The sequence below is a fragment of the Neltuma alba genome, unplaced genomic scaffold (assembly GCF_004799145.2).
Source record: "Neltuma alba isolate B1F8T4 unplaced genomic scaffold, ASM479914v2 tig00004856_pilon, whole genome shotgun sequence".
Taxonomy (NCBI): Eukaryota; Viridiplantae; Streptophyta; class Magnoliopsida; order Fabales; family Fabaceae; genus Neltuma; species Neltuma alba.
The window spans coordinates 2,182-131,852 of NW_021633882.1; the positions used below are offsets into that span (position 1 = coordinate 2,182).

Consider the following 129,671-nt stretch of genomic DNA (forward strand, 5'->3'; position numbering starts at 1 on the left):
GGCTTTCTTGTCTCCAAAACAATATCACCAAATATATCCCCTGCCTCTAGAACCACATTTCGTTTCATAAAAAAATCAGACTACTATGAAACCAAAGCAAGCAATAATATCTCATTCCTTCGATCAACATGCCGGTCAGTTTTCCAAAAAACTGATTGAACAAATTCAAAAACGAAAGTGGGAGGAAGTTTGCAAAACAAATCAGATCCACAACCAAGAAACCGAGCTACAATTCGAAGAGCATAGTAGAACACTACAGCCAAATCATTCCAAAATCTTTCGATTTACCACAGGTAAAATACTGAAGCCAAAATAAAATTTTAATGTCACCGGAGAGAGCTTACTTGAGTCGAAAATTTGACCAACCAAGCTCTACACGGCGACCTGATTGGGCGAACTGAACAACCTCAAATTGGAAACCGAGGATTAAGAGATTGGACAACCCAACGCGACAAATTCAAAGCCGAGTACGATCTCACCGGTGTACAAATTCAGAGCAGCGACGGCGAAAGAAGGGGGAAGAGGTGAGCTGATGAAGCTAAGAGACGAGCTGAGTGAAGATCGACGGCAAAATGCAGAGTAGCGACGGCGAAGTCAAGAGCGAAGAGGCGAGTAGAACTAAGAGGCGAGCTGGGTGAAAAGAGGTGAGTAGCAACGGCGAAGTGAAGAGCGACGGCGAAATTTAGAGCAGCTACATGAGAAGAGCGAAGCGGCGAGCAGAGAAAGAGGCGAGCTTCCTCTATGTGAAGGCGTGAGCAGAGCGAAGAGAGAACCCCAGTCCAAAGTGTCACCAGCGCTACAGAGGGTATTTTTGGGTCAATGCCGTTGCCTTCAATTATTACAGCCAGAAGCGACAAATTCTTGCTTCTGATGAAATCATGGTTTCACCGGTGGAAACCATGGTTTCAACCTGGACCACGATTTCACCAAAATGCCTGCCTGTTTGGATGATTTTATGTGCAAACCATGGTTTAAGCTTCCAAACCATAGTTTGCTTTGTCATCCAATCCAAACAGGGCCTTATTTAAAAATCTGTTCGAAACGGGGTTACAAACAAGCCCAATATTGTATGGGCACGAGTAGTTTTGTCAGATTTTTAAGAGGGACACGTATGAATATCTCAATCATTGAGACCTGATGACACAACTTTCATTGTTATGCACTAAAAGTTCAAGTCGAAGTATTTTGATCTCTCAAGCGCTTTCTTTCCTACTCTTCAATCTCTAAGCTTGCATTGAGCTGCAGCAGCTTCAGCAATATTTGCCCAAGACTTTATATGAAGAAGCGATCGGCAAGATTCTTTTTGGCGGTCAGAATTCAGAAGTTTTTATGGGACTATGGAGAGCTGTGGCTGTTGCGGCGAATTTCCTTCCCACGTATGGTCATTCCTTCCCTTCCTTTTCTCTTCTTTGCAATGAACATTTCTTTAGTTTGGCTCTTTTCGCCTCTGGGCATTCATAATCCTGCTTGCCTATGCTGCTTTGGATGGGGCGAAAATGGCTTTGAGATTGTTAGGAACGAAGCTGTTTAAAAATGTGATGTAATGATATCATTAGTAAGAATAGAGTTGCGCGCATGACGGCATCATTTTTTCATTTGCTTGTTGAGTAGTGTAGACTGCAGAACCGAAGAAGAACACTTTAAGAGAATACTCTTAAAAAACCACAAATAGCTATCTGACTTTCTATATTCTGATTATGGGTTAAAAGAACCCTAAGCGAAAAATGCTAAGCAATTTCTAAGCTCAAAAGCCCATTCAAACTCTAAAATTGGAACCTGACGAAATAAAAACAACTTAGTAACGAAATCAAATTGACGACTTATTTAAGAGACATTCGCATCAAAGATGGAGTTAGACTATTGGTTATAACGGCATGGGGTTTGTGAACTGAAAATTGGCCTGTGCTTTTCACTCAACTATCATTCTTTGGGATCAAATAATGGTTCCTAATAGTGTCATGTTGCATGAAGAAAAACGTTTCCTTTTTGCCCTTTGTAAGTTGTTTGTTTATACTTGGAATTCATATCCATGATGTTATTAGAAGCAAAGTAGTATCTTTTTATTTATATTTGGAATCCTTTATCTGCCTCCTATTACCTATTGCTTTGTATATCTTAGCTGATGGAAGGCTTTATGTATCGTGTGTAAAAGTGTATCAAAATAGACTGATCTGACGCATACATTTACTGATAGATGCAAATTGTATGTCCATAGTCAAAATTTATTTATTTATTTATCTAATTAACCATCATTATCATCATCATCTTTTACTAGAAGAATCTGCATGCAATGTTGGTTCTGCTTTAGGGGTTCTATTCAAACCCATATCATGAAACCATACTTATTCTTCTTGCTTTCATATTTACTTATATTTAATCAGATAATTACCAGTTATGTTCTACACAGCTTTCTGGCTAGTACCTTAAATAATGTGTTCTTCATTGCAAAAGCTTTTATAGTCTGGAGTAATCTATGTTACCCCTTAATTTGCATATGCCGCTAATAAGCTTAATCTTTCAGTGAATGATATCAGCCAACTGACCAATAATATTTACTGAAGAGAAATTTGGCGAGGTCATTCCACGGCTTTGTTGACTTCTAGAATTATCAAAACCCAGTAGAAAGGTTTACTTTTAAAGTTTAAGGGTTCAAGGTTGAATGCTACTCTAATGTAACAAGTCAAAGTCAATTTTAGTAGGTAACTATTGCACCACTCCAGTAATTTGCTCTCCACTCTAGTTCAAAGTGTATTTGTCAGTATAGGGATAACGGAACATACAGTCTCGAATGCATCAACAACATATAGGTTCTGGAAAATTCATGCTTTGTTCAGATAATTTCTTGAAACTGGTAGCACTGCAATACAGCACACTTGACAAGCTTACAACTTAAAACCTCAGTTCTGTGCGAATATGATTGGAATTTGTTAGCAGGATTAACATATAGTCTATTTTGTCATAAAATAATAATAAATAATTTTTAATTGTTAGAAAATATAATAATACTATTCATGGGGTTTCACTTAAAATTTTAAGCTTAGTTGAATGATCCTTAACATAGTATAGTATCAAAATTCATATGAACTTGTGATTATGGGTCTAATTCCTGCCACCCTCCATTCTTTTAGATCTAAGTAAGTTTTTGTACAAGGTATAGTGGGTCTGTGCTTTGTCCACACTTTAAGCAAAAATCGCTTTTGTATGAACGGCATGTGTTTTATATAATCATGATACAATTTTTTATGAGCCTTAACTTTAAAAAAATTTACGCTTTTGAGTTGATGTGATCCTTGACAGTGATAATAACATGCATAACTATTGCATGTGGTAAGCACAAATTATAAGATCAGTTCCTGGTAAAGAATCATAAACTAAATTTTATAAGATCTTAATAGTCAATCATTTGCTGTTGAAGACCTTTAACACCAACCGGCTTGTGCAATATATGGGTGCTATTTCTTTAAGATTGTTGTTATCACTCTCCTCTTGTTTCTCTACCATCTTGGGCTGCTTAAAGCATATTTGACTTTGCCTAACCCCAGCAGATTTTTATGTTATTGTCTTAATGATATGCAAATAAATATTTCAGTTGCTTATACAATGGTATTTGCTTGTGTGTCTCATTGCACTTGCTGGATAATCTTGTGCCAACACGTAACTTGCAAAACCTCATCAAGCCTTTGCATATCTTTAAAATATATAGAATTTCAGTCACTATTTGAGAAGATTCTTCGTTGACAGTTAATTGTTAGTAAAAAATTGTCTGAGCCTCAATGCATTATCAAAAAATTGTAAGTCAATCGCAACAGTTGTTTTTTGTAGACTTTTTCTGCACTTCAATTATTGTTGTCTATGATATTACCTGGCATAAGTCATCTATAAATAGTATCAATTTGAAATGATACAATAGTGATCATTAACCTCTCATGAGATGTTCCCCCCCCCCCCCCAAAAAAAAAAAGTGGAATAGTTCTTGAATGTTTCTTGGGGACGTAGATGGTTCTTTGAATCTGGTCATTGTTTTTGTTTTATGCTGCCATTAGTGTCTCTGCTTTCCAAAAAATTTATAAGATTGTTTTTTCCCTTTTTTTTTTTGGGTACTTTGTGTTGAAAGTTGAGGGTGAGCTATTGTTTCTTTTCATCCCTTTGAGCGTTATTATTATTATTTTTATGGCATAAAATTTCACCATGCTACTCACTGCACACTTTGTTAACATCTGAACAATGATATTCCTATCTATGCATCACGGGAATCTACATACAACGGAACTCTTTTTAGGGCTTCATTGTGGTAATCTTTGCTCTTTGACCATCAGAATATAGAGTGCTTTTGTGCGTTAGATTCTAGTTGTGAATAATTCATCAATGTTGTCCTAGTCAATCTGGCGCTCATTTGTATTTGATTTTAGTTGCCTTGGACAGGAGATGGGCCCCGGTGGTTCTATGTCCTGATCCTCCAGTAGCTGTTGGTAATGCCATCAGCAAAGAAACGCAATAATTAGCAATATCATGATGCAAGAAACCATTTGCTATATTATGTAAATTTATCTTCTTGCATTTTTTTTTTCTTTAAAAGAAGCTACAAATTTAGTATTCTTGTAGATGAGATAATGCCACTCAACGGATAAAAACCACTTGTGTTTTCATATAACTTCATTGGAGTAGACAAGTGAGAGATGATAGAACTTCATAACTTCCATAAATTATATGTGTTTTATTTAATTTCAACATAATCTACTTGCATATCTTATCTATCGTAGTCCCCTTTTTAGTATGACAGCCACCTATCTGTAATGTTTGTCGAGTGATTTCAAATCAGAAGGAATCATCTGAAGGGATGCATTCTGGTCTCACCCCATGTGAAAGTTGGTGCTGTACTTTACTATGTGCTTGTTGAGAGGTATTTTGAGCAGAATCTGGAAGCGAGTCTTCAGAATCAAAGTGTGATAGAGTAGCAAATGTGGTCATGTGTGTGTTGCCATATTCATTAAGTGATATGTATGGCACTGATTGATGGAAATGGTCTAGAAGCTACTGTAACACCTTCTCCCCCTCTATTTCTATTGCAAAAGCTGGAATCTCTTGGACAGTAGCATATTGCTGCTCTTTCAGTTTCCTTTGGGTGTTGATGTTTTTTGTGTGAATGGTGATACTGTCCAAATATAAAGTAATAACAAAAGAAGGATAAGATATACCCCACTGAAAGTAAAATATTTCCCTGGACTTCTACGGCATGAACGTGAACAGCTTGATAGTTAACCTAAAATTGAGAAAGTAAATGAGCTATTGGCAGTTGAAACTTTTGCCCCTTTATTTTACTTGAAAAACCATATACAATTTTCCACGTCTTCCAATGTATCTTTGTTAATATGACTTTGGAAACTTTCTCTCAAGTCTTCTCTTCTCACCATGAAAATCAGAAAGTCAGATTATAGCTAGTCAATGTGTTTGTATTTTTTTACTTTCTAAAATTATTATAAATATAAAGCATAAACATAAATTTCCCAATAACAACAGCAGTAGCAACAAGATTTATCCCACCTACTGGAGTGGCTATATGGATCACATTATTCTATCAAATAAACATGCATATCCAAACTTAGAAGTTTTTATAACTGCTCTAAACCATTCTTACCTTTTACAAAGTTATATCTATGAACTTAGTAACATAAAGATGTTGCATAAAAAGATAAAAAGTATGTGAGAAGATTAGCGAAACTAAAATTGAAAAAAGACTTGCAGTTGCTGAGCTGTGTGCAGCGTGAAAAATTTGTCTTCAATGTTCTTGTTCTGGAAAAAAATATATTATGGATATAATAAAGGTAGAAAACAAGAAAGATTTGTTACTATTATCCCATTTTATTTGGTTACTTTCTGTTGGAAAGTAAATTATGGTTCTATTATTTCATCCGTGCTACAGTTGTCAAAGTTCCCCAATTTCTTTTTTTGAATTTTCTGCAACTTTTGTGTAAGCCACTTTTGCCACATTTGTCCCAGTGATAAGTTGACAGGTATTATTGTTATATTGTTCTAATGCATTGTCACTATAAGGCGGTTATGAATTGCAGTAGGTAAATAGACTGATATCATTTCACCATTTTAATGGAGAGTTGTATAATTTTATAGTACGTTAATTATCTCTGTTATCTGCTGACGTGTTATAAGATAGATTTTTTTTACCTGATTGATGTAGATATTCCCATATACATATTGGGTTCTGTTTCTTGCTCTTAACTTACTCCATTGAATAATATACAAGGGCAGATATGTATACAAACTTAATATTTACATTCAGTCTAGTGATGATAATGTCTATGGATGCTTTGGCAATCTAATAATTCATGTCTGAAATATTTGATCCCTTCTGTTGACCAAATATTGACCAGACCTTTAACTCTTAGCTAATGACATATTTCGAATATGGTATAAGGGCCTCTTCTTTATCATATTTAATAAAATGTGGCTGTCGTCATGAGAATGCTGTTGCTTTCTGAAATATTCGCTGGCCAGGAGCAAGTATTGCCAATGGGTCAAAAACAGATTTTCTCTTCAGAAAAAGCTCCCACTTGGGACCAAAGTGGTCCCTCCATTCTTCTTGTGTAGTGTAGTGGGGAAGATATTGTTTTACCCCAGTGAGGGTTTTTTCACAGTATTCTAAAATTCTTTTATTCTGATTTAAAACGTGTTCTAGGCCGTCAGTTCCACTGGAAGAGGGGACTGCAGAGGTGAGAAAAGCTACCAGGTAGAAAATATCTTCCTCTGGAATGACGACGGAAGTTCTATTGTCCCACCTGTAAGCAACGTCAAATGTTAATACCATGTTAAAGCTAAAAGATGGGCATAGATAACCTGTATTATGAAACATTTACTTTGATGTATTTACTGGGTAGATGAGGACCGGGCCATTGCTTGTTTCTGTCAGAATATTTCCAAAGACAACTTCTGCAAAGTTGTGTATTTGGCTTCTGGGTATAAAAAGATTGAGCCATGGGTGTGGAACATCCCACAAGCCTTTTGACCGCAATTTGACCTCAGAGACGTGAACTCTGTCTAAGAAATCTACATATGTGACTTCTGTTAGAAAAAGTGTTGATGGGATATAGTTCAAGTGGAACAAATGCTTCTCGACGTCCTGCACAAAAAAGATAAAACAATGAGATAAATAGTAAGGGACAGTGTATCTAGATTTGTTTTTCCAACAAGAAGAAATATTCAATAACTATGCTTGTTCATATATGTTTTATGCAAGGTGGACTATTGCTTGCCTTACCTGATTTGCCTCATCATTGTCGTCTGGGTCGAAGTATTTGGCTAATTCTAGGCAGAAGAGAGTTCTTCCATCTGATTTGAACTTACTGGCTTGAACTGGGTCGTGTGGGTTGAAGGATGATCTCCAGTTGTTTAGCAGACCAGTTCTATTAATTATGACAAATCCTTCAATGTAATCAAATGCGTCTTCTGCAGATATTAATAGCTCTTGGTCTTTCGCAAACGCCTTGAAATCTGCATATAGAACTCTGATCCATTTAACCTGTTCAAAATAGTACTTTCCTGTGATGATTAGTGATACTTTCAAAATTTTAAATTAACACATGAATTTGTTTTTCGTAGTCACTGATGCATTACCATGGTGGGCGCTGGTTCCAATGAAATTCTTGCCCGTGTTATTATGCCGAACTGACCAAGGCCTCCAAGTACACTGTGGAAGAGTTCGCCATTCTGCTCCGTAGAACAGTTTAACACCTCTCCTTTTCCTGCAACCATTCACTCACCTCTTATAATCATCTAAGAGGAAATGTTTCTTTTTTCTTAAAAATAAAATTATTTCCAGTTTATTATTTAAGACTCTCTTATGTCAACGAGATCATGTTATCGAATGTGTAACGAGGAATCTTGTGATTCTATTACTTCAGTTTCAAGTGAATTATTAGTCAGAAGGGACAAAACAGAAACTGCGATACTTCTTTTGGCCCCTCCATTCCTTGGCCCTGATTTTATTTTTAGTTTTAGTACCAAGTTACGAACCTGTTACAATCTCCAGCTGCTGAACATTACTTATCTGGGGACCATGACGAAATGCCTGCCCACTGATTCCAGCGTTGGACAGAGTGCCTCCAACGGTCAGGTGCAGGTAGTCTGTCCATGACTTTGGTGCTAGCCCATATCTTAGGCTTTCATGCAGGATGTTTACCCACAGCTCGCCTCCGGAGACGTCCACATACGGATGATTTCCAGTATATACCTGCATTTCAGGGGTCTTGATAGATTCCATGTTGATCACAACTCCCCCGTGAGCTTGTGCCTGGCCCTGGAGGGAGTGACCATGGCCTCTAGCTGCAATCGTTAGATGTGATCGGGGACCCATCTGCCAGATATGCTTGATAGTGGCTGCAATATCAGAAACTGATTTTGGGTGCAGCACTGCCATCGGATGATGTTCATACCTGTTGCCAAAGTCTCGGGCTGCATGGCTGACATCATCAAAATTTAGATGTCCTTCAAGGGGAAGTGTTCTTAAGGAAGAAGGGATGATGCTGGAAATGCAGAAGTTAAGCCTAATGGCTATACAACTAAGGAACAAGATCATGAAGCCTCTGATGAATAAATTGTTGTGTTCTCTGAAAGAGACGAGTTTTGGGAAACTCATTTTAGAGTTGAAAGTGGAAGGCAGAACAAACAGAAAGAGAAGAGGTGATGGAGAGTGAAGAGTTCAAAGGGTTGGGCCAGAATTTAAAGAAGTTGTGTGGGTGGCTGAGTCCGAGTCAAACCATCTTCAGTTATGGGAATCCGTATGAAGACTGCCTACTAGGTAGAAAGTTTTTATAAGATTTTCTTTTGGCTCGCCTTTTTGGGTTCGTTTGTTTTAAAGGAGACGGCGAGGCTATTTTATACAGGAGCCAAGTTAAAGAAGGAAAGTGACAACAAAGAAAGATTTCACAAATCTTTCTTACTTTACCAAACAGTTGCAACCACAACACCATCTTTCCATCAAGGACAGACGTGTCTCTAACATATGCTCAGTAACCAATTTTAACGATGCCTTTTCCCAATTTAGAAAGAAGTCCATGCTTTCCCCCACAGTGCAGTATTCCTCCTCAGCCTCTAACGACAGGTACGCCATACTTCTCCTCCTATCTACCTGACACACACACACACACACGTATATGTTGTTGCTGTTGAAATCCATGGTTGTCAGAATGTAAACATCGCGAATCCCGCCATTAGATCGGATGAGAAGGACTCTGAGGGTTGGACTCGATTCATTCTTGAGGTGAGGAAGAAATGGAGCTGGTGGGGTCTGTGTTGGACCATAAGGCACGTGAAGTCTTCATTCATGTATGCTTGATTAGGACTCTGGCCCATGATTGAACCCCATGTAGGGACCTTTTGCTTGGGCCATTCATGTAGGGTAAGATAGAAGAGGAAGAAGAAACAATGAGAAAGAATGGAACTGTGAGTGGCAGCTTCAAGGAAAACATGGAAGGACTGATGCTTACATATCTGCTGTGCTGCTGCACTACCACCACTGCACTGCCACTGTTGTTTCAACTCAAAATCCCTACTGTTGGACAACTTTTGAGTGATTCTCTTGTCCTTTCCCTTCTTATTTTATTGGGTTGTCAATTAATTACTTTGGTACTACCATTGACCCTTTTGGAAAATGACAAAACTTAGGTGCTTTTACGGGATTGTTATCTGATTTTTTTTTAATAATTTTATAATAGTCAACAAACTTTTTTTTAACGAAGGAAATCATTTTGTACCATATTGTAACATTCACCCATGTGTCATGGGACTATTTGAGAACTTCTAAAGAAGACTTGGTATTTTAATGAGAAGATGGATAAGATTTATCTCTGCATATATATGTATGTATGTATTTATAGTAAGCCGTATCATTTATAAGATATGAGTGGTAATCTCCCTAGCTCACCTATATTAGGAACGGCTTATATACAAGAGCAGAAAGAGTATAACTTATTATTATTTTCGAATTAAAAAGGCAGGCACTAACGGTCTGAGGACTGAGATCGAACTCTCACTTATAAGAAGAACTTACCTGTCACTAAATTATAAGATCATTAGTAATATAATTTATTTTTGGCACTTAATGTGATACACAAAGGCCCACATGTTTGATTTGCAATGAGGTGTTTAATTTTAACACGTTGACATGTCATTGGAAATCTTTCTAATCTGTTTCCTTTTTTAATGCAAGCTGCATGCAGTAGCCAATAAGAAATCACCCAATTAATATATACTAATATCCATTAGGGGAAAAAAATTCATAAGCTGAATTGATCTACAAAACGACAAGTAAATTTTGGTCACAGACAAATAATTATTTCCATGTCAAGCTTAACAAGAAAAATCCCATTCTGCAGCTTCTTTTAAGGCAGGTATGTCCTTTTCCTCATTCAATGAGAAAAATCAATTTGACGAAAATAATTAATAATATCAATAAATAAAAAAGAGAAAGAACTTTCATTATCACGTGTTAATGAAGTATTGGGTGTCATAGAATAGTTGCAATCTCATGTGGTCCTGAAAAACCTGCCCTGCTCTGTGCAGTAAACACACATCAATGGGCAAATGGCTTGTAGGTTGAAAGGTCTGCCTCATTGGCTTCATATTCACATTAAAACTTGATCACAATAATTGATGGATTGTGCAGATCCCTCCTCCCCCCCTTCTTTTTAATTAAAGCAAGTTGGATTACCAACGGAATTAGGTCTAACAGAAGGAGTTAGTCCTTCACAATATGATGAACTAAGGTTTGCATCCCTATTGGGAGAAGTGCCTACATTTAATACCTGACAGTTCTTTGAATAGAATTGTCTCTAATAAGAAGATACTTATGTTTTAGTAAAAAAAAAAGTTGGATTATTTACACTTTATATATCCCATTCAATTAAACTGAACCGTCAGTGTAGGATATTCTATCCATGCCCAACTTCTGGATTCCATAGTCCATTGTCCATACCAATAATAAAATGATTTTTTTTCCAACTGGACTTAATATAAGACATCCCTATCAGATTGGTTAGACATGATTTGAAGATTTTATTATTTTACTTCAAAAAAAAAATATGATGCAAAATACATGAAGTTTTCCATTAATGTTTTTTAGAAGCTAGCCCAAGAAGTTGATTTTTTAGATAATAATTTAGATTTTTAAAAAGTTAAAAATGATAATAGAATACAAATTGTGCACTTCTAATCCAAAATGAGGTGTTGTAGCTTGTTCAAATCTTTTGATTGAATTGATAGAGAAACTGTTAAAGGCAGACGAAAAAAAAGAGAGAATAATTTCTCATTCAAATTTTGTTGATGAGCAAGTATTATCAAAAGGTTCAAGCTATTTATATTTTTAACAGTCTTGTTATATGTTAAATGAATAATGAGTACTAATTTTTTAGTGTTGATCCAATCCCATTAATAAAAGATTGTATAATATTTTAACAAGTTAACACACACACACACACACACACAATATTCATGAAATTTTTTTCCTTCAAAATCAGTAGCAAGAGCAATTATTATCATAATTTTTTCCCCCTCATCCTGCTCAAGAACACACGGATGTGATTTATGTCTTCAATTTAAGAGACCACTCAATTACACCTGCAACTTCAAATCTTGTGTGTGATAAAGAGGACAATCAAATTTACAGTCTTTTAATCAAGACAAACACAAATGGGGTCCCTCACAAAATGGCTCAAATACATGCATCCTCTCTTCTGTCCCTTATACACCCAAACCATTATATTCTTCTCAGAATTAATCATTCAAATTAACATTCTTAAACTCATCCACTCTCTCATCTTTTTCTTTTTGTTAATTAACCTTTCTTTTTTAAAGCACTTATTAAACAATTTTATGTAAATAAAGTTAGTTAAAATTAATTTTTCTTGTAAAATCTTGAGATTATTCACAATAAAAGTCTTACTTTATTTTAAGTGTATAATGTGAGAGAAACATCAACATGTGTTGATTTATTTGAAGTTAGAGCTTTTTTTTTAAAAAAATTTATGTCCTTTTAAATAAGGTTTGAGTTCATGTGGAAAAAAAATTATTACTCCCTCCTGTACATGTTACTTCCTTCAGTTTTATTTACAAGATCTCAAAATTTGTATTGCTTTGATCCTTTTTTAATAAGATCCTATTAAAAGTTGTTTGAACTTAAAATGTGTTTGTGTCAATTTTACCCTCATTAATTTTCTATTGTCTTTCCTCATATTGTATTCTCTTTCACTACTTATTTCATTACTAGTATTTCTTTCTCCTAGTTGCTCCCTTGTTAAATAAGAGCATACTTTAAAAAAAATTTAAGTTTTACATATTTATTATTTTTAACTTATTTTAACTACTTTTTTAAATCACGTAATCTTATTAAAAAGATCTTATAAAAAAGATAAGAGGGAAATACTCTACAAGTCACCTCTAGCTATCTCATCAAAATCAAGGAGAAATAGTTGACTCGTGAATTAATTTTGTCCAAAAATAAAACATTTTTTCAACTTTACTTACGTATAATATAAGAGCATAAAGAAACACCACATAAATTTGGATTAGTGGTTAAATATATAGAAAGTCAAATAGTTTGTCATAATAGTAATAAATGAAAAGTACAAAGAGGGGAAAACATCAGTGCTTTAGGAAGTAATTATGAATGAATATTAATATTATGTGTGAAAGCTCCTTAACTCTCATAATAATTATGGATTATGGGACCACTTATGTTCACATTATGGACAGCAAAATCGCCTTTTAAGCACTCACTCAATTCTATTATCTCATTTACCCTTCAAGGGGCGGCGTGACGACGAGAGTCCTGTTACGTCATTTTATTTATAAAATAATTATAATAAAATAATACCACATCAATCTCTCCTTTATTTATACATTAAAAATATTCTAGAAATTAGTAAGAAAAATCAAAGCAATCATCAGTAAACGTATAATTGAACATATTGATATAAAAATTATACGTAATTCTTTGTATTCTTTTTATCAGATTTTGTTTTTAAAAAAATTTAATTGGTCATGATTGTTAAAGATTTTTATATAATAAGACAGAATCAAAATGCCACGTATGCCAACAGATTGGGGAGCACAGAATGCCACGTAAGGGGAATCCTCAGCATTGACCATCATGACTATGCTGACTAAAGAACCATACACAGACAAGGGTCGGTACGTAGGACACAAAAATTAATTTTAATTGATTCCTAAAGCAAAAAAAAATAATTAATTAATGATCTGATTAGGCCTTTAATTTAATTATCCCACTCTTTTCTTAAAGATAGGGCGTAACACATGTTAGAATTTTAGTGTGTACTATCAACTATCAAACAAAGTCGCATATTGTTCAAGTTAAAAGAACCCAAAAAAAAAAAAATCTTAGTGCATATATGCTAAGATATGAATTTGAAGTAGTCAAAAAAAAAGTCAAGACAGAGGAATGGGTGCTCACAACAATAGTCAATAACCCCAACAATTTTGCAAATCAAACTTAGAATTTTTATAGGAAAAATACCTATATTTAATACTTAATAGTATCTCAATGCAGAAGAAATTTGTCAATTTCCCCCTCCATTCAAGTTAAAGGGTCAACGGAAAAAAATGAGTTACTAAGGGTCTGTTTGGTATGAGACAAATGGAGGGAAGGGGAAGGGAGGAAAAATTTTAATGAGCTTGTTTTAAATAATTGAAGAAGTGGGGTTAAAATTTTTTGATTAATTTTAATTACTCTTTTATCTTATATTTTCTTTTTATCAAAATTTTACAACCCCACTTTTTAAATTTTTTAAAATGAACTCATTAAAATTTTTCCTCTCCTCCCCTTCCCTCTATTTTCCTCATACTAAACAGACCCTAATAGAGCATCGGTTCTATTAGAACTGTAGAAGGGGTTCAGGCTCCTTAGGTAGAGTTGAGAAAAGGAATGGGCCACCAACAAGTGTTGGTTCCATTAGAAGAGGAGTTCAGATCTGTGTGAGTTATCTTTAAGTAGACTCAACAATACTTAAATTTGTTTTAATTAGATAACCATCCACAAAGAAAAAAAAGGCTGGGTTCATTACCACAACAATGTACCTAAAATTTACATAAAAAAATTAATGGGTAAAATCAACCAATTAACTGAGTATAACAATTATATATAAGAATTTCAGTTTCATGTAAAAAAATTTGGAAGAATTACAATAGGGTCTAAAAAAAATTACAAAATAAACTCTAAAAATTGTTATTTTCTACTTTAAAACTTATTATTATAAACTACTTAGATGATTATTGATACTTTTTATTAATTATTTTCTTTATTTGGGATCTTATTGTAATTTTCTCAAGAAATTATTTATAAGTTGAGTATACCCTTTCTTTTTTAAGTATTATATTATGGATGCCATCATCCTTAATTAAGAGAGAATTACAGCAAGGTTCTAAGGAAGAAAAATAATTGCAAAAAAAAAATCAAAAGTTGTTATTTTTTTACTCTAAAACTTGTCATTACAAGTTACTTAAATTGTTATTGAGACTTTTTAGTAATTATTTTTTTGTTTAAGACCTTATTGTAATTCTTTTTATAATTAATATGTAAGATATAAAGTATTTTTGCCCTTAAAAGAAATAGATATTACATTCAAAATTTTTCCAAGCCTCCTGCCTTCAATTAAAGTAAAAATGCATTCATTTGATCCCTAAATTAATTTTCATAGCCATACTGATTAATTTCAATTCATCATCTCCGCTATTTTGTGCCAATTTAAAATCAGTAAATCAACATATTGTCAACATGCGTTTTTATGTTGTCACAAAAAAATATGTTTTTGTAACTACAAAAAGTAGTAGTATATGTATGGTTTGTTACAGGGTTATTTCAATTATGCCACTCTTTTGATTCTCAATGTATTTGCTTTAATTGATGTGTCTCCTTATCTCTATTTTACTTGTCCTCACTATGCTTCTTATCATTCACAACATTTTAGACCTCATCTGTCTTTCATAGTCCATTCCTCCATTAATTTATATATATATATATATATATATATATATATATATCAAAATTACCCACTTCATCCTGCTCCCACCACATTACAATATTCACACAACAAATTCCCAATATTAGTGATCACATGATTTGATTCAAATTCCTGTTTGTCTTCAATAAATTCTCAATTGACTCAAATAGTGCACTTCTAATGAAATTAATCAAAATATGCCTCATGACTAAAAAAAGTATTTATAAAAATACCTATACATTATCAATAAATGAAGTTATTATTATATTATACTCCATTCAATTCTAAATATATGACTCGAATTTAGAGATATAGTTAAAAATAGTTAGTAGCCTTAATCTTTTTTCCAAATCTACCCTTTTTTAAGGAAAAAGTGAGATTACTTTTTCAAGGAGTATTTAACAATATTTCTTTTAATAAAATATATTTGACTAAAGTGATAGAATATTCTCGTTTTCTTTTATAAAATGAAATCGTGAGAGAATGTTCTCTAAATCATATGAAATAAATGCTTTAAATCTCTTTAACTTTATCTAAAACTATGAAAATCATACTCTTGTATCATTGTTACAGATCTGCTGGATAAGAAAAATACCCAAGTTTTCTTTTTCAAATTAAAGAATATTTTAAGAATAAAATTTTTATGGAATATATTGGACAATGTGACAGAATATTATGATATCTCTTTTTTATTTAAGGTAGAATCCTAAAAAAATACTTTTAAATTTTAAAATTCTAAATCAATCTTGTTTATTACACTTTAATAATAATTGATAATATTTAAAAAGCATATGATAATAAATTTTATAATCATTTCTGATTTGGGATTTTGAAATGTTAGAGGTATTTTTTTTAAAATTTTTTTTATTTAATTTGACATCACAAGACAATTTTCTCTTAAAGCTATTTAAGCTTGATTTGGTTGGCAATGATTTGACTTATATATGACAAGAATATGAATTCAAATTTTGTTTCCGAACTTTATCAGTAAATAATTTATAAATATATTTGTAACAGTTGTTTACGTTTGAGCTTGAAGCCTGTTCTAACTTGTGCGTTTTAGTAACATCCAACCCAAAGAAATTTGTATTATTAAGTGTAAATATTCTTTTGAAATTTTATGACCAAAATCTTAATAAGCTTGAATCGTAATACTAAAAAAGTAAATCAAAATACTTGCCTGTCCCTGAATAGCTTCATAATTAATGTTTGGATCAATGTTATTTAGGTCAAATTCAATGAATGAAACTAGCACACAAAATTTTTTTTTTAAAAAAAGTTGATAATAATTATGATTTTTTCCTTTGTCTGAGACAATTGTGGATTGCATGACGATGCTTTAATTGTTAAAACTTTTAACATTGACCCACACACCTTTTATTATTAAAGTTTTTGAAGATGGCCATCCTTCCTAATAACAAGATTCTTCCCTAGCCAAACATGTTTGTCTCACAAAAGCACAAGAATTTTTATATGATCAACCTTTTGAAAATAATGCAAATATTTTCTTGCATATTCTTTTAAAAGAAGAAAATAAAGCTTGCATTAGCAACCGTTAATTCAAGTGATTCATTGTTTATTTCCCTTAAACAAGATTGCAATTTGTGTGTAAATAAAATTGTCATTGTCATATCAACAAGTATTGATTTTAATGACGTGTTTGAGAAAGATACCATCAAATTAGAGGTGGGAATCAGGACTGGCTTTTCAGGGCTGGCGGGTTTAAAAGGGTCAGCCCTTCAGGGCTGAAATTTCAAAAATACCCCAATTTGCTAGGCCCGGTCGTTAAACTAACAGGGTCAGGGTTGGCCTGCGGGCTTTTGGCTTGCTTAACAAAAAATGTTATTTTTTATATTTCTCATATTTTTTATCAAAAAAATAAAAATAAACCAATGAAATTGTTAATAAAAGACATAAATATGAATAAATTAAGTCACAAATAGAAAATATCGTCATATATAAATATCCATCAATATCCAAGAATGTCTAAAACATTTGTTAACAAGATAACAACATCCAAAAGTTTTATTTATAGTGTAATTGTGTAATAAATAAACACTATCATTAATATTTTGAAACTTCATCATCACTATAATCAATTACTCTTTTTTATAAGTATGCTTTTCTTTCATAACAAAAATATCAAGTTTTTCTTCTTTATAGGAATTTTACTTTTAAATTTTGCAATCTAGCTATTATTTTACTTTAATGTGAGAAACATTGTTGTTAAAACTTATTAATTTCTAATTCAAATTATAGAATCACAAGTTATATAAGTATAGAAATACTCTATTATCAAATATATATAGTTTAAAAATATCAACATACATAATATAAATCAAATCATTATTAAAGTCCAAATTAACCCATTTTTTAAAAATTTAATTGGATAAATTATTGTCTAAAACTAAATAAATCAAATCATTCTATAAAATTTAATTTTAAAATGATAATAATAACTAAATATTTGAAATATTATTAACAATATAAAAAATTAATAATAGTAGAATCACATAAAAAAATTTAAAAAACAAAAAAAATTATAAAATGGCCTAAACGGGCCAGCCCTTTTAAGCCATTGGCCCTCCATGGCTTATTTCCCATTTGAAAGGAAAAATTTTAAACTCGGCTCTCATAATTTCAAGGCCTAAACGGGCTTGATCCGTTTTCCCGGCTCTACATCAAATAGACCCGACAATGCTCTTGAATCTAACACAAGTTAGCCATATAAAAAAAAATTTCATAAGATTTTAGTCTCAGTTTAACGAATAATCCGAGTGTCAATTTTGGTTTATATAGTTAAATTCAGACCAAATTCTTATGAAATTACATGGACCAAAACTGATAATTTGAAGCTACAGGGAAACTTAAACCAAAATTCAGTCATAAGCTATAAGCACCGACAATGATACTACCTCCGGTTCTTAATTTAGGATCTCATTTGATTTTTATTTTGATCCTAAATATAAAAATCCTATTTATTTTGTTTATAATATTTATGTATTTTTTTTCAAGATAGTCCTTCTAACAATAGTAGTTCTAACCAATACACTTGATTAGTAATGATATTTTAAAAAAGACAAGACCTATTTATGACAAATAACTAACTTAACTTTTTTCCTTAATCTTTTCAAATTAGTCAATTAGCCATTATAATTAGGATCGGAGGTAGTATTAATCTTTGTTTTCAAAGATGGGCAAGTCCAAACAAATATATATATATATATATATATATATATATCGTATAGAACAAATTTAAAGATGAGCAGACACATCATGCGTGAAAGAAAAAAGTGGAAATTGTATGAGGACAAAACAAACCTTAGCAAAATATGAGTCAGACACACGACACGCATTCAAAGGATAAAATTGGAGGACAAAGATTTGATTCTGATGAAGCAAACCTTAGATGGCCCAAATGATCAATAGTACATACATATATGCCACACACACCATATTATTATTTTTTTGTTTTGATCGAAGTCTCTCCTAATAACAACAAATTTCAAATAAATCTGATGTCCAACATGAATGAATATAATGTTGCTTTTTATCTCATCCATCTTTATCGCTATCCCAAATGAATCGTATCACCCTCATTTTTCTTGAAAAGTGTTTCCAAATCTGTTCTCTCTTGTCTTGTGAATTTGATCTTTATTTAGAGTTCTCCGCACCACCGTTGAATGTCGTCACGAGAGATATTCAAAGATCTCTCTCTATATATATACTCTGGTCCTTAATATAAGACTCATTTAACTAATTTGATTAGATTAAGAAAATTAGGTAAGTTAGTTAATTATAAGAAATGTGACACGTTTTTACTAAAACACTATAATTATCTTTCTTAATACATTATCTCCCTTTTCTACTTGATTATGGTTGAGGGAATATTCATAAGGGTAATTTAGAGAAAATTGATAAATATGAGAAATTGGTCATATAATTAGGATCAAAACCAGCTCAATAATTAGGTCTTATTTTAAGAACCGGAGGAGTACTTATCTGATCCCTAATACATGACTTAATTGTTAAATTAATTTTGGTCTTAAACATAAGACCTATTTTTTTGTATTTATCAATTTTTTTCTAAATTACTCCTATTGATACTCCCTCAATCATAACCAAGTAAGTGGGGGAGGAAGGATATTAAGAAAGATGATTATGATGTTTTAAGAAAAACATGTCATATTTTTTTATAATTAACTAATTTACCTAACTTTCTTAATCTAATCAAATTAGTTAAATAAGTCTTATATTAAGGACTGGAAGAGTATATATTATTCTCTTATCACATGCAACATAGAATTTCAATTTTCTCATGGTTGCAAATTATACTGTCTTGTCTTGTTCAAATTTATTTTGGTTTGCTGGCTTGATTCAATAATGACAGACAAAAGGATTTGATTCCATATTATCATTATTTTTATTCATTTTTCAATATGTTTATCTTATATTCGATACCATCATCGGGTTATATTCAACATTGTTAGGCATAATTGAAAATAACTCTACCAACGTGTTTTTCTTTCTCATTCTCAAAATTGGAATCTTTAACTTTGTAATTAGTTTATTGATGATTTTAATCTCTTTGTTATTGTTAGCAACAGAGTTAACACATTAATTAAGTGAGCGATTGGAATAAAAAATATTTTTAATTTCTTTTTAACTTTTATACAACCAAAGTGTGTTAACTTTTTTTCCTTTAAAATCATTGAAAAAAACACTAATTTACATGTAAAAACATAACTTTCTAAGACTTTTTAACAAATAACACTAATACTCATCAAAATATTAAAAATCTAAGTTAGGTTTCCTCTCACACCTCTTCAACTTGATCATTTTGTCATGTAGTTTACAATATTCCCACAAAGTAATCTTTCTATTAGTTTATTATCATTAAACAAAGTGATTCAACAAAAATTCTCACGCAACAATACAATATCCATTCTACGCATATTTTTATTATTATTAAATTATCATTAGTTAAGTTTCCTCATCCATGTTTTGTTGTAGCCCTTTAAGTAATTGATTCACGTAATTCGACATTTATTCTCTTCAAACAATATATCTTTCAAGTTCAAATCTTGTGTATGAAACAAATGGTTTTTAAATGAACTTTCACACCTCTATAGTCCAATTTTGCTTTATGTAAATTAATGGAGACATGATGTTGCTTTCGAAAATTGATGGGTGTAACCCATTAAAAAGTCCATATACCTCTTTATAAATATACATTACCTCCGGTCTTTAATATAAAACCTAGATAACTAATTTGTGAATATTAAAAAAAATTAGTTAAGTTAGTTATTCGTGTTGTCTTTCTTAAAATATCCTTATTAATCATGTGCATGAAAATGAAATTTCTTTAATATGTACAACTACTATGAGAACTTCTTTAGGAAAAGATGAAAAAATATGGGAAACAAAATGAATTCAGACTTTATATTTAAAACCAAATTGAATCTTTAACCAGTTTTTATGTTTAGGACTGAAAGTAGTAGTTCAGGGTTTTTTTTTTTAATTTTATTTTGGTTTCTTATGAGAAAATGGACGTGGAAGCTATATATTAAGTAAAACTATAGGCATCTAGTTAGGTCTAGGTCCATCTACGACCAAAACAATGTTGAATTTTAACAAGTGCATGAAGCTTTCACGTATCAATCATATAAGTGCAATCGTGCAAATTTAGAACAGGTATCTATCTGAGTATTTATATTTATATTGTATACAATGAGTCAATTATATTATTAATTATTATTTTCAACCATGTATTTACGGCTAAATTATTAAATTATCACGTGGTCAAAAACGCAAGAAACTTTCAAAAAAGATGGTCAAACAAAATTTGTTTTTTTTCAGGTTTCTAATCATTAACTTTTGTAGTGGGATATAAATTTAGCAGAATTTAATTTGCCAAAACTAAGGATCGTTTTCATGTTTTCTTGTACACCTTACCAATGATAAGTATGTTTCGTGTTCTAACAAGATTCTTTATTTTATTTTTATTTTGAATAATCATCATGTTGACTTGATTGTGTAGACATTAATAAGTTTCCTCAATTTTTAAGAGTTGTTCGGTCGATTCTTTTTGTGTTTTTTAAGAAAACATTTATTAGTAAAGAACTTTTCAACTTTTAGTACATTTTTTGTTAACAAATCACGTTAAATAACTTCCCAATCCAATTCAGAATCAATTGTGTTTGGTTGGAGGAGGAAAAATTATAATGAGTCTGATTTCCAAGAAAAATTGAAAAAATGAGATTAAATGTTTTCAATTATTTTTTCACTTGTTAATCTCACAACATCACCTTATCATAATCTTATAAAACCACTTATATAATTTTTTCAAATCCAACTTTTTAAAATATTTTCTCTTTCTATTTCCCTCCAACCAAACACGAGGTTATTGTATCAGCCATTAATTTTTTTTTGGGGTTACTATGAGCCATTAATATTACTCATCCAGTTCTAAATATAAGACCCTTATACTAGTACTAGTATAAGGGTCTTATATTTAGGACCGGAGGGATATGTTCTTAATTTGTGGTTGGCCCCAAAAAGGGAAGAAAAACTCGTGGGCAAACTTTGAAGATTAATTTTGGAAGAAACATAGTGGAGCACCCAACGATCATAAATGGTCGCCATACATTTTCAAGCCCACACTGTAGAGCCCACGATATCGATGTGTGTTCCTTGAATTTTTCTGGGATAAAAGGTCTTTCAAAGTTTCAGTACATGTCCTTCAAATCTTGAATGAAATGTCAAAATCACATCATCCATCCATAACCAATCACAATCTCAAATCAATTGTGTAATGTAAATCACAATTTCATAATATATCAATTTTTCATTAATTAAATTTCAGATTAACAAATGCAAGTTCAGGTAAGATAAATAGAATGTCCAGCAAACATTCTGCACCACCAAACCTCAAAAAGAGCATGGAAAAAAGGAACATAGTAAATGGACAGATTGATATAGGCCAGTGAAATTATTAAATTTACACATCAAGGATAAATCACATGCCTTCAATTTGTTGGTATATTTCTGATATGAAGAGAACCTTTAATTATGATAACCACATAATAACTTCCTGGATATGATTCACATGGTGATTCAGAATATAACTAGGGGAATAAATACAATGAAAAACCTGCAGCTATATTGCATTGCTTGCAAAACTACTTCGTCAAAAGAATCTAGATGAACAGTTCCACGCAGGGATATTCATAAGGATCAGCAAATACAACGATCTCATGCCCATGACCAAAAAAACAAGGCACGGCATTGTCTAATGGCTATTCACAAGCAAAGCTGACCCTCTTCTTTGAGTCTTCCCTCCTCCAGTGATGATCTGTTTGACGACTATCCCTTTGAAATCGAGATCCTATGGGGGATTGATGATAACTTTCCCTTTTCTGGAAACTCTGATTCCTGGCAGTCCAATCTCCATAATTTCTTCTGAATTGTAAATTGTCCGAAACATTATTGGCATTTCTCTGATGCTTCCATCCAGGGCCATTCTCTTCACAGTTTCTCCACCCTCTGCCCGCTGAAGCCCTATTATGCAGATTAGTTTTGCATTCCCAAGGCCTTTCGATGTTCAAGGAATTATTTGATTTCTTTCGGTTCCAAGTGTTATCCCAAGCTTTGCCCCATCCTTTATTATCATCCCATGTTTTACCCCATCCTTTAGTATCATTCTGCCAAGGATTATATCCACAGCTCCAGTCCCTAAGGTCATCACTATGGCCACTCGCTTTGTTCCGACCCCAAGCCTTAGCACCACCGCCTTCCCACACATTGTCAGGTAATTTCCGATTTTCACGAGTTACTCTGTACTCCCAAGGGTTATTGGCATTCTTTTCTGAATTGCTAGGACTATTTTTGTGTTTATCGGATTCACATTGATTCCACCCATCTTTATTTTCCAATGCTTTGTCAAGCTCTGTATCGCCAAATTCCAGAGAATTTTCAACATCTGCTGAAATTTTTGTTCTCTTGTAACTTACGGCATTCCTTTCTTCCTCATCAGGGGGAGGACAGTACACACGATCCAAATCCTCTATCAGTTCAGGATCAATATAGGGGTTCCAATCTATTTGATCAATATAAGTGTCAGAATCAGGAAGAGAAATATCACAAGGGAGGCTGTTGATCTCTGCCCAATATTGTTTTTTGGCATTTTGAAATGCTTCTTCAGCAGCTGAATCATTCCAATTAAGCACATTGCTGTGGCAGCTCACAAAATTCTTGGTGTCAACAACTTTCTGCCATGGCACCAATCCAACCAACGTGCAAAATTTCTTCTCCCATAAGGGTATACCATCCTGCTGAAAATCTGTTTAGATTGGAAAGGGAGCAACAAATTCAGTAAAGCACAATGAGAGATGAAAATTATATTAATAGGAACGCAAAAAATTAAATAACACGATTATCATTGTGATTACAATCACTTTATCCGTACAATGCAAGCTTATCAAGCGTAAAGTAACGCAGATCAAGAAACTGCTGACTGTTTTGGGTTCTCATATCATATGTTCCAAAAACCACACAAGATATATGAAGTGATTACATAACAACATTGGAAAATGGTATTGAAAGGTCTCAAAAAATTGCTCACAAACATCAAGAAACTGAACAGAATTGAAGACAAAAGGTAATAACAGAAGGACATCTGAAAAAATAAAATAAAATAAAATAATCATATCAAAAGTTTTTTGATTTATTTGCAACAGCCAAAGTGGCACATCTAAGCATGAAAACAAGGCTAGATTGTAGAAATCTTGTCACAACATATTAATCAAATTCCAAATTTTAAAGTTGAACAGAGAAGCACATGCCATTATAATAGTGAAAGATCATAAGAAGATTGAAACTTTCAAACCATATTCATCATGACAAAGAAAGCAAGAGTGAAAAACAAATAGATAAATTAGAACAAACAACCCAAATAAGAGTGGTAAGTGCTAAACCAAAAAATATGAACTCGAATGTTCAAAGAAAAGTTAGAAATAACATCAAAATGTTAGACATGATGGCCTTATCCACCCATGATTGTCATTTCTAAATCCAAAGCAAATTTCATAGCTGCAAAAAGTAATCTTGCAGAATATAGTCAGTCATGTCATAACAAAGTCAAAATACACAACCCATGGCGCACTGGTCTTAACAACTAAAACAATTAAACTTTTGACAATCTCCTCTTTAACACCATGATAGATATAGATATTACTTCAATTAAGCAAGAAGAAGCTTCAAAGGGTTACAGTACTACTGCCTATGACAATTAACGCCTAAACTATCCAGCCAAAAATGTTAGACACGCCCCTTCAGCTCAGTTAATAACTGTAATCCCTTCAAGAAAAACCCCGACGCATTCCCTCTTTGGAGGGGCCATCAATACAAATTGATAATTTATAAAGCCTACCATTAATCAAAGCACACGCCAGTTCTCTTCTCATTTAACCAAACAATTTTTCTGGTTTTCTACATTTTTCTCGCAATCACATCTCAATAACTACATACTATTTTTGCCAATCAAACTCAAGTGCCCACCTCTAAATGAAAAACGCGAAATTTGTCTTCGGCAATTCCAAATAGAAGTTTGAAGAAGATATGGAATCTGGGAGTGTAGTTGCCACCACAACAGTCCGAGATTGAAAGGTTTCGAAGATTAATCACGTTTTAATGATTTAAAAAAAAACAAAACAAAAAGGAAAGATAAAAAATTACCAGGGAGAGGAGCTTGAAGGTCATAGAACACAGAAGGCGGCCTGGGAGATCTTCGTTGACGAAAGATTCTACGGTTCCTCCACTTACCCATAAAAAACCACAAATCTGAAATATTTGTCGATTGTAATAGAACAAACTTAGACGCAAAAATGGGCAAAGAAAAAAGAAACAAAGAAATTTAAGTATGGAATCTGGGAGTGTACTTGCCACCACAACAGTTCGAAATTGAAAGGTTTCGAAGATTTGGTGTCTTGAAAGGAGAAAAACCAAAAGTGGCCGAACGATAAAAATTGAGGAGGCGAAAGAAAAGCATTACTTTTTCTATTTTTTCTTGTTCGTACATTTACTTTCTTGGGCCCATCAGTACATTGAAGATTAAAAACAAAAAAGCCTTGTCACCAAACAAACATAAAGGCCCATTAACTTGAATATGGGCTTTTTTCTAAAAAAAACTTGAAAATGGGCTGCCTGGGAAAAAAACTCATATTTTCTAATTTCAAAAAAAAGAAGGTGTTCAATTTATCCCACTTCTATTGCGATTGACAAGAAGCCACAAGAGACCAATCCAACAAGCGAGAATTCGAATTAATTGAACCAACAAACTAATGAATGATCCTAGCAATGAGATTAAACCTGATAGAAAGATCATACTGAACTAAAATTTAAGTATTTTGAAAATAATAAATCATGAAAATATTACATAAAGACTATGGCCCTTGTCTTGTGGAAAAAATAATGCGGTGGACTAAAATATTCTTGCTCAATTGAGAACATAGTGACGGTCAAAAATTGAAAGCTCAGTTACAAGTGTTAATAGTTTAATTGTAAATAAAAGAAAACCACATTTTTGTATTTCTCTGTTATTTGAGTTTTAAAATCTGATATTTGAGTTGAAAATCATAAATAATGTGATATACTACCTTCCGTCCTTTATATAATACTTTGTTTGACTTTTATTTTGATCTTAATTATAAAACTCCAATCCACTTTGTCTCTCATATTTATTTATTTTTTTTCCAAGGTAGTCCCTATAATAATTGTAGTTTTAGCCAATAAATTTGATTAGTAAGGATGTTTTAAGAAAGACAACATTTATTTTATTACAAATAACTAACTTAATTTATTTCTTTAATCTCTTCAAATTAGTCAACTAACTCTTATAATTAGAATCGGAGATAGGTAATATCATGAAATTTTAATTATTTACAATTTAACTTCTATTTAAAATTGAGTTTGGAATTTTGCAACTAAACTTGTTATTTTTGCAGAATTGTGCTGGCTCTGATACCACTCGGGGTGTTAGCTCAAACAGACCAAACTAACATAGTCTGATATCATCAAGTCCTCTACAGACTCCAGAATCATGCTCTTGATCTTCATTTCCCAAATTCCACCAAAGATGACTATTCTTTTTTTATTCAAACAACGACCTTGGTGGTCCAAGTTTTTTTCCCTTTATTTTGAAATTAAAAATTAACGCCCTTAAATGTTAATAAAATCCATAGGGGAGTGTCATCTTCCTAACAAATTTTGTCTCTTTTACAGTGCTGGGCAGTACAAATACAATTAATGCAATTTCAGATTAGGTCTCCTTGCCAAGACTCAAGAAAGATGCCTCCAACCGGTTGGCCCCAAAATGTAGCAACTAGCAAGTACTAGGAGCGCAGCTTCTCATCACAAAATCTTATCACATTGTTCTTTTCCTTGGCAAACAAACGCTCTTGAGAATATTGTACTTGAATGATTAATTTTGAATTTTAAATACAAAAATAAGTCTTATATTTGATTAACTTCATACAATGTTTCATTTTATTTTCTTAATTTTATAAAGCGTTTTTTGATTATTCTATTATAATATCGTTACTGTAAAAAATGTCTATGTTAAAATTTTAAATGTTCACAAACATCATCAAATTTTTTCATTATGAGCACGGGTTTTTAAGTTGACCTTTTTAAAATAACAACGATCGCCTCAAACAAAAATCATCATTTAATATTGACGGGTGTCAGCATTAGAAAACTAAAAAAAAATACCTCATAAAATCAAGGGATTAAGTTGAAACCTTATATAAAGTTAGGAAAAAAAAAAGTAATTTTTGCCAATTTTAGAAGATTTTTCAAGAGTAAAAGATCTTGAATGAAAAACATTAACTGAATAATTGATACAACAACAACAAGTTTTATTTTATCAGGTAAGGTCAGTTATATGGATCGCACAATGTTATTGTACTCTATTAATAACTAAGTTTTAGATATGTTATTGACTAAAAGTTCTCGTTCAATGATCTCATTGAACGTTCTCCTTGGTCTTCCTTTGCTCTTTTTTATAAGACTCCAACGTATGTGATTTACCATTTTCACTAGTGTCTCCAATGATCTTTTTTTCACATGCCCAAACCACCTCAAATGATGTTCAACCAATTTCTTTTAATTAGGCGTTACATTTGTTTTTGTTCTAATATTTTCATTTCGAATATTATTTTTTTTTATATGACTTCACATCCATCTTAATATCTTTATTTCTACTAACCCAATTTTAAGCTTTTGTTTTTCTTTTAAAGCCCAATCTTCACTGTCATATAATACAATTGGTCTTATATCAGAATAATTGATAAATTTAGAAAATAAAAGGTCAAGTTCAATAAGCATGAGGGTAAATGACAAGATCAAAGCATAGGAAGAAGACTTCCACAATCCAATCCATATAACTCTTGAAAGAACAAGAAATGATTTTGAAGAACAATTGCATCAATCACATCAGGTAGTTACCAGTTATCACCTAAACTTACAAATGAATTTTTAGAATTCTGGTTACTTCCTTTTTTCAATGAAAGATTCTGAGTACTCTTTTAGCTGTCATATTATGTTGCTTTTGAGATCTGATGCGAACATAATGTAGATATTTATCATGTATTTAACAGAGTAATATATATAACTGTAAGTATAAATATACTAGATTAAAATATAAAGTTGTCCTAAAAATTTTCATTCTCAGAGATGTTTTTGAGTTCAAAGTTACCTGGAAGGTGCAAAAAATAGCGGGATAAAGTGTGAATAGATTTGCGTTCCATTTTCTTTTATCCTGGGGTCCAAATTAATCCTTATCCTAATAAAAAGCAAAAGCAGAATCTAGTGCGACAGACTCTGTTTTTTTTTTTTTTTTTTTTGGTGGTTTCACTGCTCATTGCTTTAAAAAGACAAGAATGTATTATGGCAATTCCCTCTGTTTAGGGGATAGATAACACACAGCTGTCTTCACTTCATTTCACTTCTCAGAATTCAGAAATCCAAGTCTTGGTTCAATTCTTTCTTACATCCTTACCCCACATTATCTGGCCCTATCTCAGTTCATGTCCCTTCTTCTCAATTATACACTTTCCTGATCCAACCTTGCCCACCTCCTGTTTGTAAAAATTTCTCAACAGTAACAATCTTCTTTCCATTGCCTTCCACAGAGAACAGAAACTTCTCTTTGTGTGGCCATTCTCACTTGTTATCCAGAGCACGCCCAATGACATGCCATACTCTGAGCCTCTCTCTCTCACACACAGACATATCTAAACATATCTAAACATATCTAAGGGAATATTTTATGTAGTTGAACACACCATATTATTCTCATGTCATGTTATTTGGGCAGGAAAGAGATTTATTATGTCTGGTCATAAGCATGCATGTTCTAATACACGGAAATAGATCAAGATGGGGGAGAGTAACAATTAAGTACTGTGTAAAAGGATTAATATACAGTGATAAATATAGAATTTTGAGCTGTATGCATGTCCCCAACATAGTATTAATTCCTTTGCCGGGTTTTGTAATTGGCATTTTTCCTTAATATATTCATCATTGATTTATTGGAGATAACGGACTCTGGAGCTGAGAGAACGCAATCAAAGTTTCTCTTAAGGTTGAGGAAGTGGAAAATTAATCTCCCAACTTCTTCACTTTTGTATCCATGGAAGGTAATGCTAAGCCAAAACTTTTGGACTCTGCAGATCTACATGTTATGTTTTTATTACTGTTAAAGAACCTAGTCGGAAATGATTAAGAAGTTTACCTAAATATTGTCCCAGGTATATCCTGAGCCTCATTCCACATATGAGTCGGCAATAAGGACTACTAATTATGTTGTATTTTTACCTGGTCTGCTATTTCCTGGTTGCGGGATGGATTTATAATTTTAAACCAAATATACACATGAAAATGCATTTTCCAGTTAGGAAAATGAGATAAAGATAAAAATATAAAGAGAGGGCCCATCAAGATGAGAGACGCTGTCTTTGATGAACTTGAAAGCCATAGATAGTGGCCTCTGCTTTTTATATTCTGTGCAGTGCTTTCTGCTGAAGGCCCACATTTTGAACAGAAGCATCTCATCGTGAGGAAGATCAGGATTATCACTAGCATTGCACCCACAGAAAAAATCATCATATTCATACAATTATAACCACTTCACAGAAATTATTTTAATAGAATTTCATCTTTTGGAATATGGGAAAAAGGAAAAAATATCTTGATATCAGTGCATGATATCATATCAGTCATATGAATGATGAAGCTGTATCAGATCTACCTTCCAAGTAGCATTCTTTCCATATAAAAGAAATACTACTTGAATATCTTTCTTTTTTTCATGAAAAAAATATTTCACCACATGTAAAGTAGATATCATATGTGATGAGATGAGAACCCTTGATTCACTCTAATAATTTTCTATTAATTTTGTATATAGCTGTATGCTAGTCTAGTTCCTATATATTTCTCTTCTTGTGTGGCTAATTTTCAGCGTGCGTTTGCTGAAGAGATTATAAAAAGTTCCACGTTCTTGGGTATCTGATATTATAAAGAATGTTTGCTGACTCCGATGCTATTCCCTTCTGAACTTAATGAAAGCATTTCTTCTTCACTTGTTCCAAAGCACCGATCACGCTCTCTGAAACGGTGATGCTTGTCCTTTTTAGTAACGAATTTACAGATTTCCAGGCAAATGGGTAAGACTTACAAGCTTGGATCTCTCATTTTCCTTCAACTATCTTGCCTAGTAAGCTTCAATGGGTAATTTTACTCTGAGATCAAAGTCATGGTCAATGTAACATGGCTCTGCAAATTGTTCCTTCTTTTATGGACAAGTCTGACGATATATGAGGAGGGTCTGTACAGCTTCTTCTTTACTCATATAATGCCCTACTATTTACCAACCAATTGTACGTTTCACCTCCTACCTACTCATTTAAAACTGAACTGAGATTTTTATATATAACCATTTTCAGATCCCAGAAATTGCCATTGCACTAGACGGTAGTTTGTTTCTTGTGATGTTGTTAGAATGGGTAAGAAGAGCTGGTTTTGTCTGATAAAGAGGCTTTTTAGATGGGACACAGAATCTGAGCATGGCAAGGTAAAATCTTCTCTGCTTCTTTGGGAAAAACTTTTAGATTTGGATTCTGATAGTTGTGTACTTGTGGATATGTTCTGGTTTTTGACCAGAAGGAGAAGAGAAGGGAATGGGTATATGGTAGGATGAAGACTAAGAGATTAACTCCAATTGCTGTTCCATCAAAAGAAACCACAATGCTAGGTGGCGAAGAAGACGAAGAACAGAGGAAGAATGCTTTATCAGTGAAAGAAAATTCTGCAGCCATCAGAATCCAAGCTGCATTTAGGGGTTACCTCGTGAGTTTGTCCCAGTTGTTAATCTTTTTCCATCATGTTTCTTGCTTTCTTATTAACTACTACATAATCAGATTAGTTGAAACTGGAAGTTAAATTAAGCATAAAGAAACTGAAGGCCAAAGTTTTTAATATAAAATGAATAATATAATTTTTAGTTCCTAAATGTTCTTTCAATTATTAATTTAGTTCATGAACTTTTTTGACTCTATATAAATCAGTCCTTATAATATAAGGAATCATAGGATTGAGTTGTACTAAATAAACTAAATTAAGTTATTTGGAGTCAAAATTCTGATAACAAAAGCTATATGTTCTATTAAAAAAAAAAAAATCACACAATATTACCTTCACCGGTTATGTTTTTTGCAAGGATGAATAAGGTTGTGCAAGAAACAAAATTAAAGCTTTCCAAACAGCTACACCCTCCAATTCAAACCCTTAAAGGAAATGTTAGGGGGGGGGGGGAAGGAAAGTAGTAATAGATTAATTGAATATAAGAATTTCAAGCAATCAGACTTGTGGTTATGTTAGTTTTGTCTATTTTACTTGGTTCTTGAGTTGATCTTCATATTTTTAAGAAATTTTAAAAGTCATGTGGTGATTGTCATCAAGCATCCTATAATACCGTTAAATTGTATCAATATATTATCTGAACATTTCAAAATTTCATTCACAATTCAAGTGTCTTAATCTACAGTGCATTACATATGTCTCTGGGGTTAATATTTTACAAAAAGATGAAAAAAAAGAAAGTGTTTAAAACAATAATTTTTCAGATAAATTTATGAATCTTTAATTTTAGATGATCAAGATCCATGCTCTTCTTAGTTCTTACTGGTTAGTTTTTTGGAGATGAACTATCATGCATGTCGGCTCCGTTTTACCAAAATCAAATTATTGAATTAAGCTACTTAAAAAGATTACAATCTTTTAAGCAAAATACTAAATCAGAGATTGAGGAAAAATTTAGCCATTATTTTTCAATTAGAGATTTATTACAAGTTATAACCAGTTATTGTAACAGGCAAGGAAGGCGTTGAGAGCATTGAAGGGAATAGTGAAGCTTCAAGCTATTATTAGAGGCAGAGCAGTGAGACGCCAAGCTCTGAGGTCCCTCAAGTGTTTGCAGTCAATTGTTAGCATCCAATCACAAGTCTCTGCTTCAAGGAGACTTCAAATGCTTGAAAGCAGATCTCTCTATGATAAAACCCAAGGCTTCCATGGCTCAAACGACAAGATAATAAGAGTAGGCATAGACCAAAAGTTATATTATACATAAAAGTCATAGATAATAGCATTTATCTTAGATTCTGTTCAAAAAACAGGGCCATTATAGTTTTTACATGTATGTACAATTTGAATTTGTGATACAGTTTCTATATTTCAGATGGAGTCAAACTGTGAAAAAAGGTGGGACGACAGCATTTTACTGAAGGAAGAGGTGGAGACATCGTGCATGAGCAAGAAAGAAGCTCTTCTCAGAAGAGAGAGAATAAAACAATACTCATTTACCCATCGAGTAAGTTCCCTTTTTTTGAACAAGATTGAGAGTGTGTGTGTGTGTGTGTGTGTGATTATTGATATATTGAGATGTTTTGCCGCGTTCTGAAGTTTATATACTCAATAAGCAAGATTTGTTTTATATGCTAATTTAATGACTGAGCCTCGATATTATTGTATTTCAGATGTCTGCAGAAACAGAAAGAAACAAAGTAAATGGAAGATGGAGGTACTGGCTAGAGCAATGGGTAGATACCCAACTTTCTAAGAGTAAAGAGCTTGAAGATTTAGACACAGTTTTGAGCTCTCATTGCAAAGGTGAAAAAGATAATGGGGAAGATCACTTAAACTGAGAAACCCTCAGAGGCAAAATCAAATTGAAGGGTTGAACTGTTACAGCAGGCAGTGTTCAATGGGAAGAGAAGACTACTCATTCACAAGCTCTCCTGTGATACCCACTTACATGGCGGCAACTGAATCAGCAAAAGCCAAAGCAAGACCCATAAGTTCCCCAAGATTAAGGGCATGGAATAATTTGGAGACTGATTCTGAATATAGCTGTTCACCATGCAAGAAAAAGCTACCCCTTGTATCTTCTGTTAACACTGCTAGTGAGGGTTTTGGTAGTAATAGGCTTGGGAAGTTAAGTGGCAGTAGTTATAAGCAAATATCTCCTAGGTTAAAGGGTACAGCTGCAGTGATGTATAAGGTTTGATTAGTTGTTTGTGACTAGATCTCTCAATAAAAATCAAGAATTGGGGTTCTTTGAATTATTTCATCATGATTAGGCATGAAGAGATAGGAACAATATAATGGGTTCTATCTCCACCCATATGAACTTATAAAAGTGAAGCTTTTTTATTTTTGGGGATTTAAATCTTTGTTGCAGTGACATTGGGATATAAGAAAAGAGATGGCCACATAAATAAAGTAGGCTCCACAAATTATGAGGGTTACGCCATTGTCATGTGTCTATCTCTCTCTTTGCAGTATCGTGCTGCTGCAGCAGAGAATCAGGTTATTCAAGCTTTTTTTTTAGTCTAATCTAATAAATTGTTTTAATAGATTTAAATTAATAATAACACGTCAAGAGTTTTTCTTCTTGAAAGCCCAACCATTTAATGTTTAGTGGTAATAGTAACAAAATTTTCACTTATCAAGAAGTAGGTGCCAAACATCTTAAAGTTGCAAGTAATTCTCCTCTTGTTTTGTCCTTCTTTTCAAGACTCTGTAAAATCAAGCTTTCAAAGAGAAGATATATATATCAGATTAGTTCAGACTGTGCAGCATTGTGCAATTCCTTGTGTCTTCAAATAATTGAAGCTTTTAGTTACTGGTGCTGCTTGCTTCAACAGAAAACTCCATACCTGAAAAGGGACTGAAGCTATATGAATGCAGAAACTGTTGAAGAATTAAGTGTGACGTATATATCTATAAGCAGGATCCGCGAGAATCGATCAATAATGGAATGAAGCTAAGACTACAAATAAATTTAAGTGGGCTCAACAACTCCAATCATATTATGTTTTGATTGAGGCAAGTATTGTGGCCAACTTAATGCATATAGCATGACATGCCCATTAAATTTGAGCAGAGTTTCGTTATTTTTAAGTCAGCCAAATGAATTTTGGGCGCCGTCAGATGTCAGCGACGGAGGATCATCGCCGGTGAGGAAGAGGTCGTTGTAAGTCGAAGGGTGAAGTCGTCGGTGTTAAGGTTGGGGACCCAAAGCTGACTTCCAAAACACGAAAGAGAATGCTAAACACAAAATTGCAGAAATCACTGAGATATGTAGTGAATAGATAACAGATAACAGATTGCTCTTATTATAATTTTTTTTTCACTTTTATTCTTAAATTCGGTTTTATACATTTTATATTAAAATTTTTTGCTTTTTACAATTAATGTGTTTGTATGACATCATACACCAAAAATTGGGCAAATCATTATTAAAAGAAATAAAATATTAAAAAAAGGAAAATTATTATATACTGTTAAAGAAAAAGGAAAGATGACAGAAAATAAAACGTAAAATTATAAAATTTCAAATAAGAAATTCTCATTAAAATATGTTGTTATTTATAACTTAATTATTGTCAAAATTTAATAAAGTGGTTATAACGAATCTGATCTGAAATTTTATAATTTTTAGGGTGTATATTTGTCATTTTTTTCCCAAAAACATGTAATTATAAAATGAATTTATAATAAATAAATGAAAAGTTTTGACAACAAAATTCATATAATTCATTTGTAATTGAAATTTTTTTTATTTAGAATTTCATACCATATTTTCATTTACAGTTATGGTAGATTAGTTTTTATGGGGAAGCTATTATCGTTTGACTTCTATTATGAAATCTCGTGCTCCCTGATTTAGGTAAAACAGGTTAGGCAGGTCAGTAGAGTTACTCACGCCATAATGGGCTTATATGGATTATTTATACCCGTAGGCTGTCCAGCTTCTACCCACTCTCCTAGCCAATCCCAGCAATCCTTCCCCATCGTCTCTCGGAGCAGCTTCTCTCCATTGCAATCTATTTATTTTCTATTTATTATCCATAAATTATTCTAATCCCATTTTATAATAATTAAATTAATTAGACTTTACAATTAAAAATAATTAAATCTTAGAAATAATTAATTTTTCCATTTGTTATAATTTCACCTAATTTTTAGTGAGGGTTTTCTATCTTTTATTAGATCCTTATAGTTTTTCTCAATATCGTTATTAGTTCATATGCTCATATGCTTATATATTTTATTTTTTAATATAAATTTATAATTAAATATTATTAAATATTAAAATTTTAAAGATAGAATGTATGGCTATATGTAATTGAATAACTTAACAAAATAATTTATCTTTTTCCAAATCTAATTTTTTCAGTTATATTCAAGTTAAAATTGTCGAGGTTAGAAATTACTCCTCTGATCCTATTTATAAGTCATTTTCAACATGTTTCACATAGAAAAAAAATACTCCTCCCATCTTTAATGTAGGATCTAATTATTAAGTTAATTATAGTCTTAAATATCAAACATATTTCTTATATTGATCAATTTTCCTAAATTACCCTTTGGATACTCCCTTAACCATAATCAAATAGAAGATAGAGGGAGGATATTAAGAAAGATGATTATGGTATTTTAAAAAAATATATCATATTTCTTATAATTAACTAATTTACCTAACTTCTTAATCTAATCACATTAGTTAAATAGGTTTTATATTAAAGACAGGAGAAGTATTAAATTTTATTAACTCTCATTTAAAATTAAAAAAACTTTTCAACTTTATGCTTATTTAATACTCCCTCCGTCCCTTTTTATAAGTAACAACTATTATCTCTCTCTTGTCCCTAAATATAAGCAATATTTGCAATTTGTTTTAAATTTTTTTAGCAAATTTTCTATTTTATCCCATTAATTACTTATTTGAATACTGAATATATTTATTATTTTATTTTTCCCACCATCATCTCTCTTCATCACACATTCTCTCTCTTTTATAATTCTTTTTGTTATAATAATTTTTTTATTCTCTTTTTATACTCTCTCCTCCTATAAATAAGGATATTTTGGAGAAAGAACTTCCAACTTCTACTCATTTATTGTCTTTAGCTAATTTTTGATTTACGTAATGAAGTCCAAAGTTGCTTATAAAAAGAGACGGAGGGAGTATAGATTATATCTCACGTAAATAAAATCAACACAATAATAAATTAAGAGTAAAATTATATATTCATATAGAAAAACTTCTCCATATACCCTGTAAACAGGATTGAAAATATCTTCTCTTTCTCCCTCATAAATAGGACTAAAGGAGTATATATTCAAGCTGACCATTGCAAGCATAATAAGGTTTTATTTTTATATTAAAAAACTATTTTTTATTTTGTACTCTCCTGACCTTTTTTTGAAAATCCTTTTAACTGAATTATATGATTTAAGAAAATAATTAGAATCAATTTAAAGCAATAAATATGTAAGAGTTAATTTTTTAAAGTATACCTTTATTTAATAAGGAAAAAAAATAAGGGAGAAAAATATTAATTATGAGATAAATGATGAAAAAATGTAACGAGAAAAAGATGAATAGAGAGAATAAAAAATTAATTATGGATAAAATTAGTAAGAACATATTAATGTTCAGGAATATTAGACAGCATCTCATAAAAAAAATGACGAAACCAATTTAAATTTTGAAATTTTAAAAAGAGAACCGGAGAAAGTATAATGTGAAAATTTATATGTCCCTTAATTCCTTATTTAACTTATTATGAGTATATGAACTAATGACCATATTGAGAAAAACTATAAGAAATTAATTATCTGAAAAATTTAATTATTTTTAATTGTCCCAACAGGTGGGTAATACATTTGATGACTTTTCAGCACCCCCATTTATGCAAGTGTCAGGCCATCAGCCCTTCAAGGTCAAAAGGAAAACCATCACCCCTCGTCACCCTCTTATCACCCTCCCAAACGGCACTGCGTTGAAGGCAGCGGACGGGCAGCGAATGAAAAGGCAGCGGAGAGAAGCTGCACCCATCGTCTCTGGCTCTAACCCTTCCAAGCGCAGCGATCGCCCCTGCTCCTTCCACTGCCAAGCGATTCTTGTGGCATAGTCTCTGGCCCTTCCCCCACCAAGCGATTCTTTCGGGTACTACGGCCGTCTTCGTGATGCATGAATCTTCCGGCGTCGTCCCTGCCCCCCCCCCCAACCAAGCGATTCTTCCGGTCAGCTTAGAATATTTAAAATTCGTGCATATATAAGCTTCAATTTTCAGTACTGCCCAGCTTAGAATATGTGGATTAACATGAAGGCAGTTGTGCTCAAGAAGTCTGAATTAAAGGTAAACAAAAGTTGGAGAGCTTTGATGAAGAGTGTGTTGATAGCTTTTATTCTTTTTTCCTGGTTGCAGATTTTCAATCATTCTGCAAAATTTCAACTGATGCGCACAGGGGATGCTAATGCAAGTGGGTGGAAGGGATAGTTCTCCTCAGTCCTGTGAGTAAACCGAGAAATTTTCCTATGTTGTAACCTGTAATTAGCCAAGTGAGTAGCTTATCCACCAGATTTTCAACAACTCATACTGAAAGAATTGGAGAAATATTCTTTTTGGCTTTAAATAATGCAGAGATCAAGGGGAATCTAGAAACCTGCAAATGCCTACACGGTCACCTCCGCCATCCAAAACCAACAAACATTATTTTTTCTATGGCCACCGCAAGCCCTCTCAAAACCGTCCAATTGTCCGTGGTGGTCTCTTCTCCAATCGCCTAACTCTTAACCCCAATAAACCAAAAAATACTGAAGTCCAGCCCTTTGATATACACAAATGGGACCCTCACTTCCTCTCCAAGTCTCCATCATCTTCAGCACTAGCACCATCACCAGAAACCTCATTTTCCATCTCCCTCCGATTATCTCCGATTGCCCGATTCATTACTGATGCCTTCCGCAAGAACCAGAACAAGTGGGGCCCTTCTGTGGTGGAAGAGCTTCAAAAGCTCCGTAGGGTGACTCCTAACCTGGTGGTTGAGGTGCTTAAAGTCCAAAATAATCCCACCCTTGCCTCTAAGTTTTTCCACTGGGCAGGGAAGCAGAAGGGTTACAATCACAATTATGCCTCCTACAATGCTTTCGCTTACTGCTTAAATCGTAACAATCAGTTTCGGGCAGCTGATCAGCTTCCTGAGCTGATGGATTCACAGGGGAAGCCACCTAGTGAGAAGCAGTTCGAGATCTTGATCAGAATGCATTCATATGCCAATAGGGGTCTTAGGGTCTATTATATTTATGAGAAAATGAAGAAATTTGGTGTTAAACCAAGGGTTTTTTTGTATAATAGGATTATGGATGCATTGGTCAAAACAGATCACTTGGATTTGGCATTATCAGTTTATGATGATTTTAGAGAAGATGGCTTGGTTGAAGAGTCTATTACTTTTATGATTTTGATAAAAGGATTGTGTAAGGTGGGGAGGATCGATGAAATGTTGGAGATTTTGAGTCAAATGAGGACCAACCTGTGTAAGCCAGATGTATTTGCATACACTGCTATGGTTCGTTTGCTGGTTTCAGAGGGCAATTTAGATGGGTGTTTGAGGGTTTGGGATGAAATGAATAGGGATGGGGTTGAGCCTGATGTCATGGCTTATGCAACGTTAATTACTGGTTTATCTAAAGGGGGCAGAACTGAAGAGGGTTATGAATTATTCAAGGAGATGAAGAAAAAGGGCCATTTGATTGATAGAGCAATATATGGAGCACTCATTGAGTCATTTGTGGCAAGGAGGCAGGTTGGCTGTGCTTGTGATTTGTTGAAGGATTTGATGGCTTCAGGATATAGGGCTGATCTGGGGATATATAACTCACTTATTGAAGGCTTGTGTAATGTGAGTCAGGTTGAGAAGGCTTACAAGATTTTCCAATTCACTATACAGGAAGATCTTAAACCAGACTTTGCATCCGTTAAACCCTTACTGATGTCTTATGCTGAAGCAGAACAGAAGAAAGATTTTTGCCAGTTGCTCAAGCAAATGAAGAATTTGGGCTTTCCAGTTCTTGATGACCTGTCCAAGTTCTTTTCCTTTTTCGTAGAGAAGAAGGGACCAATAGCGGCATTAGATACATTTACGGATCTGAAAGCAAAAGGTTATATTAGTGTCAAAATATACAACCTTCTTATGGATTCTCTGCAAAAGATTGGTCAGGCCGAGAAGGCATTATCACTCTTTGGTGAAATGAATGACTCAACATGTAAACCTAATTCATCTACGTACAGTATAGCAATTGCATGTTTTGTTGATCTTGGGGAAATTCCAGAGGCTTGTGAATGTCACAATAAGATCATTGAGATGTGTTCTGTTCCGTCTGTTGCTGCTTACAGTTGTCTTTCCAAAGGGCTTTGTAAAATTGGAGAGATTGATGCAGCCATGATGCTTGTTCGCGACTGCTTGGCCAATGTGGACAGTGGACCGATGGAGTTTAAGTATACTCTTACCATCCTTCATGCATGCAAATCAAATGATGCAGAGAATGTGATTGAAGTGTTAAATGAGATGATGCAAGAAGGTTGCCCTCCTAATGAAGTCGTATACTCTGCGATCATCTCTGGCATGTGTAAGCATGGAACGATTGAAGAGGCCAGGAAGGTTTTCGCAAACTTAAGGGAGCGGAAATTATTGACCGAAGCCAATGCAATAGTGTATGATGAAGTGCTAATTGATCACATGAAGGAAAAAACAGCACAATTGGTGCTGTCAGGATTGAAGTTCTTCGGTCTAGAATCCAAGTTAAAATCAAAAGGTGTCAAGTTCCTGCCAAGTGGAAGACGGTAATAGAAGGTGATTGATATCCTTTGACTCCTTATAAGTCAAACATGTAAAGATGATGCAAGAGGCATGGACGGGGGAACATAATTCGTTTGCTCATCAAGTAATTGTTTCAGCTGGGCCATATCTGATATATTCAAGTTTGTGGCTGTAAGCAATACTCTGACAAGTAGTCTTAGTTTCAGACCCATCGCAGGTTATCACAAAACATTTGGCCAGTTAAACTAAGGAGTTCATTGGTTATAGGATGATCCGATAAAAATATCCAACAGGTCAGTTGGGACTTTCTGGTACAAGCTGATTTTTGCCTCGTTTTTTTGGGAGGGCGTTTCGGGGAGGAGAGGGAGATTCAGAATTCTAAACATGTAATTTTGTTGTTTTTACATATAAGGAAAAAAAAACTGTGACCTTCCCAGTAATATTTATTTACTAATTTGCAAAAATTGAATTAAACTGCCTCTAGTGCCATCTTAAGGTATCATTTTCAGCCCCTTTTTGTGACCAATGTCATTTAATCAGCTAGATTAGAGATAACGTATAGTGAGAACATTTTCAATTACATTGCTAATTGTGGTGTTCGCTAGATATGCTCCTCAAGTTGCTGGTCATTGTAATTAGAAGTTCGCTAGTTAGCAATTTCCTTCTCTCTTGCAAGATGAAAGAGGAGTAAAATTGAAAGTATAAGATTAATGCTTTTTCAAATTACTATTTTTGGTCCTAATTGTAAAACTTCAAATGAGGTTTTAGAATTAAGACCAGAGGTAGTAATTTTTGAAATCAGTGTCAAATGACATGCTCAAATTACTCATAAATCACATATCAAACGATTATTATAGCATCACCCAAAAATAACGCGAAACGCACGCTAACTTCATAAGTTGCTCCGTACTTAACAATGTTTTCTTATAAAACTTAATTTCAAAAAGGGAGCAGAAATCTACAATAACCCCACAAAAGCTCTTATCTTAGAAACAAATAATCCTACATTCAATGAATTTTCTAATACATACATAGAATTTGAGACAATTACTTTATGCGTCCCAAAAGTCAATGGAATTACATTTTCCGTCGAATATACTCATATAGTGTATCTGGCTACATCTGAAGAAGGGGGAATACTCTATTCTGCTATAGACATTTCAGGCTTTCACTGCTTCCTTCTCGGTATAGAGTATGGTTCTTGACTTTAGAAAGACCTATGTTCCATGAATCTGAGATAAAAATGAAGCCGTCGCTTCCTCTCTCCTTCCACGATCTTGATTCTGCTGGCTTAAGTACAATTCAAAAGCATCCTGGAGTAAATTACAACTCAAAACACATTAAATGTAACTCTAAGCCTCCCTTCTTGGCCTATTGCGAACACGAGGAAGGGCAGGTTCTTCTTGTTTATAAGTTTCAATGTCATCTTGGTCAACACCATCATCATCGTCTTCATCTGCTTCCATGATGGCTTCGTTCATTGCCATCTGGTATTGACATGTTAGCCAAAAGAATCAGATTCAAAAGAACCTTCCTATTCTCAAACCAAAACTGCAAAATAGCTAGGTCGGTTCCACACACACACACACACACATTCCACATACACTACCTGGTTAAAAACTTGAAATTTGCATGGCTAAGTTACATTAGCATTGCGGTAACTAATTGAGATGATAAATAGCATTAGACATCCTTCGTCACCAGAAAATGCAGACACAACATTTGGAAGGCGCACACAAGATTGGTCGATACAGTCAAAATACCGATGCCTCACCAAGTCAGAAATGAACTTAATTATAAGATGCAACATTGGCTACAATTGAACATTCTGATGTCACGAAAAGCATTATAAACACAGTATGAGAAACTTCCTCCTGAAAAAGGACCTTCTTCCAGATTATATTAAGGTGAAATGAATTAAGGGTTAAGATGCAAAAATATCCTGACGTCCTCAAGTATGATGCCAACGTACTCTCGAAGAACCTTCTCATAGTGATCCTTAGTACATCCCAAGATTATGGTAACCAGTTCATAGTGATCCACAGAAAAAAGAATCTTCTTTTCTGATGACGCATCAAGAATTCATTTCAACTGGCACAAGAGGTAGGCTTCACCAGAAAATTTTCTAAGTTAGGTTATTTTCCATTTTCGATTATTTAATATCAGTTCCCCCTAGATAATTCTTCAACTATATTCCACCTTGGCTATATCAGCGTAAATCACTATGGAGACTTTGCTCAAACAAGCGGAAGACTAGGCACAAATCTCCACATTGCCAGATCATGCCTTCCATAACCAATTGAGCTGTCCATAAGCAAACATAAATAACTAACCAGACCCATAAATTTCCACATATGTTGTCTCTATTAATAATTACACACAGATTCACCATCCATTATCAGTTAAGCTGTCAGTAAGCATCACAAAACCCAGCTATAAGAAATCAAAACCAATGCAAGAAAAACCAAAAACGATATCCCCACATAAAAATGCTCCCATTACCTCCTCGATAAATTCTCTGTCAAGCCTTTCTCCTATTTTCCACGAAGCTACTATGGTGATAGCGAGGAGCGAAAATGGGAGTGCAAAAGCGAAGAAGTAGCTGCTGCTACCGGGACCCGCACGAGTAACCGCCGTCAAGCCTCTCAGTTTCCGTCGGTAGCACGAGTCGCCGGCGAAGCGAATAGCCGTAGAGTTGGGCAATTGTGGAGGCTTGAAGGAAAGGCGCGCAGCGTATGTGAACAGAAGAGAGTGTGAATTGGATACGAGAAGGGTCGCCATGGCTGGTGGATTAAGATATTATGATTCGCCCTCGAGATAGAAATCACCTCCAGTTCGTTCCCATGATAAGCAAAGAGGAAAACGGCTCGGCAACAACAATCACATTCTTTTTGTTAAACAAAAAAAAAATCATTTTCGAAATATATTAAAAATTATTTTTATTTCAAATAAAGAGAATAAATATATAGAAAATGATATTTCAAAAAAAACTTTAATCAATATTTTTTTGACCAACTAATTAATATTATTAATATCAAGGTATTTATAACAATTTATCATTATATATGGTAATATTATCATTTCACCTCCTAGATCACTCTATCCCCTCACAAATGTCACAAGAATATTTTAGATTTGCAATTGATGAATTATTTTATAAGAAAACATCGTTATAACATTCAAGGAATAAACTCAAGTTGGCATATGCATTTGAAGAAAAATCGAGATAAGTCAAATTATTTATACTATAGCATATATATAATATATATACCAAATGATACCTTTTGGATCAATATAAAATATACAACTTATAGTAAAGCATAATATTCATGATTTATTACAAGATCTGCATCTAACTATTTTAATCTTACCAAACACAAATGACAACTTTTAAGAAATATTAAATAACGACTTTTTTTATAATTATTTTCATTGCTTTTACATTTTAAAAAAAAAAAACTTGCCTAAAGATGAATCCTTGTCATTTTCCCTAACACAGTCATTTAACGTCAATATACCTCATTCTCATCAGTTTCATTTCACCATGAGGGCCACAAGTCACTAAAAAGAACTCACATTGTCATTTGAGTTTCTATACAGATGGCTAGAAAAGACCAATCAACTTCCTCTTTCTTTACACAATGAATCATCAACAGCATATAGAATATGACTACCTACCAACCATCCTCATGGAAATAGAAGAATAAAAGATTCTCTAATAAAAACTGCAACTTTTTAACATATTCTATTGGATGACAGAAAAATAATTTTAAAAGTCGCACCCAGTGGCTGTTCCAAAACTAAAAACTGTAGGATTGATTGATCAAGCATGTCAACTCAGGTCAATATCTTCTATTGCAGGGGGAGACAATGGTGGTACGGCTACTTCATGAAATGCAGCAGATTCTATGTCCAAGATCTTTCTTGCTGTTGCTTGGTGCTCTTTGCCTGCTCTAGAATTTCTAGAAGGAAGCGATCCAGAGGCAGAACCTCTTGTTGAGTTGCTACTATCAATTGACATCAAAAATTTTCTTTAGAGAGTTTTGGGGCAGATGCAATGACAGAACTGAATACACCAGATTCCCTCAAACCTTGTATTATGGCCTGTTGGAGAACACATAAGAAAATGAATTCCAAGTTGAGATCATAAGTACAAAAGGGTATATATAAGTACAAACAGACCCATGGGAGTAATTATATAGTAAAAAGTCGAAAGATCTGAATATTCCAGGAAATATAATTTTAGTTTCTAGGAGTTTATTAAGAGGTTCTCTGAAAACACTAAACCACGAAGGATTTATAAAACTTACCATCTTACCCCATCGAGTCCTGTAAATATTATACCAACCTCCCATTATTATTAAGTTTTTGTAAGCATTTAGTTGGCCGTTGGTGATTTCTGCACTAAATTAGGCTACTGAGGGTTTCTAGAAGACAACCGCACGAGGCATGAAATCTAGTAACAATAATATTAATAAATTAGAGGTTTCTGTATAAATTGAAACTAAAGGTATGTGAATGTAGGTTTCATATACTCCAGGGGAAGTGAACGTAATTTAGTCTAAAATTAAATTACTTATTCAAGTTCTTTCTAACAACCAAATTCCACCCCATTTGCAAACCATTTTCCTCGACTACTTCCTTTACTTTCTAATATATGAGTCAGTCTCTGAATATTTAAATATGCTTACCATAGGAGTATATATGCGAGTCAATATGCCCTTCCTCAACAGTTTCAACCTTGTGTCTTTGTCATCCCACACAACATGCTCATGGTACCTGGAAAGAAAGAAAAGGCCAAATGTTTTGGCAGATCAATACATATTTGGGACTAAGGAAACTGGCAGGTAAAAACAGAGTGGAACTTAGCATACCACTTCAGCATTTCCTCTTCAGTTGCGGTTGAAGCAATGATAAATGCCTGCAAAACAATAATGTCTGCTTAGCATGCTGAATATTTATCAAGAGAAGGCCATTCTAAAACAAACAAAGGAAACCCTTCATTGACACCAGAACTCACAGATCTGTCGAAGTCCAGCATGAAGCATCTTTTAACATCTTCCTTTGTAGGTTTGCAGCCACAGCGATCACGTCTGGAAGTAAGGTCTGAGAATTTTGCATATGTGTAGTGTAATACGGCAGCCTCTTCCAATTTGATTTCACTAGCATAATAACGATTACTTTCGTGACATTCAAAACAAAACAAGAAGCACCAACTGTAAATTATTATACAGTAAATTATTATACTTTGGAGTTTTCATATAATTGTGCCATCTGTGTGCACCATTAGGTCGAAGGTGATCTTGTATTCGAGCAGCTGATTTTCCATTTCCATAGGTCAGGAAGTAGTTTGGATTACCACGGGTAGATTCTTTGTACATGCCAAAGTATGTATCTTTTGGAAGATGGTCATAGTTCCTCTTAAACATCGATACCTGCTTCCACAGATTAAAAACGGTGTCAATTACAGAATGTGCAAAACACCATACCGTCTCACAGAATATATCATATAAACTTTCACCATAACTACTGTTTGGGTAGGGTAAGAACGATCAAAAGACCAATGATATTATGTGTAGGGTAAGAATGATCTAAAGACCAATGATATTATGATTCTAGCACATAAAATATCTCCTGACACTATACAAATGACGAAGGCAGGAAAAACCTTATGTCATTGCCAAGCAGGAATTGGATTAAAAAAAATTTGGAAGCTCAAGTACTTTGCCAAAGTGGTGTACAAACCTCCTAGGGTCTAACCACTATGTCAATGTCTGCCTAAGCTTCAATACTGGCAATGCATAAACATTATTTAGTTTTTATCTTGGTATCAATGCATCTTTTTGTTAGCATATTCTGTCAGTAAAGGAACATCAACACAAACCCTTAAACACTAAATAGTGAGACTGGTTCCAGATAGATGAAAGAACTTCCGAAGCCCTTCAGCTTGAGTGCAATGGTAAAGAAAAATTATATCTATGCCTCTACTAACAAAAACCAGCTCTCCAGATATATTTGAGTGCAAGTGAGATTATCAACTAGCTATGTAACTAACTATGAGTAATAGCCTGTAGATCTTGTGAGCAAGACCCCTCTCCATGTACAAAGGCGCCTAATATAATATATTGTTGTCAAATTGACAATCCACGTACTTCACAAGTGAATACGTTATAATATATGAGACATAGATATTAGGATTATAGAAGATAGAAGATTTATTTTCTTATTGCAGATATTACTCCTTTATTTCAGTTAGGATACCATTCTGTATTTATGAGCCATTAAACGTCTCTCCTGTATATATATCCCTCTCCTCAGAATGAAGAAATATCATATGCCAATAAAATATGTCTACAAAAGACAATGAAACTTTTCCAGGACTTACCTCAGTGAAAGGTTCTTTGATATCATCACGCTCAACACTGCTTTCCTAAACAACACAGATATCAACTTAGTTACAATGTTGAAGCTGACTTGTTATCCATCTCTCCTCTAAATTCCATGCGAGACACTTACATATAAAAATTAAAATAATGAAGAAGATTTTAAAATTATACTTACATAGTTAGGAAATATGACCATATCAACATTTCCTGGAACGTCACGCAGCAACTGTCTCAATGAATACTCCCGTGCACCAGCTGGGTGTATTAACTCATCAGTGTCAAGATGAAGAATCCAGTCCACACCAGCATCCTAGGGTTTTAATAAGCAAGAAACAGTATTGATCAACGAAATAAAGCACCTAATCATTATCAATTAAAAAAGAAAAAGAAAAAAATAGTCATACCCTTGCCATGACAATGGCCATCTCCATGTTGAGGGATTGCTTCACAAATAGTTCATAATTACACGGTTTATAAAAGAAACCAGCCAGCCAAGTCTCATTCCAAATACGGCTGATACAATCAACAACATGAAGAGTTAGTAGCAACTGTAAACATACTGAAGACGCAAAGACAAAAAGATGAAGAGTAAATCACAATAAAATACAGAGTTGGAAAAAGAACTGGCAAGAAAAATAATAAAATTTTATGGCACTAAGCTTTGGGAAAATAAAAACAAGAATCATGAAGCAAATTAGATGAGGATAGAATATCATTCAATGTATCCCTCAATTTAAAATAATGCGAAGTTCCCTGCACATAGAAATGAAAGTTGAGATATCGACAGAGCAGCAATGTCATTGGAAATTACATTTTAAAAAAAAAAAAAAGTAGAGTCCATATGAAAGGGTAAAATTAAGAAACCTTCTAGCCTGTTGTTCTTCCAGCTCTCTCGTCCTATAGATAACCTTTACGCCCTAATTATACAACATAAAGCAAGGTAGAGATATATTATTGGGGGAAGAAAGGAGGAGAGCAAAACCGATAAAAGAAGTAAATCATGAATAGCATAAAATAAATTACTGAATTTATCAACTTACAGGAATAGATTCCAGGACTTTTGATACTTCAGGAGAAGCAGCCTTCCCCTCCACAAAAAGAAAGAAGTTTGACACTCCCATAACTTTGTGATAAAACATCCAAGGCAGGATCTGATCTAGCCCTGCCGATGTACTGGTTGTAATACAAATCTACATATCAATAAGAAAGATCAGCATGATGCTTTAGTTGTATAATTTCAAGAAAAGATTGCTTTAATATAATAATAGCAGATACATTAGATATTTATAAAATGCTTCAAATTTCTCATCAAATGTAACAATTCGAATGCCAAAGTAACTCAAATTACAAACAATTGAAATTATTCATCAAACAATTATCATTAAAAAAGTTTTGTGCCGCTTAGATCAAGATGCTCCCATTTCCTTGGCCCGACCCGGAAAATAATCGCAACCCTTAACCTAGCTTTCTAACTTTCAGCATCCAAGTCAGGATTGAAAGAACCGCGAAATACTTAAAAAACATAAATTCACCAAATTAATACAATAAACATCTTCAACTAGCTAAATTCAAATTCCACGCCAAGCTAAACGAATGAGCAGATACAAGTATACTTTCTTCGATCTATTTCTCCAAAAAGCAAAGATGAAAATCGACTTCACAGGACATTATCCACCAGTAAAAGCAGAATTTAATGAAATTCAAAATTTAGAAGACAACAGAAATGAATCGATCCTAAATAAGAAAAACCATGAACCCAGTTGTCAGCATCATGGTTGAAGCTATAATAAAAAAGAAACAGAAGCGATCGACGACATCAAAACCCAGAAACCGATCCATAAAGTAAAACAATCTCCACAGTGAAGCAGCCAAACAAACCTTAGGCTTGAGATTAGTCCCGTAATCAAACTTCCAATTGTTGTAATATGGGAAGGAAGGCGCCGAGCTGCGACCAAGATTGACACAATCGGATGGCGGGGAGTGGGAAATGGAGGAAAGGGGAGATGCGTCCATACCAGGGAAGTGATGGGAGCCAGGAGGGGTTAAAAGGTTCACAGGATCGCTGATTCCACCACGCCATTGAAGAACGAAAGCAATGGCAGCCAAAGATACGGGAAGAAGAGTGAGGAGGAGGAGAATCTTTGAGGCGAAAGATTGAGAGGAAGAGGAAGAAGGGGCGTAGCGAAGAGGGGCGTGAAGTTGGTGGTTCGGCATGGCTATGTATGGTGGACTCTCTCCCTCTCTCTCGCATACAGGGAAGAAGAAAGAGAGCAACTTTCATTTCGACTTCACGAGCAAGTTTAAAGTGGTGGAGCGGACTCCATCAGAGAGCCGCGTCTCTCTCCTTCTTGCGTGGTTAATTGGCAGCAGGAATTAGTAATTGATTACTCAAAAAAGTCAATTAAGATTTTCAAAATATTTATAAAAATTCAATTCTAAATATATCAAAATAAAAAAATATATTAAATATGTTTTTAAAAGGGGTAATACAAATTTTATTCTTTCAATTTTATTTTTATTTTGGTTTTGACCCTTTAAATTTTAAATCATAGGTTTTCATCTCTCAAGTTTTTTTTGCTCACTAAAAACTTGGACTATTTAGTCTATTCAGAGATCAAAACCTGTGGTTTAAAATTTGAGAGACCAAAATCAAACTAAGAGTAAACTTAAAAGACTAAAAATTATACTTCTTCAGTCCTAAATGTAAAACCCTTATACACACTCATATTTAGGACCGGAGGAGTATTAAATCTTTCTAAAATCTAATTTTCTTTGGGCCAAATACGTTAAAAATTAATTGATACTGATTGATTTTCAAATAATAATAACTTTTTGTACATTATAAGATGTGATTTTTTTTTTTAACCCAATCAAGCAACAACATGTACCCAATCAAGATATGATCTTTTTTTGCCAATATGGTAAGATATGATTATGTGGATGGGTACGTGAAATGTCTAGCACTAAAATGTTACTCTTTTTTATTTATTAAAATGTTACTCTTTTTTATTTATTCATATTTAGATATGATACATATTTATGTTTTTTTGGGTGTAATATAAATTTTTTTGGACCGACGGGTGTAATATAAATATTTATATTTTAAAAATAATGGAAATAAAAAAAATAAAAGGGTAGATTTCATCTTTTAACTTTACACGTTATACATTGTTAATATTTTTTTATACACGTATACATCGTTAATCTTATTTAACTACTACCTACTATAGATTACATTTATTATCTATCTAATCTATCTATTACATACTTGAAAGCAAAAGACCATGGTAGGCACCAGCACCTCAGCGTAGCATGTGAGTAGCTTCTTGGAGTGACAAGTGTTTGAAAACTCACTTAGAAAAAGCATGTTTTTACGTAAATTAAAATAAATTTTATCTCTTAAAATTATTTTCAAAATATTAAAAAAAATTTTAAAAATGATGGTTGAATTTTAAAATTCTAAATGAGAAATTATTATAAAAATATGTTGTCATTTTTTTTACGAGTTTGGTAATTAATATTATTCATAATTTTGAAAAAAAATTTCTCTAAAAAAAGTAATCCAAATACTGTTGAATCTGAAATCTATTGCGCAAAAATTGAAGGCCAGAACCAATTTGGTTGGAGGCAAAACCTAACGCTGATTCTTAACCTCATTTTTCTGCCCCACCTACGTGAGAGGTCTTGCGTCAACATGATGGGACCTTATTTTCGTTACTTGATTCAAATATTATTTTCGTTTCTAATATAAAACTTAGTTTATAATATCACAGATTGGAGATAGTATTACTTCTATGTTTTTTAATGTTAGAATTACTCAACTCATTTCAATATGTTAAGAAAGCTAAATAAATTATTCACCCCTCTGGCTAAATCTTCATAAAATACCCTTATACCATATTAAACTATATATATGTCAATTTATAAATTATATAAATTAATTTAAAAAATAATAAACATGAGATTAAACGAATTAAAATTTGATGTTTAGAAAAATGGTTAATATAACATTGAGTTCCTTAAGTTTATTATCATTTTGGCTCTTGTGCTAAAGTTTCAAACTATAAGTTTTCACTTCTTAATGGGTAAAATAGTCTAGGTTTTTGTTGAATTATAAAAACCAATGTTTTAAATAAATAAAAAGTTAAGAGACTACAATTCATAGTTTAAAATTTGAGGAATCAAAACCAAAATGAAGATAAGTTTGAAATACCAAAAATTATATTAATCATTGTTGCCTGTTTGGTTGGATTAGAAATTACACGTAATCCTAATGTATCCCCACATTTCAATGTTTGGTTGGTCAAAATAATGTAATGGGTATTATAATTGCATCATGATTCCCTTAAATTCAGTAATAGGGATTACATTAAAAAACTCATGTAATCCCTTACCACCACTCAAATTCACTCTTGACTTTCTACCCTTCATCCTCGTCATGGTGTAGCTTCATCCTTCGAACCACATCAAACACAATCTTCACCTGCATGCTTCTCCTCAGCGCCGACACCACCATTGGCAACACCTCATAGTCTAAACCAGCCACATCGTCTTGCGTATTTCTTATCCATTTCAAATCTGAAGACCACGACTGCTCTTCTAGATCCAAAGCCCAAGGGGACAAATGAAGGTTGCCAAGACTTTTCTCAAACCCAAAATTTTTCCTATTCAAAATCTAAAGCCACGATTGTTATTTTGTTAGGCCGATGGTGGAAAAGGGAAGGAGGACGCCGGGTGGATAGAAGAGAGTTTTCTCTGCTAAGGATATTTTTGTCCTTACACTCCTACTTTAATTAATTAAATTCCTTTGTACAGCAAACCAAACACAGTCATGTAGGGGGTGTTTGGCAAAACCAAAACCTAGGTTTCAGAATCACTTTTCCGCAAAACGAGGTAACCTCCTCTACATATTTACTTCATAATCCGTAAAAGTACTTCTGAAACCATGGTTTGGTTTTTATCCAAACACTCCTGTAATGCAATGCATCACATTCCGTTCCCCTTCCTTATATTTCATTTCATTACTGCACATTCAATGATCCAAACGGGCGGTTAGAAAACTGACTAATTTTTATATTTAGATTCAGAATCAAGAGGGGAAAAACCTGATATCGTCCACCGACCAGCTTCACATGGGATGCTTATCTTCACATCATCATTCACTTAAAACATTCTTATACTCACTGCAAGTGCCAGTTTTATATGTGCATATATTTTTGTCCATTTTAGTACGTCTACCTGTCACAAGCACAAGGAGAAATTCCATTCCAAAATAATGATGTGTTAAACCTTAAACGTGGAAGTCCCTTATCAGCCACATTTATGAAGCTTCCAAACACTCATAACACCATGTGTAATCTCTGGTTTCTCCCTGATCTCAAGAAGCTACAAAGATTTAATGCATTAAAAAAAAAGCCCATGCATAATACATTACTCCCTCCGTTTCTTATTATAAGAAACATTTGATGCTTATGGTATGTTCCTATATATAAGAGACACTTAAAGGTTGTCTCTATTTTTTTATGTTGATTTCCTATTTTACCCATATTTATTGTCTTCAACTCACACTCTCTTTCCTTCTCACTTCTCTTTCTTTGAATAATTTACCATTATTCTCTCTCATGTTCTCTCTCCTTATTAATGAGGGCCTTTTTGGGAAAAAAATTATACCTTTTACACATTAATTGTTCTTAACTAATTTTAACTATTTTTTTGATCAACGTAATTCAGTTATTCGTCTCTTATAATAAGGAACAGAGGGAGTACTGATGTAGAAAGTGAGTTGAGAATATCTGAGTGTTTGGTTTACTTGGGAAATACTTTGCAAAAGTAATTTTAGGCAAAATAAAACAAAATTCATTTTAAGTACTACCTTCAGTCATAATTATAAGAGCCAGTTGACTAATTTGAGAAAATTAAAGAAGTAAATTGAGTTAGTTATTTGTCCTAAATAAGTACTGTTTTTTCTAAAATATCCTTGCTAACCAAGTGTATTAACTAGAACTATCATTGTTAGAAGAGTTACTTTGGAAAAAAAAGTATAAATATGAGAGACAAAGCGAATTGGGGTCTTATATTTAGGACCAAAATAAAAGTTAAATAGAGTCTTATATTAAGGGTCGGAGGTAGTATTTATTTCGTATATTATAAAATTATTTTTAAATTCACGATTTGATTTTTTTCTTTAAAAAAAAAAAGGTCGCATGTGCCAAGCTCATTCTCAATTTTGATTCATTGGCCATTTTCTCTCAACCGTGGCTAAAGTCTCAATCACTCATAAGAATATCTCGTTATTTTTATTCTCCGGGCCATCAAAATACAAGAAGAATGTCCCAACATCGTTTCCACTTCCTAAGTAAGAAAACAAAACAGGCGATTTAAGATTTTCTTTGCATTCTCAGTGTCAATATTCGAAATGTGAAAGCAATGACCTTCTCCTTCAACCTCAAGAAAATCCATTTTACCTTCCCATCCACTTCTCTTCACAGCCTCATAGTACAGAACTCCTCTGTCTCTAAGTTCATCTTCCTCACAAACACACACAAGCAGCTTCGAGCATTCAAGGTTACCCAAGCTAGGAGCCCCCTCAGCCGTTGGATTGATCGTAGGGTCATCCATCCCTCCCGGTGCAGACGGGTATGCCAGCCTCCACAACAACGCCGGCCAACTCTGTTCGTGACCTTGCTCAGCTTCAGATCCGATGGGTTTTGAACCCCAGAAATAGGGGCACGAGAGGAATCCACCTAATAGCTTTACATCACCTGGCAAATTCTCGGCCCCACATCGGAGAGCCATGTTGTGTACAATGGTTCCGCCGGCACTGTCTCCGCCGATGTAGAGTCTTGTGAAATCGCCGTGATTGGTGAGCCACGGGTCGCCGGCGTTGGTGGGGCTATTAGTTGAGTGGGAGGAAACCCATTTGAGGGAAGCCCAGCAATCTTCAAAGGCTGCGGGAAGAGGATGCTCTGGCGCGAGCCTGTACTCAACGGAGACGGCGATGACATTTGCTTCGGAGGCGATGAGGTTGACGTAGCGATGGTTCAGGAAGGAGAAGGCAGATACGAGGCAGAATCCGCCGCCGTGAAAGTAGACAAAGATGGGAAGCTTTCTTCGGCTGCTAGATTGGGTGGGTTTTGGGAGGTAGAGGCGAACGGAGATTGAAGGGTCGTCGGAGATGACGACGTCTTTGGATGAAACTCCGGTTTGGGGGTCTGAGGCAGAGGGTGGGACAATCGGAGAACCGAAGAAGCGTTCCACTGTGCCGTCCTTGTAGACTCGGATAAAACCAGAAAGCTCTGCTTGTATCTCTCTGGTGGAGGTTGATGCGGCAGATGTGGCGGAAGCCATTGGAGGGGTGGAAGAAAATGCAGGATCTGAAACAACGAGAACGACTCTGCCAAACGGAGCAGCCTGGAAAGTTGACTTCCTAAGAAAACTTGCATCTTTTATTGTTGGAAAGAATACCTATTGGTTAAAATATCCAACTCAGTTTAACCTTTTTTTTTTTAATAAAAAATTCACAAGAAAATTATCAAATTTTTTTTAAAAAATAAATAGGTTATGTTGATTACTCTTATAATGATATTGACAAATTAAAATATACCAAAATTACTTATTTATTATTTTAAAATTTAATAGGTATTTTTTTCTCATTTTTTTCAAAAGTTTGATGGATTATTTTGGGATTTAGTCAATCGATGGATTGAGTTTTATATTATATTTTTAAGGAAAAATAACTAGAAAATACTCATTGAAATTGGAAAGGACAAAAGATCATCTAAATAAGTAAAACGACGAGAAAAGCATGAAGTATGAATATGAAATACTCAAATTTTGATAGAAAGATTAAAATACCCTTTAAAGGTTTTGAAAATGGAAGTGTTCACTATCCTAGTTTTTTCAAATTTCTCACTCACCCAAACTCATCTTCTCCAAAATTGTCAAAGTTGTTGTCTCACCGGAACTACGAAACTGTCAATCTCCTAACTTTTTTATTCACCCAATCTATGAAGCCCTCGTTATCCTAAGTCATTGACTCACTCAAACTACAAAGCTGTTGTTCTCCGAAGTCATCCACTTGCATTGCTACCATCAAGGATAGTTTTAGTGAGAAATGTGTAGAGCATATGTGAGAAGCTTCAACCATTGAGCCATCATCACCAAAAAGGGTAACTTTTTTTGTTCCCATTTTTCCTAAATGTTATTCATATCAAGCATATGCACTGATGCATCTCTTTGAAGTTTATTACTTTCAATTTTTTTATTGCTTTTAATGTAATAAACAAAGGAACCAATCTTCTAGTTTTATGGCATTTTCCCATGACTTCTTGTCTCTATAATGGGATTCATTTATATTGATTAACTTTCTATTATGTTCTAATGAAGTTTGTTCTTAAAATCTGTCATCTTGGTTAGTCTACATTTTTTGTTCTGTTCTGATAATTCAAGAATAAGTAATAAATTTCATTATCTGAGTAATAAATTTCGTTACTTAAATAGTAAATAGTCTTGGTTGGTTTGGGTTGAAATGACAACACTTGGGATGTGAATAACCTGACAACACTTGGGATGTGAATGGCCATATTTGTATTGATATTTTCCTATAAAGCGAAGAAAGTTGACTTGTTATTGAAATTGAATTCATTTGTTAATGGAACTTGCCAAATTTGTTATGTTAATGACTACACTATTGTGAAGCAAATTAAGTTGAGTAGGTTATGGAATTTACTACACTTCTTAATATAATTAACTACATTTCTTTTAATAATGACTAGATCGTTGTGAAGGAAATATAGCATAGTGAATGACTATGAGATTAAGCTTTTTGCAAGAAGGAAAAACAGTATTAAAAAGAGAGCCAAACGAAAAAAAATAAAGAATAGATACATGTTGTTTCGAAAAGAATTTCTTGTGTTGGGAAAGAAGTTTGAGAATAGCATTTGTATAGACAAATGCATTGTCCAACTATTGTTATGATACTTGACTTACGATTGTAGATGGAATTTATTTACAAAAATATATTAAATCATTATTATTGCATAGTTATTGATAACATGTGCTAATTATGTTTACCTTTAGGTGTCATATAATGAAGGTGGCTTTTGACAACATTTACGAAGTGATTGATAACTTTAAAATGAATATAACAATTTTCATAATGTTTTTTGTAGCCTCTTTATTTGCAATCATTTTTAAACAATTTGCACACAATTTTACTAAACATGCAACAAAAATAATAACTTGCGAAATAAAAGTGACTATTTATATAAAGAGTTTTGCAACTTGTTTTAAGCCATTTATAGATAGTTTTACAAAACATGTAATGTGAACGACAACTTACATAATGAAAGTTACTATTTGCAGATTTGCAACTTGTTTATTTGCAATAATTTTTAATTTTTTTGCACACAATTTTACTAAACATGTAATGAGAATAACAAATTGGAAAATGAAAGTCACTATTTGCATAATGAGTTTTCCAACATGTTTTAGTCAATGTGTTGGTATGTGAAAACTCTCACCTACTTGTTTGTTTTCATTTCATGGGTATTTTAGTTATCCCACCAAAACTTGCAAATCCCAAATTCATAACCCATGTCTATCTGGTTATTTTACTTATTTGGATGATTCTTTTGTCTTTTTCAATTTCAATGAGTATTTTTTAGTCATTTTTCCTAATTTTTTTAACCCTTTCACTTTGGTTTTTATTTTTTAAATAATGCCATGGTTTTTGAGTGTGATTATGAATTTTTGATTTTTATTATTTTAAAAATTGAATCCTATTTTGTATTTGATATCAAATAGGCCTTTATTTATAAATAAACAATTTAGTATTTTTAAATATCACACTTATTTTTCTAATTTTTCTAAATTCTAATATTTAAGTAAGATTGATATTCTTTTAAAAAATTGTGCATAACAAGAACAAACTGCACTTTTCTTTGACCACCTGTTCAGTAGTCTTATCACCGCACCAAACAAGAAAAAATAAAATTTTAATTAGCCTTTAGAGAGAGAGAGGAAGATATATATATATATATATCTTAGTTTTATCAGCTGTCCTTGAAGGAAGAATATCTATCTTTTAATTAGTAATTTATATTATAACAGTTTTTTCACCCGAAATAGTGAATTATTTTCTATTTTAAATCTTATCATCTAACGTAACTTTTTCTTTATATGATATTTTAAATAATTTTGTCCTATAATATGTGGAGAGAGATTTGTTTTGGTTTCATCTTAATTCATCTTACTATCCAAATCTATCTATAATTTTGGTGGGGAAAAGGAAAATCTATCTATAAATTTATATTTTAAATATTTTGCCTGGCATATTCCACAGCCAATGAGGGAGGAGGAAGTAGCCAAACAACTGCAGCCGAATGCGAGAGTCAGTGATCCAGTGTTGATCTGCCTCACCCTTAATAATAAACAAGGTCATTCACGTAACCCTAAACTAAACCGACTAGCCTATCGCTTCTTTCTCCTCCGTTTTCCATACTCTTCTCTTGTCAATGCTCCATCTAGCTACCGAGGTTCAACAGGAGAGGGTTCCTCTGTTAAATGCTCCCTCTTTCCAACCTTTGCCCAGATTTTCCCCCTTTAATGTCTTCAATTGCCCTTTCTCTCTGCGCTGCTACCTCAGGGTCCCTAAAAACCCTACTTTCTGATTTTGTTTCCTCTTTTATGCACAGCCCTTATAGCGAAATATTGAGATTCAATTTGGGGTTTCCGAGTTTGCGTAATTCGGTTTCTTTAGCAGCATGAGTGATTCAAAGGTGTGATTTTTTTCTTTTTTGTCTTTTCTTTCCCTCAAAAATAATTTTGACTGTCATGGTTGGGAAATTTGCATTCTTTTTGTTGATTATGGTGTTGGTGTGTATCTGATTTTGGTGAACTAAGAGAGATGAAAGTTGACTTTTTAGTTTGATCTTGGAGATAGCACTGCTATTACATAATTAAAGTGAATATTTTGCAACTGGTTTCTGAAGTCAATGTTGTTTCCGTTTTAGCTGTTTTGCTGTTTTGTCTTGTGAGAGGTTCGAAACGGGGCATATCTGGTTTGATTGTAGTTTCCATTTTGATTATGTAATGTTCGTTCAGTTAATTTATTTTGGATATACTTTTTTCGTTGGTTGAGGTTAATTATTAGGGAAAATTAGGGATAAATCCCTTGTTAAAAATTTAATTGGCAAATGGGACCTAGAATGATTGATTGCACAAGGGAATATTAGTTGCACACAAAAGAGGATAAGTTGTACAAAGGGAAGATAGTTTGCACAGAATATTATTTGGATGTGAGGAATTAGTTGCGCATGAGGAATATGACTTGCACATAAGAGAATTTTATTTGCACAAAGAGAAATTGAGTTGCACATGGCATAAATAAAGATCATTGCACGCAAAGCAAGATACATTGCACACAAGGGAAGATTAGTTGCACACAAAGAAAATTAAGTTGCACAAAATCCTTAGGTCCCATTTGCCAATTAAATTTTCAATAGGGGATTTATCTCCAATTTTCTCTAATTATTATGCATGTGTACTGATTTCCATGAATAAAGAAAGAGTTATTTGTTTGGTCACCGAGCTTACAGACATATCAATTATGCAGTCAAGCTTCCTTTTCATCTATTTCTGCGTAGATCCTTTGACTGGAATTTGAATTTTCGTGTAATTTGTTAGGAAATATGTTCAAAGTGTGATTTGATTTTTTTTTTTTTTAACTGACCATTGTTTACATTTTTCCCGGTTTTGGGCTTTTCCTCCTCAGAAGGTGCTGTTATTTGGATCGTTTTCTGAAGATGAAACCAGATCATTGCTACTAAAACAGACTTCTGGTGGGAATAAAAAGCCTGTACAGAAGAATCAGCTGCAATTTGGTTCTCTGAATTTTTCAACTGAAGGATCCTCAGTTGATAACACTGGGGAATCAAGCAAGTTGCCAAAATCCACAAAAGTACCAGATAGTGCTCTTACCTCTGATTCTCATGAGTGTGATGAAGCCAACAAAGTTAGTACGGTCCGTGATAATTTACCTGCCGTATCACTGAAAATATCAGAGAGTATTCCTCCCTCTGATTCTCATAAACGCAATGGAGTGAATAATGTTAATATAATCAATAATAATTTACCTGGAATATCAGGAACTATAAAAGAGAATGGAAGCATTGACAATGTCTTCATTGGTCCCACACATAGGGTTGATGTAAATGAAGTTAAAAAGGAAAATTTCTCGCACACTATGCCCTCTGATTTAGATGGCCCCATAAATCAGTTTGCAAGTTTGAAACTGGATGATTCTGAGATTGGAAGCCTGAAGCATGTGGACGAAAATGGGAGTCTTGATCAAGACCCTAAGATTGCATCAAATGGGCATGTCACATCCTCTAAAGAGCTCCTTCCTCGAGGCCTTATTAACTCTGGAAACTTGTGCTTTCTAAATGCAAGTGTGCAAGCTCTCTTGTCTTGTTCTCATTTTGTTCAGCTTTTGCAGGAACTAAGAACCCGCAAGATTCCTAAGGTTAGCATCACTTCAACTCAAAGTAAAACAAAGACGCACGAACAGTTTTATTCTAACATGAGCATCTACCGCTTCATGAACATTTTGGCTTAACTTATCTTCTGTATGCCACTTATGAAAGAAAGATTTGAAAGCTGGATTTGGAAAATGATTGGTGTTAATTTTTGGACTCATTACTTGATTATTTGACTTCTCTACTTTGAAGAAAAAGGAAAATAGAATCTTTTAATTAATTGATATTTTATGACGTCAAGTGCTAACTATGGCCTCTTCTGTCTTTGCTCTTTATTAGGCTGGCTATCCGACATTGACTGCGTTTGTTGAGTTTATTGCTCAATTTGACATGCCAAATAGCACAAATTTAAAGAAGAAAGATGCTGCTCTTGAGACAGGAAGGCCATTTTGCCCTGTCATGTTTGAAGGGGTTCTGAAAAATTTTACTCCAGATGTGCCAAATAGCATATCAGGAAGACCAAGGTTTGTGAGAATTGTTTTTTACGTGTTTTTCCTTCTAGAATAATTTCTCTTGTTTTCAGTGTTTCTTTGCTATGTCTACTACTTAAGTTTGCATCTAGCACCTTAAAAGCATTGACAGCAAGGATATGACTGTGAAACAGATATCCGCTCTAATCTGTGAATTTGGAGTAGAAATACATGTTCTCAAACGAAAGTTATTTTTTTCATATAGCATAATGGAGAGATGTAATTTTTAGAAAGCTTTATTCCCCTCCCAAAAAAAAAAAAAACTTTGATTACAGCAACATAAACGTAGAAATACAATCTTAGCAACCTTTCTTTTTAACCCCCCGTCTCCTTTTCTGTGATTTGCTAGTATTTTTGTATTGCTATAAATTTATTTTGTTTCTGTTTTCCCAATATTTTAGACTCAATTTGGGTAGTTCTGTAGTAATTAAGAAGTGTGGAAATCACATGGCCGAGCATGAAATAATGGTTTTTGTATTATAAAGCTTTACTACAATCTTTGGTTTTGGATGCTTCTTTCAGGCAGGAAGATGCTCAGGAATTTCTGAGCTTCGTAATGGATCAAATGCACATTGAATTGCTCAAGCTTGAAGGACAGTCAAGTATTAATGGAGGCAACTCATCCTTAGTTTGTTCTGTGGAAGATGATGAGTGGGAGACTGTGGGACCAAAGAACAAATCTGCTGTCACAAGGACTCAAAGCTTCCTTCCTTCTGAGTTAAGTGAAATTTTTGGTGGGCAATTAAGAAGTTTGGTGAGAGCTAGAGGTATGGAATATCTTGAAGGAGTGTGTGTATATGTATTCTGATAAATAATTAGTGAATACTTTTGTACTGTAACTTGACTGGTTTTTGAGATTGGTGGAAGCTTGACTGTTGAATTCTTAGTAGGATTGATATGAACCGTCTGAGGTTACTAGTACAGAACAAGCAAATTGATACCCTAAACGGTTGAGATGTTTTCTAGAGTTTAATTTAAAGGAGGATTGAATCGGAAAATGGACCCTGGTCTGGTCTGTGTGTTGCATCATATTGTATAGTTTCTGTAGTTCTGTAGCTCTTCTTTTGGCTCTTCTGAGTGACATTTTATTATGCCAATTCTCACTTACTAGTAGGTTTACAAAGCTTGTTGATGATAAAACTTTACAAGGAAAATGCAGTATGGGGGCGTTTTCCATTTTTTTAATTAAAGGATATAAAGCATATTTCTCATCTTTAAAATCATCTTTTCTATTTTATCTTCATTTTTATTCTATTTTATTTTGTGTATCTAACGGTGCCTAAGAAAAAATTGTCGTCTCTTCTTTGGGTCTTTTTTTTGTCTATTTATTGTTCAGGAAATCGAGCTTCTGCCACCATTCAACCATATCTTTTGCTCCATCTTGACATTTACCCTGATGCTGTTAACACCATTGAGAATGCACTTCACTTGTTTTCTGCACCTGAAACTCTTGAAGGTTTTCGAACATCCACTACTGGAAAGGTATGGAAGCTTTATTATGGTCATTCTAGCAGTTAGCCCTGTCTACACTACTGTTTCAATTGCATTGATAGTCTTGGCTCCACCTTGACGTTTAGGTTTAGTGAAGCTTTCAAGACTTTCCTAGATATGGCATCAGTTTAAAATCAAAACCATATAGTTTTGATCTCTGTTTTCTATTTTGCCTATGACTGAGGTTGGGTATTTGTCCCAAATCAAATGTTTGATGTCTTTTGTGTCTTTATTTCAAAAAAAAAAAATTGAATTGGGTTAATTGTGAGTAGTATATTGATTATTTTCATGACAATTTAATTTCTGGGTTAATCAGTTTGGTGTGGCAAAGTGTTCAAGACATCTACTTTCCTAGATATGGTATCAAATTTCGATCGAATATTCAATACAATATAATTTTGATCATTGTGTTTTTTCAAGTCTCTGTTGAGGTAGGAGATCATCCAATATCCATGTTTTATATCACTGCGTCTTTATTTGTTTCAGAGAAAGATGAATATGGTGTTAAGAGACATCTTGAACTGTATTGATTATCCTTTTCCATGTCATTTTACATTGCTCAGCTCCCTGTTATGTGGATTTTGTTTTTTTGACATTTTCAATTTTGCGGAAGGGTCATTTGATGCTTCTGAATTTGCCTTTATATCCAATCTCTTCCTTTGTATCGACAAATTAGTGTGCATTGTGGCCTCACACGTGGCCGTAATTATAACTGAGAGTGCTTGGACATTTTGGAATTTATTCAACGTCCTATATCGAGGCAGGCTTTGTATAATAGTGGCATGGCCTTTTTGTTGTGTTGGATTATACGCTTTCTACATCTACCAATAATGTTTTAATAATTACAAATATCTTTCAGGCTGGCGTTGTGAGTGCAAGAAAGTCTGTACAGATACAGACACTTTCCAAGATAATGATATTGCACCTAATGCGTTTTAGTTATGGAAGCCAGGGAAGCACTAAGCTGCATAAGCCAGTGCATTTTCCTCTTGAGTTGATTTTGGGTCGTGATTTGCTTGTATCACCAACTACTGAGGTAATGTGATGTTTCTCTGAATCCCCTTCGTTTTGTTTTGCCCACAATTGATCTAGCCACTTTAGAAAGTTTGTCAGCAAATGGATAGAAACACAAAAATATGAATTGATATCTGGTTTCTTGTGCATCCATCTCAAGTTATTTTTTTCGGGGAGATTGCTATTATGTTCTTCATGTCCCCTTGTACACCCTCAGTTTCCCCAATTGCAAACGAAATATGAATGAGTTACTAGCTTTCTAGTCAGTTCATCTTAAAATCAATATTTGCTGAATTACTTGACAGTGCATTGTACGTTTAAAAGAGGTTTTCAATATAACTATCATTGTTAGTGGTTTCTGGAAGGAATACTGCTGTTCATGGATTCTGCTGATCAACTTTTATTTCTCTGCAGGGTCGAAGATATGAGCTTGTTGCTACAATAACCCACCATGGAAGGGAGCCTTCAAAGGGCCACTACACGGCTGATGCCCGATACTCCAATGGTAGGTGGCTACGGTTTGATGACGCATCAGTCTCTGCCATCGGAGAAACCAAGGTGTTGCATGACCAAGCATATGTTCTTTTCTACAAACAAGTTTGAAGCCATAATTCCTGCTAATGCCAGCATTGACTTCTCCCCTGAGAAATGTGGCTGCTATCGAATTACTGTTGTGGGTGGTTACATTCAACGTTTGTCAAAGATTACTTATGAACTGGTCAAGCATCATATCCATCGCTCAGGAGCCAGGACTCTGATTCATGTCATATTTGCTAAGGTGCCATTAATGGTTTTCCCGTGCTTCAGCGTGATTTGTTATTTTTCAGATTGGCATAACTGTTAACTTAGAAGGGTGAAGAGTTTTCTAGTCCTCTAGCCATCGCCAAGGGATGTATCCTAATACTGTTGCGATAGATTCTTAAGGAATGCCGCATGTATAACACGGAGTCTGTTAGATATGGGATTCTAACTTATATTTTATTATGAAGTTTCAGCCTTGCCCTTTTTTTCTCTCTTTGCCCCTGTTAATATTGAAGCTATATTGTAGTTTATGCGGCTTTCTGATCTGACCGGTGCATTTTGTTTGAAACCTCTTCTTTGACTTGGCGATATTTGTATTATTTTTTGCCTTATCATATTTCTTTGGCGCCATCTGCTCCATGCCAGACTTGCTTACCAGTTCTGGCAAAGCTTGCAAGCATCTGTTCTTGATCAGGAACAATCTTCTGGTTTGTAGTGGGAAGATATAAAAAAAAAAAAATGAAAAGTGAAAATATAGCAAGTCATTAACTTTTTGGGAACCCAATATCATGAAAATAAGAGAGGTACTCCATATTTATTTTTGTGTAATGGAAGCACTGCTATTCTGATTGAGAAAAAAGGTTGTTGATTGTGCATTGAGAACATTCATTTTAGAAAATATTATTATACTCAATCTGTTTTCATTTATAAGTCACATTTAAAAATTTGTGCAAGCTAAGAAAATTAATGAGAATCGTCTTAAAAAGCCCTTACTCAACACGGGATTTTGATAATGAATAATACTCCTCATATCCTTAATATAGGACATAATTATTGAGTTGGTTTTGATTTTAAATATAAGATCCATTTCTCATATTTATTAATTTTTTTCTAAATTATCCTTATGGATACTTCTTCAACTATAATCAAGTAGAAGAGGAAGAGAAAGATGATTATAGTATTTTAGAAAAAACATGTCACATTTTTTATAATTAATGGACTTACTTAACTTTTTTAGTCAAATCAAATTAGTTAAATGGATCTTATATTAAGTACCGGAGGAGTATTTACATCAAGTTCTTTATATCTATTGTGTCAAGTTTTTTAATTATATATGATTATGTGTTCTATTTTTAAAATACTAATATTTAATAATATTAAATTATAAATTCATATGAAACCAAAAAAGACATATGATCATGTGTGATTGATTGTAGAACTTGAAATAATGTGTCAAGTAACTTTACCCCTTTTTTTTTTTTAATAACCTCTCTTAATCCCTCCTTTTATTATTGCTAAACAGCATACATGACAAGGATATTAATAGAAAAAATATATTTAAAATTTTTTGGTAGTATGATAAAATAATTTATAAATAGGAATATAAAAAACTTATAAATGTAAATGAAAAATAATATTAAAGGACTGTGCATAGCACTGAATAGGGAGCCGCCGAATACACCAGCTACGCCTAACATGTGAAATGGATGCATAAGAATATTGTGTTCAGCCTGAAATACAATCATAAAGTTGAAAGTACCAGAAATTCCTAGAGGCATACCATCTGAAAAGCTTCCTTGACCAATTGAGTTTTTTATAAGTTAAATGATTATTTACATTCATGTTAACAAGTTTTACTGTTTTGATGGTGCTCGAGTTTTCTATTGGTGAACTAGCAAGGAAGAGTTCAAAAGAATTTTCATTCTAGTTCGTTGTTAAGGACTTGAGTAAAAGGTGGATTTAATTTTAATACGGGAATAAAATTTTTAAAATGTGTTGGAACTTGTCCGGATGGGTCTTTGAATTAGTCCTAGAACAGTTCAGGCTTGTAGGAGTTCAACAATTGCTATTCTCATATACCCTTGTTTTGATTCAACAGGTCAAGCCTGAATTTTGTTTAGACAAATCAACATTTTGAGTCAATGTATTACCTAATTTATGCTTTGTGAACCTATCTTCACCACCTTAAAAAACCCATGACTTTTGCCATCTGAACAAACAAATGCAACTTTTGAATAAAGTTTCTAATTTTCAATTAATACATCAATATACCAGATCAAAGTTCATCTTCAAGTTAATTACATCTGATTTGCTTTTTGAGTGGCCTCTGTTTCTGACTTCTCCGCCTCATTCAAAGTTAGAAGCTTGAAAAACATGTTTTCTCTAATTGAGCCCAGAATTCCTACTCTAAGGCCAAAAGTGCAGCTCTTTAAGGATGAAGAGACCAACCCAATATTTAAAATTGTTACTTTTGAAATACCCACTTTAAATAATTAAAACAAATGAGTGGATCTTTCAAGTTTGGCACCCCCATTAGGTAATAATGTGTTTTTTTATATCATTTTGTTGCTTTGAATCATTAATTCAATTCTTTATTGCATGCACATTCTGTGAACTTGCTTCTTTCATCTTTCCATCCCTCAAAAGCGAGGGCTGGTCCAAATGAGGGGGCATGTACTATTTTATTATCAAATTAATGTAGGTTGCTTGAGTTATATAGAGTCTAACAAATGAGTAATTTTGTTGAATATAATTAGGTCGCAATGAACAAAGACTTGAACAGGCTTCTTAATTACATTAGACTATAAAAAGTAAAAATAAAGAAATCAGATGCAAATTCATATCTATAACTAAAGTGAAAACAGCTAAGTGGCAAGCTAACAATTTCTTTTTAATAAAAAGGGATATTTTTGAATTAAGAAATAATTAACTTTTTCTTTAATACAAAAAAGTTCATAACAAAAGTGTAGACACCTCATGAGCAGTGATTAGAATGAGGGAAAGAGACCAATCCCTGCTAGTCCTAGAGGAATGTGCTTTGACTCATTAAGTATGAGATCTTGAGCTTGTGTTCATGTGAATGCAAAAAATGTTTTCAGAAGAAATCAGATCTAACAATTCTCAAATCTAACCTAATCAGATAGCACTATAAAAAAAAAAGAATGAATGAAAGAGATTCAATCTTTAAGTAAAATTGAAAGTTGGAATCTTATAATTTTAAAAAAAAAATCATATTGGAAGAATTATTATTGTTCAAATATGATCATGCTCAAATGTAGACTGATTGATAGTACTATCTACTGTGTGTCCGATAATTGTAGAAAATGCGTTAACATAAGCAAAGTAGATTATAAGTTAATCATTCACACATTATCATTCTTACAAGTAAAAATTTGAAGTAACACTTGATCTCATTTGAGTTCAATCTTTTTCTTAGTTAGTGCTCCAAAAGTCTCACTGCCACATTTGTGAAAAAAAAAAACACGGGAAAAGGGAAACAAAAAAAAAAAAAAACAATTGATGCTTCAGATGATGGCTTGCCTTCATTTACATGAATTGAACATTCATTCTTTTTTGTTGTTTGTGGTTCCAGAACACACGACATTAGGAGAGCCAAAGGAATTAGGTTGTCCCTCTTTTCCAGTTGTGGAAGGTGAATACTTAATGGCGGCTTTGTACATAATTTTAAGGAACAGTTCCCCTTGTTTCAAGACTTTTACGTGGTCCTATATATATATATATATAACATGCTTTCAGTGTCTTTGTACCAAATGGACGGTGGAACAACATAAAGAAAAGGCTATTCTATATATACTTTTGTTTTGGTGTCCACACGTTTTATTTGAATAAGCACTGGTTTGATGGTCCAAAGTTTTTTAATAACTATTTTAGTGTATAGAAAATATGTAATTTCACTTTTCATTATATTAGCAGCATTGGTAATGAACAACATGCTATACAAGCTTTTTAAGGTTGAATTATTATATGCAACAAGGAAATATCTACATTTAGAAACAAATCTCGATAAGTATTTGTCCTAATGGAAGAGGTTATGACTGTTTAATCACAAAGTCTCAAGTTTGATACCGTGTAAATGCAGAAAACATTTTTAAGAGAAGTACTCCCAATTGAGCCCGACATTACTCAAATACTCCTCCGGTCCTTATTATAAGACCCAATTTGACTTTTTATTTGGTCCTAATTATAAGACCCAATCCATTTTCTTTCTTATATTTATGTATTTTTTTCCAAGATAATCCTTCTAATAATGATAGTTTTAGCCAATATACTTAATTAGCAAGGATATTTTAGGAATAACAACACTTATTTATTATAAATAACCAACTTAACTTACTTCCTTAATCTCCTCAAATAAGTCAATTGGGTCTTATAATTAGGATCGGAGGAGTATAACCTAATCAAATAGCTATATATTTTTTTAAAAAAAAAAGATTTAAAAACATATGAACTTTTTGTTCTTACAGAATAAAAAAAAGTACACAGCATGAATCTTGCTCATCTTTGTAATGATCTTGTTACAAATGAGATTGTCTTGTTGTATTTGACCTTATTTGGAAGTTAGAACTAATCCTTATTATTATCACTAACCATTAATGTCTTCACAATAAGATTCTGTCACATACATATATATGACTGATATACTACATATCAGTGAAGACTTCGTGTAGTTATTACAAAGGACAAGATTCCTTAGCTTAAAATACGGCAGAATCGTTTGTTGGGAGAATCTCTGTTGTATTAAGAACAATGTTTGTTTTTATTTAAAATGTTTTCTCCTGGTTGGTGAAGAGCTCAAATAATGATACCTAGGAAACATAGATGCCAAGTGTCATTTTGATTACTGTAAACGCCATGTTCTGCTACTAACTGCAAATGGATGTACCATAATCGATCATGCAACCAACCACATGAGAAATATATATATTTTTAAATTTCCATCAATTGAATCAATAATTACAACACCCACAATAAAAAATACAGAATAATGAAATTAACAATGTATAATCACACCTCTTTGCTCTCTATCTTATGTACCTCCACTTTCTAATCCGAAATAAAATGAGAAATCAAGGAACCCCTCCTTGATTTAATCCTAAAAAATATCATACATTGAATGACACAAAGAAACAGAAAAGTATCAATGCAATTACAGAGAAAAGGAAAAAAAAAATTCAAACTTTTGGCCTTCTATCTCGTATGTTACTCCACCAATCAATGAAGAAGGAAGCATTGCAGATACAGAAAAAATAGGAATCTGCTGCTTCATAAAAGAACCTCGCAAACTTTACCAAGAGCAGATCACTGATGAGAATCAAACGCAAAATAACACTATAGTCAATAAAAGGTTTGCTTCTGCCAAGTGAAACAACAACCTTATCCGACAATGGTTTTGTTGTTGAGAGAGCTTGTTGGAATTATTGTTGTTGACTTGTCTTGTGTTTCATCACTGTACTTAGGAACCCACCAGACCCTCAGGCTTTTATCAAGACTTCCACTATAGAGCAAAAACCCACCTCCAACCCTATCAAAACTTGCCTGCAAGCACTTCACTGGTCCTTCATGGCCATTTATGACCTCTAATTTACTAAGCTTCCCAAATGCCTCTCTCCTCCAAACAACAATACTCTTATCTGCTGATCCACTGAACAGAAACTCCCCTATTAAACACATACACAGAACTGCCATTTCATGTGCTTTTGTTTCAGAAACTAAACTCCAATTACTATTAGCAGAAGAATTCCCACTATTACTGTTATTATTACTATTATTTTCCCATCCCATTATATACCCATCTGATCCTCCTCCATAAACCCACTTTCCATCATCAGAAACAAGCACAGAATTGAATGAAACATCTTTGTGACCCTCTAGAATCCCTTTTAAACAATGCGTTTTCTTCTCCTTCCCTGGTGTCCAAGCTTTGATCTTCCCATCTGCAGAAGCAGAATACACAATCCCTTTACAAGAAACCACGCCATTGATGGCATCATCGTGAGCTTTAATGGATTCCAAGCACTTCAAATCTGAGAGCTTCCATACCTTTAGGGTCTTATCCCATGATCCTGAGTAGATTAAGCCGTTACAAACTGTCAAGCATGAGATGCTATCAGCATGTTCGATCCATAGTTTCTTGTGGTGCCTTCGAGTTTGGACGTAGTTGCTCTGCTTCATGAATTTCCCCAAATAGTCCTTCGTTGTGGGTAACGAATCTACAAGCCTGAACACGTTCTCGGAGCTTCTGGAAACCTTCCAGACTCTGATTCTGCTATCTTGATGTGCTGTGAAAACCTTGTCGCCAACTGAGACAAGAGCTTTGACAGATCCATCTCCCTGTCCGAACTTCGTGAAAACCCTCAAATCAGGCTGTTGCCATACGATGATGTCCTTGCCTTGAGAAGCACTGAGGATGAACTCGCCACACAAGGCCAGGCAAGAAACAGAGCCGATGTGACCCGAGAGAACAGCCAAGGATCGATGCGAAGAAAACCCAGAAACGGGTATGGAAGAAAGTTGAAACTTTTTGACGTCAAGGGAATCAAATCGATTCGACGAAAAAGGGCTTATGCTGCTTCCATCGTCGGTGTCACTAATGCTGTCACTAGTACTGCTTGGAGAAGACGAAGGAGGAGGAGGAGGGAGAAACGGAATAGAAAGACTGGATTTTGAAACAGAGGAAACCATCATTGAAAAGAAGAAGGTGGTATTGAAGAAGGAGATTGAAAAGCGAAGAAGAGAAGGGAAGAAGGAATTTAAAGCACAGGAGGAGCGGAGCTAGGAAGAGAGAGAGAGAGAGAGGATTGCTTGGTGATAAAGAAAAATACAAGGAGGATGTGTAGGTATGCATTGTATACTTGTATTTATTTTATTTTATTTTATTTTATTTATTTGGAAGGAGAGGGTACAACGGCTACCTTGACAAAAGGGATTTGTGCGTCCATATGAAATGATTGGATTGGCAATGTAAAGTAAGAAAGTTGAAGGATTATTAACCAATCACCTTTTTGTATCGTTGGATGTCTGGGCTGTAGCCATTTCTTATTCAGCTTTTTAATGTTCCTCCAATAATAGTTCGCCACGTGTCCGGAGTTAAATGTCAACAACATTCTACGATCCGAAGAACAGATTTTTTTCAATCGAATATTCTGTTGAATTGTAGTACTTCCCTTTTGTTTTGTTTTGTTGGTTTTTGCCAGGAGTTATACTTGTTCACAATATAAATCGTTTTCCGAATAATTTACTTTGAAATATAAGTTACACGAAGAACATTTAATCCTTATTTATTAATTTTATTTATGTAATTAATATCTAAATGTAACTCTTTATATTTTTCTTTTTTTATAATCTCGTTTGACATGGAAAAGGTTAGAAAAAAATTTCAATTTATGACAGGTTTAATGAATTAATACCCCCATTTTATAACACTGATAAATTAGTTAAAATGATTTATATCATAGAGAAAAAGAGTAGTACCTTTCCAATCCATAAGTCTAGTCTAATTATCTTTGAACTAAAATATTAGTTAAAGGGTAGTTATAATAATTATTAAACTGCTAGGCTAAGGGAAAACAATTTGCATTATGTAATGAAGGAATATATATATATATATATAGAGAGAGAGAGAGAGAGAGAGAGTAAGTAAAGTGGGAGGAGACCTAATTCCTTACTGCTGGCGGTGAAGAATAAACAAGATAAAAAACAAGATCTAATGGGAAAAGAATAATCGAGTTTAAATAATAAGCTCTGAAATGAGAATTTTTTTGACATTCTGATAATACTTTCAAATATAACAAATTAATTTAAAATTAAAATTTCAAATATTCATTAAAAATAAACTTCTCATTCATATATGATGAATGTAGAACAAATAACTTTATTTTTTTATATAATAAAATAAACATATTGATTTTCGATTATGATCACGAGTTACAGTAATTTCCATAAACCAGCTGTGTTTTTAATTTCTGAGGATTTAGTTTTCTATGTCTTAACAGGAAAATTAAAATCTTTCAAATTTAATTTGAGCAACAACAATAACGAGTCTTATCTTATTAAATATGGTCGATTATATAAATTATACAATGCCATTTAAACGAAATAAAAGTGTGAGCTTTATAATGAGAAGCCAGTAAGCCAAGTCATTTATTTATAAGTTGATCTCTTAAGATAATGACTCGATTTTGTATATTTCAGCATGATTTGACCATACCGAGTTAAGTTCAAATAAAAGTTAGTTACCAATTCAGTGTTCGTCAAAAAACATTAAGAATCATAATTTTTAAAAATAAAATAACTATCATTACAAACCTAAACCACAATTAATAAAAATTTAATTTTTGTTAGGAGACTCTGGATTAAATGGCCGAAAAATGCATAGCTCCTATTGTTGACAAACTGCGATATGTGCTTCAACAAATAAAATTAAATAACACCATCAAACGGTCGGCCTGCAAGCATATTCATTAATTAATTTGCTATAGAATTAATATACAGCTCATAGGATTTGACTAGGATATTTTGTTCATGTGGTTAAATGCCTCACTACTTTCAACATTTTAAACATTTAATCTGTTTTAGTGGGAAAAAATTGTCATTTGACTAAATAAGTTTCTCATTTCATATACCTAATTCCTTTGTTTGATTTTAAATATAAGGCTAATTCACTTTGTCTCTTGATTTTTTTATCTATAAATATTACCGCTTACGACACTTTTTTAGCACTTCTTAAAGCAGTACCTATCAATAAATAATCAATAGATAACAATGAAGTAGGTAGTATTTATTAAGCGCTAAATGCGAAATTTTAAACCTTACTATTTTTTATTGTAGGAAACTCTTCTTATTGATTGCATATATTAAAAGGTATTTTATCAACATATTAGAGTAGTTTCTCACGTAAATGATTATATTAATATGTACTTTGAGAAAAGCAATACATATCCTTTTATAAATAACTAATTTTTTTTAATCTATATAAATTAATTATTTAGTTCCTATATTTAAAACCAGAAGGAGTAGTTCAATGTAACCTAACTTAATCTGAAGTAATTAAATTGAATGCAGCTTATAAAAATAATTTGATCTATGTGTGTGTATAAGAAAAAATGTCACTTGAAATAGTTTTATACTTATGTAATTTGACCTAACTTAATGTAAATTAATCAAGATTAGATGTCGCCTTTGAAAATAGACTGATATATATTACTTCTGGTTCTTAATATAATATTTCGTTTGATTTTTATATACTATCCAAATCTACTTTGTTTCTCATATTTATTCATTTTTTTCTAAGATAGTCCTTCTAATAATAGTAGTTCTAATTAATAAATTTGATTAACAAGAATATTTTAGGAAATATAACACCTATTTATTACAATAACTAACTTAATTTATTTTCTTAATTTATTCAAATTAATCAACTAGCTCTTATATTTATGACCAGAGGTAGTATATATGTATAATAAAGAATAGGAAGTTAATATTTGGGTTAGTTCACATGAACCACATCAAACGCAGCAAACTTGACCATTGTTTTCTTGTTGAGAAAATAATAAAGTTGATTTCCTGGAAAGAGGGTAAGGATCATAAAAGTTGTTTAGTATTTGAATGTTGATTCATAAACAGGACCACAAAGACTCGTGTTGACACTTTGACACCTTCATGTTTTAGCAAACATTAATAAACAAGTATATACATAAAGTGGTCGGCTACAAGGGATCCTATTCTTTTCTTTGCTTGTAATGTATATAACATTGGAATATATTGTATTTTTTATGTCTATACACATGGGAAAAGAACTTGTATATATAGGGATAGGGACGGCTGTTTGTTGTGTTTACCAAGACATTGGACAGAAAAAGTTACAAGCAAAGCATTATCACCATAGTAATCTCCCTGATCCTTAGTATAAAACTTTATTTGATTTTTATTTTAGTCAAAATATAAAACTCTAATTTACTTTGTCTCTCATATTTATATTTTTTTAAGGTAGTCCTTTTAATAAAGGTAATTCTAACCAATACGTTTGATTAGTAATGATATTTTAGGAAAGGCAACACCTATTTATTACAAATAACTAACTTAAGTTATTTCCTTAATCTCTTCAACATAGTCAACTGGCTTTTATAATTAGGATTGGAGGTAGTATATATACACACATATATTATTGACATGAACGTTCAGAAGTTAATTACTTAAAGAGATCGGTTTCGTATATGACTCAATTTGTGCTGGTCTAAAAGTTTTAGGAGAATAGTTATTTATAGTGATTATATACAAGTAAGTAATATCCTAGCTACGGGATATGATAGTATTTATCCCTTCATGGACACTGCAGATGAAGTTAATTTACTTGTTCATAGGAACTGGTGAGTGATTATTAGGCATGTTTGTAAAGAAGACAACTCTTCTGCATATTGTTTAGCTAAATTAGCTCATAGGATATAAATTAATGTTTGTATTCTTAATCATTCTCCACTTTTTAGACCAGAGGTGAAGCCTGACGAGAGAAGCTATGATGTTTTTGTTTTATTGTTCACTCTTTTAAAATTATAAAATACAGGTTTTTAGTGGGAAAAGAATTGAGAGAGAGAGAGAGAGACCAGTGATGGATTTTTCTCACCTTACTATATATCTTTATTTATTTGTTTATTGATACGTGTGAATTAGTTAAAAATGATTTATAGGGAGTGTTTGGGTGGAAAACAAACCACTGTTTTTAAAAGTGATTTTATAATATGCAAAATAAATATGTGAAAGAAATTTTATCTAGACTTGTATAAAAGAACATTTTAAAAGTTATTTTTTATTGGGGTTGTTTGGATATCCCCAGAAGTGTTTTTTAAAAGCATTTTTTCACAAATTAAATTATTTACTTTGTATACTGTTAAATTATTTTCAAAACTATAGTTTGGTTTTCATTCAAACACACTCATATACCAAACACCCCATGCAATAAGAGTAAGCAAGTCTCATCTCAGTTTATCTATCTTTCTCTCTCCTCACAGGATTAACCCTAATGTAGGTGAAGATTCTTGGAGTTCATTAAAATTAAATGCACACATTGTTGTGTGGCATAATTATAAAAAGGGATACAATATTTTCAAATTAGGATTAGGCATTGAGAATGAGAAATTAAAAAAAGTCAATTGAAATAAAAGGGCTTACGGCTAAGATCAATCCCTACTCATTTTCTGGGCTTTTAGGCTTGAACTTATATGCCAATTTGTTGCTTTTCTCACTATTTTTGAAGCCCAACGTCATCATAAATTGGGGGGAAAAGGAGATAGGCTGAGTAGGAAGTTTATATGAAATAAAATAAAATATTTAAATAAATTAGGGAGGGTTATAAATTAATATGAAAATATTAAAGTGACCCTTTTGATGACTTAAACATGCAAAAGGTGTCATTGAAGATTGATACTTGAAGCCTTGAAGGAAGCTCCAGTAGCCACCTACTGACTCGTGACTTCTCATCAGCAGTAGCGTTTTAAGATCCGCATGGACTCCCTGTTTGAAACTCAACAATTTATCATTTATAAATAGCATAACTTTTCACAATTTCTAATAGATATTTCAATTCAATAGATACACACACACACACACATTAATGATGATGTTGCAATAAACAATACAATGATGTGCTTATCTCGTGTTGAGTAATATAGAACATGTGAGATGGATAAAAACTTGACACATCAACAGCATCCTCTGAAATGGCAATATTAATGTTGCATTTGGTACGTGGAGAACAGCCTTGAAGGAAGGGAAGAAGTTAAAAAAGGAAAAAAAATATTCCTTTGTTTTTTTTTACCCCCTTTATAATCTCAGCATCTTCTTAAATTACGGTTAAAAATCTTCTCAACAAATTTTTTTTTTTGAAATTTAAATTTATATTTTTTTTCTTAACAGTAAAACTATTCACCATATCAACCAACATTTTGATAATAAGATAAATATTTCTATTTTACTATGTACATGCTCCTTCCAAGGAAGCCTTTTAAAAGATATTCTTAATCCATTTTATAACATGAATAATATTGAACATCACTTAAATTTTATAACAAGTTTAATGTTTTCATATATTTGTATTAATATACATGAATTAACCAGAGGCGAATAAAATGACCTATTTTCAGAAAGAAAACTCTCCAATTTGCATTTCTCATTCTCATTTTGTAATGGACAGCTCATACGTGTGGAGTTCCAGCTCCGATTCCAAGTTCTTAAGAGCTGATACTTACATTGCAAGCACAAGAATAAGTCCCTGAAGTTGCAAGCACTAGAATAACGTCCCTGAAGGTCTTAAATGGTGACAATCTAATTTTAATGTGTTCAAGAAATGGTCGGTTTCAATACCAAACATAGCACTCAGCCACTAAAGATACACCATCATCATCAATGACTCGAAGCTTGGCCATATACTCAAAGCACAAAAAAAGGAAGAAACTGCTTGCAAGTCTCAACTCATAAAGCTTCAAAAGTTCATTCTGATATTCAAGATTAACCAACCAGTAACAGCACAGGATTTTGAAAAGGTCATGCTTCAACCTGAAGAAGTACGAGGACTAGATCAAATATACAAAACATCTGCCAAGTGGGAACTACGAATACAACGACCCTGAACTGCACTATTTACGAAAGTAATTTCTAAAGAGAACCCACTCTCTTTGTCAGCAGCTTGCAATTTAACAAGCAAATACTAAGCTCTTGAAAGCTTCCTTAATTCAACGAGGCTGGTGAATTCGTCGAGGAGCACATTTCAAGTTGACATGCTGTGGTGGCTTCTCAAGATGCTTTGCAAGCCCACCTGCCGACTTGGGACTCTTTGGTGATGTTGGTGCAGCCAGATTCTTCAGAAGAGATTTTGTATCCACATTCATGCCTGAGTGAGAAACAAAAACAGAAAATGAGAGGAATATAATCACTGTCTCGAGTAAAAACCATCAATTGAAGGAAGCAGGATCGTGGGAAGTGCCAAGATCCTTACAATTGAGGTGATTAGTCTAAAACTTGAATGCTAACACCTTATTCGCCCAGTATTGGGAATGAGTATTGTGCTCAGAAATCAGAATTTAGTCTATTTTTATTCAAATTTATCAAGAAGCAGCTCATGTACAGAAAAGGGAAATATATATAATTGATGGAAGCAGGATCGTGGGAAGTGCCAAGATCCTTACAATTGAGGTGATTAGTCTAAAACTTGAATGCTAACACCTTATTCGCCCAGTATTGGGAATGAGTATTGTGCTCAGAAATCAGAATTTAGTCTATTTTTATTCAAATTTATCAAGAAGCAGCTCATGTACAGAAAAGGGAAATATATATATATATATATCATCTCATTGAATCCTTCAAACTTCTTCACAGTTTTCTCAATCACATAATTCTACGTTGCAGTAGTTCCGTCCTAGTTAAAACTGAATCAAATCACCTTTCAATCGTCATTTTAAAACATACAACCTCAAGGCCAAAAATTATCATCAACGCGTACCGTTAAGAGGCCTTGTTCCAGCATTAGGATCAGTCCAAGCCGGGGAATCTTTAGCTTCAGAGAACATCACAAACTGCTCAAACTCATTTTCTAAATCTTGGATGTCTTCTTCAATGCCCAGATCCAACATCTCTGGCAGCATATTCTCAATCTCGTCAACTGTTGTGTCATTGGCAGTTTCTCCAACATACTCATCCTTGTGCTGGCTCAGCCAGTAGTCACGAAACCATGTAGAATTTTTCACCAGATCCCACCATTTAGGTGAAAAATCCTCCACCTGATCAAGAGCAGCGGGAATGAAGAGAGGAGCATTTGGGTTCAAACCAGAACTTCTTCCAGAGACTAAAGCCATCTCAGCTTGTCAGCTATTACCTGATTATTGAAGATCACAATCTAAAATGTCAGATTAATACAGAAGATGAAATTTCAGCAAATAAACTTTAGTCACTTATTCATCAAATGATCGGAACAAAATTATAGCTCACGAAGGACAACTCGGACAGCGTATATGAAATCCAGTGTTCCGTTAGTAGCAACAGTCTATTGTCTTAAACCCGCAAGCCACATAGTTACAGCCATCAGAGAAAAGCAAAAGAAATGAGATCAACCCATAATCATCATCTAATACATCCAATAGGGCAGCGAAATCAAAAACCGATGCAGATCAGAGCATGACCGGAACATCCCTAAAGTCAATACAAACAGTAGCAGAAGTCTCTCCCTCTCTACTTTTTTTTTTTGGGTTCTCTTCTTTAATTTTCGATCTTGAAAATCCAATTTCGCACCGAGGAAAATGGCCAACCGACAGATCAATGGTAGATCATCAAAGAATTTCATTCTTACTCTGAATCAGTATTGAAGTACAGAAAACCCAAACCCCCCCAAGAAAAACAAAAATCCTGCTATAAACACAAAGCGATGATCCAAAAATTGAAAACTTCAAGAGATCATGGCCATCACGATTAACACAAATTCACATTCGACAAACGACAACTAGAAATTTCACTGAACTTCAAGGGAAAAAACTTACAAAAAACACAGAGTGAAGATGAAGCTGCGCTTACCGATTCAGAAGAGGCTAGTAGAGCTTCCACTTCGCAGTAATGTGTTAAGTGAGTTTCCTTACAAGATCCCTGAGACAGAATGATATAGATGCAGAAGTTAAATGGATAAAGTGAAAAGGGACAACCTATCAGCTTCGGAATAACGAACCTGAGGCTCGGAAAGGAAATAGTTATCTACTTTAAAGACGTGGCATAAATTGACAATCGCGAGACGAGCAAGGTGGACGGTCAAGGAAAAAAGAGCAAGATCGGACGGTACGGATGAAGTCTCTCCATGAGATATTTTTTTATATAACGTGTCAAGATAAAGATAAGGGCGGCTCTCGCAGACAGAATCACGTGCAGCAGGGTGCATAGAATTACGAGATTGAATTTATGATTCATTTACTTTTTCCCTGAAAATTAAATATTCTGAATATTCAATACATTCATTTTAAGGGAACTAAAATCAAGTCTCGCGAAAAAAAAAAACTAAAAGTTCTCAATAACCATCTTAATAATTTATAATGATAAATTTTACAGTGAGAATGATAATTTTAGGATTTGTTTTTTCAATTTTTTTTATTTGAGATTTTATTGTAATTCTCTTGTCATTTTTAATTATTGTACATTTACCATTATAATTTTATTTTCATGATATATCTCACCTATTATTTTTTAATTACATTTAATATTTTTACGGTACTGAAAACATTATAAATAAAATTAATATAGTTGGAAAATAAAGTTAGGGGCTAATAGATCCACCATTGCCTTGTTTTATTCCTCATCCTCCCCTCCTATATATAAAGTACAATTAATAAAATTCTACAGCTGAAAAGGTTACTTTTAGCTAAAGATAATAGATATGTAAAAACATATTTTGAAAATCTAAAACGAGTGAATAAAATAAATAAAAAATGCGTAGAAAAAGAGGAAAGAAAGTCTATCAAAATAGGGAGGACAAGCTATAATTATTGATTAGTAGTCGCATGTACTAGTTGATACATACATATAATGAGAACGTGGTAAAAAATGAAAAAGATTAATTAAATTTGTAAACATGTAGGCATGGACTAAAGGATAACTTATAAAAGAAAAGGACAAGATTTATTTCAAAAATTGTAACTAATGTATAGAATCGAGGGAATATTTTACAGTGATTGATACTATTTGGAGTCCTTTGCAGAAATGACACAAAAATTTAGAAAAATTCTAAAAGAATAATTATTGAATTTCAAAATTTTAAATCAAAAATTATTACAGAAATATCTTCTCATTTACTTTTTAAATATAGTTATTTTTTTATGAATATAGTAACTAATACTAATTTGAAATTTTAAAATTCAATCATTATGTTTTTAGAGTTTTTTCTAAAAATTTTAATTAAGGTGTTTTTTGAAACCCAAAAATACAGCAAAGCTCCTTTGATAGAAAATAATTCGGAAATCCTGTGCACCGACCACGTGTTCAAATCAGACCGCATGCATAACAGGAACCAATTTGGATACTTATTAAGATCGTAAGCATCTTGAGTTTATTAAATTATTTGGATATAAACCGTTCAAATTTGATCTAAACATTTTATATTTAAAATTTTTAATTAATTATTCTCAAATAGAAGAAATTATTTTTTGAAAAAAATTATAGTTAAGAGATTATATTTATTTTAAATTCTATATTTATTGGAATAATTATTTTAGATAAATAAAAAAAATGTGCACCGTCAAGATCAAATATGAATATATGATGAGTTTGAAGAGACCAAACTAGTTAACATGCAAAGCATGTAGACTGTAGAAGAGGACATGTAAATGATTGATTTTGACTTTCAAGTTGGAGATATTTCCATTTGCAAATACTGCTACTTTAAAGAAACGCCGCTGGTTATGCCCAGCATATATCAGTGCCTCAGTAAGAAAAACAAAATGGAGAGCAAATTGTACAGAAATCATATCTACTATTCTTCTAATCCTAAATATAAGACCTATTTTATATTACGATCATAGAAATATCTTGTTGCCAGGAACCGGAAGTAGATAATGTTATATTGGATTATCTAATGGGAAAACATTTTCATAAGAGAGGCAGATGCTATGATCACCCAACCTAATCACAAAATAACTAATAAAATTTATACTATAAATAAATTTTATATTTAGAAACAAAAATAACACGTGTTGAAGGCTATCACAAGAAACTAAGGTCAAGAAAGTAACAATAGCAGAAAATTCAGAAGGGAGTAAGCCCAATTTTCATATCTTTCGGCCCATTCATTGCAGCAGAGCTGTGCAGTGCAGATGTATGTGAGAGTCCACAGGCCTGGCAGTTGAGGGTTTAAAACCTTTTTTTTAAAAAAAAAAAACCAATACAAGTTTGAATATAATAGTTAATTAAAAATTAATTTGATTTTAAAAATAAAATTTCAATTCATCTTGTTTCTTATATTTATTTATTTTTTTTCCTCAAAGTATCCTCTTTAGTGATTGCACGTGTTAAAAAGTTTCCATTCTAATACATGTTATTAGCAAGGGTATCTTAACAAATATAACATTTATTTATTACAAATAAGTAGCTTAACTAGTTTTTTTTTAATATTTCATAATTAGTTATATATCTCTTATATTAAGAACCATAAGTGTATGAATTTTGAAAGAATAATTCAAACAAGTTTCTTTTAAAAAAAAATTGTCTTCTCAGATCTGATTCTCAAATGCAAATCCTAATCCTACCATAAAGCTACAATTTAAGGCACAGGCAGAAGTCATGCAGTACAGGTTTCTTCCACGTCAGCACCGTTTCAATGTCAGAAGCCCTAGCTGATGAAATTAATGTTTCGATATTGAAATTGCTGTTTCTGTGTGTGTGTGTGTGGATAAGAGAAGGATTGTGCGACCAAGTGACACCTATACAAAACACAAATGGAACTCATATCATGCAAAGGTTTCTTCCTCAGTAGTAACTGTCTTGGGTGATGTTAAAACTATGGCACAATTAATACCCACACACTATCCAAGTACTTACATAACTGATGATGTTATGTATATTTTAAGAATCAATAGCTATATATGTTTCTGAGGTCTTGGCCTTCAAGTGCTCCATGAAAGTTGAGATTGAAGGAAATGTTGTTATTATAGCCAAGTACGAGAGGGGATCAAATAACATAGATTTCATGCATTATGTTACGAGGTCATATTAAAATACCATCCACTTCGTTTGATGCTTCAGTGAAATATATATATATATATATATATATATATATATATGGCCCTTAAGAACACACAAATTAACATATGATGAACACATGCTGTAGCTTTTATAATTCTATATGCTTTTGGTTCCAATTATGTAATGTGGCCTGATTAGTCTTCAAGTATGGCGTATCAGACTTGAGGCTCTAGAACAAGGAGCCTTGCTTTTTTTTTTTTTTTAACTGGTTGGTGAGAAAACTGAGAAATGGCAAGTAGGGTTATAGAATTATTATATTGATGCTTAGCTTTTATTACATATAATACTTACATTACATGACACACAAAAATCTCATACAGATTGTTTTATTCAACACACAGCAAACAAGAACATATATATGGGGTGACAAAAAGTTCAAGAGTGATGCCCAAATCTAGAGGCTAGTAGCCTAGCTTGCTCCGTGATGAGCAGCCTTAGCTTAAAGCTTTTTGTTTCTTGGAACCCAAGAGATAGTTCCAGAGCACAAAAAATGGCAAACTGGTACTGTTCCTGGCAGGATCTTGAGTTAATGCAACAACTTATGGGGATCCAAACCTGTTGTATCGTGGTGGCAAAGAGCCGCTATGCTGGTTCTAGTGCCATCACTAGCTTCCATGGGAACTATACAAGTGACTGTTTTATTCACTTGATGACAGTAAAACACACGTTTCTCAAAATTCAACTTGTGACATATTATTCCTATACTTGAAACCCTCTGTATTGAGTTTGATAAGGCACAAAAGAGCTTGTGAGTGCTTCAATGTCCTTCCCCAACTTTGAAATGACGAATTCAAGTAACGATTCCACAGATTTTGCACAAAACTTGTCATCTTCTCCCACAGACCTTTCCTTAGCATTGAATATTGATTCCAAATTAAAGTTAAATTCTCAAGCTCATTATTATTTATCATTGTGTTTCTTTTCCATCCCAAAACTCCATAAGGTTGGTTATTAGAGCTTGACTTCTCTGCATCTTTCTCCATAGGAATATTACTTTTCTGCCTCTTAGATGCGTAAGGGGAGTTGAATATTATGTTCATTTGTTTGCCAGCATGGAGGTCTTCCTCAAAGAAGCTGGTATAGGGATATTGAGTTTCTTTATTTTCCACATGGTTCACACCTTTATTTGACGCATGCCCAAATGAATTTTTGTTAATTACAGATATCGTAGAACCATAAGAAAAAATATGCGTATTGTAAATGGTCAGAGAAGATGTGGAATCATCGACATGATACATATGTTTTGACACTAACGTATGAACATATGTAAATTCTTTCCACGGAGAAACAAAATAATCAGAGGTTTCATTTAGTAAATCTTTTCATGATATTATTAATGCATGAATTTTATTAATTTAGTCATGATTTATTTACATGAATATAAAATATAAAGTAGGCTTATTTTGTATATGTCTTAATACACCTTGACTATTTTAGTTAAAGATAGAAGAAAGGATTATCTTATGACATGAATATGAATCCTTTTAGAATCCTTTTCTTTTCCTCTAAGAATCCAATCTCCATCCTTTAATGAAAAAAAAATAGATGATGCAAATAATATTAGGTTAATATCATTGTTAGTCCTTACAGTCTAATTTAATTTTGGTTTTGGTTCTTGTAGTTTCAAATAATTGGTTTTGACGTCTATAATTTCATAAGGATTTGATTTCAGTTCTAGTACAGAGACTAAAAACAAAATTCATTAAGAGCATAAGGATCATTGGTTAAGGTCAAACAAGAAAACTATGAGATTATGGGGATCAAAACCAATTATTTGAGACTATGGAGACCAAACAGAAATTCAATCAAACTATAAGGATTAACAATAGTATTAACCTAGTAATATTTTCCAAAACTATTCTTATAATTGCACGAGACTTGCACAATAAGCAAATTAATTGGGAGATATAACTGAACAAATTGAACGGCAAATAAATAAATGGTGAGGATTAATCAAAGCATGCCATGGATTTGAAGTCTATATTTTCCATATATTGTTTAGTTTTCACGTATCCAGTTTTGTTTTAAATTTAAATTTTTATAAAAGTTTCTGGTCAAACTATTATTTTTAAGTTGATAATGTCCCAAAGTTAATAATTAAAATTAAGTACGATATAGAAGTCGATCATAAAGGTTGTTTTAGTTGGTCAAACTGGAATTTTCAAATTTTGGGATATAAGATTGGAGCGAGTATAATTGTAAGAAAATCAAAATATAATTATAAACTGAATACCATAAACTTTCAAAAACATGGAAGAAAATTAAGTAAACTTACACAGAACAATAATGCTCAAACAGCAAGACGTGGGAGCTCCATTATTCCAGTATGCGAAGAGGAGAAAGATTAGCAGTGAAGAAGTCGCACTGAGAATCATTAACCATAGTACCGTGGGATTAATTATGATGGGTCATTGATTCGAGTAATTAAAGGCGAAAGGGGACAACATATAAAGCTTCGATGAATGTACCCATATTACGAGAAGATGTAACATGGACACACAGGTGGAACTCATGCAAGGCTTTTTCCTCATCAGCACCGTTTCACTGTAAGAAACCCTAGCCTATGAAATTAATGTTTCAATGTTGACATTTATGACGCCCATGCATGATGCCGATTAAGAGGACGACACACAAATGGAAATCATGCAAAGGTTTAATTTCTTCCTCAGTACGTATCTGAGTGATGTTAAAACTCTTGCACAATTAATGGCTACACACCATCCAAAGTACCTAACTGATGTTATACTATATTCGTTTCATAATATAAGAGCTAGTTGGAGATTGAATTTGATCATAAATATAAGACTCTGATTCACTTTGTTTCTAACATTTATCCATTTTACCCCCAAATAATCCCTATGGTGATTACATATGTTAAGGAGTTTTTATTAAATGGTAGTTCTAATACACATTATTAATATAAGTATTTAGGAAAGACGACATCTGTAATTTTCACAAATTAATTATCTAGCTCTTATATTAAGAACCATAGATCGTATTTTTCTGTAGTCTTGGCCTTCAAGTGCTCTTTGATTGTACGTTGAGGTCCAAGGAAATGTTGTATTGCTGAATCTTTACAAGTACTTTGTCAGTAACAAGTGTTCTTTTAGCTATAAGACATGTTTTGACCTTAAGGAAACCTTAATGTACCTATTCTCCAGGGACAAAGCCACGTTGGCAAAAACACGTAATCTAATGAGAAACAGTTACATGTGATGAAACGAACACATATCTCTGTTATTTATATTTTCTGCAGCACCAAGTTACGACGTAGAATCCACGCAAAGGTTCTTCATGTTTGAGGCTTGAATGTGAAAATTGTCTGGGTCTCTGTTTCTGAAACAGATTAGTACAGGAACTCATCTTTATATGCTTTAGCTTCATCAACTTTCGAAATCAGTACGTTAAAATTCTAGACGGTCCACATTACTTATCAAGTGATGAGCGCTGGGTTCTTATCACTAGATGAGCACCAAAACCGGGTCATACCACTTCCCTTGATGCTCAAATGAAATATATGGCTGCTAAACAAGCACACACATATGAACCACATTTTGTGATTTTATATATATAGGACTCTTGGAAATCTCAAAATGTGACCTTTTATATATATATAGACTTCGCTGTTGTGAGATGTTTCTAATTAAAATTTTTAAGCTCTATCCTTTTTGGGTTCTAGTTATGTAACGTGGCCTTGATCTTCAAGTACTGTTTCATAATCGGGGCCTCAAGGTAAGGAGTTTTGCTGATTATTGGTTAGTCAGAAAACTGAGAAATGACAAGCATGGTTATAGAATTAATGCTTTTATTATATATAAGACATACATTTATTACGGAACATGCCAACATCTCATATATAGTTTTATCTAAGCACATAACACACTAGTTTTATCTAAGCACGTAACACACTAGTTTTATCTAAGCACATAACACACTTGTACACACATATATAGGGTTACCGGTTACGAAGTGTTAAAGAGCGTGATGCTTTTATTTAAAAGTCGTAACCCACCAAAGCTAGAGACTAGCCTAGCTTGCTTAGCGAGAAGCCTTAAGCTCATTATTTCTTGGAACCCAAGAGATAGCCCCGGATCCCAAGAAATGGCAAACTGGCACTGTTCCTGGTAGGACTTTGAGTTGATGGAACAAATTATGGGGATCCATGCCTCTCGTATCACGATGGCAAAGAGCCACTATATTTGTTCTCGTGCCATCAGCAGCTTTCATGGGAACTATGTACGTGATTGTTGCATTCACTTGATGACAGTAAAACACGGGCTTCTTGAAATTCAACTTGTGACACATCACACCTTCACTTGAAACCTTCTGAACACCCTCCAATATTGTGTACTGAGTTTGATGAGGCACAAAGGAGCTTGTGAGTGCTTCAATGTCCTTCCCCAACTTTGAAATGACATAATCAAGTAATGATTCCACAGACTCTGCACAAAACTTGCCATCTTCTCCAACAAACCTTTCCTTAACATTGCATATTTCTTTCAATCTTAAACTCTTAGGCTCATTATTTACCATTGCGTTTCTTTTCCATGTACCAACTCCATAAGGTTGATTCAAGCTTGACCTATCAACATCCACCGGGTTTCTTTTCCATGTGTAAACTCCATAAGGTTGATTCAAGCTTGACCTATCAACATCCACTGCGCTTCTTTTCCAAGTATAAACTCCATAAGGTTGATTCAAGCTTGACCTATCAACATCCACTGCGCTTCTTTTCCAAGTATAAACTCCATAAGGTTGATTCAAGCTTGACTGGTCAACATCCATTGGGTTTCTTTTCCACGTATAACTCCATAAGGTTGATTCAAGCTTGACTTGTCAACATCCACTGGGTTTCTTTTCCACGTATAAACTCCATAAGGTTGATTCAAGCTTGACTGATCGACATCCGCCGCACTTCTTTTCCATGTACCAACTCCATAAGGTTGATTCAAGCTTGACTCATCAACATCCACCATGCTTCTTTTCCATGTACCAACTCCATAAGGTTGATTCAAGCTTGACTTGTCAGCATCCCTTACGTGTCTTTTCCATGTACCAACCCCATAAGGTTGATTCAAGCTTGACTTTTCTGATAAAGCATTCCAAGATTGAGAAGATAAGGACTTCTCTGGATCTTTCTCCACAATATCAATTTTCTGCTCCTCATTAGCATAAGGACTCTTGAATATTATGTTCATTTGTTTGCCAGCATGAAGGTCTTCTTCAAAGAAGCTGGTATAGGGATATTGAGTATCATCTTTCTCTGCATCGTTCACGCCTTTGACGCATTCCCAAATGAATATTTGTTAATTAAAGATATCATAGAACCATAATAAAACATGCATGTATTATAAATGGTGAAAAAACCTTTGGAATATCAACATCGTGTTTTGAAATTAACTATGTATATTCATCAATATTGTAAGTAGTAAGGGTAGGGTAGGTTAGATGAGTGGAGATATAGGATTTAAATCCTTTTCACTTAAGGAAAAAAAATCTTTTTATTGAAGAACACAAAATAATCACATAGGTTCATTTAATTAATTTGTTCACGGTATTACTAACACATGAATATTTCATATACATATGCCTATATCCAAAATTATGTAAGATGCAAAGAAATTGTGGAGGTGATCGATGTTTCATTCCCATTTTTGTTTTGGGGGAAAAATTAAAGTTCATATAAACCCCCCCCCCAAAAAAAAACATTTCTTCATTCTTTTCCTTATATAATGTTGATTTTAATCCGTTAAAAACATGGAATTGGAATAAAGATGTGAGAATTTTAAGTACTAACCAGACCACAACAGATACTCCAAATTCTTAGGCATAGAAGTGTCTGGCCAGATTGAATGCCAGTATTCTTCAGCCGAATGTGACGACGTCATATCACTCCCCGCAAGAGCCAGCTGCAGATATATCCAAAGCAAATCATCATGCAGAACAAACCGCAATTTAACTTTATGCAATGTCTGAGATTGTTATGACATGTAACTAAAAATAAGAAGCTAATAATATCAGCCCAATCATTATTAACTTCTGCCTCCTGATGAATAAAAGAAGCTTACACATAGCAGAACAGAAAAAACAGCAAAACGAAGCAGCTCCATGACAGAGTGTGATGAAGTGAAGAAAAAGCAAGTGAGATGATGAATCATTGAACTAAAGGTGCTTCCTTTATATAGACAGACTAGGAAGACAATGCATAATAATTAATTCTACCAGCGACTGACACCCATGATGCTGACGAAGCGGACACGTAAGTTAGTGACTCTTATCCATGGTTTCTTCATTAATTATTATGAGCCACTTCACATGGGATGAAACGAACGAACACGTCTCTTGTAGTGTGTATATTTTACTTTAAGATCCAATTAACTAATTTAAAAAGATTAAAAAAATCTAGGTAAATTACTTAATTATAGCATACATATCATTAGATTATACTACCTCTGGTCTTTAATAAGAGAACTAGTAGAGGATTGAATATAGTCCTAAATACTCTAATCCATTTTGTCCCCCTTATTTATTCAAACTAAGCTTATTAATTGCATATGTCAAGGGAGTTTGCATCAAAGCGTAGTTTCAGTCCAAATGATTTAAGAGGGTATATTAAGAAAACCAACACATATTTTTGATAAATAACTAATTTAACCACGTACTTTTTTTAATCTATTCAAATTAGTAAAGTAGATATTAAATTAAGAACTGAAGGTAGTATATCAAAAGAACAATAAATATTGATACTCTAAAGTAATGATTTAACTTTCTTAATCTCTCCAAATTAGTCAACTGGAATTTATATTAAATACCGGAAGTAGTATTTGACATTCATGATAATGGTTAACAGAGACGATACGAGGTGGAATCCATGCAAGGCTTCTTCATGCATGCCACTGAATTTGATGCTTGAATGTGGAAATTGGCTGGGTCTCTGTCTCTGAAACTGGTGGAAGAGTACAGCATAGGAACTCGCGAAATTTTATGTTCTCTGTGTGCGTGCTTGCGTGCGTGCGTGTGTAGATATGATGAGAAGGATTGTGCTACCAAGTGACACCTACGAGACACAGATGGAACTCATGCAAGGTTTCTTCGATCAGTACTTGTCTGAGTGATGTTATAAATATCACACAAGGTGCCTACGCAATGCACTATATCCAACGTAACTGCTGATGATTTTAAGTTTATATTTAAGAATTATTAGTTAATTTTATGTTGGATTTTTAGAAAGGAAATAGATGCAAGTTCAGAAACTATAAAAACGATATTAGTGCATTAAATTAAACACAGTAAACACAGGCGATGACGATCGATGACCACTACGATGAGTTGGTTATGGTTATTACCTTGGTTTGTCAGCCAAGTGCGAGAGTTGGTGCTATTGTTTCACTTAAATGAGTGATTTACTGTTCACAGTTCTTGATTTGTTAGAAATTTTATACTACCTCTGGGTTTTTAATACAAGATATAATTGACTAATTTGAGTATATTAAAGAATTTAGTTAAGTTAGTTATTTATAATAAGTATATGTTGTCTTTCTTAAAATATTCTTATTAATTAAGTGTATGAGCTAGACATATTATTTAACGAAAAATTTAATATGTACAATTATTATAAGGAATACATTAGGAAAAAATTAGATAAATATGAGAAAAAAGTGGATTGAGGTCTTATATTTAAGACCAAATTAAAAATCAAACTAGTATTATATAGATATTGATGATAGCTCCCAAGATTTAGGACCCCACTTCATCTCATGTGTCCGCCACGTCTCCCCACTCTTCTGGCTTCGAAGACAAGCATTGTCAAGTATCCGCATACCATCCCTTGTTATCTGTAAAATAAAAGAGAGATATCTTTTTATTTTAATAACTAGATTTAGAGAAAAATATATAAAATATCTATAAATTCAATAGTTAATATATGTTGTGTATTGTATGAAATTTGAAATGAAGAATACATCATGTTTATTAGGCCTGAGCAATCGGTTATTCGGTTCGGTTAGTGTAGATAATCGAAATAACCGAATAACCGAACATAGCATAATCTTGACACCGAACCGAAACCGAACTATGTTTGGTAACCGAACCGAAATAACCGAAAATATTTCGGTTCGGTTAGGGGCCTAATTCGGTTATTGGGCCTTTTTAATAGTATGCCTATTATGGCCCAACCGAGCTGGGCCCATTAAGATCTTTTTTGTTTGTTTGGGTGAATCTCATTAAAAAATGGCTCTCCTTTATGTTTTTGTATAACCCATTAAAATATTTGTCTCTACCCATTATTGTCTTGGGCCACTAAAGAGGGAATTTGAAAAAAGAACTACATGTCCACACATTTGCTCTTATAATGAATTTGAAAAAAAGAACCACACATCTTTTTTCATTGCTCCTCCGTAGTTCGGTTTGAAAACCAACAAGATGTAAACTAATAACAAATACAAAAAGAACTACACGTCCATACCCAATTCCATCTCACATACGCCAAGTCCTTCACCAAATAAAATAAATAATAATTAACCTCTTTCAAATATTAATCCAAAAAAACATGCAAACTAATAACAAATACAAATCCAAACACAATTAAGATCCAAACAAACCAATCCAGTACCAAAAACATAATATGTAAAATTTAAAATTACAACAAATTCTAGCCAATCCTTGCGCCCAAATTCCTTGCATGTAACTTGCCACCAACACTAAGTCATCAACAACTACAATTAAACAAAAAAAAAATTAGAGTGCACAATTTTAGAGCTAAAAAAAAAAACAAGTTAAGCACAAGATTTGTTTACTCAAATATTTTTTTCTTGACATCTACAATATATCAACAGTTGCCTCTAATGCAATTTTTTGCAAATCTACACAAAAAAAAATCAGAATTCATATGATATATGATATAAATAAATCAAGCATTATAACATAATGTTATGAAGTAAAAGTAAAATATTACCAAGTTCTATCCTTTGAATATCATCATTCCCTTCTTCTACAATATATTGAATTGAGCGTCTAAGCCAATCTTGAGCACAAATTAAAGATTGCACAGCTTTAGGAGTTAAAGAACTCCTAAATGAATCTAGAACTCGTCCTCCAGTGCTAAATGTAGACTCTGATGCAACTGTGGAAATTGGGATAGCCAAAACATCTCTAGCCAATAGAGAAAGAATAGGAAATCTAGGACCATTTAGCTTCCACCAACCTAAAATATCAAAGTCTTCTTTATTAACCTCAATTTCTTCATTCAAATATCTATCAACCTCAGTTCTGCTAGTTCTTCCACCAAGACGCTCATTCATAAACTCTTGTTCCTCAATATCAAGCAATTTTCTCACTTTTACAGCAGGGTCATCCTCTTCATGACAATCCTCTTGTGTGGTATGCACTGGCTCCCTTTCAGATTGGGTTGAGGGGGAAAAAATGTGTTTGTATTCATTATATAAAGAAATCAAAAGTTCTTTAATATGTATCCCCAAACTTGTACCAATTGCACTTGTGTGCATTTTACACAAGGCAAATTGCACCCAATCTAATTTATATCGGCGATCAAGAATAGCAGCAATATAAAGAAGTTGGTTCATTTTCATAGGATTTCCCCAATACTTATCAAATTTCTCTTTCATTCTGTTTGCCATGGAAGCCAATTCCCAAACATCACATTTTGTCCATTCATCCAAAAAACGATATAGCTTATAAATTTCACGAAAAAAAGTATTAGATGTTACAAATAAAGAGCCAGAAATCTGCATAGTAAGCTCATAAAAATGACCCAACATCATGATCATCCTCCTAACATTCTTCCAATCTTCAGACTCAGGCACCCCCTCTCCATCTTCAAGATCAAATCGAAAATAAAGATCTTTATCCTCAAACCTTTTAAAGGCTGCTTCAAATTTTTGAGCAGTCTCTAACATCAAATAGGTAGAGTTCCACCTAGTTGGGACATCTAAGCATAAAATCTGTTTACTTTGAATCTTTTCATCCTCACAACTCTCTTTGAACTTTCTCATTCGAAGGGGTGATTGCCTAATAAAGCGGACAGCTTCTCTAACTTTTTTCACTGAACTTCCTATTTCCTTCAACCCATCAGTAACAATCAAATTAATTATGTGTGCAACACATCTCATACGTAAGAATTGACACTTCTTAATTGAATGACCCCAGTTCATAATTTTTCCTTCTAAATATTGAACCATGACATCATTAAAACTGGCATTGTCCACAGTAATTGTGAGCACCCTTTCAATTCCCCATTCAAGTAGACATTTTTCCATTTCTATTCCAATATCTTTTCCTTTATGACTAGAAATTGGAATGAAATTCAAAATCCTCTTTCTCAATGTCCATGCATCATCTATGAAATGAACAGTAATGCACATGTAATTAATTCTTTGAATGGAAGTCCAAGTGTCAGTGGTGAGGCAGACCCTTTACCTTTTATGCAACAAATAGTCTTTAAATTAAATTTTTCCTCAATATAAATCCCAAAACAGTCACGAGCAACCGTCCATCTTGATGGAATTTTAAATTTTGGTTGAGCAATAGACATAAATTGCCTAAACCCACTTCCATCAACAAACTTGAAAGGTAATTCATCAGTAATTATCATGCATGACAAAGCTTTTCTAATAGCATCTTGATCAAATTTCCAATTTGCAAGACCTATTTTGTCATCTTCTACATTAAAATTCAAAAGAGATTGTGCAAGTTCTTCGGGAGGGGGCTTCAATTTACAAGAATTCATATGATTGTTCAATGCAGTGGTTCCATTGGATTTTGGATCACATGCAAGATCATTTCCACAATAATTACACTTACCTCTAATTTCACCTCTTTCATTCACAAATTTGGTGAAATGCTCCCAAACTTTTGATCTTGGCTTCATATTTTTTCTTTTTGCAGTTCCACTTGTTACAGGCATTGAAGGCTTTGTTGTTTGAGTAGCACCATCATCTCCAGCTTGAGCATCACCCATTGTTTCACCATGAGAAGACATCTAATTAAATAAATAAATTAGTTACAACAGAATGACAGATTATATAAGAAAGAGGATAATTTATAATGAATAGATAACTCCTATCTATAATCAATCTCCCTTCCTTTTAATTTACATTTTGTAACTGGATAGGAATTTCGGTTTTAGACATATGTGCAGTACAGGAGATCATGAATTCATGATATCGAACAAACAAAAATGAAACTAGTATCATTTCTCGGTTCTTCCCGTCTTCACTCTTCAGTAGATAGAAATATTTCTACTTAAAAAAAAAAAACAAACTAACTCGGCTCGGTGACTTCCATCCCATATGCAGAAAAAACCAAATCCAAATAAGCAGCCAACCTAGATGAATCTAGTCTCTCAGTGACTTCCATCCCATATGTTGGTAAGGCAGATACATACAGAGGCCATTGTAATCCCTATATGTTCTAATCAAATCAACGGTGGCAGCTAAAGAACAGTGGAGACTGGAGAGTGAATATTCCACAAAAAATATGAGTAATCACCGACTCACCTCTCACAAAACAGATAGACGCCGGACGGCCGGAGTAGCAGAGGCTTCACAGAATCACAGGGGTGGCAGAGAACCAGAGACGAAGCAGGGGCGATGTCGGATTACCTTCAAGTCTGAAGCCACAAACCGGACACGAGGCAATGACGGCAGGCGACGACAGACGGACGACGGTTGAGCTCGCTCTTGGAGAAGGCGAGACGCGAGCAGCGCAATGTGCGATCTAGGGCAAGCCTTCGTGACTGAGAGTGAGCGTTGAGTTGAGAGTGAGAGAGAGCCGAGAGCCCGAGAGCGTGAGCGTCTGTGAAGTCAGCTATGTGTTGCATTTTGGTGCGGGAGTGAGGGAGGGAGTGACCGAAATGTTTTTGTAAAATGGGAGGGAAATTAAAAATAGAAAAAGAAAGATAAAAATTTAAAAAAAAGGTTTAATTCGGTTATTCAGTTATAACCGAAATTTTTTTATGCACATCGAACCGAACCCCGAAAACCGAAATAACCGAACAAAATAACCGAAAAAAATAAAACCGAATTAACCGAACCGAAAAACCGAATTAATTTCGGTTCGGTTCGGTTCGGTTTTGCTCACCCCTAATGTTTATACTTATAAATAGTTAATCACATATAATTAGTATATTAATAAAAATGTTGTTATAGCTATATTATTCTTGAATGGAATGTGTTTGTTTACTCCTTGGTCTTCAAGTACCCTGTGGGACTTGAGGCACCAGAACATACATTATTCACATTTTTCATTTATCATATAAATACTGAAAATAGAAATGTTGTGCCTGTATGGTCTAATCTGGGTATTTTGCTTATTACAATATTTGGTCAATTTTTCAGCAATGTGAGAGTTATATAATACTACTCCTTCGGTTTTAAATATAAGACCTATTTTGTAGTGTAAATTATTGTTTTGAATGAAGTTATTTTAATCGATATGATAAGTCACATATATTGCACATAATTGCAAGTTTCCTTTTTCTTCTGTCATTTGGAATATTACTTGAAAATTAAAATATGCCGCTAAATTAAGTACCATGATTTTTAAATTAATCCTCTCGATTAAAATTTCTGACATCAAAAGTTAATTATTAAAGTTCGATAGGAGATGAACACTACCAAATTAACATGGACGGCTGTACCTGACAGCAGACTCCATGAGATGAAGAGACAAGATATAGAACACATGCATATATATTACATATAACACGTAGCATTATGGTTTCATTCCTCTCAACATTAGAACACATAGTGTTGAGAGAGTGCTGCATTTATTTAAAACTCATAACCCAAAGAGGGACTAGCCTTCATTAGTAGGCATCCTTATTGGATTTTCCCCACAACCAATGCCCTAATATTATATTGAGGAGAGTTTGACTTCTCTAAGTGTATATCCACTGCATTCCTTTGCCATAAACTGAAACCTTAAGGTTAAGGAGATGCTGTTGACTTCTCTATGTCTTCGTTCATTGCATTTCTTTTCCATATACCAACACCCTTGGGCTGAGGAGATACCGATGACTTCTTAGAATCTTCATTCATTGAGTTTCTTTTCCATATGCCAACACCCCAGGATTGAGGAGATACGGATGACTTCTCTGAATCTTCATTCATTGAGTTTCTTTTCCACATACCAACACCCCAGGGTTGAGGAGATACTGATGACTTCTCGGAATCTTCATTCATTGAGTTTATTTTCCACATACCAACACCCCAGGGTTGAGGAGATATTGATGACTTCTCCGAATCTTCATTCATTGAGTTTCTTTTCCATGTACCAACACCCCAGGACTGAGGAGATACCGATGACTTCTCTGAATCTTCATCCATTGCGTTTTTTTTCCATATACCAACACCCCAGGGTTGAGGAGATACCAACGACTTCTCTGAATCTTCATTCATTGTGTTTCTTTTCCATATGCCAACACCCCAAGGTTGAGTAGATACCAATGACTTCTCTGAATCTTCATTCATTGCGTTTCTCTTCCATATGCCAACACCCCAAGGTTGAGGAGATACGAATGACTTTTCTGAATCTTCATTCATTGCGTTTCTTTTCCATATGCCAACACCCCAAGGTTGAAGAGATACTGATGATGACTTCTTGGAATCTTCATTCATTGCGTTTCTTTTCCATATGCCAACACCCCAAGGTTGAGAAGATGGCGGCTTCTTCGCATCTTTCTCCATAGCAATACTTTTCAGCTCTTCTTTAGCGTAAGGGCTGTTGAATATTATGTTCATTTCTTTGCCATCATGAAGGTCGTCTTCAAAGAAGCTGGTATAGGGATATTGAGTTTCTCTGTTCTCTGCATCGTTCACACCTTTGAGGCATTCCGAAATGAATATTTGTTAATTATAGATATCACAGAACCATAAGGAAACACATATGCATGCATTATAAATATCGTGGGATAGATATGGAATCATCGACATCATGTTTTGAATTAACGCATGCATATTCATTAAAAAAAATTATTATTTTTTCATTGAAAAACAATGATTACGGAGGTCTCTTTAATTATTTTTTTTTCGTGGTATTATTAATACATTAGTATTTCGTATGTACATGAATCTGAAACAACTAGCAAGCAAGAACTTGTGGATATGTATCATTCCCAATTATGTTTCCAGTAGGAAAAACTAGTTTTGATATGTTTAAAAACTAAAGAATTAGAATACTGGTCTGATAATATTAAATACTGACCAGATCCCAAAAGATACTCTAAATTCTTTGGCATAGGAGTGTGCGGCCAAATCGAATGCCAGTATTCTTCAGCCGAACGAGACGACGTCGCATCACTCGCAATAAGAGTAACCTGGAAATACAAATACCCTAGTCGTCATTTAACATTACATCTTAAGAGTTTTGTGATATAATTAAACATTAATAATGTGATAAAATGGAGCATTATGTTGCCTCATGAAGCACACAATAACTGTTGAAAATATTTGGATGAAAATATTATTGAAAGATGGAAGGAGCAAAGCTTACAAATAACACAGCTAATACAGAAAAACGAAGAAACTCCATTGCGGACTGCGATACTGAAGTGAGACACTAAATCATGGAGCGAAAGTGCTTCCTTATATAGATTGGTCTTCAGAATCAGGTTTCTAATTAAGGTATCGATTCATTTAAATTTGGAAAAAGTTTTCAGAAGTCTTTCCTATAGATTGCTGGTGTAATTGTTAGAGGAATCATAGAGAATAATGGAAATAATAAAGAATCACAATTAATAAGTTCGTATAATTATTTTTCATCGGTGCAAATTAAAATTTTGATCTAGCATTGTGTACATACTTTATTTTTTAAAATCAATTAATAATTTTTTTTAAAATTAGAATGGCGGGCACCAACGAGCTAAAGTTATAAGCAGAATGGAATCTGCCATCTCCCACTTATAGAAGAGTTTTCAAATTTGAGGCTTGTTTTATACTTTAAGAATATCATTTAACAATATTATATTTTTAATCATGTATTGGTCATCTTAAATAAAAAAACCATAATTTTAAAAAATTAATTTCAAATAATAAAAAATTAAAGTGTAAACAAATAATACTAAATTTTAATTTCAAAACTCAAAAACTCGTACTCTCTCTCTCTCTCTACTCTTTTGTTAATAAATCAAATTCCTAGCGGTGTTCCCACAAATAAATTTTGCAATTTTGCCTATAATCCTTAATAATAAATTTTGCCTATAGCCTATAGTTTACACTTATATAAGCTACAAGCTGTGTTCAGCCATAATTTAGGCTTGCTACTTCTGGTCCCATTTTCTATTATTATACTACCTCTTGTACTAAATATAAGAGCTATTTCGTAGTGTTAAATATAATATCTCAATCCACTTTGTCTCTCAAATTTGTAATGTGTTCTTGAAAACATCCCTATTGATTGTAAGGTATTTCTACCAACTGTAGTTCCAATGTACATAATTAAATAAGGGTAATTTAAGGAAATCAACACACATTCGTTACAAATAACTAACTTAACTAATTTTTTTTAATCTCCTCAAATTAGTTATCTAACTCTTATATTAAGGACTTGAGGTAGTATGTTACATATTTCTTTTGTCTCGTGTGTCTCGCGTTTCTCATGGGATCGATAAGAACCAAATGATAAATGAATTGCTATTAGAGACTTCAAATTGGCATGACTTTAAACAAGGAAAAGCAATTCATCACAAGAAGAGATCTTACTTATATTATAAAGGGATTTTATTAATGTCATGTAAGAGGTCTGACACAAAGTTTAAAATATGTAGATTTCCAAAACCATGTTCAAGAGATTTTACATAGTTTTAAAGAGGACCTGCCTAGATTGTACAGGTGGTAAAATTCCCTTTGCTATTATTGAGTTAGGTGAAAGAAACTTGACACCACTTTTTATACAAATTTAAAATCTTTACTTACAACAAATATTGTTGCGTTAGACAAATTCCTGGTGGTGGCATAACTATAGAAGCATATTTTTGTGAACGTGCAAAGTATCACGGCCCCACATTCTGGTTCAGACTAATTAAGTAGTTAAATACTATGCGCGGTATAAGACCTAACTGACTGATTTGAAAAAGTTAATGAAGTCACTAAATTACTTAATTATAGTATATGTTATATGACCTCTCTAAAATACTTCCATATATTATTATATTATTTACCAAGTTATAAGTTAAACAGATTAGTTGAGAGAAAACAATAAACATAAATACTTTAAAGTAATTTATTAGTTTCCTTAATTTTTTTAAATTAATTAATTGGGTCTTATATTAAATACCGGAGGTAGTATTAGCCCAGTGGAGCAAATTTAAGTGAACATAGATGTGACCAACGTATAATGATAAGAAACAAGATAACTAATTGACAGATAAAAGTATCACCATTATAATTTTTTTTCTTTTAAAAGTAAAAGTTTAGGTGTATTATAGAACGAAGTACCAATATGAAATTTCATACGCTTGGAGTTTTGCTTTTTATTATTGGTTCATAATAAATCTAAGAAACGGCAAACAAGGTCATAGAACTGATGCTTTTATTACATATAACACACATACATTATATAACACACAAATATTATAAGAGTACACAACAGCACAACACTAGAACACATAGGGTTACAAGGTTTTACATAGTGATGCTTTTATTTATAAGTCGTAAACCAAATTAAAGAGACTAGCCTAGCTTGCTTAGTAAGCAGCGTTGAGCTTGTTGTTTCTTGGAACCCATGAAATGGTTCCTGAGCCCAAGAAATGGCAAACTGGCACTGTTCCTGGCTTGACCTTGAGTTGACGAAACAACTTATGGGGTTCCACAGCTCTTGTATCACGGTGGCAAATAGCCACAATGCTTGTTCTTGTGCCATCAGTGGTTTTCATGGGAACTATGCAAGTAATTGTTGCATTCACTTGATGACAGTAAAACGTAGGCTTGTCGAAATTCAACTTGTGACACATCACTTCTTAACTAGAAACCTTCTGTACGCCCGCCAATATTGAGTAATGAGTTTGATGAGGCACAAAGGAGCTTGTGAGTGCTTCAATGTCCTTTCCCAACTTTGAAATGACGAAATCAAGTAATGATTCTACAGACTCTGCACAAAACTTGTCATGTTCTCCAAGAAACCTTTCCTCATTGCAAGCTGCTTCCAAGCTTAAATTCTGAGGCTTTGCCATTGTGTTTCTTGACTTCTCAATGTCCTTTTTGTTTCTTATCCATATATAAATTCCCTAAGGTTGAGTAGGGCTTGACTTCTGTGTGTCATCATCCATTGTGTTTTTCCTTTTCCACGAACCGACACCCCAAGGTTGAGAAGATGAAGACTTCTGTGAATCCTCCCTATCATTTCTTGTATTAGCGTAAGAGGGTTTGAATTTTTTGTTCATTTGTTTGCCAGCATATGAAGGTCGTCTTCAAAGAAGCTGGTATAGGGATATTGGGTATCTTTATTTTCTCCGTCGTCCATTCCTTTCATTTCACGCATCCCCAAATGAGTCTTCGGTTTATTAAAGATATCATAAAAACATAAGAAAAAATGAGTGCATTACAAATAGTGGGAAAAGATACTGAATCATCAAGGTACGATCATTTTTTGACATTAACGTGTATATATATTCATAAATATTATAGGGAATAAGAGTTGGGTAGGAAAGGTGGGTAGATATACGGTATTTAAATCTTTTTAATCCTTAAAAAAAGCAAAATTAATTCGTCAATCCTTATAATTCACGGTATTTTTAATCAAGCGTTGTAGTTTCTCTATTAGGTACTTACAGTTCCCTCAATTATAGGCGTTAGCCCCTATGCTCATAATTTGTTGATTGGGGCTTATGTTGATATTGATCAACGGCTTATTTGGTATGAGAGGGGAGGAGAGAATGGAGGGTAGAAGGCATTTTGCTCTCCTCTTCTTATTTGGATTGCAAAAAATTTTGGGAGATGAGGAAATTTTTTTTAAAGATTTCCCTCATCTCCCCTTATAACCCTCCCCTCCCAAATTGGGAGATTTGGAAGGAAAGGATAATATTTTAGCTTACTCAAACTAATATGCCTATAATTAGTTTTTAATATCTTTATATTACCTTTCTTATCTTACATCACATGGAAAAGAGATGATGATTGTTGCCCTCTTATAAAATCACATATCAGATCATAAAAAATTTCTCCCTTTCTCTCTCCCTTTAACAATCCAAACAAGGTAATATTAAAATTCTTCTCCTCCCTTTTCTTCCCTTTCTTTTCATGAAAATCCCCCCGGGCTGAACATGCCCTATGTGACATGTAAATACATTATTATTGTCATAACCATCTCCTTACAATATCTAGATCAGTACCTATAATTGAGAAAACTACAAGGATCCAATTAAAAAAAAAAAAAAAGAAAAGGAACCCAACAAAAAAGAAAAACTAAAAAATTAAAAATAAGGTGTAATCATAAGTACTTCGATATCAATCTTATAAAAAAAATTCTTTCTATTGAAGAATTAACACAAAATAATCAAAGAGGTTTGCCCCAATTAATTTTTTCGTCCGAAACGTCTTGGATGCAAAGAACTTGTGGAGGCCGTTGCCAAAATTTTAAGAGGAAACAAAATTAAAGTTTCTATCATAATTTATCTCTTGGAAAACTAATTTAGATGTCTTATAGTTTGCCCCAATTTTGAATCAGGTCCCTACATTTTTTTTCCTTCTTTATTGGATCCTTTAACTTTATATTAGTTAGATTTGTTAGACCCTGCACTTAGATAAACACTAACGGTGTTAAAAACTATCGTTACCTATCTCCTTCCCCTGTAAACCCAAAAAGTTTCAGAGCAAAACTCTCCTTCCTGATTTGTTGTTCGTTCTTTGTTCATTGCTCAATATCTTCATTCATTCCTCCTTTGTTCTACTATTGAAGCAATTACGGTGATTATGGCTGCATCTAACCGCCGGTGGCTACTTCTTGTTTTTCTCATTGAAATTCTGCACCATTTTCAGCAAGCAAAGTGAACTTAGCTCGAACTCCGATCATCCTCCATTTCTGTTGGACAAGTATTCATTGGTGGCGATGAGTTTCTCCAATGAGAAATTCCTCAACACACTCAGAGATTGCTACCCTCTTCGCACTAACTCATCACTTAGTGATTTGGTGGTGCGAGGAGCAGGTTTATTCCGTGGTAAAGCAAAACGAGACTAATAAAGATGAACAAAGATGGATTTGTGAATGAGAAATCAAAGTCGCCCATGTGAAGCGAGCTTTTTTCAGCTACACTAATGGGTTACGGATAGGTATAGTACATGGAACACTCACCCAATCAGTGCTCTACTGGTGAGTGAATAGGATTTTCCTTTCATGCACGAGCACCTACCCCCAGCTTAGTCTAAAAAAGTAACCTAATCTAACTCTTGAAAGAGCTAGCATAACAGCCAATCTCTCTCTTATTCGGGAATTGCTTCAGATGAGTCTAAGGCTTGCTCACCCACTAAAGCCAGGAGCGAAAGAAACAGCTTTGATAAAGCCAAGCACTATACCTCCGGACTAGGGATAACATAAAAATCCTCAGTCAGGTCAGTGCAGTTTTACTCCATTTTCAGAACTCCAATGAATATGAATTTACGGGAAAAAAAACGTTGTCACAATTACAAGTGGAAGCCAAAACCAAATGATAAAATTTTTTCTTTTTCAGAAAACTCATGGAGGCTACTAAAACAAGAAAACTACAGTCACCATCTACCATTCCTGTTAGCTACAAAAAATACATAAACAAAATCAAAGAATCAAGCAAAATTTTCACCATTCGAAATCGCAATTCATCACCAAAGCGAGATGGAAAACTCCACCGGAATTTGGGTAGGAGCGAGAAATCTTTGCTTTCCCGCAAGCATAGAATAAGCATGGAATAACTTGTAGAGCAGGTGAGAGAAGAAGAAAATGGCTTTGAGCTCAAGGTTTTCAGAGGACATTGGACGAAGGTTAATTGGAGAGAGGAAAATAATTTGCCAGAAAGTCCAATTCTTCAATGAGGAGATCATGATCAAAAGGTAAGGTAGCTATATGGAGTAAGTGACTAGGGGTTAGATTTTAGATTTATCAAAAGGAGGCAGCGCAAATGCGATATTGTAGATGACCGGGAGATATGAAGTGGCAGAGACTACTTGGGGAGCTGGGCATATACTATAGCACCTTACTTGAGGTCAGAATGAGTCTGAAAAATTTACCATGAAAAAATAAAAAAACATATAATAAAATTATTTAATGGTAACAGTAACACCATCAATGTTTACTTAATAGTTTTTAATTTTAGGGACTAACAGATCTAACGGTGTAAAGTTTAAAGACTCCATAAAAAGGAAAAAAAAAGTTTAGAGACCTAATTCAAAATTGAAATAAACTATAAGGATCTCCAAATTAGTTTTTTCTTTATCTTTTCCTCCACTCTTTCTTCTTCATTATTCTTCCCTCTGATACTATAAGATCAGCTGATTTTAATCCGTTAAAAACAGGGAACTCGAATAAAGATATGAGAATTTTAAGTACTAATTAAGTACTCACCAAATCCCAAAAGATACTCTAAATTCTTAGGCATCAGAGTGTCTGGCCAGATTGGATGCCAGTACTCTTCAGCCGAACATGACCACGCCCCGTCACGTCCACCAAGAGCAAACTACAAATTTATCCAAAGCAAATCATGCATAACGAAGGCACCATTTGGCTTTATGAAATATTAGGCCCTGTTTGGTATGTAGTACTCCTCCTATCCTTAATATAAAACCTATTAGGAAAATTAATCTTTTGGTCCTTGAAGTTTTAACTTATTTATAAGGGAAAATTTCACTGTAGGACCGTAGAAGACAATTAATTTCAAAGAGCCTCCAAAACTTTCTGAAACTTCACTGTAGGACCAAAGGGGCAAACTGATATTAATTCCACAAAAAAAATGACGCTATTGCCCCTCATAATACTTATTGCAGGGTGACATGTAAATGGACTAATTTCAGTTGTAAATAAAGGTATGTATGTTGCAAATTGACTAGTCTCACTTGCAAATGGGTTCTTTCACACTTATTCACTCACAGGCACCTTTTTCAGGTGAATGAGGTGATATGTAAATAGACTAATTCTAATTGTAAATAAATGTATGTATGTTGCAAATTGACTAATTCCACTTGCAAATGGGCGCTCCCACACTTGTTCACTCACGGAGACATTTTTCAGGTGAAGGAAGTGACATGTAAATGGACTAATTCCAGTTGTAAATAAATATATGTATGTTGCAAATTGTCTAGTCCCACTTGCAAATGGGCTGTCCCACACTTGTTCACTCAGACACATTCTTCAGGTGAAGAAGGTAATATGTAAATGGACTAATTTTAATTGTAAATATATTTATGCATGTTGTAAATTATCTAACCTCACTTGCAAATGGGTTTTCCCATACTTGTTTACATGAGGGGCAATAGGGTCATTTTCTTTGTGGAATTAATATCAGTTTGCCCCCTTGGTCCTGCAGTGAAATTTCAGAAAGTTTTGGGGGCTCTTTGAAATTAATTGTCTTCTGCGGTCCTACAGTGAAATTTTCCCTATTTATAATTTAGTCTTTTAACTATGACTCGGTATAATTCGGTTCCTTAACTTTTGACTCACCTATAACTCAATGCCTAATCTTTTTACATTTAATAATTTAATCTTTATTACATACAATTTACTTTTAATCCCCAAATAATTATCCTACATGGCAAAAAATATTAATTAACATCATTAAAAAATAAAAAATGTGTCTTCCAACTTAGCTCCTGTATGATACTAACCAATCGGAGTCCTCCGCCATTTTCTCCGGCGGCATCTCCTTCCTTTGCTTCTTCACCCTCATCGCTGGCAAAGTCCTCAGCACATGGTGCCCAGCTCAAGCCCCGTCTTCTACTTTTCCTCCTAATACAATGTGTAGAAACACAGTAATAGACTCTTAACGTTTGCGTTTTATCTTGGAAAGTTGCCATAATGAGCAAGAGAAGGTATGACCCAATGTGTGAATTGCAGTGTCTGTATAAAAGGGACGACATCTTCACTGGAGGAGAGAAAGCAAAGCGTAGAAAACAAATATGGTAAGGAATATTAGTGAGATTGAGAGGTGGGCCATAGGCTTTCATGAAGTCGCTGGAAGTATCTAAGCAGCTTCAAATGAACATTTTCAATAGGACGTGCCTTTAACTCGGCCTTTATTTGGGCCTTCCTTCCATTTGAGGCGGCACCATGAAGAATCAATCAGTGGTTGGGTGGAGAAGCCAACGATGAGGCTGAAGAAGCAGAGAAAGGAAACGCTGCCGGAGAAAATGGCGGAGCAGTCCGATTGCATAGTATCATACAGGAGCTGAGTTGGAAGACACATTTTCATTTTTTAATAATGTTAATTAATATTTTTTGCCATGTAGGATAATTATTTGGGGATTAAAAGTAAATTCTATGTAATAAGGATTAAATTATTAGATGTAAAAAGATTACGGACTGAGTTATAGGCGAGTCAAAAGTTGAGGGACTAAGTTACACCGAATCATAGTTAAAGGACTGAGTTATAAGTGAGTTAAAACTTCAAGGACCAAAAGATTAATTTTCCCAAACGTATTTATCTAATTTGATTAGATTAAAAAAGTTAGATAAGTTAGTTAACTATAACAAATATGACATGTTTTTTCTAAAATATCTTAATCGTCTTTATTATATCCTTCCTCCCTCTCATACTTGAATGTGATTGAGGAAGTATCATTAGGGGTGATTTGGAAAAAATTGATAAATAGAAGAAATATGTATTATATTTAGGACCAAAATCAACTCTACAATTAAGTCCTATAATAATGACCAGAGGAGTGTTAAAATTCAAAGGAATGGAATTGGGATTGGGACTCATGTTGGGATTAAATTGTAAAGTTATGTTCGGCATGCGATAGGATTGGTCATGGGATCTTATCTTTCATCATTAGGTCCAATAAGCCAGCTTTGATGGGTCTCGTCCAATAATGGCTGAGACAGCACAACCCAATCAAAATCCTGCAGGTTCCAGCTCCAACCAGCTCCGCCAATAGAGGATCTAAGAAAAGTGAAGAATGAAGACGATGAAGATGTTGGAAGCAACGAGAGAGAGAGAGAGAGAGAGAGAGACGATTATAGTAGTATTAGTTAACTGGAGCGAAGTGATAGACCCAGCAAGCAAGGCAATACGTATACACAATCACGCTACAAATATATGATTCTCTCTCTCTCTCTGGACTAAGAAAAAAGTGAAGACGATGCAGGCTGAGGCTAAGAAAAAGCTCATGTCAGACGACCAAAGACCAGATCGGGGATAGAGGAGAAAGTGACCGGAGACGGAGGAGAAGGCACCGAAAGATGGAAGAGGTGGACTTGACGGGGGACAGATCTAGGTTGACGATTGGAGAATGGGAAAGAGAGGGCATTTTTGTATGAAAAAATCCAGGATTAAATTTCCAATACCACCTCACCAATGTCGTTCTCCCATCTCACCGTCCCACCTATATAGATCTATCTAATCTCAAGTATTAAGGACCAGAGTTACTAGGTGTTTTTGGCCTGCACGATTTCTGGTTATACTATGAAATTACTATCAACTATCATCAATCATCCATCAATCAATCATCAACTATATTTTTGAAAACTTGTAAGTTGTAATACCTTATTCCTTTGAAAATGGGTCGGGTATGAGATTACAGGATCCGAATATATTCAATTAATAAGATTTAAATAACACCTTGATTGAGATTTGAATAGATTGAATTAAATGAAAAACATTATAAATAAATGCAATTTCAAATGGAGGCTCAAATAAAGAAATTAATAATTAATTGTATATTTGAATAATATCTTAATTGGGATTTGAATATATGAAATTAAATGGAGGTATCATAATTAACTAGTATGTCAAGTGGAGGTTTAAATAGAGAAATAAATAATTAATTTCAAAATTTTATCTATTTCCCATAAATTTTGCATTTCTAATTCAAATTCTATTAAAATGAATTAAAAGATATACTTCTGTTAGAAGTAAATTTTTAGCTACCTTAGATAATGTAATTTATTAAAATTTTAAATCTAATCAAATATGTTAATATGCGCATCATACGGGGAGAAATTTCTAGTTATTATTGAAAAGAAGAAACTTGTCCATACAAATAAGCTAATATACGTTATAATCTATCATCAATAAGGTTTTTGACCTTTGTCACCACTTGCACGGTTGGACTTTTTTTTTTCCCCCTTTTATCAAAATCGATTTTTTTATTTTGTATTTCAGTTGGTTCGATTTATTTGGATTTGGATTTATATTTGTTACTAGTAATTGTTAACAATAATGAAATAATTAAGTACTATCTCAACGAGGAAAAGTTTTTGCGATTCTAGATTTTTGTTTCCTGTGTGAGAAACCAATTTACATTTGTTTCTTTCTTATTTTGACCTTTTAATTAATTGATTAAATGCTTACAATATTATGTCACTGGCACGTCCCTCTTAAAAATGACGTTAAAAATCTTCGTCCAAGTAAAAAACCAATTTACATTTATTACTTTCTTGTTTGGATGTTTTAATTGATTTAGTTCGATAATATATTTGGTCACCCTTTAAATGACACTCCTCCATTGCTCTCTCTCTCTCTCTCTCTCTCTCTCTCTCTTTCTTTGGATAAGGTAAAAGCATCAAACTAGACTAGCTACCAGACGACGTTCCATACATGTGCAATTCAGAAAAACCCTACTGGTCCATCTCGGAGGAAAGCAGTTTGCTGCACTTGAATTGTGGATCCAAGATGCTTGCTCATTAATTATGGGGTGGGATTATCTCTTCCAAAAATTCCAAATTAGAATTAGATGGTCTTAAAATCTTTTATTAATTACATCAAATAACGTTGTGTTGGACGAAATCCGATCCTGGTAGTTTAGGTTTTAAGGTTTAGGTGAGTTCTAGAATAAAGTGCCAATTTCAAATGTCAAACACCTCATTTGTTCCAAGATCGTCACTGTTCTTTTTCTTCCCTAATTTCCAATATGGTGTTTCAATCTTGAAATTTGCTGAACTAAACTCAGATCACAATCATCCAATTAATGCATATATGACCTGATGATCGTCATCTATTTAATTTCTAATATACGAAATTCAATTAATTAACCAAATGTTGTAATTTGTATAATTATTAATTATTCTTTCACTTGATAACATCATTCCGGTTGTACAAGTATGTCACCTGGCGTTGTATGGTGCTCATGGAATCTCAAAATGTGACCGTACATATATAGTCTTCACTGTTGCGAGATGTTGTTCTAACTAAAAACTAGTCTTCAAATACTGTATCAGACTTTGACGCTATAGAACAAGGAGTTTGGCTTTTTTAATTATTGGTTTGCTAGAAAACTAAGAAATGGCAAACTGGGTTATAGAATTAGATGTTTTTATTGCATATAATACGCACACTATATAACACAGTAACATTACACACAGTTTTATTTAGCACACACAGACACTAGAATACTAAGGGTTACAAAGTGTTCTATAGTGATGCTTTATTTATAAGTCGTAACCCCAAGAGACTAGTCATATCTTGCATGCCTAGTAAGCAGCCTTAAGCTCATTGTTTCTTGGAACCCAAGCAATAGCTCCTGAGCCCAAGAAATGGCAGACTGGCACTGTCCCTGGCTTGACCTTGAGTTGATGAAATAACTTATGGGGATCCAAACCTCTTGTATCACGGTGGCAAAGAGCCACAATGCTTGTTGTCGTGCCATCAGCAGCTTCCATGGGGACTATGTAAGTGATTGTTGCATTCACTTGATGACAGTAAAAGACAGGCTTCTCGAAATTCAACTTATGACACATCACTCCTTCACTTGAAACCATGCACCCTCTAATATTTTGTATTGAGTTTGATGAGGCACAAAGGAGCTAGTGAGTGCCTCAATGTCCTTTCCCAACTTTGAAATGACGAAATCAAGTAATGATTCGACAGACTTCGCACAAAACTTGTCATCTTCTCCCACAAATTTTTCCTTAGCATTGCATATTGCTTCCAAGCTTAAATTCTCATGTTCATTTACCATTGTTTTTCTTTTCCATGAACCCACTCCCCAAGGTTGAGGAGATATTGATGACTTCTTTGAATCTTCATTCATTATGTTTCTTTTCCATGAACCAACACCCCAGGGTTGAGAAGATACTGATGACTTTTGTGAATCTTCATTCATCGTGTTTCTTTTCCATGAACCAACACCCCAAGGTTGAGGAGACACTGATGACTTTTGTGAATCTTCATTCATCATGTTTCTTTTCCACGAACCAACACCCCAAGGCTGAGGAAATACTGATGACTTTTGTGAATCTTCGTTCATCTTGTTTCTTTTCCACGAACCGACACCCCAAGGTTGAGAAGATAATGATCTGTCCGAATCTTCATTCACTGTCATTCTTTTCCATGAACCAACACCCCAAGGTTGAAGAGATACTGATGACTTCTCTGAATCTTCGTCTGTGTTTCTTTGCCACGAACCAACACCCCAAGGCTGAGGAAATACTGACGACTTCTTTGAATCGTCATTTGTGTTTCTTTGCCATGAACCAACACCCCACGGTTGAGGAGATACTGATGACTTCTCTGAATTTTCGTTCGTGTTTCTTTGCCACGAACCAACACCCCAAGGCTGAGGAAATACTGATGACTTTTGTGAATCTTCGTTCATCGTGTTTCTTTTCCATGAACCGACACCCCAAGGTTGAGAAGATACTGATTTGTCCGAATCTTCATTCACGGTCATTCTTTTCCATGAACCAACACCCCAAGGTTGAGGAGATACTGATGACTTCTCTGAATCTTCGTTTGTGTTTCTTTGCCACGAACCAACACCCCAAGGCTGAGAAAATACTGATGGCTTCTTTGAATCTTCATTGGTGTTTCTTTGCCACGAACCAACACCCCAAGGCTGAGGAAATACTGATGACTTCTCTGACTCTTCATTTGTGTTTCTTTGCCAGGAACCAACACCCCAAGGTTGAGGAGATACTGATGACTTCTCTGAATTTTCATTCATTATGTTTTTCTTCCATGAACCAACACCCCAAGGTTGAGATACTGATGATTTCTCTAAATCTTCATTCATCATGTTTCTTTTCCACGAACCAACGCCCCAAGGTTGAGAAGATGAAGCCTTATTTGCATCTTTATGCATAACATCATTAGCGTAAGGGCTGTTGAATATCATGTTCATTTGTTTGCCAGGATGTAGGTCGTCTTCAAAGAAGCTGGTATAGGGATATTGGGTATCTTTATTCTTTGCATCTGTCACACCTGTGACGCATTCCCAAATGAATGTTTGTTAATTAAAGATATATCATAGAAACATAAGAAAACATGCATACATTATAAGTGGCAGGAAAAGATCTTGACATTAAAAAAAAAATCTTTTTTATTGGAGAACACAATAATAATAGGAGAAATTCTTAGGTGCATCCAAAGCAGAGCACCACATCATTCATGCACTGCCTAACAAAATCACAACATATTAGAGGTCTCTATCCTATATGTCAACTTAGCTGGCAGCTTTTTGAATCCCGATTTTCTCTCTTCCACTTTCCAAATTTGCTGTCTCTCCTACTTTCTTTCTTTTTTTTCCTGATTAACAGTCACATCGTCCTTCTCTCTCCCTTTCTCACAACACACAGGTCCCGCACACTTCCGTATATCGCCGTCTCTCGCATCTGCTTATGGATCCCAAGTCCCAGGTGATCATCCCCCCCCCCCCCGGGTTCCCGATTTCACCCCACTCATACGCATGCATCAACAGATTTTCGTGTTTTTTTTTTCATTTGGATATTTTCACCCTTTACAGGTAGATTTTTATAGCGAATGAAATTTCAAATTTATATTACTTTCATTTACAAAGTTTCATATTTTTATTAATTTTTAAATTTAATTTGAATGAAAAGTAATATTAAATTTAAATAATAATGATTAATAACTTGAAATTTGGCATTATTTTGGTCTTAATTTTTAAAATTTAATTTAATTTGATCAGTTTAATGGTTTTTTATCTTTGAAATGGTGTTTTTATTTTTAGTCACTAAAACAAAATCGTTTCTATTTTTTTGTTTTTTTGCTTGAAAAAAAAAATCATTTCAAACACTAAAATTAAAATAAAGGGAAATTTCAAAAACTAAAATATTATTAACCCTTTTCCAAATTAAATCATTATATTAAAAGAAAGATAACATCATAAGTTATTTATAAATTTTAAATAAATTGTATGAGAGAAAAGGTCACAAAAACATTTAATTTAAGAGGTGTTTGGATGGAAACCAAACCATAATTTCAGAAATAATTTTACGATCTACGAAATAAATATATGAAAGAGTTTATCTTGATTTGTAAAAAAATACTCCGGATAAACATTTTTAGATATCCAAACACTTTTTAGATATCTTAGCAAAAGACGTGCACGTCGGTGTCGGACTTGTGAGATGTGGAAGGGAAGAGAGACTGGAAGAGAGAGAAGAATGATGTGACTACTGATCAGCGAAAAAGTAGGAGAGGGTCAGGAAATTTGTAAAGTGCGAGAAAGAAAATTGGGATTACTGCCAGCTAAGTTGACATGTAGGATAGAGATATCTGATATGTTGTGATTTTATTGGGCAGTACATGAATGATGTGGTGCTCGGGATGCACCCAAGAATTTCTCTAATCATAGGGGTTGATTTACCCTGATAATAATACCATTATTTAATTTTTAACCCATTTCTTAAGTAATGTCAAGAAAAATAAATTAAATTAAAATTATTTTTATACTTTATTTTAAAATCAAAATATTAATCAAAATATATTAACTTACAAAATAAAATAATTAAAAATTTTAAATGAAAATGAGGAACATAATAAATTAAGATTAGAATAAAATTTTTTTTAAGAAAACATCAAGCTCCAAAATCTCTCCAACTTTTGGGGAGAAAATTTGAGGGTAAAACTACGTGGGCCCGATACCATTTTTCTCTCCTCACTTTTTTCTTCCCATATTTTCTCCTCTAATCTAAATAAGGGAATCTCTATTCTCCCCCATTTTCTCACCTGCTTTTTTTCTTTTCTGATTTTCTCTCCATCCAAATACACAATAAGAGTTCCTGTAAATTTTCATTTTTTTTTCCACTACTCTTTCTCCTTCACTATTTCTTCCAACACTGAAGAACATATTTGAACCCGTTAAAAACATGAAATTTAAATAGAGATATGAGAATTTGAAGTACTAACCGGACTCCAAAAGATACTCTAAATTCTTAGGCAAGGGAGTGTCTGGCCAGATTGAATGCCAGTATTCTTCGGCCGAGCGTGACGATGTCGCATCACTCCCAGTAAGAGCAAACTGCAAATCATATTATTGCATAACGAAGCTGCCATTTAACTTTATGAAATATCTAAGAGTATTGTGATACATATACACATGCGCATATATATATATATATAACCAAAAACATGCAAGAAGCTAATAGTATGAGTAGAAGCATTATTAACGTTTGCCTTCTGATGAAGAAAAGAAGCTTACACATAGCAGGAGAGCAAGAACACCAAAACGAAGCAGCCCCATAGAGAGAATTTGAAGTCTAGAACGAGCAAGCGAAGTGCGAGGCACTGAACCATTGAACTAAGTTGCTTCCTTTATAGAGACGGATTGGCCATTATAGAATAATTAAGGGAAACATATGAATAACAATAATGAAACACGTGACAATAAGTTAGGTCAATAATTTAGCCTGAAAAAATATTGAGGTATACATTTGGCAAATTAACTCTATATAATGTTTCAATTTGATCCGTTAATTTTAAAAAGTATATTTTTAAACTTCTAACTCTAAAATCATTAAGTTTAAATAATCAGTTTTTGTAATAATCATGGATAATTGTTTTGAAAATTAAACTTAATATATTAGTATTTGAAAATGTTTTATCAACATTTAATATCTCAATATCATTTTTTTAAAAATAACTTTATGGTTAAAAGATTAAGAACTTTTTAAAGTTAATGGACCAAATTAAAACTTTGTATAAAGTTAAATGATTAAATATATATTTTAGCCATATAAATATAAGAGATAATGTGAACTAAGATCATATAAGTAAGACCAACTTCAACTTCCTAACTAGTTTTTCCATGTGTTCCTTTTTATGAGAAATAAATCTCTCTCACAGTAGTGTCCTTAAATATAAAAAACAAATTCTTCCTCTAAAATTTTAAATTGGTCTGTCCACTTTGACCTCATAATATATGCCATTTATTATCCATGTAATAAATTTTTACTCATCATCTCTCATATATTTTTTCTTCACAAAATAAGATATAATTGAACAAATATGTATATGGCATTATTATACATGTTTATTGCTTTTAACTAAATCTAACTAATATTTTAAAATGTGTGATTTTAATAGTTACTCCTTCGGTCTTTAATATAAGACCTATTTAATTAATTTGATTATATTAGAGAAGTTAGATAAATTAGTTGATTATAAGAAATATGACATATTTTTTCTAAAACACTATAATTATCTTTTTTAATAACTTTCTTCCTTCACTTACTTGATTATGGTTGAGGGAATATTCATAGAGATAATTTGAAAATTTTGATAAATATGAGAAATAAGTCTTATATTTAGGATTAAAATTAACTTAGCAATTACATTCTATATTAAAGACGATAGAAGTAATTTTTATAATAAGAGATGGATAGATTGTGATACTGGAGACTAGAGGAAATAATGTTTTTTGATCTTCTTTCATTAATAAAAGCAAATTATTAGATTCGTTCCGACAAATAACTTTTTCTCTTGGCCTCACCCAGTAAGAGCAAACTGCAAATCATATTATTGCATAACGAAGCTGCCATTTAACTTTATGAAATATCTAAGAGTATTGTGATACATATACACATGCGCATATATATATATATATAACCAAAAACATGCAAGAAGCTAATAGTATGAGTAGAAGCATTATTAACGTTTGCCTTCTGATGAAGAAAAGAAGCTTACACATAGCAGGAGAGCAAGAACACCAAAACGAAGCAGCCCCATAGAGAGAATTTGAAGTCTAGAACGAGCAAGTGAAGTGAGAGGCACTGAACCATTGAACCAAGTTGCTTCCTTTATAGAGACGGATTGGCCATTGTAGAATAACTAAGGGAAACACATGAATAACAATAATGAAACACGTGACAATAAGTTAGGTCAATAATTTAGCCTGAAAAAACATTGAAGTATACATTTGGCAAATTAACTCTATATAACGTTTCAATTTGATCCGTTAATTTTAAAAAGTATATTTTTAATATTTTAACTCTAAAATCATTAAGTTTAGATAATCAGTTTTTGTAATAATCATGGATAATTGTTTTGAAAATTAAACTTAATATATTAGTATTTAAAAATATTTTATCAATATTTATATAAGATCTCAATATCATTTTTTTAAAAATAACTTTATGGTTAAAAGATTAAGAACTTTTTAAAGTTGATGGACCAAATTAAAATTTTGTATAAAGTTAAATGATCAAATATATATTTTAGCCATATAAGAGATAATGTGAACTAAGATCATATAGGAAAGACCAAATTCAACTTCCTAACTAGTTTTTCCATTTGTTCCTTTTTATAAGAAATAAATCTCTCTCATAGTAGTGTCCTTAAATATAAGAAACAAATTCTTTCTCGACAATTTTAAATTGGTCTATCCACTTTGACCTCATAATATATGCCATTTATTATCCATGTAATACATTTTCACTCATCATCTCTCATATATTTTTTCTTTACAAAATAATATATAATTGAACAAATATGTATATAGCATTATTATATATGTTTATTGCTTTTAACTAAATCTAACTAATATTTTAAATTGTCTGATTTTAATAGTTACTCCTCTGATCTTTAATATAAAGCCTATTTAACTAATTTGATTATATTAAGAAAGTTAGGTAAATTAGTTAATTATAAGAAATATGACATATTTTTTCTAAAACACTATAATTGTCTTTCTTAATATCTTTCCTCCTTCACTTACTTGATTATGGTTGAGAAAATATTTATAGGGGTAATTTGAAAATTTTGATAAATATAAGAAATAAGTCTTATATTTAGAATCAAAATTAACTTAGTAATTAGATCCTATATTAAAGACAAGAGAAGTATTTTTTATAATAAGAGATGGATAGATTGTGATACTAGAGATTAGAGGAAATAATGTTTTTTGAACTTCTTTTATTAATAAAAGCAAATTATTAGATTCCTTCCAACAAATAACTTTTTCTTTTGGTCTCAGGGGTAGAAATAGGTCAAGCGGCCTGTAAATGGCCTAATCTGGCCTGGCCTATTTAGATATCAGAACAGGCTCAAGCCTATAAAAAAAACTTGTTTACTTTATCAGGCTAGGCTCAGACCTGATAGTAAGCCTATGAGGCCTGTTAGGCGCCCTGAGCCTGTTATCTTTTTTTTAGGTTAAAATTGTAAACTGACGGGAGGGAATATGCTATTCTGATTGGTTAATTGAGAAAACTCCACCCACATAAATGTGTTATCTAGAGCCTATTTCATGCCTCATTTCATTTTCATTCTCTATAATAAAAATAATTGATGTATATATAATGACACATATTTGAACAAAGAAAGAAAACATAAGTGCATTAAAAAAAAAAAAGCATCATTTATTTATTTGATCCATACTTTTCATATTAATCTTATATAGAACATATATATATATATATAAATATATATATATATATATATATAGAATTGACCTATTATGTTTTAGACCGTATATTTGTGTTCTCAATCTAATTCTTATTATAATAGTTGCTTAATTAATTTAAATAAATAAATTACAATAAATGGAACATTTTTTTTTTAAAACAACCATATGTAACAACAAGATCAAATATCATTTTGTTAGTAAATTAGTTTGAATAAATGATAAATTTAAAATATAAAAGGGATTAAGGATGTTTCATATTTTAAACTAGATCTAGTCACCAACTAATTTTTATACTAAAAATGGGATGAAGTGATATTTTTATATCAGAGTAAAATTATGTTTTCTAATAATTTTTCATATTAGAATTTTTTTGGGCCTAAGGGGACATGTTTTACAAATTGTGTTAATTTGATAATTTCATATTTTTTGTTTGTATTGAATTATTGTAATTTTAAATTGATTTATGTGTGTGTTGAAAATTTGTTAAAAAAACAAGCCTCTTAACAGGCCACAAGCCAAGCCTGATTATAGGTCAGGCTCAGGTCGATTAAAAGATATTTCACAGGCCGCAGGTCAAGTTCAGGCCAACAAGTCTCACCACAGGCTAGGCCTGTTAAGAGTGAGACCTGGTCTGTTTTCATCTCACCCACCTTGATTCAACCTGCCGGCTAAGGATGTGTTTGGAATCACATCTGGACCTTCAAACTGACTTCTCTACCGGCAAAAGGAGCTTTTTTGATTTGGGATGTGTTTGAAATCACATTTTTGCAATCTGACTTCTGTCACTGAAACGGACTTATACAATAAGCTCAAAGAAGCTGCTTTTATCTAATTTGACTTCTGTAAAAATCATATTGAAAAAAAAGTTACTTCTCCACTGCTAATCCAAACACACCCTAAAACACCCCTGGGCTGCCGGACACAAAACAGAGAACACACACACAAAACAACAAAAAGCAAAAAGCCTTACTCTATCTCTTTAATTATGTATGGCTTCATCTTCCGCGTGTCTCGTGTTTCCCTTTTTTAAAGATCGGCAGCGTGTCTCGTGGAACTAAAAAATTGGCCCCATTTTAATTTATATTTTTTGTGGTTTTTAAACATTTTACTTTCTCCTGTTCTTATTTTAAACTTAAAATGAATAACAAATAATTAACTGAATATACTTAAATATAATAACTGAACATTAAGACGCGGGAACTCCATTATTACAGATTATGCGAAGAGAAGAAAAATTAGCAGTGAAGAAGCCGCACTGAGAATCATTAATTATAGTACTGTGGGATTAATTATGATGGCTCATTCATTCGAGTAATTAAAGGCGAAAGGGCCAACATATAAAGCTTTAATGAATGTACCGATATTACGAGAAGATGTAACAGGGACACACAGGTGGAACTCATGCAAGGCTTCTTCCTCATCGGCACCGTTTCACTGTAAGAAACCTAGCCGATGAAGTTAATGTTTCAACGTCGACATTTATGACACCCATGCACGATACCGATTAAGAGGACGACACACAAATGGAAATCATGCAAAGGTTTAATTTCTTCCTCAGTGCCTATCTGAGTGATGTTAAAACTCTTGCACAATTAATGGCTACACACTATCCAAAGTACCTAACTAATGTTATACTTTATTCAGTTCAAAATATAAGAACTTGTTGAAGAATGAATTTGGTCATAAATATAAAACTCTGATTCACCTTGTTTCCAACATTTATCTATTTTATTCCCAAGTAATCTCTATGGTGATTACATATGTTAATGAGTTTTTATTAAATGGCAGTTCCAATGCATATTATTAATAGGAGTATTTAAAAAAAGACAATATCTGTAATTTTTGCAAATTAATTATCTACCTCTTACATTAAGAACCACAGATAGTATTTTTCTGTAGTCTTGGCCTTCAAATGCTCTTTGGTTGTACGTTGAGGTTCAAGGCAATGTTGTATTGCTGAATCTTTACAGGTACTTTGTAAGTAATGAGTGTTCTTTTAGCTATAAGACTTGTTTTGACCTTAATGAACCTATTCACCAGGGACAAAGCCACGTTGGCAAAAACACGTAAGCTAATGAGAAACAGTTACATGTGATGAAACGAACACGTCTCTGTTATTGATATTTTCTGCAGCACCAAGTTACGAGGCGGAATCCACGCAAAGGTTCTTCATGTTTGAGGCTTGAATGTGAAAATTGTCTGGGTCTCTGTTTCTGAAACCGATTAGTACAGGAACTCATCTTTATATGTTTTAGCTTCATCAACTTTCAAAATCAGTACGTTAAAATTCTGGACGGTCCACGTTACTTATCGAGTGATGAGCGCTAGGTTCTCATCACTAGATGAGCACCAAAACCGGGTCATACCACTTCCCTTGATGCTCGAATGAAATATATGGCTGCTAAACAAACACACACATATGAACCACATTTTGTGATTTTATATATACAGGACTCTTGGAAATCTCAAAATGTGACCTTACGTATATATATATATATATATATATAGACTTCGCTGTTGTGAGATGTTTCTAATTAAAAATTAAGCTCTATCCTTTTTGGGTTCTAGTTATGTAACGTGGCCTTGATCTTCAAGTACTGTTTCATAATCGGGGCCTCAAGGTAAGGAGTTTTGCTCATTATTGGTTAGTCAGAAAACTGAGAAATGACAAGCAAGGTTATAGAATTAATGCTTTTATTATATATAACACATACATTTATTACTTAACATGCCAACATCTCATATAGATAGTTTTATCTAAGCACATAACACACTTGTACACACATATATGGGGTTACCGGCTACAAAGTGTTAAAGAGCGTGATGCTTTTATTTAAAAGTCGTAACCCACCAAAGCTAGAGACTAGCCTAGCTTGCTTAGCGAGAAGCCTTAAGCTCGTTATTTCTTGGAACCCAAGAGATAGCTCCGGATCCCAAGAAATGGCAAACTGGCACTGTTCCTGGTAGGACTTTGAGTTGATGGAACAACTTATGGGGATCCATACCTCTTGTATCACGATGGCAAAGAGCCACTATATTTGTTCTCGTGCCATCAGCAGCTTTCATGGGAACTATGTAAGTGATTGTTGCATTCACTTGATGACAGTAAAACACAGGCTTCTTGAAATTCAACTTGTGACACATCACACCTTCACTTGAAACCCTCTGAACACCCTCCAATATTGTGTACTGAGTTTGATGAGGCACAAAGGAGCTTGTGAGTGCTTCAATTTCCTTCCCCAACTTTGAAATGACGAAATCAAGTAATGATTTCACAGACTCTGCACAAAACTTGCCATCTTCCCCAACAAACCTTTCCTTAACATTGCATATTTTTTTCAATCTTAAACTCTTAGGCTCATTATTTACCATTGTCTTTCTTTTCCACGTACCGACTCCATAAGGTTGATTTAAACTTGACTTGTCAACATCCACTGTGTTTTTTTTCCACGTACCGACTCCATATGGTTGATTTAAGATTGACTCTTTATCATCCACCACGCTTCTTTTCCATGTACCAACTCCATAAGGTTGATTCAAGCTTGACTCTTTATCATCCACTGTGCTTCTTTTCCACGTACCGACTCCATAAGGTTGATTCAAACTTGACTGATCAACATCCTCCTCACTTCTTTTCCACATACCGACTCCATAAGGTTGATTCAAGCTTGATTGGTCAACATCTACGGTGCTTCTTTTCCATGTGCCAACTCCATAGGGTTGATTCAAGCTTGACTCATCATCATCCCCCGCGCTTCTTTTCCATGTACCAACTCCATAGAGTTGATTCAAACTAGACTTTCTATCATCCACTATGCTTCTTTTCCATGTACCGACTCCATAGGGTTGATTTAAGCTCAACTCGTTAACATCCACTGTGCTTCTTTTCCATGTACCGACTCCATAAGGTTGATTCAAGCTTGACTTGTCAACATCCATTATGTTTCTTTTCCATGTACCAACTCCATAAGGTTGATTCAAGCTTGACTTTTCTGATAAAACATTCCAAGATTGAGAAGATAAGGACTTCTCTGGATCTTTCTCCACAATATCAATTTTCTGCTCCTCATTAGCATAAGGGCTCTTGAATATTATGTTCATTTGTTTGCCAGCGTGAAGGTCTTCTTCAAAGAAGCTGGTATAGGGATATTGCGTATCTTCTTTCTCTGCATCGTTCACACCTTTGACGCATTCCCAAATGAATATTTGTTAATTAAAGATATAATAGAACCATAAAAAAACATGCATGCACTATAAATGGTGAGAAAACCTTTGGAATCATCAACATCGTGTTTTGAAATTAACGATGGTATATTCATCAATATTATAAGTAGTAAGGATAGAGTAGGTAAGATGAATGGAGGTATAGGATTTAAATCCTTTTCATTTAAGGGGGAAAAAATCTTTTTATTGAAGAACACCAAATAATCACATAGGTTCATTTAATTAATTTTTTCATGGTATTATTAACACATGAATATTTCGCATACATATGCCTATATCCAAAAAAAAATTTCATGGTATTATTAACACATGAATATTTCGCATACATATGCAAAGAAATTGTGGAGGTGATGTTTCATTCCCCAATTTTTTTGCAGGGGAAAAATTGAAGTTTATATAAATTTTTCTCTCCCCCCCAAAAAAAAAATTTCTTCATTCTTTCCTATAGATAATATTGTTGATATGGATCCGTTAAAAACATGGAATTGGAATAAAAATGTGAGAATCTTAAGTACTAACCAGACCCCAAAAGATACTCCAAATTCTTAGGCATAGAAGTGTCTGGCCAGATTGAATGCCAGTATTCACGATTGGATGGGTAGAGATACAGGATTTGAGTCCTTTTAATGTTTTTTTTTTTTGAAAAAAATCTTTTTTATTGAAGAACACAATAATAATAGGAGAAATTCTTAGGTGCATCCAGAGCAGAGCACCACATCATTCATGCACTGCCCAATAAAATCACAACATATCAGAGGTCTCTATCCTACATGTCAACTTAGCTGGCAGCTTTTTGAATCCCGATTTTCTCTCTTCCACTTTCCAAATTTGCCGTCTCTCCTACTTTTTTTTTTTCTCCCTGATTAACAGTCACATCGTCCTTCTCTCTCCCTTTCTCACAACACACAGGTCCCACACACTTCCGTATATCTCCGTCTCTCGCATCTGCTTATGGATCCCAAATCCCAGCTGATCATGCCCTCCCCCCTCCCGATTTCACCCCACTCATACACAAGCATCAACAGATTTTTGTGTTTTCTTTTTCATTTGGATATTTTCAGCCTTTACAGGTAAATTTTTATAGCGAATGAAATTTCAAATTTATATTATTTTCATTTATAAAGTCTCATATTTTTGTTTATTTTTAAATTTAATTTGAATCAAAAGTAATATTAAATTTAAATAATAATGATTAATAACTTGAAATTTGGCATTATTTTGGTTTTAATTTCTAAAATTTAATTTGATTTGATTAGTTTAATGATTTTTTATCTTTGAAATGGTTTTTTTACTTTTAGTCCAGCTAAAACAAAACCATTTCTTTCTTTTTTTGCCTGAAAAAACAAAATCATTTCAAACACTAAAATTAAAATAAAGTGAAATTTCAAAAACTAAAATATTATTAACCCTTTTCCAAATTAAATGATATTTATAAATTTTAAATAAATTGTATGAGAGAAAAGGTCATAAAAACATTTAATTTAGATATCTTTAACAGGAAGCAAAAGATGTGCATGTCTGTGTGGGACTTGTGAGATATGGAAGGGAAGAGAGATTGGAAGAGAGAGAAGGACGATGTGACTACTGATCAGCAAAAAAGTAGGAGAGAGTCAGGAAATTTGTAAAGTGCGAGAGAGAAAATTGGGATTCAGAAATCTGCCAGCTAAGTTGACATGTAGGATAGAGATATCTGATATGTTGTGATTTTATTGGGCAGTACATGAATGATGTGGTGCTCGGGCTGACCCAAGAATTTCTCTAATCATAGGGGTTGATTTGCCCTGATAATAATGCCATTATCTAATTTTTAACCCATTTCTTAAGTAATGTCAAGAAAAATAAATTAAATTAAAATTATTTTTATATTTTATTTTAAAATCAAAATATTAATAAAAATATATTAACTTACAAACTAAAATAATTAAAAATTTTAAATGAAAATGAGGAACATAATAAATTAAGACTAGAATACAAAGAAATTTTAGAAAACATCAGGCTCCAAAATCTCTCCAACTTTTGGGGAGAAAATTTGGGGGTAAAACTACGTGGGCCCGATACTATTTTTCTCTCCTCACTTTTTTCTTCTCATATTTTCTCCTCTAATCTAAATAAGGGAATATCTATTCTCCCCCATTTTCTCACTTGCTTTTTTTCTTGTCCTGATTTTCTCTCCATCCAAATACACAATAAGAGTTACGTTTCTATAAATTTTCATTTTTTCCCCCCTCAACTCTTTCTCCTTCGTTACTTCCTTCAACACTGAAGAACATATTTGAACCCGTTAAAAGCATGAAATTTAAATAGAGATATGAGAATTTGAAGTACTAACCAGACTCCAAAAGATACTCTAAATTCTTAGGCAAGGGAGTGTCTGGCCAGATTGAATGCCAGTATTCTTCGGCCGAGCGTGACGATGTCGCACCACTCCCAGTAAGAGCAAACTGCAAATCATATTATTGCATAACGAAGCTGCCATTTAACTTTATGAAATATCTAAGAGTATTGTGATACATATACATATATATATTTATATATAATATAACTAAAACATGCAAGAAGCTAATAGTATGAGTAGAAGCATTATTAACGTTTGCCTTCTGATGAAGAAAAGAAGCTTACACATAGCAGGAGAGCAAGAACACCAAAACGAAGCAGCCCCATAGAGAGAATTTGAAGTCTAGAACGAGCAAGTGAAGTGAGAGGCACTGAACCATTGAACCAAGTTGCTTCCTTTATAGAGACGGATTGGCCATTGTAGAATAATTAAGGGAAACACATGAATAACAATAATGAAACACGTGACAATAAGTTAGTTCAATAATTTAGCCTGAAAAAATATTGAAGTATACATTTGGTAAATTAACTTTATATAACGTTCCAATTTGATCCGTTAATTTTAAAAAGTATATTTTTAATCTTTTAACTCTAAAATCATTAAGTTTAAATAATCAGTTTCTGTAATAATCATGGATAATTGTTTTGAAAATTAAACTTAATATATTAGCATTTAAAAATATTTTATCAATATTTAAGATCTCAATATCATTTTTTTTTTAAAATAACTTTATGGTTAAAAGATTAAGAACTTTCTAAAGTTGATGGACCAAATTAAAACTTTGTATAAAGTTAAATGATCAAATATATATTTTAGCCATAAAAATATAAGAGATAATGTGAACTAAGATCATTTAGGAAAGACCAAATTCAACTTCCTAACTAGTTTTTCCATTTGTTCCTTTTTATAAGAAATAAATCTCTCTCATAGTAGTGTCCTTAAATATAAGAAACAAATTCTTTCTCTAAAATTTTAAATTGGTCTATCCACTTTGACCTCATAATATATGCCATTTATTATCCATGTAATAAATTTTTACTCATCATCTCTCATATATTTTTTCTTTACAAAATAAGATATAATTGAACAAATATGTACATAGCATTATTATACATGTTTATTGCTTTTACCTAAATATAACTAATATTTTAAATTGTGTGATTTTAATAGTTACTCCTCCGGTCCTTAATATAAGACCTATTTAACTAATTTGATAATATTAAGGAAGTTAGAGAAATTAGTTAATTATAAAAAATATGACATATTTTTTTCTAAAACACTATAATTATCTTTCTTAATATCTTTTCTCCTTCACTTACTTGATTATGGTTGAGAAAATATTTATAGGGGTAATTTGAAAATTTTGATAAATATGATAAATAAGTCTTATATTTAGAACCAAAATTAATTTAGCTATTGGATCCTATATTAAAGCCAAGAAAAGTATTTTTTATAATAAGAGATGGATAGATTGTGATGCTAGAGATAAGAGGAAATAATGGTTTTTTAACTTCTTTCATTAATAAAAGCAAATTATTAGATTCGTTCCAACAAATAACTTTTAAAGCCAAGAGAAGTATTTTGGTCTTAGGGGTGGAAATAGGCCAAGCGGCCTGTCAGGGGCCTATAGCCTGGCTTGACCTATTTAAATATCAGAATAAGCTTAGGCCTGTAAAAAAACCTATTTAGTTTATCAGGCCAGGCTCAAGCCTGATAGTAAGCTTGTTAAGCCTGTCAAGCGGCTTGGACCTGTTATCTTTTTTTTTTTTTAGGTTAAAATTGTAAATTGACAGGAGCGAATATGCTATTCTGATTAGTTAATTGAGAAAACTCCACCCACATAAATGTGTTATCTAGAACCTATTGCATGCTTCATTTCATTTTCATTCTCTATAATAAAAATAATTGGTGTATGTATAATGACACATATTTGAACAGAGAAAGAAAAACATAAGTGCATTAAAAAAAAAATAAAAGCATCATTCATTTATTTGATCCATGCTTTTCATATTAATCTTATATAGAATATATATATATAAATATATATATATATCAGTGTAAAAAAAACCGGACCGGACCGGACCGGCCGGTTCAACCGGTAAACCGGTGAACCGGTCAGTGGTCCGGTCCGGTTCATAAGCTAAACCGGGGACCGGTTCAAACCGGATTGAACCGGTCAAACCGGTGTGAACCGGTGAAAACCGGTATGAACCGGTATTGAACCGGTTTAAATAAATATATTGATATTTATCCTATTTTTTCTCATTTAACTCCTAATATCTCAATTATTATAGATTTAAATGAATTTTGATGATGAGTTTGGCATCAATAACTATTAATTTTAGTTATTGAAAAAATTATAAAGATCAAAATTCTCAATATTGTTGTACTTTATTATTATTACAATCAAATTCTTATTGTATTTCTTTATATTTTGTTATTAGTAATTATTATTATTGTTATATTTTGTCATTTTTAATTAAATTAAATTATTTTAATATGACCGGTTTGATCCCGAGTTGACCCCGGTCTGACCCATTAACCCTTGAACCACTACCTCAACCGGTTTAGTGTCCGGTCCGATTTTTTGTTCCTTGATATATATAGAATTGACCTATTATGTTTTAAACCGTATATATGTGTGCTCAATCTAATTCTTATTATAATAGTTGCTTAATTAATTTAAATAAATAAATAAATTACAATAAATGCAACATTTTTTTTAAAACAACTATATGTAACAACAGGATCTAATATCATTTTGTTAGTAAATTAGTTTGAATAAATGATAAATTTAAAATGTGAAAGGGATTAAGGATGTTTCATATTTTAAACTAGATCTAGTCACCAACTAATTTTTATACTAGAGATGGGATGAAATGATATTTTTATATCAGAGTGAAATTATATTTTCTAATAATTTTTTATATAAGATTTTTTAGGGCCTAAGAGGACATGTTTTACAAATTGTGTTAATTTGATAATTTCATATTTTTTGTTTATATTTTAGATAAATTGGGTTGAATTATTGTAATTTTAAATTGATTTATGTGTGTTTAAAATTTGTTAAAAAAACAAGCCTCTTAACAGGTTATAGGATAGGCCTGATTCTAGACCAGACTCAAACTGATTAAAAAGTCTTTCACTGACCGCAGGTCAGGTTTAAGCCAACATGCCTCATTACAGGTTAGGTCTGTCAAAGACGAGGCCAGGTTTGTTTCCATGGCTAGGTCTCGCCCACCCTGATTCGAACTGCCAGCTAAAACACACCCCCGCTCTCGGGGCCGCCGCCCCCGCTCACGCTCAAGACACAAAACAGAGAACACACACACAAAACAACAGAAAGCCTCAATGTATCTCTTTAATTATGCGTGGCTGAATCTTCCGCGTGTCTCGTGTTTCCTTTTTCTAAAGGGAAAATTACACTCAGGTCCCACAGAACACAATTAATATCAAAAAGGTCCCTCGAAATCGCGAAATGATTCTGAAGTCCCCAGGGACCTGTGTGTAATTAATTCTAATTGTGAAATTACATAGTTACCCCTGTTAATTTGAACCTATTTACAACCTCAACAGTGGCTATTAACAACCCGAGAAGAGGTGGTTAACAACCTCAACAACGCCCCTGGTATTCCACAGAGTGAGTTGTCATGAGCACTGTCGAGGTTGTCAATCACGTCTTCTCGGGTTGTTAACAGCACTGTTGAGATTGTAAATAAAATTAGAACCTATTTACAACATCAACAGTGGCTGTTAACAACCCGAGAAGAGGTGGTTAACAACCTCAACAACGCCCCTGGCATTCCACAGAGTGAGTTGTCATGAGCACTGCCGAGGTTGTCAATCACATCTTCTCGGGTTGTTAACAGCCACCGTTGAGATTGTAAACGAATTGTTGCAATAAAATTAACAGGAGTAAGTAGGTAATTTCACAATTAGAATTAATTACACACAGGTCCCTAGGGACTTCAGAATCATTTCGCGATTTTGTGAGACCTTTTTGATATTAATTATACTCTGTGGGACCTGAGTGTAATTTTCCCTTTTTTAAAGATCGGCAGTGCGTTTCCTGTTTCTCATGTGTCTCGTGGAACTAAAAAATTGGCCCCATTTTAATTTATATATTTTGTGGTTTTTAAACATTTTACTTTCTCCTGTTCTTATTTTAAACTTAAAATAAATAACAAATAATTAACTGAATATACTTAAATATAATAAATAGGTTAAGAATATACTTTTATTTTTAAGTGTGCCCTTGTAATAAAAAAAATGATAAAAGAAAATATGTGTGAAAATATGGTAGGAAAGAATATGATAAACGAGAGGGAATAAATAATTTAGGATAAAATTATAAAAATATATTAAATGTTAAAACAGACTTAAATTAAAACTTAATTATAAAATGGACCATATGATTTCCTAAATTTAAAGCTTATAAGTACATAAGAGAGTATTGTAATTATAGTGTGTCTCTTAATTCACAGAAAAATCTGCTGGCTAGATTTCATTGTACGTTGGTAATTGTTTTCATGTGCCTAAATTATGTTTTGTTTTTGTTGCCCAGAGTATCCTCTCACCTGAACAGTAAAAGACTAATCTCTTGAAGTACTGTCAAACCCAGAACATGATATTTAAGGCGTCCAAGTCCTTTCCACTTAGACTAACACTTGTTGGTAAATTGAGTTTAGAAACAGTCATTTTATTCATGGGCAAATTTTTCCTTTTGGTGATAATTCACTGGCAAATATATAAAAACAGTAAACAGACTCTCACAATCACGTTATTTGATCGTTTCATAAAAAGACATGATCGATCTTCACGTTATTATATTAAGTATTAACCCCAAGTTATTATTATTTTTATTTGATCAAGAATTTTTTTCTTTCAAGATTTAAAGCGTAAAGGATTTTTGCAAATGCATTTTCATGGATTCGAACTTGTGTTCTCTTGTTTACAGGAGAGTGACTACTTACCACTTCAATTAACAGCTTGTTGATAACACTAAATTATTGTTAATCATTATGCTGTGAATTTTTTTTAAAAAAATTCCATACAAACAAGCTAATTTACGTTTTGTAACTAAATAAGATTTTTGTCATCAACATCACCTCCGTGTTTGGATTTCAATTGGCCGAGCTAATTATTTTGAAAATATCATTTTCTTTATATTGATTTTCCGAATTTAGTAAATAATTTTAATTTTTGAAATATATCCCAATAAATATCATCTCCCCAGGTCCTTCGATTTAAATTTTCCTTTTAAAATTCCAGGTTTTGTTATTTTGTATCTCGGTTGATTCGATTTATTTGGATTTGATTTTATTTAGTTATTAATAATTGTGACTTTTCTAATATATTTATAAAATTTGTAGAGAATCATGTTGTTTACGGATTATGAATATGATTAATTTCTTTTGCTAATGAGGATAGCATTGGATGCTTTTGTTTCAAACTCAATCTTAGCCGTTCCATTAATTAAAATTAATCTCGTGTATCAAAATTAAAATTAAAATTAATCTCAACAGTTTCTCCATTTATACGCATATAATCACATATCAAAGAAATAAATTGATCTGATAATTGATTTACATAAAAGATTTTGAGATATAATATCAATGTCAACCTTGCAATATGCATCCATATATCAAATAAAGCATCTTTAAAAAGAAATATTTTATTTGAATGTAAAGGGAAAGCTTCGAGTGTTTTCGAAAAGCATTAAATAATCACAATCTATTCACAGCATTAAGTATAATCAAATGGATTTTAAATTAGAAAAACTGAAAAAAAATTCCTAACTGGAAAGTTAATTGTGTAAAAGTAAGTAACAATCTAAATCTTTTGAGTGAGTGCAACCAATCTTTACTAGGTAAAAATTTTATTCAGTGTATGCAACATATCTCAAGGCCTTAGCTATGCGCGTTACAAGATTAAACCAGTAACTTACCACTTAATTTTCATATCATTAGGCTATAAAGTCATGAACATATTAATTATGTGTTCAATATTGTCGCTATGGTTATCATTTCATTATATATTTTTGTCTAATTGTTATAATTGCAATATGTTTACCCTCTAAAATTGGCTAATACAAATTTTGATTTTTTAAGTCTAGTCTCATACAAATTTTTATTTTTTAAGTTTAGTCTCATTTTATTTTTGGTCCATCAAATTTCAAATCATAAGTTTTGATCTTTCAAATTTTTTTTTATTTAAAATATTAGTCTCTATAATCTAATAAAAACTTGAACCATTTTATCCCTTAAAAAAGTAAAATCTATAGTTTGAAATTTGAAGGACTAAAACCAAATGAGAACAAATTTGATGGATGACCAAGAATTATATCAACCCTTTAAAATTTTTAGCAATTTTAAAAATTGAACTGTAACGTACGTTGGTTTTAAAAATACAGGGAAGTTCAGGTTAATAATTATTAGAGCTAATAATTGTGATTGAGATATTTGCAAGATGACTAATAGAGCCGCGGGCAAAACCAAAAAACAAAATTACACTGCTGATAATGTATATATTAAAAAATAATTATACTTCGCAAGTAATGATCCACCCAATCTTTGAAAATCTTGAGAAAGTGAAAGCTAAGTTGATTGATAGCATGTTTTGTAGTAAATTATTTTTAGTCATCAAGATGATCATTCATTATGCGAAAAAAAGATTAATGTGATTTTTTAATGAATTTTACATTATATATAATTTGAATATAAAATTAAATTGGTATTTAATAAAAAAATAAATAGCCAGCATAAATGACATGTGTAAAATAATTTTTTTAATACATTGGCTAAGATCATTTTGATTACGTTATTATTTGTCATTAATTAAAGACAAATATATGTATATATTTTAATTTAGTACTCCATCCGATTCAAAATATAACATCAAATTTTCTTAGAGCATTAATATTTTATATAATGAAAATGATAATGTCCTTATAATTAATAAAATTTCAAAAAAGGACATTTTTATTTACTAATTTTCTCTCAGTTTATTTAAAAAACTGACGAAAAAACTCTACTTTGTATATCATTTTTCTAATCAATGTATAATTGCTAAAAAATAAGATATTATATGCTTCGATAATTTTTTTTTATCACTAAGTAACGTAAAAAATTCTTTTTATAATAACCGCGTCAAAATAAAAGGAAAAGAAAAGTAGCTGACCAGAAATCGAACACTTTCAAATTGAAACCCAGAATACCAAAATTATTGCAGAGGATTTATTTGATAAAGTTTACATATGTCACTTTTGGGGATTTGATAACAAGAAAATGCTTCTAGCACAAATATATTCTATACTCACATTTAATTTCTATATTTGATAATATTATATATATTCATCCAAAATAAAAGTCATCTTCCAAATTAAATCCCCTTCACTTGGGCGGGGGCCCTGGTGGCACGGTGAAATCTGCAAAACATTGAAACAATAGTTAAGGAATACTTGTTTCCAATAGTTAATGTACAAATTTGGCAGCAATATTGTCTCCTGAGTTATTTTAGATTTAATATCGTTGTAAAAGTTTTAAAACATGGCAATGTTGTTGCTCCACTCAGCTTTAAAAAAAAAATTGATATTGAATGTTAACATTTTTAATGATAGGGGTAACATTGCTCAATTTTAACATTTTGATGTTTTGAACTCAAAAATTTTTTTGGAACAACATTGTTCTTTAATGAAAACGTTCAGAATAAAGTTGCACTTTAACCCTTCTTATGAAAGGTTCTCAATTTAGAGCCTTATAATAAAAGAAATTAATCACATTATATAGGGGAAAAAACTAATTCTTATTAGGACTTTACAATGCTCGAATTTAAATTACTCAATAACATAGTACTACCTCCGGTCCTTAATATAAGAGCTAATTAACTAATTTTAGTAGATTAAGAAAATAAGTTAAGTTTATTATTTGTAATAAATATGTGTTGTCTTTTCTAAAATATATTTACTAATCAAATTTATTAGTTAAAACTACCATTATTAGAAGGAATATCTTGAAAAAAAAACTAAATAAATATAAGAGATAAAATGGATTGAGGTCTTATATTTAGAATCAAAATAAAAGTCAAACAAAGTCATATAATAAGAACTGGAGGTAGTACTAGATAGAGAGAGAGAGAGATGAACTTAAGAGTGGGCTTACTTCCGCATTTGAAGCCAGGAGCAAGAGGTTTGCCACAGAAGTTGAAGCAATGCAACACTTTGGGCCAGTCAAGCAGATCTTCTATGGTCTCGTTTGGTGGGATTACTGTTCATAGTGCCCCACACTCATTAATTAAACTATATACTATAGGAATTTTATTATGAAAGAAATTTTACCCAATTCTTTCATGTTATAAGATTTTTGGCATATGACTATTTAGGAAAAATTCCTTTTTGAAGTAGCTATGTTTTTTTCTTAATTTTTAATTTGATACTTATGTATTTTTTCTTTTAATTAAATTTTTGAATTTATTCTATTAGGACCGTTAGTCCTGGTACAAAGAGTAACAAAGCTAATATAGAGCAAAGTTATAGAAGCTAATGGTGATAATAGAGCAAAATTAAAAAATTTAATTTAAGAGAGAAGAACACATGAATATTAAATTAAAAATTGAAGAAAATTATAGGTACTTACAAGATACTCTCAATTGATATTTGAGCATTATATATTAAATTAAAAAAATGAAGATAATAACTTTCCTAACATTTTGGCCAACAAAAACAAACTACCGAAAATAATATTTTTGAATCACAGCAATGTAATGAGTTGTGAAAATATAATATACTTACCAAGGTGGCGAGAGAGTTTGGAGCAAACGCAAGGAACATTGGCTAACTTAATTTCATTGCAACATCGATCATTAGGATCCTGTATTGGGGCATTCCCCTTGTGCATGAAAACCAGACACTCTATTTGTAAGCCTCGAAGATCTCTTTCACAATCTTCTCCTTCTGCTACGCCTGCCATTATTATTCCCATCACTCCCACCACAACACATAACACCACTAATTTCATCTTCAAGTTCTTCATCATTTTCATGTTTGATCCATCCATTTTGACTAGATCTCTTCAATCTCGGATGGAATCTATATACATGTGTGTGTGTGTTGGGGGGGGGGATTAAATGTTTGTATTAATATGGAAGAAGGAGGTGCGTGCATGGTTCATAATGGTGATTTAATGTTGTGAGATTTTTTGTCTATAAAATAGTAAAGTTTTGGGATTTGGTTTTAATGCAATATCCAAGCAATTAATGAGAAAAATTATGGATTTGGATCCTACATAGCAATTTGCTTTTTAATATAACTCACTTATAACGCGTTCGCGTTTCGTGCTCAGCGCTTTAATTTTTTTTTGGCTTTATTTTTGCTTTTTTTAATTTTTGTTTGCTACAAAAAAAAATTATACGAACTCAAAATTTTAATATAAAAACTGTTTTGAAATTTAATGTAGTCTTAAATATAAGACCATAATCCATTTTTCTTTATATATATATCTATTTTTTAAAGATAGTTCTTGTAATAGCTGTACATATTAAAGATTTAATCAATTGGTGATTCTAGTTAATATGCATTATTAGCAAAAATACTTTAGGAAAAAACAACATTTATTTATTACAAATAACTAATTTAGCTAATTTTCTTAATATATTCGAATTAGTCAAACTAACTCTCATATTAAGGATAAGAAAAAGTATGTATTGAAATTATTTTTGATTAAGGTTTATCTAGTACTTTAAAATATTTTTTTAGGTGTTTTCAATACCTTAAAATATTTTATGATTCATTTAATATCTTAAAATATTTTTCACATGCATTTAATGTCTTAAAATATTTTTTATTTCGTGATATTATATCACAAAATATTTTAGAATACTAAATAAATCATAAAAGACTCTAGAATACTAGACCCTAGAATTTTTTTTTTAGGTAGGCCCAATCACAAAGTATTTTAGAATAATGACCGCATATGAAAAAATATTTTAGAATACTAGATGAACTATAAAATACTTTAGAATACTGGATTTTTAAATATTTTTTCAAATATGTTGTCATAAAATACTTTAGAACACTAAATACGCATGAGAAAATATTTTAGGATATTATAAAATACTTTAAAATATTGAACATATCTAAAAAATATTTTAGAATATTAGATAAACCTTAACTAAAAATAATTCTAATAAATATATTTTTTTTGTAGTGAAAAAGAAACAAATAGAAAAAATAAAGGTCCCTCACTATACTGCTCAGCACTCCGTGCTCATCAAGATTATGAGCATGGAATGCAGATCCCACTAATAATTCATTCTTGTCTGTCAAGGAATGTATTAAATTAACAATATTTTAAAAATTTATTCTTATTAAAGTTTTCTCTCTCTATATTTATAAATTATTCTTATATCTCTCCCTTCTCTCTCATACCAATGACAATTAAATAAGGATTAAAAAATAAGTATTAAATATATTATAAGTGAGTTACATTTAGAACTAAAACTTTCCTTTATAAGGACTTATATTTAGAACCAATGTGTTATATGTTCATTCAAATTATTGATTTTGTCCCGTTCTATGATTTTTTTTTTTGCCAACTTGTCCCATTCCATGATACTCTCTAATCTTGTTTATAAGTTACTTTTAACATGTTTTACTTGAATCAATAAAAACATCAAATTTCATTAATTATGTCTTAAAATTCAATAATTTTTTAGTTTTATCCCATATATACACTATCCAAACAATACTCCTTTTGATCTTATTTATAAGTTTTAAATTTGAAGAGAGGTATGATCTATTTCAGAAACTTCAATTTAGGTTTGTATCAACATTTAATGCATTTTTAAATTTTTTCTTAATTATTTATTGTCTCTTCTCTTCCACAC

At 32.9% G+C, this 129,671-nt stretch overlaps 15 protein-coding genes, 1 long non-coding RNA gene and 2 pseudogenes across 20 annotated transcripts; 4 read left to right on the plus strand and 14 right to left on the minus strand.

Moving 5' to 3' along the window:
- Nucleotides 1-5,737: 5,737 nt before the first annotated feature.
- LOC114745897 (cytokinin dehydrogenase 6-like) lies at nucleotides 5,738-9,227 on the minus strand. The gene is made up of 5 exons (XM_028934068.1): nucleotides 8,026-9,227; nucleotides 7,627-7,754; nucleotides 7,271-7,531; nucleotides 6,870-7,132; nucleotides 5,738-6,791 (listed from the first exon to the last, which is right to left on the minus strand). The coding sequence occupies exons 1-5, from the start codon at nucleotides 8,645-8,647 to the stop codon at nucleotides 6,470-6,472; spliced, it is 1,596 nt and encodes a 531-aa protein (XP_028789901.1). The 5' UTR covers nucleotides 8,648-9,227; the 3' UTR covers nucleotides 5,738-6,469.
- Nucleotides 9,054-9,839, plus strand: LOC114745898 (uncharacterized). Its single transcript, XR_003740237.1, has 2 exons — nucleotides 9,054-9,112; nucleotides 9,226-9,839. It is a non-coding gene; the product is annotated as an uncharacterized LOC114745898 (long non-coding RNA).
- A 12,162-nt stretch (nucleotides 9,840-22,001) lies between these two features.
- Nucleotides 22,002-25,025, minus strand: LOC114745874 (uncharacterized). Its single transcript, XM_028934048.1, has 4 exons — nucleotides 24,962-25,025; nucleotides 24,759-24,863; nucleotides 24,582-24,648; nucleotides 22,002-23,364 (listed from the first exon to the last, which is right to left on the minus strand). Exons 2-4 carry the CDS (start codon nucleotides 24,780-24,782, stop codon nucleotides 22,322-22,324), a joined length of 1,134 nt encoding a protein of 377 aa, XP_028789881.1. The 5' UTR covers nucleotides 24,783-24,863; nucleotides 24,962-25,025; the 3' UTR covers nucleotides 22,002-22,321.
- A 4,268-nt stretch (nucleotides 25,026-29,293) lies between these two features.
- On the plus strand, nucleotides 29,294-32,686 carry LOC114745900 (protein IQ-DOMAIN 14-like; annotated as a pseudogene).
- A 3,797-nt stretch (nucleotides 32,687-36,483) lies between these two features.
- LOC114745899 (pentatricopeptide repeat-containing protein At4g20740) lies at nucleotides 36,484-39,748 on the plus strand. 4 transcript variants are annotated; one of them, XR_003740238.1, is made up of 2 exons: nucleotides 36,484-39,381; nucleotides 39,464-39,748. XR_003740238.1 is itself a non-coding variant. In XM_028934070.1 (2 exons), exon 2 carries the CDS (start codon nucleotides 37,107-37,109, stop codon nucleotides 39,282-39,284), a length of 2,178 nt encoding a protein of 725 aa, XP_028789903.1. In that variant the 5' UTR covers nucleotides 36,484-36,996; nucleotides 37,079-37,106; the 3' UTR covers nucleotides 39,285-39,748. The 4 variants fall into 4 exon arrangements, 3 of the variants coding, with proteins under 3 accessions (XP_028789903.1, XP_028789904.1, XP_028789902.1); XM_028934070.1 differs by having other exon boundaries at nucleotides 36,484-36,996; nucleotides 37,079-39,748; XM_028934071.1 differs by having other exon boundaries at nucleotides 36,484-36,948; nucleotides 37,079-39,748.
- Nucleotides 39,749-40,164: 416 nt separating this feature from the next.
- On the minus strand, nucleotides 40,165-42,104 carry LOC114745901 (uncharacterized). Its single transcript, XM_028934072.1, has 2 exons — nucleotides 41,760-42,104; nucleotides 40,165-40,744 (listed from the first exon to the last, which is right to left on the minus strand). The coding sequence occupies exons 1-2, from the start codon at nucleotides 42,036-42,038 to the stop codon at nucleotides 40,610-40,612; spliced, it is 414 nt and encodes a 137-aa protein (XP_028789905.1). The 5' UTR covers nucleotides 42,039-42,104; the 3' UTR covers nucleotides 40,165-40,609.
- A 655-nt stretch (nucleotides 42,105-42,759) lies between these two features.
- On the minus strand, nucleotides 42,760-47,915 carry LOC114745906 (glycosyltransferase-like KOBITO 1). The gene is given in 12 exon segments (XM_028934075.1): nucleotides 42,760-43,289; nucleotides 43,292-43,361; nucleotides 43,949-44,036; nucleotides 44,132-44,178; nucleotides 44,278-44,419; nucleotides 44,505-44,692; nucleotides 45,643-45,687; nucleotides 45,819-45,953; nucleotides 46,048-46,156; nucleotides 46,508-46,560; nucleotides 46,684-46,833; nucleotides 47,522-47,915. Coding segments are annotated over 12 exon segments (1,563 nt in total). The 5' UTR covers nucleotides 47,858-47,915; the 3' UTR covers nucleotides 42,760-43,089.
- Nucleotides 47,916-50,579: 2,664 nt separating this feature from the next.
- LOC114745896 (2-hydroxyisoflavanone dehydratase-like) lies at nucleotides 50,580-53,030 on the minus strand. Its single transcript, XM_028934067.1, has 2 exons — nucleotides 51,992-53,030; nucleotides 50,580-50,611 (listed from the first exon to the last, which is right to left on the minus strand). Exon 1 carries the CDS (start codon nucleotides 52,988-52,990, stop codon nucleotides 51,995-51,997), a length of 996 nt encoding a protein of 331 aa, XP_028789900.1. The 5' UTR covers nucleotides 52,991-53,030; the 3' UTR covers nucleotides 50,580-50,611; nucleotides 51,992-51,994.
- Nucleotides 53,031-56,039: 3,009 nt separating this feature from the next.
- LOC114745895 (ubiquitin carboxyl-terminal hydrolase 24) lies at nucleotides 56,040-62,209 on the plus strand. Of its 2 annotated transcripts, none has more exons than XM_028934066.1 (7): nucleotides 56,040-56,421; nucleotides 57,420-58,166; nucleotides 58,459-58,643; nucleotides 59,172-59,416; nucleotides 59,986-60,131; nucleotides 61,000-61,176; nucleotides 61,569-61,973. In XM_028934066.1, the coding sequence occupies exons 1-7, from the start codon at nucleotides 56,407-56,409 to the stop codon at nucleotides 61,755-61,757; spliced, it is 1,704 nt and encodes a 567-aa protein (XP_028789899.1). In that variant the 5' UTR covers nucleotides 56,040-56,406; the 3' UTR covers nucleotides 61,758-61,973. The 2 variants fall into 2 exon arrangements, with proteins under 2 accessions (XP_028789899.1, XP_028789898.1); XM_028934065.1 differs by having other exon boundaries at nucleotides 56,042-56,421; nucleotides 57,417-58,166; nucleotides 61,569-62,209.
- Nucleotides 62,210-66,627: 4,418 nt separating this feature from the next.
- LOC114745904 (protein JINGUBANG) lies at nucleotides 66,628-68,403 on the minus strand. The gene has a single exon (XM_028934074.1). It carries the CDS (start codon nucleotides 68,379-68,381, stop codon nucleotides 67,071-67,073), a length of 1,311 nt encoding a protein of 436 aa, XP_028789907.1. The 5' UTR covers nucleotides 68,382-68,403; the 3' UTR covers nucleotides 66,628-67,070.
- Nucleotides 68,404-74,121: 5,718 nt separating this feature from the next.
- Nucleotides 74,122-75,558, minus strand: LOC114745871 (protein EARLY RESPONSIVE TO DEHYDRATION 15). The gene is made up of 2 exons (XM_028934045.1): nucleotides 75,187-75,558; nucleotides 74,122-74,577 (listed from the first exon to the last, which is right to left on the minus strand). Exons 1-2 carry the CDS (start codon nucleotides 75,536-75,538, stop codon nucleotides 74,420-74,422), a joined length of 510 nt encoding a protein of 169 aa, XP_028789878.1. The 5' UTR covers nucleotides 75,539-75,558; the 3' UTR covers nucleotides 74,122-74,419.
- A 7,937-nt stretch (nucleotides 75,559-83,495) lies between these two features.
- On the minus strand, nucleotides 83,496-83,990 carry LOC114745875 (embryonic abundant protein USP92-like). The gene has a single exon (XM_028934049.1). The coding sequence runs from the start codon at nucleotides 83,988-83,990 to the stop codon at nucleotides 83,496-83,498; it is 495 nt and encodes a 164-aa protein (XP_028789882.1).
- Nucleotides 83,991-84,217: 227 nt separating this feature from the next.
- Nucleotides 84,218-85,567, minus strand: LOC114745876 (unknown seed protein USP-like). The gene is made up of 3 exons (XM_028934051.1): nucleotides 85,526-85,567; nucleotides 85,255-85,366; nucleotides 84,218-84,735 (listed from the first exon to the last, which is right to left on the minus strand). The coding sequence occupies exons 1-3, from the start codon at nucleotides 85,565-85,567 to the stop codon at nucleotides 84,218-84,220; spliced, it is 672 nt and encodes a 223-aa protein (XP_028789884.1).
- A 6,834-nt stretch (nucleotides 85,568-92,401) lies between these two features.
- Nucleotides 92,402-94,004, minus strand: LOC114745877 (feeding circuit activating peptides-like). Its single transcript, XM_028934052.1, has 3 exons — nucleotides 93,966-94,004; nucleotides 93,678-93,789; nucleotides 92,402-93,294 (listed from the first exon to the last, which is right to left on the minus strand). The coding sequence occupies exons 1-3, from the start codon at nucleotides 94,002-94,004 to the stop codon at nucleotides 92,402-92,404; spliced, it is 1,044 nt and encodes a 347-aa protein (XP_028789885.1).
- A 2,152-nt stretch (nucleotides 94,005-96,156) lies between these two features.
- Nucleotides 96,157-96,642, minus strand: LOC114745878 (embryonic abundant protein VF30.1-like). The gene is made up of 2 exons (XM_028934053.1): nucleotides 96,435-96,642; nucleotides 96,157-96,350 (listed from the first exon to the last, which is right to left on the minus strand). Exons 1-2 carry the CDS (start codon nucleotides 96,640-96,642, stop codon nucleotides 96,157-96,159), a joined length of 402 nt encoding a protein of 133 aa, XP_028789886.1.
- An 8,242-nt stretch (nucleotides 96,643-104,884) lies between these two features.
- On the minus strand, nucleotides 104,885-109,107 carry LOC114745879 (uncharacterized; annotated as a pseudogene).
- A 6,001-nt stretch (nucleotides 109,108-115,108) lies between these two features.
- On the minus strand, nucleotides 115,109-116,332 carry LOC114745880 (unknown seed protein 30.1-like). Its single transcript, XM_028934054.1, has one exon. It carries the CDS (start codon nucleotides 116,330-116,332, stop codon nucleotides 115,109-115,111), a length of 1,224 nt encoding a protein of 407 aa, XP_028789887.1.
- A 9,849-nt stretch (nucleotides 116,333-126,181) lies between these two features.
- Nucleotides 126,182-127,843, minus strand: LOC114745881 (uncharacterized). The gene is made up of 3 exons (XM_028934055.1): nucleotides 127,579-127,843; nucleotides 126,950-127,054; nucleotides 126,182-126,216 (listed from the first exon to the last, which is right to left on the minus strand). The coding sequence occupies exons 1-3, from the start codon at nucleotides 127,841-127,843 to the stop codon at nucleotides 126,182-126,184; spliced, it is 405 nt and encodes a 134-aa protein (XP_028789888.1).
- Between the last annotated feature and the right edge of the window lie 1,828 nt (nucleotides 127,844-129,671).

Coding starts and splice junctions, on each gene's coding strand:
- LOC114745904 (XM_028934074.1), bottom strand. CDS start 68,381: ATGATGGTTTCCTCTGTTTCAAAATCCAGTCTTTCTATTCCGTTTCTC.
- LOC114745876 (XM_028934051.1), bottom strand. CDS start 85,567: ATGGAGCTGCTTCGTTTTGCTGTTTTTTCTGTTCTGCTATGT. Junction 85,367..85,525: donor TTTTTTCTGTTCTGCTATGT/GTAAGCTTCTTT, acceptor ATATATCTGCAG/CTGGCTCTTGCGGGGAGTGA. Junction 84,736..85,254: donor GGAGTATCTGTTGTGGTCTG/GTTAGTACTTAA, acceptor AATGCGTCAAAG/GCGTGAACGATGCAGAGAAA.
- LOC114745895 (XM_028934065.1), top strand. Junction 58,167..58,458: donor GAACCCGCAAGATTCCTAAG/GTTAGCATCACT, acceptor GCTCTTTATTAG/GCTGGCTATCCGACATTGAC. Junction 59,417..59,985: donor AAGTTTGGTGAGAGCTAGAG/GTATGGAATATC, acceptor TTTATTGTTCAG/GAAATCGAGCTTCTGCCACC.
- LOC114745877 (XM_028934052.1), bottom strand. CDS start 94,004: ATGGAGTTTCTTCGTTTTTCTGTATTAGCTGTGTTATTT. Junction 93,790..93,965: donor CTGTATTAGCTGTGTTATTT/GTAAGCTTTGCT, acceptor TTGTATTTCCAG/GTTACTCTTATTGCGAGTGA. Junction 93,295..93,677: donor AGAGTATCTTTTGGGATCTG/GTCAGTATTTAA, acceptor AATGCCTCAAAG/GTGTGAACGATGCAGAGAAC.
- LOC114745897 (XM_028934068.1), bottom strand. CDS start 8,647: ATGAGTTTCCCAAAACTCGTCTCTTTCAGAGAACACAACAATTTATTC. Junction 7,133..7,270: donor ACAATGATGAGGCAAATCAG/GTAAGGCAAGCA, acceptor TTTTTTGTGCAG/GACGTCGAGAAGCATTTGTT. Junction 6,792..6,869: donor TACCCAGTAAATACATCAAA/GTAAATGTTTCA, acceptor CGTTGCTTACAG/GTGGGACAATAGAACTTCCG.
- LOC114745881 (XM_028934055.1), bottom strand. CDS start 127,843: ATGGATGGATCAAACATGAAAATGATGAAGAACTTGAAGATGAAATTA. Junction 127,055..127,578: donor CAAACTCTCTCGCCACCTTG/GTAAGTATATTA, acceptor CACTATGAACAG/TAATCCCACCAAACGAGACC. Junction 126,217..126,949: donor TCCTGGCTTCAAATGCGGAA/GTAAGCCCACTC, acceptor AATGTTTTGCAG/ATTTCACCGTGCCACCAGGG.
- LOC114745880 (XM_028934054.1), bottom strand. CDS start 116,332: ATGAACATAATATTCAAGAGCCCTTATGCTAATGAGGAGCAGAAAATT.
- LOC114745896 (XM_028934067.1), bottom strand. CDS start 52,990: ATGGCTTCCGCCACATCTGCCGCATCAACCTCCACCAGAGAGATACAA.
- LOC114745878 (XM_028934053.1), bottom strand. CDS start 96,642: ATGGCAAAGCCTCAGAATTTAAGCTTGGAAGCAGCTTGCAATGAGGAA. Junction 96,351..96,434: donor GGGCGTACAGAAGGTTTCTA/GTTAAGAAGTGA, acceptor TTACTTGCATAG/TTCCCATGAAAACCACTGAT.
- LOC114745871 (XM_028934045.1), bottom strand. CDS start 75,538: ATGGCTTTAGTCTCTGGAAGAAGTTCTGGTTTGAACCCAAATGCTCCT. Junction 74,578..75,186: donor TGGAACAAGGCCTCTTAACG/GTACGCGTTGAT, acceptor TTTCTCACTCAG/GCATGAATGTGGATACAAAA.
- LOC114745901 (XM_028934072.1), bottom strand. CDS start 42,038: ATGGCGACCCTTCTCGTATCCAATTCACACTCTCTTCTGTTCACATAC. Junction 40,745..41,759: donor ACAGAGAATTTATCGAGGAG/GTAATGGGAGCA, acceptor TGTCAATACCAG/ATGGCAATGAACGAAGCCAT.
- LOC114745899 (XM_028934070.1), top strand. CDS start 37,107: ATGCCTACACGGTCACCTCCGCCATCCAAAACCAACAAACATTATTTT.
- LOC114745874 (XM_028934048.1), bottom strand. CDS start 24,782: ATGACCTTCAAGCTCCTCTCCCTG. Junction 24,649..24,758: donor CCTTCAAGCTCCTCTCCCTG/GTAATTTTTTAT, acceptor CTACACTCCCAG/ATTCCATATCTTCTTCAAAC. Junction 23,365..24,581: donor TTCGCGTTTTTCATTTAGAG/GTGGGCACTTGA, acceptor CAATCTAAACAG/ATTTTCAGCAGGATGGTATA.
- LOC114745875 (XM_028934049.1), bottom strand. CDS start 83,990: ATGGTAAATAATGAGCCTAAGAGTTTAAGATTGAAAGAAATATGCAAT.